General features: G+C 37.1%; 12 protein-coding genes, 3 long non-coding RNA genes, 1 other non-coding gene and 4 pseudogenes across 18 annotated transcripts in view; 13 read left to right on the top strand and 7 right to left on the bottom strand.

Moving 5' to 3' along the window:
* The window catches only part of LOC121773837, a 7,491-nt gene extending 6,008 nt beyond the window's left edge, over positions 1-1,483 (top strand). For both annotated transcript variants that reach the window (XR_006044861.1, XR_006044856.1), the window contains 2 exons: positions 239-945; positions 1,198-1,483. This is a non-coding gene — a long non-coding RNA (uncharacterized LOC121773837). The remainder of the gene's footprint in view (positions 1-238; positions 946-1,197) is intronic.
* Positions 1,484-3,802: 2,319 nt separating this feature from the next.
* LOC121773838 lies at positions 3,803-4,309 on the top strand. The gene is made up of 3 exons (XR_006044863.1): positions 3,803-3,865; positions 3,989-4,026; positions 4,104-4,309. It is a non-coding gene; the product is annotated as an uncharacterized LOC121773838 (long non-coding RNA).
* A 5,357-nt stretch (positions 4,310-9,666) lies between these two features.
* Positions 9,667-11,791, bottom strand: LOC121774541. Its single transcript, XM_042171398.1, has 5 exons — positions 10,935-11,791; positions 10,505-10,813; positions 10,330-10,429; positions 9,726-10,244; positions 9,667-9,681 (listed from the first exon to the last, which is right to left on the bottom strand). Exons 1-5 carry the CDS (start codon positions 11,789-11,791, stop codon positions 9,667-9,669), a joined length of 1,800 nt encoding a protein of 599 aa, XP_042027332.1.
* Positions 11,792-31,379: 19,588 nt separating this feature from the next.
* On the top strand, positions 31,380-33,573 carry LOC121773836. Its single transcript, XM_042170755.1, has 4 exons — positions 31,380-31,906; positions 32,044-32,538; positions 33,088-33,225; positions 33,369-33,573. Exons 1-4 carry the CDS (start codon positions 31,433-31,435, stop codon positions 33,450-33,452), a joined length of 1,191 nt encoding a protein of 396 aa, XP_042026689.1. The 5' UTR covers positions 31,380-31,432; the 3' UTR covers positions 33,453-33,573.
* Positions 33,574-36,871: 3,298 nt separating this feature from the next.
* Positions 36,872-47,458, top strand: LOC121773835 (annotated as a pseudogene).
* A 1,500-nt stretch (positions 47,459-48,958) lies between these two features.
* On the top strand, positions 48,959-56,316 carry LOC121774540 (disease resistance protein At4g27190-like). Its single transcript, XM_042171397.1, has 3 exons — positions 48,959-51,831; positions 53,045-55,782; positions 56,033-56,316. The coding sequence occupies exons 1-2, from the start codon at positions 51,046-51,048 to the stop codon at positions 55,718-55,720; spliced, it is 3,462 nt and encodes a 1,153-aa protein (XP_042027331.1). The 5' UTR covers positions 48,959-51,045; the 3' UTR covers positions 55,721-55,782; positions 56,033-56,316.
* Positions 56,317-56,977: 661 nt separating this feature from the next.
* Positions 56,978-65,408, bottom strand: LOC121775532 (protein SUPPRESSOR OF npr1-1, CONSTITUTIVE 1-like). Its single transcript, XM_042172616.1, has 6 exons — positions 65,327-65,408; positions 62,188-65,124; positions 59,548-61,553; positions 58,696-58,974; positions 57,668-57,927; positions 56,978-57,323 (listed from the first exon to the last, which is right to left on the bottom strand). Exons 2-3 carry the CDS (start codon positions 65,112-65,114, stop codon positions 59,615-59,617), a joined length of 4,866 nt encoding a protein of 1,621 aa, XP_042028550.1. The 5' UTR covers positions 65,115-65,124; positions 65,327-65,408; the 3' UTR covers positions 56,978-57,323; positions 57,668-57,927; positions 58,696-58,974; positions 59,548-59,614.
* Positions 65,409-70,196: 4,788 nt separating this feature from the next.
* LOC121773593 lies at positions 70,197-71,645 on the bottom strand. The gene is made up of 3 exons (XR_006044773.1): positions 71,413-71,645; positions 70,615-71,338; positions 70,197-70,543 (listed from the first exon to the last, which is right to left on the bottom strand). It is a non-coding gene; the product is annotated as an uncharacterized LOC121773593 (long non-coding RNA).
* Positions 71,646-72,347: 702 nt separating this feature from the next.
* On the top strand, positions 72,348-75,126 carry LOC121775512. The gene is made up of 7 exons (XM_042172592.1): positions 72,348-72,730; positions 72,969-73,038; positions 73,155-73,210; positions 73,320-73,395; positions 73,492-73,528; positions 74,508-74,622; positions 74,697-75,126. Exons 1-7 carry the CDS (start codon positions 72,423-72,425, stop codon positions 74,944-74,946), a joined length of 912 nt encoding a protein of 303 aa, XP_042028526.1. The 5' UTR covers positions 72,348-72,422; the 3' UTR covers positions 74,947-75,126.
* Positions 75,127-75,371: 245 nt separating this feature from the next.
* Positions 75,372-79,151, bottom strand: LOC121773776 (glutamyl-tRNA(Gln) amidotransferase subunit B, chloroplastic/mitochondrial-like). Its single transcript, XM_042170694.1, is given in 10 exon segments — positions 75,372-75,890; positions 75,978-76,094; positions 76,218-76,286; positions 76,514-76,711; positions 76,791-76,994; positions 77,099-77,239; positions 77,310-77,519; positions 77,795-78,227; positions 78,229-78,464; positions 79,032-79,151. Coding segments are annotated over 9 exon segments (1,641 nt in total). The 5' UTR covers positions 78,417-78,464; positions 79,032-79,151; the 3' UTR covers positions 75,372-75,809.
* A 9-nt stretch (positions 79,152-79,160) lies between these two features.
* Positions 79,161-79,242, top strand: TRNAS-AGA. Its single transcript has one exon. It is a non-coding gene; the product is annotated as a tRNA-Ser (tRNA).
* Positions 79,243-80,344: 1,102 nt separating this feature from the next.
* LOC121773426 lies at positions 80,345-82,761 on the top strand. The gene is made up of 4 exons (XM_042170285.1): positions 80,345-80,634; positions 81,272-81,342; positions 81,490-81,625; positions 82,444-82,761. Exons 1-4 carry the CDS (start codon positions 80,472-80,474, stop codon positions 82,530-82,532), a joined length of 459 nt encoding a protein of 152 aa, XP_042026219.1. The 5' UTR covers positions 80,345-80,471; the 3' UTR covers positions 82,533-82,761.
* Positions 82,762-87,032: 4,271 nt separating this feature from the next.
* Positions 87,033-90,406, bottom strand: LOC121773636 ((-)-5-epieremophilene synthase STPS3-like). Its single transcript, XM_042170530.1, has 8 exons — positions 90,203-90,406; positions 89,087-89,360; positions 88,642-89,014; positions 88,326-88,544; positions 87,890-88,028; positions 87,745-87,796; positions 87,551-87,654; positions 87,033-87,481 (listed from the first exon to the last, which is right to left on the bottom strand). Exons 1-8 carry the CDS (start codon positions 90,356-90,358, stop codon positions 87,182-87,184), a joined length of 1,617 nt encoding a protein of 538 aa, XP_042026464.1. The 5' UTR covers positions 90,359-90,406; the 3' UTR covers positions 87,033-87,181.
* A 6,528-nt stretch (positions 90,407-96,934) lies between these two features.
* LOC121774152 ((-)-5-epieremophilene synthase STPS3-like) lies at positions 96,935-109,526 on the top strand. 2 transcript variants are annotated; one of them, XM_042171065.1, is made up of 7 exons: positions 96,935-97,068; positions 107,140-107,413; positions 107,502-107,874; positions 107,958-108,176; positions 108,536-108,674; positions 108,768-109,013; positions 109,083-109,526. In XM_042171065.1, the coding sequence occupies exons 1-7, from the start codon at positions 96,967-96,969 to the stop codon at positions 109,380-109,382; spliced, it is 1,653 nt and encodes a 550-aa protein (XP_042026999.1). In that variant the 5' UTR covers positions 96,935-96,966; the 3' UTR covers positions 109,383-109,526. The 2 variants fall into 2 exon arrangements, with proteins under 2 accessions (XP_042026999.1, XP_042027000.1); XM_042171066.1 differs by lacking the exon at positions 96,935-97,068 and adding an exon at positions 106,116-106,955.
* A 3,786-nt stretch (positions 109,527-113,312) lies between these two features.
* Positions 113,313-115,772, bottom strand: LOC121774539 (annotated as a pseudogene).
* Positions 115,773-117,022: 1,250 nt separating this feature from the next.
* LOC121773845 (protein MAIN-LIKE 1-like) lies at positions 117,023-118,298 on the top strand. The gene is made up of 2 exons (XM_042170761.1): positions 117,023-117,228; positions 117,789-118,298. Exon 2 carries the CDS (start codon positions 117,796-117,798, stop codon positions 118,288-118,290), a length of 495 nt encoding a protein of 164 aa, XP_042026695.1. The 5' UTR covers positions 117,023-117,228; positions 117,789-117,795; the 3' UTR covers positions 118,291-118,298.
* An 11-nt stretch (positions 118,299-118,309) lies between these two features.
* Positions 118,310-119,159, top strand: LOC121774538 (serine/threonine-protein phosphatase 7 long form homolog). The gene is made up of 3 exons (XM_042171396.1): positions 118,310-118,649; positions 118,730-118,817; positions 118,896-119,159. The coding sequence occupies exons 1-3, from the start codon at positions 118,336-118,338 to the stop codon at positions 119,157-119,159; spliced, it is 666 nt and encodes a 221-aa protein (XP_042027330.1). The 5' UTR covers positions 118,310-118,335.
* Positions 119,160-119,224: 65 nt separating this feature from the next.
* On the top strand, positions 119,225-120,035 carry LOC121773998. The gene is made up of 2 exons (XM_042170918.1): positions 119,225-119,327; positions 119,396-120,035. Exons 1-2 carry the CDS (start codon positions 119,229-119,231, stop codon positions 119,735-119,737), a joined length of 441 nt encoding a protein of 146 aa, XP_042026852.1. The 5' UTR covers positions 119,225-119,228; the 3' UTR covers positions 119,738-120,035.
* Positions 120,036-128,930: 8,895 nt separating this feature from the next.
* On the bottom strand, positions 128,931-133,307 carry LOC121773427 (annotated as a pseudogene).
* A 2,990-nt stretch (positions 133,308-136,297) lies between these two features.
* Positions 136,298-139,867, top strand: LOC121774537 (annotated as a pseudogene).
* The last annotated feature ends 4,312 nt before the right edge of the window (positions 139,868-144,179 follow it).

The following is a 144,179-nucleotide window of genomic DNA, read 5'->3' as shown; positions in this document are numbered from 1 at the left end:
CTAGTTGCATTTATATGTGTCATAATATGTGAATTTTCTAGTAGTGACTTCTAAATATTTCCTCCAAACTACATTAATCGTTTCACATATATCTTATATTCCAATATAACTATATATGTCTCAGTCTTTAATATTTTTTTGCTAATTCTTATTTCACTTTATTTATTACATATTCTATACATTGAGGTTTTTTTTGGCATCATGATGAATCTGCACCATCTGATATAAATTTTACTAGGATGCCTTATGGAGTTCCGAAACTGGTCTTGCAAGCTTTCTCAACAGGGTACGCACCTCTAAAAGACATGTTTTCATACATGATGGACAAGAAAGAATTTGTCAAAAATTTAGAAGATAATTTGACAAAATTGATTGGAGAGTTGGCCACATTTTATTCGAGGAAAGAAACTGTTGACCGAAGGCTAGATACAGCCGTGTCTGAAGAAAAAAGTGGTGAATACGATGTGTTGGTTAAGCAAATGGAGTATCATCAGAAATGATACAATGAGTTTGTCAATAAGTATCAGCGATATTGCCAGGATCTACCGAGTTTTGAGATCCACGATGTTTCGAGTGCAACAGAACTGATGGACGATGTGCAGAAAAGAAAGCCAACCATCAACACACGCAAGTTCTTCAAGCTCGCAACACTTAGCAAGAAGATTAATGAGTTGGTTAATGAGATCTCTCTGGTTAGTGGTAAAATGAAACCTGAAAATGTGTTACGTGTTAAACAAATAGAACACGTTCAAGTGAAATATGATGAGGATATTTATCTTCCTTCATCCAGTACAAGTTTTGGCCCTAAGGACATGCCGGAATTATCACATGGACCGGAGCATGTTATTCATGACTCATTGGTTTTTCAATATCCTCTCGCTAGATATATTTTCCTAAACAGAGACGTTGATTGAGGAATCGGAGGAACTGTTCTAACTAGTAAAGGTTAGTACTGCAAGTTTTGGTGTTGAACATTTTGCTTTAGAAGATTAGTCCTTGTTTTTGAAGCCTTACACATCTAAATTTTCGTCTTAAGCATCTAGTTAAATCTAGTTCATTTTCCTATCCAAATCCATAGCGTTTACTTCTAATATATGCATAGTAGATCCTTGTTGAAATTAGCACTTATATCTAAGATCTATTGGGGTTACTTCATCTATATTTATCTTACGGTATATCTTTTTGTGTATCTTGTAGGTTTCTGGACTGGGGATGATGGTGTGCAGGATCTACTGAGAAGAGGAACTTTCTTTGCTTTTATTGGTGTTTTGAAGATAAAACTGAGAAATCTCAGATTTCATGTGGTGTGTACAATTATATATGTAATCAATATGGGTTGAAACTGTACTCTCGCTAGTTAAATATTCAGTTTGCTTGACTAATCTGATGCTTGATGTTGTTTTGTCCACACCTCAATTGAGAATTTCTGGATTTTGATTGTAATCCACACTTTATGGTCTTAGTTGTAAGTAGAGTTTGCTTCCACTGCCTCCTCAAATACTCTCGACTCTTCCATCTTCTTCTTATTACATGCATCCTTTAGAAAGGGCCAGTCTTAAATAGATTGTAGCTTCTTAGGGTAGTTTCCATGCCTTTCAGCAGTGATAACATGGCCAAGATACTCAATTTTTGGCTCATTCTAATATGATGGTCTTCTGCCCTCAAGTCGATTTTCGAATAGATTGTCGTCCCATGCAATTCCTCAAACAGCTGTTCGATGAGAGAAAATGAGTATTTGTCCTTTATCGTGTGTTTTGTAAGAGCCCAGTAATTGATGCGCGTCCGCCACATGCCATTCTTCTTAACCAAGACCATCGGCGATTTTTAACCATTTTCTCAATGACATCTTTTTGAATGGTTGTGTGTCAATAAGACCATGAGCTAGTGGTTGAGTGCCTTCCTTGAGCACAATTTGATGGTTAAAAGGTGTCAGTTATGTGAGGCGGAGATACTACTCATAAGTATGGCATGTTCCTCACCTCCACCATCGATGGCCTGAAGTGCGATATTCGATCCGGTGTGAACCCTTAAGCAGCATAATTGCATCTCCTTGCATTTTGGTATTAGCTTGAGGAGGCTCTTATTCTAATCCGTATGAACCTTTATTAAAAGAAAAGCTCCCCATCAAAGCATGTTGATTGCCGGAATAAGAACCGGTTAACTGATCTGTTGCTTATGTCAGCTTAACTACTCTCGGTTATAACCTCTACCTACTTCAGTTGCCTCTTCACGAATGCCATTCGCTACCTGACTATCCACTACCTACTTCTCGAACCATCTCGACTCTTCCATCTTCTTCCTACTACATGTTAACACTTTGATGACAAGAAATTCGTGAACTTCATCACATTTATACAAACATGCCACAGCAATTTCATGTACTGTTTAACGCTACTATCAGATAATTTTTTCTGCAAATTTAGGATTGATTGAATGAATTTTGGTGCTATAAACTTTGGGAGGCAGTTTTAGAGAAAGACGGAACCAAAGATATAATATCAAATGAAATACTTAAACCAGAAAGAAGAAACTGCTACAGCAATTCCATGACCTAATTTCACATCCAATTTAGTCAGATTCATGACATAAAACACAGGAGTAGTAATTCACTAAAAGCAAAAAATAATATTGCATACATTACAACTACCAATATTACTCAAACAGATAATGTAGATAAATGAAATGAGAAAATCATTCAAGAAGAAGATAACAGTTTTACTTATTACAAGAAAAAGATGATTGTTCAGTTTCTTGGAAGTCGAGCTTAGCTCCGGTAGGTAGCAAAGTACGAGCTTCCTTAACCTGGGAATGACATCGCCTTCGTATTTCACTTTCCTGTTTTCCTCATCAATTATTTTCCCCACGCCTTCACAATCCTCAACAACTTCTTCCAGGTTTGCAAGACATGGATGCATTGATTCCCAAATACGAACAGTATTTTTTTTCTAGCCTTTTCAGATTCTGTAAATGCAGCAAAATTACCTTTTGTTAAGTAAATCTTGATAATGTATGTGTATAAATGTCTTCACAATCTCAGCCGAGATTTTTAGTTGGCAGAAAACATGCTAATGAAATAACGTAAAACATTGACCATATATGCAGTTATATTATGCCAAGACAAAAGTTTAAAATAACTTTTGATCATGCAGAATCTGCAGATACATCACAGATAAAAACTACGATAAACATCATGCAGGAATGGAATGAAAGACATTCAATTACAGTACATACACAAATTTTACTCATGCAGAATCTGCAGATCAATGAGAAAAAGCTTTCAATTAGAGTAATGCAGTTCCACTTACATTGATTGGCCACACAGATGGTCATCCGACTCCTTGAAATTCCAGCTTGTATTTCTTCGAATTGGTAAATTTGTAGTGCCATCAAAGCTCATTTGAACTTGGGGCAACCATACACACTGATTTTTTCTTCTGACATTCGATCACCACAGCCAAAGCTAGCTAACCAGCTCCGGTAGGTAGCCAAGTACGATTTTTTAAACTTTAGAAAATTTTGAGTTTGCATATCGTATTTAAAATTTTCTTATGAAGCACTTCATTCTTGATTTGATTGCAAAATCATAGTACTATTAAATTAGAAATTCATAAATTAACAAGCAAATTTTAAAGTTTATACGCCAAAACTAAAATGTACGGAAAATTTATGATTTTAGGGGCAAATCCCTTTTTCAGCTATATGGAAAAATGGTTGGAAACTTGGAATGATCCATTAATTCTAGTGTCTAAAATCGTATTGTATATTTATTTGTTTAATATATTTTCCTCATTTATTTTGCAAGGCTATTGACAAGCTTCCACTCATTCCTGGAGTTCTGGAGCTCGTAGGAATTGGATATACTGGCGTAAGTTCTTTAATTTTATATAATTAGTTAATTATCTATAGTAATATAAATTCAAACTAGGAGACAATGTTACAAATAAATTAATATTGATTAATGTCCTAATCTTGTTATATTTTGGTGCAGTATTTTGCATATAGAAATCTGGGCTCTAAATCAAGCAGGTTTGATTTCATCTCATACTTAATACTATTAAATTGATTAGACGAGTTTAATGACTTACTACAAAATTAAATTTCAGGGATGCTTTGATTGAGAAAATCAAAGGTACATACGATGATATAATTGGGAGCAGCTAAGACCAGAACTAGCCATGTAACATATACATTTTAATTATCCTTTAATTTCCACTCCGCTGTAATTGTTCATCCTTTTCTCTCAATTTACTTGCTTTCTCTATAATTTCAAATAAATAAATAAGATAATAGATCACGTTTTAATTTTTAATTAATTTGTAGAATTAATTAGTACGTCAATAATAATCTTGTGTGCTTTTGAATTAATTAAGCTCTCACAATGCAGACAATTATTTTTAATTTATTTGTTTTTTTACTATTAGTATTTTTTTGTGAATGGTGTTATTGTACTACAAGTTGAACTAAAGACATAAAACACGAGCTATATATCAATTTCGAGATGACTAAAAAAATCTATATAAATATACATTTACAGCGATTGCCGTTTTAGCTAGCGATGCTTCCATGTCACAAATAAAAATAATAATGAGATTAAGGCTTATTTAGAAACTACTCCCTCCATCCACGAATAGGAGTCTCGTTTCTCCATTTTCGTCCGTCCACGAATAGGAGTCTCAGTTCTCTTACTATTTTTGGACATTATTCATACCCTCATTTTATTACTCTATTTACACCCATTCCATTACTTTTACACCCCCTCCCACCCTCTCACTCCCTTCAATCATTTCCCCCCTTCGACATTTATTCTCTCTCTCGCTCTCTCACGCGGAGCCCTGGTTCTCTACTCGCCACCGCCTCCTCCTCCTCGTCGAATACTTCCTCCTCGTCGAATAGGAGTCCCGTTTCGCCTCCACCTCATCCTCCTTTCTTTGACTAGATGGATTGCACGCCTCTGGAAACCCTAACCCCTCTCCCTCTCCGAGAATCAATCGGAAACTCTAACCCCCCGCCGCCTCTTCCTCTGTCGCCTCCTGCTCGAGAGTGGATGTTTGACACCTCGGAGGGGACGATCTCGGCTCCTATTGCCAATCATACCGTTACAATCCCACATACTCGTGGGAGAAGACTGATACCCAGAAGACCGTGGTTCCTGAAACCCCTGAGCTCGAATTAGCTTCGTGGATGGAATCTCAGCCCTCGGCGCTCCCTGAAACTCCGGATCTCGAAGCCATTTATGAGGATTTAGAAGCTGATGTACCTGAAACGCTGCTTCCAAAACGATGGAGGAAGAGGCGTATCTCGGAAGAGGAGTGGTTCAAGGAATTTTTGGTCATGCTATTGCTTGGCATGGCCAATCTTGTCACGACCGCCTTTCTAGGGTATAATAAATGCGGCGATCGTGACCTAACAGGACTTAAATGCAACAAGGAAAAAGACTAGGGTTTTATAAAAAGGGTTTGACCAAGGTAATTAATGAACAAAAATCAAAGAGACACTACTAGAAAATTAGCTTTTTATGGCACTTCAAAATGCCACCAGAATTATGTTAACATTACACTTTATCTATAGTGACACTTGAAGTAAGTGTCAGCCCCAACACATGTAGTAATAGTTCATGTGTAAGTAAAGATCAATCATTGCTACACTCAAAAAATGTAATGAAGAATCACATCTAATGACACTAGAAATTGCCACAACATGTTCTATTAGACTACACCAATATACTTGACGAATATTTAAGGAATACCCTCCATAAATAAATATTATTTCAATTTCATCCTGCATTTTAAATAATTTACAATCTAGTCTACAAATTTCTATAATTTATATTTACGTCCTTCAAATGTTAATAAATTATATTTTAATCCTTCAAATACTTCAAATTATATTTGACGTATATATATATATATATATAGTGTATACATAATATTCTAGTTTCACTTCCAACATATATAAAATTCATATTAAACTATAATATCCAACAAAATTTCATAAACAACAAATTCCAATAAAACGCCATATTCAAATAACATAAGGTCAAAGTATGTAATGCCAAAATGTAATATATTTACATACTAAACAATATTAAAAGTGTTCATCATCTACGTAAAATACACAAAAGATACCAGAACTAGTAAAATCCTATCTATCCAGAAGTGTATTGCTTGTTTCTTGAGATATGTTTGCCTCTTAAATCTGTCGAAAGAGCAAACGTTCTCTGCGACACCACCTGAAACATTTGATTTTATAAATCTGGAGTTATACATAAACAACAATTATATATATGTAATATGTACCAGAAGAATTAAAAAGCTGTAAGGAACAAACTGTTAAAGAATGAAATATAACCAAATGGGAAGAAAAACTAGGGGTGTCGAAACGGATACCCGCGGGTACCCGCACCCGATTTCAGCCATATGTGTGGTCCCGATACCCGCCCTACACCTTATCGGGTATCCCGCACCCGACACCGCGGGTACCCGACCCGCACCTGCAATCCCGATGCACACATATACATATACAAGTACTGCCAGTAGTCAATACATTTATGTGTCTGATAATACACGCGTGACAATGTATGCCCTGACAATACATATATAACACTCCTATATTTCACACTCCTTCCCTGACTGTTTATAGATCAATATAAAAAAATTGAAGATACATGATATAATTAATATCTCCATGAAGATTGGATAGCGGTAAAAAGATATAATATATGTGTACTGTGCAAACGCCGGCGGGTAGAAGAAGAAATTGGAAAGGAAGAAAAGAGATTAGAGACCTACATTCCTAAAATGCTAAAATTAAAATTCGAAATCCCTAACTTTCAAAATATCGGCTATTGGCGGGTTTATCGGGTATACCCGCAACACTATAATTATACTACCAAAACCCGCCCCGTTTCCCGCTTTTGTCGGGTAGCGGGTACCCGATACCCGGCTGGTATCAAGTCGGGACGGGAATCCGTTACCCGCTAGGCCGCTACCCGTTTCGACACCCCTAAGAAAAACACACATATTAGAAAATAGACGACCAAAACTTTGTAACTGGTAACTGTGGTGCCAATTCTAGAATATCCTGTATTTTAGATAATGTCAAAGTATATAAGGCTATGAGCAAGATGCAACAATGTTATAGGAAGATAAAACTTAGCACAATCAACATCCCTATAAACTATATGATGTATAAAAATGCGTATTAGAGATATATGATAAGAAACTATATCTACTGGGGAATCTAAAATGATTTACAGCCACAAAGCCATACGTATAACATGAGAAGAAAAGCAAAGGTCAAAATAATCCCTAATACAAGTAGCATAATAAAATGCATATACCAAATTAATCATACAAATACTATAATTTATTTAAATTTTCCAAGTACCTGTAGTCCAAGAAGAGAATGTATCAATATTCAATGGTTGTCACTTAATGGGTCCACCTGCATACATAGAGGTGGATATGCACGATGGATCAAACTAAAGTGCATTTGTAATTATATGTAAGTAAATAATTTATAAAATATACCAAAAAACATGGCCAAGCAATCATATGACCAACTGTCTGGGAAAGCTCGTGAAAAAGTAATTAAAGTATGATTAGTGGATAATGTGTCCTAACTTTTTAGAGAGAAGACGTTCCGGAAATTAGAATGTTTATACTTTTCAGGGACGGACTAACAAAAATTGTCCATACTTTTTAAAGACAGAGGGAGTACTATTGTAAAGCTATGTGGTTAATATGTTCTCTTTTTTTTAAATAGAATTCTTAACTTCAAGATTAAGGAGAATCAAGAATGGGTAATACATGGACTACAAACAAGATTATCATTGTACGAAATAATAGCTGACCCCATATACTTTATACTTTAAACAACTCCAGTGAAATTCAAGTCAATTTCAAACATGAGTTTTGAAAGTTGACGATTAAATTCAACCACTAGAAATATAGAAATTAAAAATAGTTTAAGAAAATTTATTAGAATCTAAACTATGAACAAAACTTTTAAAATTGTTTACTTTACTATATTATATTAAGTGGCGAATCTAGAATTGGTATACCGGGACGAAAAACAAGATTATCATTGTACGAAGTAATAGCTTACCCATTTACTTTTTACTTTAAACAACTCCAGTAAAATTTACACGAGTATTGAAAGTTGACGATTAAATTCGACCACTAGAAATATAGAGATTGAAAATAGTTTAAGAACATTTATTAGAATCTACACTCTGAATAAAACTTTTAAAATTGTTTACTTTAATATGTATTATATTAAGTGGCGAATCTAGACCTGATATACATGGACGAAAAACAAGATTATCACAGTACGAACTAATAGTTGGCACCATTTACTTTATACTTTAAACAATTCCAATGAAATTCAAGTCAATTTCAAACCCGCGTTTTGAAAGTTGATGATGAAATTCGATCACTAATAAAGATTTAGTAAAAGAGAAGATGGTGGGCTGAAAAGAATGTTTGCACTTGATTTAACCATGAGATATTAAATGGAAAACTAACACCATGACAATAAAAGGGAGAAGGCTCAAGTACTATGTAAGCACTTCTGAGAATGAATTTCAGCTGTGTCTCCACATTTAATAGCTTTCTTTTTCAGGACATCTATTAAATGAGCACGCTCTGATCTGCGCAAGTGCTTCTTTAAGAGCCTGATGGAGGAAAAAGATAACTAGACATGTAAGATTATGAATTTCAGGACATCAAAGTAGTGCACTTATAAGACATATTTATAAAAAATACATAAGCACACACACAAACCACACTAGTAGAAACTAAAAATAGTTTTAAGACATTTAGGAGAAACTACACTCCGAGTAAAACTTCGTAATACGTTAACTAGAGTATTATATTAAGTGGCAAATCTAGAATTGGTATACATAGATGAAAAACAAGATTATCACTGTGCGAGGAGGCAGCCTGACAGACTGGTCAAAGAGTTCGTTGGCGCACCGGGCAGCAGCGGCTGCGGAGACAACGAAGCAGCAGCTCTCGACAGTAGGCTGGAAGGTGGCAGCAGATGACAACCCATGCAGTTCGTGTGGCAACAAAGCTATATATCAGAATCTCATACAAATGCTAAGCTAAACACGTGCATTCCAGCTCCATTTCATGTACCATATCAGAATATCAATCTTATGAATCATATTGTGATCAAACTAACTAGACAGTGTAGCTCAACAGAATCGTGTAAGACCTCAAGTTAACAATGAAACCCATTCATAGAAAATAGCTACAGACGGAGGGACCTGGACCAAAATCCTGATAGAAAAATTCTGAGTAATAGGATGCAATCTATTAGTCTATCTCTAATCAATAACCAACACTACACCTCTTCACTCTGATTTATAAGATGCCAAAATTTAGATGCTGCAAAACAGAATAAAAACTTGAAAATTAGTTCGATTTTAATAAATGTGCTTATGTGTATACACAATGTATAGACATTCAAGAATCACAAAATCAATGCATATCAATTAATCATGTATCTATTGTCAAAATAAGAAGATATTTCTTTACTCACCATCGTAGTTTCCATACTGAATGTTGTTCAATAACCACCATCTGATAACATATAAGTCATCAAAATCATTCATTTAAGTCAATCTCTATTCCATCGATGTCTTCACGAACCCAACCAAAGTCATCCAACTCTATACTATCAGCAGGAACACAAATATTACTTTGTAAGTAAGTCTCCACATCGATAATAGGTTCCATGCCATAATGAGCTCGTGCTGCAGCAGAGACAACTACGCTCCATTGTGATTCAGTTGGATCCTCTACATAGAAGACTTGCTCAGCTTGAGATGCAAGAATAAATGGTTCATAATGGCGTATCACATTTGAAAAATTAGCTAATGTAAATCCATCAGCATCTGTCTTCAATCGTTTTCCTTTTGACACCCATTCACAATCAAATAACACAACTCTATGTCCACAATTGTAATCCAGCTCAACGACATCGGTTAGAATTCCATAATAGTCCAACTCGCTTAAGATTGGATTTTGATCCCTAGTACTTGAAAAACTTGACGTTGTAGCTTTAACACGCACCCCACTATTTTGTGTTTTCTTTGTACACTCCAAATCTTTCGTGTGGAACCGAAAACCATTTACAATATACTTTTTATATTTCACTCCAATTATATTAGGCCCGCGAGCAAGTAACTTCAGAGCTCTTAATGTTGGATTTTCCTCATAGACAGTTAACCCTTCAACCTATTGAAAGAAATTAAATCACAATAATATATAGCAACAACACTGCATATTAACCATTACAATCATTGTGAAGCATATAACTTACATATTGAGCAAACCAACCAGCAAACCTTTCACTGTGGATACGTTCCAACTGATGACGTGCAACGTGAGGATGAGATTGTTCAACTACTTCCCAATATTGCCTGAAATAGAACAATTCTTAGTTTTAAAAAAAAGTTCAAAAGCTATAATAAATAGGAATTCACAAAATAACTTACTCAATGTATGGTCTGACAGCCTCACAGTTGAACAATACATATTGATGAGCTTTCTTCAATGTTACGTCATCTAATCTCATTGCAGTTCCTTTTCCAAGAGAACGACCGTTAATCGTAAATACATCTAATCCTATTTTTGTATTATCTGTAACAGTTTCATTCCTAGATGCTCGATTAAACTTTGACTCCACATAGTCAGCTAAATACAAAGAGCAAAATCTCAAACATTCTTCTGCTAGATATCCTTCAGCAATCGAACCTTCAGGTTTACTTCGATTACGAACATATGATTTCAATGTGCCCAAATATCTTGTTGCAAAAAAATCAAGTATTAGATTTTCAAATATTTTAAATGGTTCATCATTGAAAAAACATCATTCATTATATACACTATTAAATTTCATAAATATTACTTGCAAATATATATTACCTCTCTATTGGATACATCCAACGGTAGTGAACCGGCCCACATAGCTTCACTTCTGTAGCCAAATGTACACTCAAATGCACCATTACATCGAAGAATGATGGTGGAAATATCTTCTCCAATTGGCAAAGTACCACAACAATATCTTTCTCTAAACGAATGATATCAGCAGGACAAATTACTTTACAACATAGTTCTCGAAAGTACTTACTAAGCTGTATCAAAGGTGAACGTACTGTCCTAGAGAGTGTTTTTCGCAATGCTATAGGTAATAATTGTTGCATCATAATATGATAGTCATGACTTTTCAAGCCTAGCAATTTTGGTGGTTTTAACTGAACACACATTGAGATGTTTGAGGCATAACCATCAGGAACTTTGAGATTTTTCAAGACCTGACAAAATATTGTTCTCTCCTTCTTGCTCATCGTATAAGCTGCTGCCGGTAAATAAACTTTTCCCCGTTCATTAGTAATTGGATGAAGTTCAGGTCTTATTCCCATCTGTTCCAAGTCTTGGCGTGATTTATAATTATCTTTTGATTTACCATCCAAATCCAACAATGTGGCACAGATGCTCTCGCAGACATTTTTTTCAGTATGCATGACATCGAGATTATGACGAACCATATTATCTTTCCAGTATGGCAACTCAAAAAATATACTCTTTTTTTTCCAATTGAAAAGCTTTGTATTATCTTTAACTAGCTTACCATATTTCTTAGTAAAGTCTCTCAAGTCATCCATCACCATATCGCCAGATAGTTGTTGCGGTGCTTCTCCAAACTCAACTGTGCCATCGAAGAGTCGTCTATTCTTCCGAAACTCGTGTTCTTTAGGTAGGAATCTTCGATGACCCATGTAACAATACTTTCCACCATGTTTCAGTCTACTAGAATGTGTTTCTTTGTTACATACCGGACATGCATATTCACCTTGGGTACTCCACCCGGATAAATAAGCATATCCAGGAAAATCACTAATTATCCATAACAATGAAGCACGTAGCTAAAAATTTTGCATTTTAGATGCGTCATACGTTTCAACTCCTACTTCCCACAAATCCTTTAGATCAGCAATAAGTGGTTGCAAATAAATATCAATATTTTGTCCAGGAGCTGATGGACCGGGTATCAATAGAGATAACATAAAAGAAGACTCTTTCATGCACATCCATGGAGGAAGGTTATATGGAAATAATATGACAGGCCACGTGCTGTGTGATACACTCATATTTTTGAAGGGATTAATTCCATCTGACGCTAATCCCAATCGAACATTGCGAGATTCCTCAGCAAAATCAGGATGCAAACTATCATATGTGCTCCATGCTGGGGAATCGGCGGGATGCCTCATATACCCATCCTTCGTACGACTTTCAGCATGCCATCTCATATGGGATGCCGTTTTTGAAGACATGAACAACCTTTGCAACCTTGGTTTGAGTGGAAAATACCACAACACCTTTTGGGCAACCTTTCTTTTCTCACCCGTGGGATCTTTATCAGTAGTACACCATCTAAGCTTATGGCATGTGTCACATGAAGTTTTGTTTTCATTCACCCCCAGTACAAAGTGCAATCATTCGGACAAGCATCAATTTTCTCATAACCAAGTCCTAGCTTTTTCATTAATTTATCAGCTTCATAATAAGACTTTGGTAGACCAACCATGGCATAAGGAAAAACATCTCTTAGTAGGTCCAATAGCATATCAAATACCTTATTATTTAATCTCCCAAGACACTTTAAATGCAACAAACGGATTATGAATAATAGTTTTGAGAATTTAGCACATCCTTCATATAAAGGCTGGTTTGAATCATCAATCAATCTATAGAACTCTCTTGCTTGCCCATTAGCAATTTCCGAATCCATTTGGGAATTAGTATCGTCCGTATATCCATCTTCATTTGGAACTCCAAAGACATCATGAACTAAACCCTGCATATCATCATCACCTAAAGCCTCTACATTATTATGTTGGTTTTCACGCCTAGAAGCAAGAATACTAGGAAGTTCTCCATGAGCTATCCAATCCGTGTATCCAGGAATAAATCCATCGACTGTCAAATGTTCATACGCTTCGTCTCTACTCGCAAATATTGTCATTTGGCAGCGTTTGCATGGACACAATATCTTATAATTTATGCTTACATTGCGAAAAGCATAATCTAAAAAGTACTGAAGTCCATTTTGGTACTCATCGGTTACTCTTGACTTTGTCATCCAACTCTTATCCATATTAATAAATACCTACCAAACCTATATATATCATAAATTAATGTAGACAACTTAGTCAATAAGAGAATAAATAGTCATATAAAATGTCAAACAACATGAGATAACATATTAACTTTGTAATATTAATTGTGCTAAACTCACTAACAATTCCCAGATTGTATGGCTTTAATTGATTTTAAATTATTGGACAAAATCTTTATAAAATATTTATATTGGTTTTTAACGTTCAAGTCATCAAGTATTTGTTCAAGTCATATTCAATAGTAAAAAAAATGTTCAAATGTAGTTATCTGTATGAGAACAATAAGTGCTTAGCTTAATAATTATGAATTCCATATAAGCAATGTCCAAAAATAAAAATAGCGAGAAACAAGAATATCATAGGTTTAAACAATTTGAACCAACTACTCCTTGTGAAGGGAACTAACAAATGTAGGTACAAAGGCTCCTTCAAGCAAGGTAACTTAACTAGCTAACATTGAGAGTATGGAATATTTTGCATCTACACCCACCGAGTGACACAATATTATTGATCATTGAAGCGTATCTGATATTTTATATAAAAACTAAATCCTCATATCCTGAGTAACCCCACAAGTATAGAATAAAAGAGCATTTTTCACTTATTCAATAATGAAACTTAGATATTACAATCTGGAAAAACATGGTGAACATAAACATAGTAAGCACAAACTGGAACAACAGGGTGAGCAAGCAAAACCTTTAAGCTCAATCTTATTGTTCATATCATGAATTATTAAAACCTTCAAACTCTTTCAGCAGGACAATAGGTATTGACAATGCAAAATAGAAAATCATATAAGCAAAAGTAAGAGAGTCAATAATTACAAATCACTATGGAATTTGGGAGCAAAAAATCGAACTTGCTGTTAAAACAGTAATATGAATGCTCTTCAGTTCAATCCAAAATATCCAATGCAATCTTTAATTATTTCGGAAATTCTTTTAAAAAGGGCTATAAAACCAAAAATTAATTAAGAATGCGAGATGATGACGAGCTAACCTGAGAGAGAAGACAAAGCACGATAGTGGTGTGGTGGCACGACAACCCTTCGTCCGAGATAGAGCACACAAGAAGAGAGAGATTGAATTCTTTCGACTCAAATAGAATTGGCAGATGTGGAGAACGATAGAGCAGTAGGGGAGAGAAAGACAAGAACGGTGGGGTTGATGAAGAGAGCAGATTCTGTTAATTTAGAACGGTGGAGCTGAAGAGAAAGACAAGAACGATGGAGTTGATTCTGTTAATTTAGCATAAATTTAGGATTCTTTTTTGGGCCTTTTGGCTTAATATAATTTTGCCAATTTGCTATGAAACCTAATATATAATTAAAATAACAAAAGCTGTAAATATTGACAATTTGATTTGCTAATGCGTGTACTTTGTCAATTTGTACTTTGTCAATTTGCTAAAGCGGTACTTTATTTTACTTACATAATTTTTTAATAAGACTAGTTTTTAATAATCACGCATGAAAACTTTTATAATAATAGAATTGAAAGAAACTTGATAGTGTAAATACAGAAGTCTTATTTTGGCATTTATTTAATTATGTAGTATTAGTATTGAATATAAATGCAGCAAAAGTATGGTGTGGTGATAAAATATCTTGGTTGACATCTTTTACAAAGTGTCATAAGATGAATGTAAGGATAGTCCAATTTTCTAGTAGTGAGAGGAGGTCAGGGTGACGCTTTGACAGACAGACCAAAGAGAAAACAATTTGATATTCAAAATAACAAGGGTTCAGCGTACTCCAAAGCATAACATGTCTTTAGGTTCTAAATGGGAATCAAAAGTAGTTTCAAGATTTAACCAACAATAAGTAAAACAGGATTCAGCAGAAGCATCCAAGAGAAGAGTGAAGTCATGTGTGAAGACACGACGACACTCGGAGATTCAAGACAATCACATAGATTCAATTAATTTGCTCAACACCGCCAACCGCTCGTCGCCGCTCAACCTGCACATAGGGAAAACACATGCAGGGCTGAGTACTATAAAGATACTCAGTGGACTTATGCCGAAAACATTTTCATAAAATTTATTATTTATCAAGCCATACATAAGTAACCATCGGGGTTTAGCTTTAGAAAGGCCCGAGGCACTCAAAATCATTTCCCATTGTAAAAGTCGACTGATCAGTCATTTTCCCATAGACGTAAGCCATATCTGCCAATACATGACAAGGAATGCGGCTGTAAACCAGGTCACTAGACCGGCCAGCCCGTACGCTAGCACACGGTCTACCATAGGTGTACACTAATCCAAGTAGGGTTTGCGGCCCTACGAGGACCCGAATTCGATTTATATAATAGTGGCAAAAGCCACATCAGATAGGCACGTAAAAACAAATCAAGGCATGATAACCATAGTTATTTACATCGATAAAACATTAGGACATAGTCCTTATTTAAAAGAGAGCCCACCTCGACCGTTTAGATTTCAAGTACCGCTTTCCCTTTGTTATCACACTTCGCGCACGAATTATCACCTTTCGATAAGGTATTCCCAATCAGTCACCAACATTGACTTAATATCATGCATGTCCCTAACTTTCCCTTTTCCCCATCAACGAAGGGTATCACACCATAGCACACATATCTAAATAGCACATCACTTCTTCATAGAGTGGTCTTTAAACACATATATAAAACATGTATGTCATTCATAACATAACAATATAGTTATCTTTATACAGATTGAAATCTGGCAGCACTGCGCAACCATTTTGTAAAAATCATTAAAAATTCACCCAACTTCCGTTGGGGCTAAAACTTTACCAAAATGCATTAGACTCATCAAATAACTTTCATTTTAAATTTCATATCAAAATACCCCTTTTATGTCGGTCAATTCGAAAACGTAACCTACTGGTTAAGAAAACATTTTCTGGCAGAATTGCACAGTCAACTTCAAAAATTCACCAAATATTCATCCTTTGTCCAAAAGAGTTGAAATTCACACACAACACAGAAGACATCATTAAGTTTACTCAGGAAAAAGAATCTATCAAAACGTAGTTCATTTGGTCGGTCAAAAACGTGTCGGAACCTACTGTCCGAACTCACAGTTTTTCATGCTTTTAAATCCGAATTAGGGTTTTATCCCCATTTATTCAAACACAATCTTTTCGTGCTTTGAACACACAAACATGCTTAAAAGAGTCCTTATACTCATGCTTTCGTAACATCACATATCATTCACCATAGATTCATTAAATCATCAAACAATTTCATTCAAAACGCAATCACACATACAAATACAAATTCCCACCGATTAACCCCTTGGATTTGAATTCCCTACGCTCTCTACATGCATGAGGGAGTCAAAGAATGTTTAGATGGAGAGGAATGGAGAATAGGGTTTGATTTTTACCTTTCTTGGACGAAACAATCGGTAGGAACGAATAAAAGTCTTGATTCTTCAACAATCTCTTGGAAATTCGAAAGGATCTTGAGTAGAGTGGAAGAACAAGTGGGAGAGGAGATGAAAAAGTGAGAGTGGGCGTGTGAGAGAGGGAGTGGGCGTGTGGTGTGGGTGGCTAGGGTTAGGGAATGGTGTTTGCCTCTATTTATAGAGTTGAGAATAAGAATATCTCCCAATTAATTAGAGAATAATTGGAGAATAATTAAAATAAAGATTGGAGAGATTTGGGGGAGGAGTTGGCGTGAATTTGGGGGAAGAAATAAGGAGGATTTTCGAAATTTAGGGCTATTTAATTAGCCTCTAATTTAATTTGGTATTTTCACGGAGCAGAATAAAATAATACGGAGCAGAAAATTAAATAAAAACCTCCCACAAATATAGGAAATAGGCGTGTATTATTCCCCCTCAATAAGGAATAATTTCAAATCTTTAATAAAATAAGATAAGGCAAGATTTGCTAGGATATTCCAATTAAATCATGGAAAGAAATAATTAAGGGATCAAAATAAATAATGAATAATTTCCTTCTCCCACAAATTAGGAGATTTCGAAATCTCCCTAAGAAAAATAGTAGTGGCCGATTTTTATCAAGAAGGAAATAAGGTAATTAGGCTTTAGGATTTAATTTAGATACTTATCCCAAAACAAATAATTAAATCCAAGAAATAGAATTCCTCTCCAATAATTGGTAGTGGTCGAAATTTCCACAATAAAAAGAGCAAGGTAGTTATTTATGATCCTAATTAAAATCTCACTCTCCTTGGAATATAATTCACCGCAACATATTTCATCCCGCATCAATTATTTAAAAGTCATGTCATAAAATCAACGGATTTGACTCAGTCAAACCAAAATTAGGTCACCAAAACAAACACATAACAAACTCGTTATTTAATTCACGACATTAAAAGAAATAAATGCAAATCGTCTTAGGGTTCGAAAATTAGGGTTCAAAAAGTGGGGCGTTACATCCTACCACTCTTAAAAGAAATTTCGTCCCGAAATTTGGTACCTTCATGGGAAGAGTTCTGGGTACGATTCCATCATCTTGTCCTCAAGCTCCCACGTGGCTTCTTCGTGCCCGTGGTTTCTCCAAAGTACTTTCACGTAGGCAACCGGTTTATTTCTCATGTTCTGGACCTTTCGGTCTAAAATCATCTGAGTCTCTCCTCGTAGCTCAAGTCCGGGTTCAAAGCGACTTCTTTGTAGTGAATCACGTGCCTTGGGTCAAACACGTATTTCCGCAATTGCGACACATGAAAGACGTTGTGCACGTTTCCAAGTCTTGGGGGTAGCGCCAAACGGTACGCAACGGGTCCTACGCCTTCTAGAATTTCATAAGGCCCGATAAATCACGGTTTCAACATTCCCTTAACACCAAACACGTTATCCCTCTCGACGGGGATACTTTGAGGAAAGCTTTGTCGCCGGCTTGAGATTGCAAGTCGGTTCGTCGGACATCCGCGTACGACTTTTGTTTGTCCTGAGCTTCTTTGATCTTTTCACTAATTTGTCGAACAATTATAATCCTTTCTTCAACTGCATCAGGTCCAAGTACCCTTCGTTCGCCAACTTCGTCCCAATAGAGCGGCGATCTACACTTTCTTCCATACAAGGCTTCGTACGACGCCATGTTTATCGTTGCTTGGAAACTGTTGTTGTAAGCGAATTCGATCAGCGGCAGTGCGGATTCCCAACTTCCTCCGCGGTCAAGCACCACAGCTCTCAACATATCCTCGAGAGTTTGGATCGTCCTCTCGGATTGCCCATCGGTCTGCGGGTGAAACGTCGTGTTAAAATTAAATCGAGTTCCAAGCTCGCGTTGCAGACTCATCCAAAATCTTGAAGTGAATTTCGGGTCACGGTCGGACGTGATTGTCACTGGGACTCCATGCAGTCGCACTATTTCCTTTATGTAGATCTAAGCTAGCTTGCTCGATCCATGCGTTACGGGAATCGGTATGAAATGCGCACACTTGGTGAGTCGGTCTATAATTACCCATATGGCAGTATTCCCTTTTTGCGTCTTTGGAAATGCTGTCACAAAGTCCATGGCAATGTGTTCCCATTTCCACTCGGGGATTTCTAGTGGTTGCAACTTCCCGTAAGGTCGTTGATGTAGAGCCTTCACCTGTTGGCAGGCTAAGCAGCGCTCCACAAATGCCGATATATCCCTCTTCATACCATTCCACCAAAAGGACTTCTTCAAGTCTTGGTACATCTTCGTACTTTCTGGGTGGGCGGTTTAAGGAGTCTCATGTGCTTCGCTCATCACTTCGTTTTTGAGTTCTTCGTCACTTGGTACGCAAAGTCTCCCTTTGAAGGTAAGGGCATTGTCAGATTCCTCGTGGAAATCCCCCGATTCGCCAGTTCTTACTTCGACTCGAATTTCCTCCAATTTCGCATCCTTCCGCTGAGCTTCTATAATTCTCGACCGTAGGTCAGGTTCAACAACTAAAGTAGCGATTCGCGCTTCCACCGTTTCAGGTGCTCTCACTACTTCCAAACGCATCTTACTAAACTCGCGGACCAGGCTTTCTTCGTTGGTGAGAAAAGTGACCAGTTGGGAACGACCCTTCTGGCTCAAGGCATCTGCCACTACATTTGCCTTGCCAGGGTGGTAATTGATGCCACAATCGTAGCCTTTCACCAATTCGAGCCATCTTCGTTGTCGCATGTTTAGATCCTTTTGCTCGAAGAAATATTTCAGGCTTTTGTGGTCCGTAAAGATCTCACATCGAACTCCGTAGAGATGATGTCTCCAAAATCTTTAAGGCGTGTACCACTGCTGCTAGACCCAAGTCTTGGGTTGGGTAGTTCAACTCGTGTGGTCTCAATTGTCGTGATGCGTAGAAGACAACTTTGTTGTTCTACATCAACACGCATCCTAGTCCCACCTTCGAAGCGTCGGTGTAGACTACGTAGTTCACTCCACACTCCGGCACAGTTAACACTGGCGTGGTGGTCAATTTCTCCTTCAAGAGTTGAAAACTCGCTTCACACTCCGGGGTCCACTTGACTTTGACCCCCTTCTTGAGTTGTTGTGTCATGGGTCTCGCTATCTTGGAGAACCCCTCTATAAACCTTCGGTAGTATCCCGCCAAACCTAGGAAACTCCAAATCTCGTTTGGTGTTGAAGGTGCTTTCCACTGTTGCACCGCCTCTACCTTAGCGGGATCTACTCGAATTCCTTCTGCCGACACGATGTGACCAAGGAAATTTACTTCCTTAAGCCAAAACTCGCACTTGCTGAATTTGGCGTACAACTTCTCGCTCCTCAAAGTTTCCAAGGTGATTCGCAGATGTTCCTCGTGCTCCTTCTCATTCTTCGAGTAAACTAGTACGTCATCTATGAACACCAAAACGAACATATCCGAGTACTGATGAAACACTCGATTCATCAAATCCATGAATACCGCAGGTGCATTCGTTAATCCAAACGGCATTACCACAAACTCATAGTGACCATATCTTGTGCGAAAAGCGGTCTTCGGTATGTCCTCTCTTCGGACTCTCAATTGATGGTATCCGGACCTTAAGTCCATCTTTGAGAACACCCCGGCTCCTCGTAGTTGATCGAATAGGTCATCTATTCTCGGCAGTGGCTATTTGTTCTTCAGGGTCATTTTGTTCAACTCTCTATAGTCGATACACATTCTCATCGACCCATCCTTCTTCTTGACAAAAAGCACAGGAGCGCCCCACGGTGAGACACTGGGTTTAACGAAACCCAGGTCCATAAGCTCTTGGAGCTGTATCTTGAGTTTCTTCTAACTCTTTAGGCGCCATTCTGTATGGTACCTTGGACACAGGTGCCGACCCTGGTGCTAGGACGACTGTGAACTCCAATTGTCGATCTGGCGGTGGTCCAGGCAAAGCTTCGGGAAAACGTCCAGAAATTTTCGTACGACGGCTACGTCTTCCATTTCCCTTTCTCATTTCTCCTCTCCTTGTAGATAGACGAGATAAGCAGGATGTCATTTCCTCACCATCGTACTAGCTTGAAACGCGGAGTTGATAGAGGTTCACCGGTTCATCGAGATTCCATGGTATATGGTGGGTTCCTTTCCCGGGGCTTGTAGAGATATTTGTCTCTCCTTACAATGAATCATCGCAAAATTCGTGGTTAACCAAACCATCCTTAAAATTACGTCGATATTTCCCATCGCCAATGACATCCTTATCTCGTGCATTAGTCTCTCGCGAAACTTATCAGACAGCTTCTCGTCAGTATCGACTTGATCAGGTGCATATCGTGTCATGTTGTTGAGTGCACGGTCATGCGTCCTTGGGTCAAATTGTAGAATTCAGACGCCTTCGCCTTCCGGTAGCTCTTCGACACGTAATTGCTATACACTTCCACCTTGAAGCCTTCCCAAGTCATTCCTTCCGCTTGGTCTCGGGGCATTGTCTTCATCCTGGTGTCCCACCAGAAGTCAGCAGCGTCGGTCAGTTGGTAGTTCACACAACTTAACCTTTCTCGATCATTGCATCCTAGGATTGCGAAAATTCGCTCCAGTACGCGTATCCATGATTCGGCCTTGGCCGGTTCTCCCTTGAAAATTTCTATTAACTCTCCTCGTTTTGTCTTCCAACTCCCACACAATTTTCTAATATTCATGGTATTATCACACATTTCTTTTCTCGAACGTCTCGTTGTCCCGTGGCTCTTTCTCGTCACCTTTCATATGTTCTCTCTTGTTGACGATATTTATTTTGTGCAATAAACTCTATGAAGGGGCTTGTACTTCCTCTACAATTTCCTCGCACGATGGTGACCGTAAATACATCTTCTCATATTCATTATTTGCTTATCGTTCGATCGATCGTTCACACATATATGTATCTCGTCGGTTATGTCGAAGCTTCCGGTTGGTGTGTCATTTTTTTTTTGAGCATGTCTGACTATAGAAACTTATTCCTTGTGTATCCGAGCCGACTACTGCATATCCCTACCGTCTAGTATCAAGGATTCGAAATTTAACCCAACAGTCTTACTTGGATATGAACAGATTTCAAATTGTTGCAACATTGCTAAGGATGCCTTTAGTCGGGAAGGCTCCAAAATTAATCAAGAAAACAAGAACAACAATGCAATGATTGAGTTTCATTGGACTCAACCTGTCCATTCTGAGAATTAAATGGTTTAGAGGTATCAAATAAAACCCATAGAGCTATGAGAATTTACTTCTGATGAGAGCTCGAAAGAATATGAGATAGGTCATGGAAACAAGATGAAACTGAAAAATTCTCAAATTCCATAGCCGACTGATAGATCACAATTTGCAAAATTCCGGAAATCAATGAAGGATATCGTTCAAACATGTCAAGGTCGGATTTAGAAACATGGACAAATGTCATGAAGTAGTACAAATGATGGTTCAATAACATCATGTTATTGGAAAAGATGAAATTTAACACGATCAACCCGTTAAGGAAGAAGAGAACATGATAGCCTTAACTTGGTGTTGCAGAAAGAAAAAAAATCATTGAGTATGAAACAATATATGTAATGAAACCAGGCTAAAAAGAATTTCACTTCCGCAAGAAAGAACTTGTCACATACATGGTTACAGAATAAAGAGGTGAACCAATAGTTCCAAGAATAATATTCCATTCTTTGAAGAAAACATGTCTGGAGGTGTGATCATACTGAAGGTCATAACTGCAAACAACCTTAGGAGTGAAGTTCAATGACGGAAGTTCATAAGGTAAAAATATTGTCCTTATGAATGATGAATCAAAGGAGACTACTCAATCAAGCTATCCAACGTTACAAAGGCAAACACAAACTTTCGAGACAAGTGAGTCATGACTCGATATAGGGAAAAAAAATAATGGACGTTACTTGCAAATTGGGAGTCAACCAAGGTGTTTAAATAGATAAGGGCTCACGTTTATTCAAAACGTCCCGAAAAGAACTTAGAATCCAAATAAGTACTGTTGATTTAAAAATCGTTCATTCTAGCTACGAGGGTTGCACTCCCTCGCACATTTTTCGCGAGCCTGAACATGGTAACATCGTTCTATGAAATCATGGATTCCAAGTTGAGATTCATCGTATCGTCAAAATTAATAACTATTTTTGATGGTCGCATCTTCAAAGTCTTCTTGCCATGCCACGTAGTTTTCGAAATGCATTGCCATTGCACACATGGTCTTAAAGTGTCGTAAACGTCGTCGTACTTGTGTCGCATCGCCACCTTGGCATGGTATGCAAGACTGCATAGTTTTATTAGATCTTAGGTATGATCTCGCCATTGTGAGGATACACCAAAGTTTGAAATATATATTTTCGTTGGTTTTATCACTCAGGAAAGTGATATTGCAGTTGTCAACTTACAACTAAGTTCTAGCACGTTCAATCTGGCCTACCTCTTAGGCACTCTATAATTTCAAGCATGGCTTGAAGTCTCGTACTTCAACGTATATTTGATCATTACCTAACTCAAGTTTCATATGGCTCCTACGTTCGCAACGAAGTTCAAAAGTTCCACATTTCACTTTAATAGTGGTTCTACACAATACCTCGTACTTCATCGGTCATAAATTTTCACCACATAAACGTCATCCATATATTGCACAATCAACACATTTATTCGTATAAAGCATTTGGTGTTCCATCGCATAACAAACATCGTACATTAATATATGTGAATAGCAACACTCAGTCAATCAATAATCCATGCAGTCGCATTTCATAATTCATGCAGTTCATGCTCATCTGTATCACAATCACAACTCGCAACTACAAGCGTATCATGCTTTGCATTTCACAGATTCATAGTCATGAAATTTTAACCGCCTAGGCATAAAATTTTGTCGTCCATGGAAGCAGCATGTATTTTCTTCAAGTAAATTTTACAGTTTCGTGGACGTAATAGCAAATCTCAACATCAACCAATACAAGTTCACAATCATACTTCACGTTTCACAATTAATGTAATGTCAATCATTTAGGATTTCATCTATCCAAACTCATAGAGGCCCAACCACATATTCCCCGATTTTCCTTATCGAGTAAAATACAAGTTCATTTGCATAACAACATTCATCATTCTTTTGGCATAGTCGCAAAGACAATTTCATACCCGTGCATATTCATTATTTCATGTTCCAAACAAAATTTCCAAAACGTCATATTAACTTCTATTCCCATAGAAATATCTTCATTTTCACAAGAGTAATATTCACATCGAGATTTCCAACATTTCACAGGTTCGGACCAATATAAATCAAGATACTTGTTACCTCATTCTTCGTGGTTGGGCGGAGACGAGTTGTGGTGTTGAGCTTTCGATGTTTATCATTTAGCCAATTTACACATGAATAGATTTTGATTCAAACAAGACTCTTGGGTCCAGAGCGGAAAGAACTGAGGCTCTGATACCAAACTGTCACGATCGCCCTTCTAGGGTATAATAAATGCGGCGATCGTGACCTAACAGGACTTAAATGCAACAAGGAAAAAGACTAGGGTTTTATAAAAGGGGTTTGACCAAGGTAATTAATGAACAAAAATCAAAGAGAGGAGGTCAGGGTGACGCTTTGACACACAGACCAAAGAGAAAACAATTTGATATTCAAAATAACAAGGGTTCAGCGTACTCCAAAGCATAACATGTCTTCAGGTTCTAAATGGGAATCAAAAGTAGTTTCAAGATTTAACCAACAATAAGTAAAACAGGATTCAGCGGAAGCATCCAAGAGAAGAGTGAAGTCATGTGTGAAGACACGACGACACTCGGAGATTAATGACAATCACATAGATTCAATTAATTTGCTCAACACCGCCAACCGCTCGTCGCCGCTCAACCTGCACATAGGGAAAACACATGCAGGGCTGAGTACTATAAAGATACTCAGTGGACTTATGCCGAAAACATTTTCATAAAATTTATTATTTATCATGCCATACATAAGTAACCATCGAGGTTTAGCTTTAGAAAGGCCCGAGGCACTCAAAATCATTTTCCATTGTAAAAGTCGACTGATCGGTCATTTTCCCATAGATGTTAGCCATATCTGCCAATACATGACAAGGAATGCGGCGCAAACCAGGTCACTAGACCGGCCAGCCCGTACGCTAGCACACGGTCTACCATAGGTGTACACTAATCCAAGTAGGGTTTGCGGCCCTACGAGGACCCGAATTCGATTTATATGATAGTAGCAAAAGCCACATCAGATAGGCACGTAAAAACAAATCAAGGCATGATAACCATAGTTATTTCCATCGATAAAACATTAGGACATAGTCCTTATTTAAAAGAGAGCCCACCTCGACCGTTTAGATTTCAAGTACCGCTTTCCCTTTGTTATCACGCTTCGCGCACGAATTATCACCTTTCGATAAGGTATTCCCAATCAGTCACCAACATTGACTTAATATCATGCATGTCCCTAACTTTCCCTTTTCCCCGTCAACGAAGGGTATCACACCATAGCATACATATCTAAATAGCACATTACTTCTTTATAGAGTGGTCTTTAAACACATATATAAAACATGTATGTCATTCATAACATAACAATATAGTTATCTTTATAAAGATAGAAATCTGGCAGCACTGCGCAACCATTTTGTAAAAATCATTAAAATTTCACCCAACTTCCGTTGGGGCTAAAACTTTACCAAAATGCATTAGACTCATCAAATAACTTCCATTTTAAATTTCATATCAAAATACCCCTTTTATGTCGGTCAATTCGAAAACGTAACCTACTGGTCGAGAAAACATTTTCTGGCAGAATTGCACAGTCAACTTCAAAAATTCACCAAATATTCATCCTTTGTCCAAAAGAGTTGAAGTTCACACACAATACAGAAGACATCATTAAGTTTACTCAGGAAAAAGAATCGATCAAAACGGAGTTCATTTGGTCGGTCAAAAACGTGTCGGAACCTACTGTCCGAACTCACAGTTTTTCATGCTTTTAAATCCGAATTAGGGTTTTATCCCCATTTATTCAAACACAATCTTTTCATGCTTTGAACACACAAACATGCTTAAAAGAGTCCTTATACTCATGCTTTCGTACCATCACATATCATTCACCATAGATTCATTAAATCATCAAACAATTTCATTCAAAACGCAATCACACATACAAATACAAATTCCCACCGATTAACCCCTTGGATTTGAATTCCCTACGCTCTCTACATGCATGAGGGAGTCAAAGAATGTTTAGATGGAGAGGAATGAAGAATAGGGTTTGATTTTTACCTTTCTTGGACGAAACAATCGGTAGGAACGAATAAAAGTCTTGATTCTTCAACAATCTCTTGGAAATTCGAAAGGATCTTGAGTAGAGTGGAAGAACAAGTGGGATAGGAGATGAAAAAGTGAGAGTGGGCGTGTGAGAGAGGAGGTGGGCGTGTGGTGTGGGTGGCTAGGGTTAGGGAATGGTGTTTGCCTCTATTTATAGAGTTGAGAATAAGAATATCTCCCAATTAATTAGAGAATAATTGGAGAATAATTCAAATAAAGATTGGAGAGATTTGGGGGAGGAGTTGGCGTGAATTTGGGGGAAGAAATAAGGAGGATTTTCAAAATTTAGGGCTATTTAATTAGCCTCTAATTTAATTTGGTATTTTCACGGATCAGAATAAAATAATACGGAGCAGAAAAATAAATAAAAACCTCCCACAAATATAGGAAATAGGCGTGTATAATTCCCCCTCAATAAGGAATAATTTCAAATCTTTAATAAAATAAGATAAGGCAAGATTTGCTAGGATATTCCAATTAAATCATGGAAAGAAATAATTAAGGGATCAAAATAAATAATGAATAATTTCCTTCTCCCACAAATTAGGAGATTTCGAAATCTCCCTAAGAAAAATAGTAGGCCGATTTTTATCAAGAAGGAAATAAGGTAATTATGCTTTAGGATTTAATTTGGATACTTATCCCAAAACAAATAATTAAATCCAAGAAACAGAATTCCTCTCCAATAATTGGTAGTGGTCGAAATTTCCACAATAAAAGAGCAAGGTAGTTATTTATGATCCTAATTAAAATCTCACTCTCCTTGGAATATAATTCACCGCAACATATTTCATCCCGCATCAATTATTTAAAAGCCACGTCATAAAATCAACGGATTTGACTCGGTCAAACCAAAATTAGGTCACCAAAACAAACACATAACAAACTCGTCATTTAATTCACGACATTAAAAGAAATAAATGCAAATCGTCTTAGGGTTCGAAAATTAGGGTTCAAAAAGTGAGGCGTTACAGATCTACTCTGAAATGTTAGTTTGTATTGGGTTTGGTGTTTCTGTGATTTGGCCACCCCCTATTTAGGGTTTGGAGGTTGTTTGAGTTTGGGGTTTTGGGGGTTTCCGAGGTGTGTGTTGGTCCTGTGATTTTGCCACCCTCAATTTAGGGTTTGGAGGTTTAATCACAGCCATATGATAAAATTTTTATGATAGTCTGTATTTTTTGCTTATGGTGTTCGATTGTTGTGCAATAAGCATGCCCTATGATGAAATATTGTCTGAGAGCCTGTGTTGTTCTATTATTGTTGATTAAGCCTGCCCTATGATAAATTTTAGTGATGGTGTTCACTGATTTGGTGTGGCTTCTGTTTATGGTTATCATATTGTGTTGGCTGATGTTCTTAGTGGTTGGTTCTGTTGGTTGTGCTTAAGTTGTGTCAAGCCACCCCTTTGCAAGGTTTGGAGGCTTGATTTCCTACCCTATGATGAAATATTGCCTGAGAGCCTGTGTTGTTCCATTATTGTTGATTAAGTCTGCCCTATGATGAAATTTTTGTGATGGTGTTCACTGATTTGGTGTGGCTTATGTTTATGGTGATCGTATTGTGTTGGTTGATGTTGTTGGTGGTTGGTTCTATTGGTTGTGCTTAAGTTGTGTCAAGCCACCCCTTTGCAAGGTTTGGAGGCTTGATTTCCTACCCTGTGATGAAATTTTTCTGAGGGAAAAGTGTTGCTTACTTCATTTTCACTGATTTGGTATGGCTTCTATTTATTGTGATCATATTGTGTCATCTGATGTTCTTGGTGGTTGGTTCTGTTGGTTGTGCTTAAGTTGTGTCAAGTCACCCCTTTCCAAGGTTAGGAGGCTTGTGTCCCTGCCCTATGATGAAATTTTTCTGAGGGTCTTACATTCAAACAATGAATATATGTGCATTACATGATCTTTGCACTATTTATATACACCAAAAAAACAAAAACATCAGACCAACTATTCCAAAAACCCTAGGGCATGACCAAAAAACCAAAACACAGCCCCAAACCTAGAAGCTAAATGCATCACTCGGAGCATCAATATCATACCCTGAACCATCATTGTTCTCTGGTTGTTGTAAGTGTTCCAGTACCTCTCTCACAATATCTTCATCCACTTCTAGCACATTGGATAGTCCCTCTGTTCTTTCAAGCCTATCTTTGTTCATGTGTGGAAGTTTGTAGCGGTTGTCCCCTCTGAATTTTAGGATCTGGGTGAGGCAAGCCTGCAAGGAGAGGAATACTCCGTTGAGGGTCTGTTGTGTCAGCTCTTCATAAACCTTGCATACATTCTCCACCAGTTCATCCACACCCCTGCATGGTTTCTCATGCTGCAGTGATTGTATAGCCATAAAAAATCCTAGGTCTAATATGTTAGTGTTAGGTGAATTTGGTGGCCGACAAATCAGATGGATTTTATATCCCCATGAGTTGACAATAGCCTGAAATTCTGGATCTTTGGCAGTTATGTGTGGTATAGCATTTTCTTGGCCTTAATTGCAGGTATGATCTGCCATGAAAAACACTTACTGAATTAAGTGATGATCTATACTAAGTTGGTAAGATCTGATAGTATAAAAAAAATGCTTACCTTGTGGATAATGCGGTCCCTCATCACTACCTTGGTGAGTGCTTTAATTGGCTTTGTTTCCAAGGTCCCTCTATCTCTGTTCTTTGATTTCCTTTGAGCTGCCTCTCACTGTCAAAATGTGGCCTAGATACAACACACATGAACATTACCTTGGTGATGTACCTCTTTGACTTGCATGACCTATATGGCTCATCTTCATCTGGCAAGAGGTGGTACCTGTCTGATGTCTTACTCATATATAACCATTTTTCATCAATATGGACTATATTGTGCATGCTATGATATTGAACTTTTCCTTGAGTTATGGATGGCTGAAGTTGAGTAAGACACCATTTCAACTTAGCTAATTTATTGAGTTCAGTCAAGGCAGGTTTGATAGTATTTGTATGAGGCCTTAGGTGATTTTGCTTAATCCAGTTACCAACTGTGGTCTTGCTAACAGACAAATGACATGCCATGTTTCTAATTGAAGACCTTTGAAGTGTTGATAGATTTCTGACATTATCTTCATCTAGTGTGTACTTATCCGCATGTTGATATCCTTTAAGCTTTCCTTCTATGATTGCAGGTTCCCCCGCTGCATCTGCTCTTTTGCTGCCTTCCACAGCTTGTATACTATCTTCCTACTGATGGTAAACTCCTCTGCTGCCTCCATAACAGCCCCTCTTCTGAGCACTCCTTCGTGGCTGTGCTTGAGGAGGAATTGCACCACCAAGTTCTTCTTGTTGCTGGATAAGAACAGTGTTTGCCTTGGCTCATCATCCATCCCAATGATGAAATTTTTCTAAGGGAAATGCTAATTTGAATGCAATGCCACTTTTTTTGGGAGTTTGTAAGTTTGGAGGTTGGTAGAAGTTGTGTTAAATGCACATTGTTAATGTATTTATAGGGAGTTTAAAAGTCCAAAATTTAGTTCAAATTTCCCTCTAAAATGTCTAAGAGGGAAATTCAAATTTCCAGATTCTCCCTTTGTATTTGAACCACTTTTGGCAAGTTATTATGGAATGGAAGGCTTTGTTTATGAATTTTGTACTCTTATTACTCTTTATTGTTGAAAACTCGAATTAAATAAAATTATAAGTAATGAAATTTTTAAATGACTTAAAAAAACAGATTTTGCACTTTAATTGAAAAGGTGCAATTAAGTGGGTCTCAAATTCCACTATCACACTCCATTTATTACACACTCAAATAATTTATTAAAACCCGCGCCATTTAGAAACGAGACTCCTATTCATGGACGGAGGGAGTACTTCTCTTTGTCTCTTTGTTGGATGCTAGAAATTTGCTAACAAAAAGCCAGACAACAAAATGGCCACTTTGTTTTATTCTAATTAGCTCGATCGACCAAACTACACTAGAGCACGTAGTGTGACGATTTCAACGATTAATTATAATTGACTCGACTTAATTAATTTTTTTTTCTGTTTTAGAAGTGTAGTTGATAGGAATTTTTTCATTTTGTTAAGTATACGTCGATTCCGAAGATGTCATCAATTGATTATTCTTTATACCGAAAACTTTAATTGTATGTAATTAGTTGAAGACTAGAAGAGATCGAAAATGCAATTTTAGTTTTGTGCTTTACAAAAAGGTTGTATATACAACTCTTTATTTATAATTACTGTGAATTATTTCTTATGCAACCTTTCAAATAAATTGATAATAAAAAAAATATAAAGAAGCGGTGTGAAAGATCTCGTGCCGTTAGATAAGTGGGGATGAGAGTCAATGTGATGTGAGATGCTCTTTGTGAGTTGTGACTCATTCAATGTGATGTGAGATGCTGTTTGTGAGTTGCGACTCATTCAACGTGGCTCAATTCTAACTTAATTAATTACTAGTACTAGGACTAATATTTATTATAAAATAAAATTAATTATAATATCACCTATTATAATTAAGTACAGTATTTATTAGAAAAAATAAATTTTTAAAAATTATAGTATTTCCTACTTTTAGATCTATCAACTTTAATAGTCAATTTTATATAAAAAAATCGACAATAAATTCAATAAAAACAATACGTGAAATCGGAGAAATAAAAAGTGGACCACTAAATTTGATTGAATGACACGACAGACAAATTTAGTTATTTAGAGGTGCAGTAACTCCAATTTGCGGGACTAAAGACTTCCACCTCAAAATCACGATCATATATGAAATTTTTCATTTAAATTTTAAATTTAATGTTTGCTTGCTTGGTCTAACTAACTAAATGTATATACCACATTATGCTTTCTAGTTTTTCATTTTATATATATCTGATTAATTGTTCCACTTTATTTTTATTGTTTTTATTATGGACGTTCCACTAATTTATTTTTGACACAATTTAGCATAATACTAGTACTAGTAGTATATAAAAATAATACTCATATTTCACTAAATTTTCAACCCAAAATCCTTTATATTCCTTAAAAATTATACTGGATTAAAGTGCGACACGTATTGGGAGACGCAAGAAGTACATTTTTGTCTTACAAGGACGGTGGCGGATCTAGAGAGGCAGAGGGATATTTCCCTTTATTTCCGCCCCTGTGTTTGCTTGCCTTATATCGCCCCGAATACCGAAAAATAAATAGTCATGCTCGCTCTAAACCAGGCTAGTAATATATATTCCGTCTCCTCCGTTTCCAAATCCAGGATCCGCCATTGTACAATGAGATCATTGTTTAGAGTCTTCTGGTCTTTGTTTTACATTAAACTCTGTTTGATCATCAATTCATAAAATTGGCCAATACAAATATGCGTTTGACGAAGTCGTGAGACATTGAGAGCTACCATACACTGCAATAATGTCTAGGCGTTGAAGTGGCCAAATTTTGAGAGATGGAAGGAATTTTGTATCAAGTGGCCAAATTTTGTAATTATATCGAATATTTAAATGACGATATACATTATACATAAATGTTCATCAATATTCATAACACATCCATTTTGAGAGAGAGAGAGAGATGGAAGGAATGAGAGAAATCGCGAGATCCTACTACGAGAGAGCAAGCGATGCCGAGAAAAAATCAATCAAACAATCCTTCGCTAAACTCGACTTGGACGGCGACGGGAAGATAAGCCTGGCCGAGTTCAAGAAAACGACGAGCTCGTGGCTGTGCGCGGAGGCGGTGTTCAAGAAGCTCGATGAGAACGGGGACGGATGCCTCGATTTCGAGGAATTTCTGTGCCTTCACTACATGGAGCAGAAGGTGGACATCGCCAGGTGCAGCGGCTGCTGGGAGCTGCTGGTGGGGCCCTACTTCTCTTGCTTGCTTTGCTTCGGAAGAGGCGCCGACGCGTATGATCTCTGCTGCGCTTGCTACCGCCACGGCGGCAGTTTGTCGCATGAGCACTCTGTGCAGAACATGATGGATCACCACTCTCTCATCAAGCTCTTCCGGAATCGCACCGCTGCTGCTGAAAAAGATAAGAATAAGGTCATCTTCATCTTGTTATTATGCATATATATAGCTTGAAATTTGAGGAATTTGTGTTTAATTATAGCCATCAACATAGCAATGTCTAATTCCTCTTCCTTAATTAATGTTGCCAATTGAAACATGAATTCAAACAGAAAGAAATGGAGGAACTGCGCGAAATCGCAAAAGCCCACTACCGAGCCGGCTCTCCTCAAGTCCAAACATTAGCCTACGAGTTCTACCGGTCCATGGACTCGGACGGAGACGGCCGAGTCGACCTGTCCGAGTTTCTAGCCTTCATGAGTCACGAAGGCTATCCCTACATGCAAAACGCTAGTTTCTTCGACGAGCTCGACGTCGATGGCAACGGCACCCTTGACTTCTCCGAGGTCATGACGTTGTACTACATCATCAAGAGCGGCCGCCCCTTCTGCGACTGCTGCGCCAAATTCATCCCCGGAGTATTCTTCTCCTGCGTCGAGTGTTTTAAGAATCCTAATACCTCGTTCGATCTGTGTCGGGATTGCTACCGGGTGGGGAGGTGCGACCATAATCACGGCGGCCGGGCTCAGTTTTTGGATAATCATACGTTGTTGCAGGCTATGAGAGATCCGGCGCTTGCACATGCGTCGGGAGTAGCATTTCATGAGGTAATGTTGATTTTAACTAATTATTATATAGTCAAGTGTTTTTTTAACGTCACGAAATTTATGCAATATTATTATACGTAGCAAGTGTAGAGAAAATATATTTTAAAAAAATAGAAAGATTAGTGCTTTTAATTTTAAAAATGATTCCATTTTGAGTGAGATATCAAAAATATGTGTTATTTAAATTGAGACTAATGAATGTATTATGTGATTACATTTTTTTGGATTATTATGTCATGTGAAATTGAGTTTTTATTATTATATGTCAGCATGTCTTAAATCTTGTTGTTATCATGTTCATGTTCGTACCAATGGTTTTTCCACCGCATCATATTTGGGTTTTGCCTAATATAATTGTGTTATGCTGTTATCGTATTGACATACTATCGATCCAAGCACAATTTGATTGTAAAAATTACGCAACATGCATGTTATATTCAATTCGAATTAGTAATAAATTACTCTCTCCCTCATTAATTTCTTTTGTCCCTTTCTCATAAATAATTAATGAGCTTATAGAGATGGTAAGTATCTTGTTGGTTGCTGCAGGCATTGAATAGACCAACTAATGCCATAGTTCCATTGCAACATGATGGAATCTACATGAATAATTCGTACCCGACTCCATACAATTCAAACATACATCCCCAAAATGCAATTGTTCCAGCATCATCAAATATAAATTGGGTAAGTACACTTGGTTTTAATTTGATTTGTTTTGATCGAGAAATTATAGATTTCACAATTCATATAATTTAACATACATGCATGTAGGCAATAATATGCGAGTTTATATGATTAATAAGTAGGTCTTTGTTGATGCATCTCAGAGCAAATGGAAGCTTGCACTTAATGCGTTTGAAGTATCACTCAGCGTTGGGAACGTTGCCGGCACCCTTTGCACTATCTTGTGATCTTCTTTGGCTACGAGCAATTTTCTACTATGTCTTTTCTCCCTATTTGCATATTTGTTGCTCTTGAGTGTGACAGACATCACTTGAAATTCTATTGCATTTGGTATTTCACTTCGGATTTTTCAGTTTTTTTTAGATCAACAACGCCCACCCCCATTTTATTTTATTATTTCCAATTTTCACCAATGTGCTATCCCACTCCCACACAATACACTATTTGAGCAAAAAAATTTGGTCATTTATAATAACAAAAGATCCAAACCTAAGAAAGAAAATTGAAATATACATGGAAATACCCGTATATGAAAGGGTGTCACACATAAATCGAAAAATAGATGTCCGCACCAAAATCCACTATAGTGCTGCCCAATGTTTTAAAAACCGGACCGGTAAGCGAACTGGTGAAGCTATCGGTTCACGGTTTAACTGGTCGGACCGATCCAACCGCTGGCCGAACCGGAATACTGTAGCATTTATATATTTTAGTATATAATTTAATACATATTTGGTATAATACTATTGAACTCAAAATATATAAATAAACAAGCATTAATACAATATATAATTTGAGGGGTGATCAATTGTTAACTCATTATTTAATTGCTAACTACAACTAATTTAAGACCATAGGATTTTAGAAAACTTGTGGTCTACAATTGCCACATGTAATTTTCATTTTTATTAATTAAATAAAAAAGATAAAAAAAACTACCAAATTAGGGTTTTGGATGAAAATGTCAATAAAATTTTTCGAAAATAACAACACAATGCTTTGAGAATGTCAACACAATGCTTTGAGAATGTTAACACATTGCTTATATTGACGTTCTACATTTATTATATTGACATATTTTATATATCATGTTGACATTTGTTGATGTGCGAAAAAATTGAAAATGTTCGAAAAATTTTTCAAATTTTGACATCAAAACATATGCAAGTGAGATCTCGTTAGAATCCTTATGAAATTATCTTTAATTTGATATATGTTGTGCGAAAAAATAATTCAAATCGAAAAAGTTATATGCGTTTTAAAGTTATGTGATATTTTTCAAAAGTTACTTACAACTAATTTGTTGTAAATTGACCTTAATACCCTTATTGACGTTTTTTTTATCGTATTGACATTCCGGGGCTAATGATCTAGGCCCTTAATTTGAATATCTAATGACTATTATTTAGTTGTAGTTAGCAATTAAGTATTGAGTTAGCAATATAACACTCCCCATATAATTTGATTTCAAATAATATATAAATATGCAAATATAAGGGGAATGTTATATTGCTGACTCAATACTTAATTGCTAACTACAGTTAAATAATAGCCATTAGATATTCAAATCAAGGGTCTAGATCATCAGCCCCGGAATGTCAATGCGATCAACAAAAAGCGTCAATAAGGGTATTAAGGTCAATTTACAACAAATTAGTTGTAACTAACTTTTGAAAAATATCTCATAACTTTAAAACGCATATAACTTTCTCGATTTAAATTATTTTTCCGCACAACATATATCAAATTAAAGATAATTTCATAAGGATTCTAACGAGATCTTACTTGCATACGTTCCGATGTCAAAATTTGAAAAAAAATTCAAAAATTTTCATAAATTTCGTTAACAGCTTTATATCAATACACGTCACATAATATATCAATACAATGCTTGTACAATGTCAATATGAAATTGTATTGACATTGTCATGTGTTTGTGTTGATGTATTTCATACACTGTATTGACATTGTGTTTATAAACCTTAAATTTGATAGTTGATATTGTCTTTTTAATATTAAAAAATGAAAAACGAAATTACACATGACAAATTGTAGACCACAAGATTTCTAAAATCTTATGATCTTAAATTAGGTGTAGTTAACAATTAAATGATGAGTTAGCAATTGATCAATCCACTGCAAATATAATATATACCAATTGTTAACAAGTAATACTAGTTATACATAAATATACATACTCATATGTTTATTATGTATAAAAAAGAATTTATGTTATAAACGTTTCTTTCATTATATATTATAGGTGGTTTATTTTTCAACCTAAGCATTAGTTACTAAAACTATATTTGGAAGTTAATTAAAATTTATTAATTTTTTAGTTATGATCTAGTTATATAAACTATATGTATATAGCTTTCAATTATAGATATATCATGGCATATAGTTGGTGGTTGATATAATATGGAACATATTAACAAAAGAAACTACATTCCACATTGAAAAAGTAAAGGCAAAAGATTGTAAAAGAGGACTATAAAATAAAGACTTTTCATTCCATGTTGAAAAATGAAAGAAGAATCTTATGGACCACTTCTATAAAGAGAGTCACAAATAATTTTTCAAGTATATTTTTTTTATCAATTTATATCCCAATACAAGTATGAGTTAATATGAAATGAAAGGAGCATATTGTGGAGTATAATTTTTGTTAAAAATTGATTTTAATTAATTTCAAAAAGTTAAATTTTTTTTAACCGGTTTAATCGGTTCCCAATTTTCGGTCCAACCAGCCGGCTCACCCGGTCCAAAATGGTCCAATCCTCTGCCATTTCCGGTTCGCGGTTGGATCGGTCCGATCTGCTGATCTGATCCAGGTTTTAAAATATTGGTGCTGCCCAAAAAAATTTTCTTTCTTCATTTTTCGATAACTTTGGGGGGAAATCGGGTCTCTAGGCTAGTTTGCCTTTAAAATAACGTAAATGTACCCATTTTGTTATCTATTCCATAAATGGGAAAAACGCCACACTCGTTGGCGTGTTTTAAGTGAAAACGCCACCCGTATTGGCGTTTTACAACGTATTGCATGTACGTTGAAAAACGCCGACGTCGTTGGCGTTTGAAAGAAAAACGCCAATCCCACTGGCGTGTTTCAAAAAACGCCAATTCGGGTGACGTTTTTCATGTTGCCTTCCGCCGTGAAAAAAAAGCAAAAAATTCTCCCAAGTTATACACGCGAGTGGGATTGGCGTTTTTCATCAAAATTCACTCAAAAACGCCAGTGGGATTGGCGTTTCTGATGAAAAACGCCAATCCCACTCGCGTGTATAACTTGGGAGAATTTTTGGCCTTTTTTTCACGGCGGAAGGCAACATGAAAAACGCCACCCGAATTGGCGTTTTTGAAACACGCCAGTGGGATTGGCGTTTTTCTTTCAAACGCCAACGACGTCGGCGTTTTTCAACGTACATGCAATACGACGACACATACGTTGTAAAACGCCAATACGGGTGGCGTTTTCACTTAAAACACGCCAACGAGAGTGGCATTTTTCTCATTTATGGAATAAATAACAAAATGAGTACATTTACGTTATTTTAAAGGCAGACTAGCCTAGAAACCCGATTTCTCCTAACTTTGGAATAAATGTCGAAACCCACATTACCTCATCAAAAAACATCTGCAGAACTATTTATTCTCGACTCTTCAGTTTCTCTACTGGCGGGAAAGTACAGCCATGTACTGGCTTGCAGCACGAAACGCCGTCGTTTTCGTTCACCGGTGGCGCTCTCTCTCCTTCATTTTCAGCCCCTCTCTCTGCCGCCCTTCCCCTACGGCCGGATCCCCTCGCCAGTAATATACCCCCCCTCTCTCTCTCTCTCTCTCTCTCTCTCTCGCTCTCTATGTCCCGCTTTCTTCGCCTTAAGTCTATGTGCTGTTTGTCTGTTAATTTTTCGTCGGTTATTAGAATTGAAATTGGCGTTTATTGCTGCTTATTGAGTTCAATTGTGAAGTGTGAACAGGTGGAGTATTTGGAATTCGGTTACCTATCAATTGAGTATTTTAGTTGCTACTTTTGGGCAAGAATTTTGTGCCGGTACACATTGTGTTCTAACAGTCAGTGCTGACCCCAAAACGAATGTGATAATATGATTGTTCAGTCTTGCCTTAGTCAACCCACCGCTGCCTCTACCGCGTGAAGCACCACCTGACTGCTTCTTAGTATTATACTTGTCCGCCTCTTCTATTTGAATTATGGACTTTGGCTGCTGCAGTGGTCATCTTCTTTGCACCACCTTGTACTTCTTGTTGTTGCCATCCTCTTTTTTTGATCCATGTACTCTTCTCCAGCTGGTGCCCAAAGTTGATAATTATCTGATCATATTGTAGGCAATATGAAGGTTGGTTTTTCAGAACGGAATACCAACTTGAGGGGGATGTATTCAGATTTTTATGACTATATACTTCTAAAACATTTACGTATGTTGTAAATTTCTGATCTTGTAAACTCAATAGAATCCCATAGTAGCATAAATTTCTTTCGTTGTTAGAGCATCTCCAAGGGATCAGGTAAATAGAAAGGTGAAGAGAAATAAATACCATATTTACCTCTTCTTCGTAAAACTTCTACTCCAATGGGAAGGGTATTAGAGAAGGTATTATACCTTATTCAATTTAAAAGAGGTATCTTTACCTCTTCTCCACACAAAAGGTAAATATAGTAGTAGTTATTTTTGCATACCCTTTTCAGTTTACCTTCTACAACTCGAATTCACTACTTTTTAACAAGGTATATTTACCTTTTTGAAGAGATAAATGAGAATTATACCTTCTCAATTTACCTCCTTCCATTGGAGATGCTCTTACATGCTTAATGTGGATTCATGTGATCATGTCTAGTCTGTAGGGCCAGCTGTTGTAATATTGTTATCCATTATATACAGTTTCTCCATCATATTCAACCTCGTGTTATATTGGTAATAAGGAATGCATATGTAAATGTAATAGTGGTATATCTTTGAACTGGCATGAGTTTTACAAAACATGATATCTGTGTTTTAATTTCATAACTGTTCTTCTCTTACAGTTCTAGACAGCCCAGTCACATTTTTTGCTTCAAAGAGAGAAAGCATTATACAAAAACTTCAAAGAAGCTTAAAGAATCTAAAATTTCATTGGAAGATAAAGATTATGCTCATATTATCTGGTGGAAGGAGGTTAGATATATTTCCGCTTCCTTTTGCCATATATAATTCAATCAGCAAGTTTGATTGTATTGTGTTTCTTGTCTCAGAAACTGGAAGTGTGCAGAAAGCCTTCTTCTGTTCTACTGGTCAAGCGGTTGGCATTTACTAATTTGCTGGGTGTTGATAGTACCTTAAAGAATGGAAGGTACAAGTCTCTCTATGTCTGCTGGAATTGCCTGATGCCTCATTCTTTTACTTATTAATCAATTTATCTTGTCCTCTTGTGCTCATTGAAAGAATTAAAATTATATCGTGGCATTCTGTGAGCATGACTAATGAAGGCAGAGAATTTTATGGTCTCACTGTGCTATTTTCACAACTGTTCTCCTTTTTCTATACTCAACTGTATGTGGAATTATGATTTTTCTTTACATGCATTTGTATCTCATATGTTTCTGACATTCTGTATTCTTTTGCATCATAGCGCTCATCAATCCTTTGAAGATGTAATCAAATATGGGCTTTCTCATGTTGAAACAGCAGCATAGACTAATTATTTCTTGATTGTTGCATTTACTATTCTGTCTACTGTTACAGTTCAGTCATTCAGTGTTAGGAATGAACATTTAATTTTAGAACAACTATCTTGACACAAAATGACATGAAATATATTTGTAAATTGTAATTTCTTTCTTGATTATGTTGTAGCCTCAAAGAAGGAAATCTTAATTGCGAAATGTTGCAATTCAAGTCAAAGTTTCCGCGTGAAGTTTTACTCTGCAGAGTATGTCTATATGGTTTTCCTTAATCTTCTTATGTAGTTTGTTTCACCTCTTCATCTCTCAATTTGGTACCATGCTTCTCTTACACAGACTTTTGTGATCCACTCTCACCACTTTTTGTCTCTATTAAAGGTTGGAGATTTTTATGAGGCTATCGGTATTGATGCTTGCATCCTAGTAGAATATGCTGGATTGAATCCTTTTGGTGGTTTACGTTCAGACAGCATACCTAGGGCAGGTTGCCCCGTGGTGGTATGTGGTTTCCCATGTGTAATTTTGGCTCTTATTAGGGCACACAAAGCCTTTGTTTGCTGTGCTGCTATTTTATATCATTGTCATTTAAAAGTGGATGCAGTGTTATCAGGGAAAAGTCTTTTTATTCCACTTCACAGTTTATGTTATTTAATTGTTTAATTTACTCATACAATATTTTTTCATTCTATGTGCTGGTACTATTTTATCTTCTGCTATCTATCGTATATTGTGTACTGGGGTAGGAAAATTTTGTTGAAATTCTTTGCTCTTCACAACTACTTAAATTATACCTGAAAACACCATTTGTGACACTGCTCGTAATTATTCCTGCAGAATTTACGACAGACTTTGGATGATCTGACCCGTAATGGTTTTTCTGTTGTAAGTACAGTTCCCTGAATTAGTTGCTTTGGTCTCGAATTGTAATTAATATATGTTACCCAGCTTCGTGTATCAAGTGGAAGGAGAAAAGAATAACTTCTGATTGATCGGTTTCAGTGTTGATTTATATATATATATATATTTTTCTTGGTTTGTTATTCATTTGTAGTGCATAGTGGAGGAAGTTCAGGGTCCAACTCATGCCCGGACACGCAAAAGTCGTTTTATATCTGGGTAATTTACCTAAAAACATTGTGAATTTAATTTTCCTCTCAAGGGTTACTCTAACCCTCTGACTTTGAGTTAGACTGGAGGACACTGTCCTGATTGTATGATTCCATATTTTTATAGAAATTTGGATGATCTCAACGAATAGAACCACAATATTGAAGAGAGCCACTTTGATGAAGATGTTTTTATCCATACTTATCTATAAACAAAAACTACTCATCCTTTTTTATGCTGCTATGCAACAACCGTGACACATATATGGGTGGCTATAGTTTCATCATTAATACACATCAACAAAAGAGTGTTCCTCATAATTGATTTGATCTATCTGCTGATTATAAGCTCGTGATTATTTTTTAGTTTGTTACTCCTTTTTTTTAGCTTATGTTTCAAACTTTTATCAGGCTTGCATTTTGATAATTTCTTAATAAGTTCATCAGACATTTTTTCATATCCTTCATTGCACGTCCAATACATGTCATAACTCAGTGTGAGGTTTCAGGCATGCACATCCTGGTAGTCCTTACGTGTTTGGGCTTGTTGAAGACAATCACGATCTGGATTTTCCTGACCCTATGCCTGTAGTAGGTAAAAGCGAATTGGAACTTGTGAAGGACCTTCTGTTAATACTCCCTCTGTCCCATTAGAAATGAAACGTTTTCCTTTTTGGTCTGTCCCATTAAAAATGAAACGTTTCTAAAAATAGAAACAATACCCTCTCTACTTTTTCTTCTCTCTTACTTTACTCTCTCTTCATTAACTCACAAAACAACACTACATAAAATCATGTGCCGAAAAGCAAATGTTGCATATTTAATGGGACGGAGGGAGTACATGTTGATGAATTCTCTTTTGGCTCAATCCATTTTCTCACCATTTCTGGAGAATCACTTATCATTCAAAGATGAACTAAGTTGCCAATGTTCTATAAATGACAGGAAATACTCTTGGCTAATTGATTTAGTTGGAACACATTCCGAATGATAATCTCATTGATGCATAATTGTTTTCAAATTCCATCACTTATATTCCTTTTCACTTGAACTGTTTTTTTGGCTCTAGGGATATCTCGCTCAGCTAAGGGATATTGTATGCTTTCGGTGCTTGAGACAATGGACTTATTCTGTTGAGGATAATCTGACAGAAGAAGCATTGGTTGCCAAACTTCGAACTTGTCGGTGCCATCATTTGTTCCTCCACACATCTTTGAGGAACAGTTCTTCAGGTTTATAATATGACGTGTCATCCTCGGTATGGTAGAACGGTACTGCTATTTGTTGATTGAGACATTGAACTATTTGTATCCGTCATGGCTTTCTAAAGTTAAATAAGTTTGCTTTGAAAACGACACTGTTTAAGTTATTCAAGAAACAGCTAGATGGTTGTTTTGAACTCCCAAAACTATATTTTGAAAAAGGTAGGTGGGTTATGATGTTTTACTCTAATATAGCTTATTTTGTTGTCTGTTGGATCTTTTCTGATGCCACAGATGGGTTTCCTTGAAGTGGCTTGTACGTAACTGTTTTTACCTTTATGCTGTGGAATAGGGTGTGGTACATAAATGGCAATTGTCACTTTTATGTCTTAGTGACTTGATTAAATATTTGTGCGTCTTGATGAAGGATATAGTTTATACCCTTTTGAGAAGGTAGAAAATAGAAGATTGTGACGGAATTAGTTTGATTCTTTTGATGGCTACTTCTTCATAATCCACATCTTTGATATTTTTACCACCAATGTCACTATATAGGTACTTGTCGCTGGGGAGAATTTGGTGAAGGCGGACTTTTATGGGGTGAATGTAATGCTAGGCAATTTGATTGGTTTAACAGTGATCCAGTTAACGAGCTCTTATACAAGGTCTCAGTTTGTGCATTGCTTGTTTATTTTATGTGCCCTCTTGTATTATTTGTATATGACATTAACTTCAGGTTAAAGAGCTCTATGGCCTTGAAGATAATATAGCATTCAGAAATGTTACCGTTGCCCCAGAAAATAGGCCAAGTCCTTTGTACCTGGGGACAGCCACACAAATTGGTAATACAAACTACATACTCCCTCCATTTCTTAAAAATAGAAACTCTTTCTTTTTATGTCCATTTTTAACAAATAGAAACTTTCTTTCTATCTCTCTTACTTTACCAATTTTGCATTAAAACCCGCGTCATTTCAAAAGTTCCTATTTTTAGGAAACGGGGGGAGTATAATTTTAATGGCACGGTATCTGCTCCATTTTCTTGAACCCAATTTAAACTATTGATTGTTGCTACTGATTATATTAATTTGGAAGTCTATGTCAATCATCCTGATAGTATAGGAAAACATAGAATGGAACATAATATTTCATTTAAATAGGTGATGGTGTAAAAAAAATGCATCTGTAGGGCATTTGTTATTGAAAATGTAACAGACAGCAATTTGGTGCTTTCATTTCATTTTATGTATTTAAGGGAATATACATGCCTGGATATTTAGTAAATGATTTTTTTTCTGTACTACATCTTGTCAGGTGCTATTCCAACTGAAGGAATTCCCTGTTTACTCAAGGTTCTACTTCCACCAAGTTGTGTTGGCCTACCTATCATGTGAGTGGGAAGCTGATTATGGATCTAGTTCACATTACATAGCAAATTTTATTAATCCATCATTACTATCAGCAAACACCCCATTTCCACGTCCATTCTTTCTGTATATTATAAAAGGTCACTTCGAAGAAAGATATGATATCTTAACTATGTCAAGATTTTTGTTTAATATGATTTCGACTCTCATCATTGATGCATATCCTACCCTTGTTCTTCTATAGGTATATCAGGGATCTTCTTTTGAACCCTCCTGCCTATGAGATTGCATCAAAAGTACAAGGTCAGTTATTATAAACTAATTATTTATTTCCAGTTGCATTTACATATGGTGGCTGCTGCTACATTTGCTTCAAAACAATAGTATTTGCATTTGTTCTACTAAATTCTGTTTCTATTCAACAGCTAAACATATCATACATCCAGGTTGTTTCAATAGTTAGTTCAGTGTTCAGGTTACGACCACTATGAAAAACAATCATAGGTGATCATGGCCCAAAAAGTGAAAGAAAAGAAGTTGACCTGCAGTTTTCTAATATGCAGAAGTTAAATTCGTGTATTCGAATACTTTGTTTAAAAAATAAATTTTTAATAAGTTCTTTATGGACTTTAATATATGATTTGAACGAAACTTTCATTGAAATAACATAAAAATAATTTTAACTTTTTTTTATTAAGTAGTACGATAAAACTGGCATTTTTTTTGCCTATATCAAACTAACATGATCAAACGTAATGTGCTTATATGCTCAAGAGAAGAGTCGATCACCGACTCTTGTGTGCTGGCATTTTTAATTGTTATTGTTACTTTGCGCGTCATAATTTTTCTGATTCTTGCTCTACATTTTTTCTCCCTACAGAAGCTTGTAAATTGATGAGCAACATAACATGCTCCATTCCTGAATTTACATGTGTTCCCTCCGCCAAGGTTGGGTTGAACCTTGTACTTTATAGTTGCCGTATTATGTTTGCCATTCACTATTGAATTACTAAATGGTCAAATGACACTCTATCTGCAGCTGGTGAAGTTGCTTGAGTTGAGAGAGACCAATCATATTGAGTTTTGCAAGATAAAAAATGTTCTTGATGATACAATACAACTGCATTCATATTCTGAGCTTAGAGAGATTCTAAAGTTGTTAATGGATCCTACATGGGTGGCAACTGGACTCAAAGTTGAATTAGAGACATTAGTAAGTGCCTTTTCTTTTTGGTTGTGAATCACTTATGATTACTACTTTGTCAGTTTGCTTACCAATTTTTTCTTATGGAAACTTTACACTATGTTTCTTTTCTTCCAGGTCAGTGAATGTAGATCAGTTTCTTCTAGAATTGGTGAAATTATCTCATTAGATGGTGAAAGTGACCAAAAGATAACCTCCTCTACCACAATTCCAAACGAGTTTTTTGAAGATATGGAGTCTTCCTGGAAAGGTCGTGTCAAGAGGATCCATTTAGAAGAAGAATTTGCTGAAGTCGATGAAGCTGCCAAGGCCCTATCAGCTGCTGTAAGACTGAGCTCTTTTTGATTATGTGATCATTAATACATTTGATAGTAGTAACCACTTCATCGAGCCAATGATTCAGACACTTGAAATAATCCAGTAAGCAAGACACAGTAATTTGTAAGATTGGGGACATGTAGGATTGAGAATTATGATTGTTAAGATATGATTAATAATTGAACAAATAGATTTTGTAACATTAGTACTGTGACGCAAGAAAAGTTATGGCCTGTGGATTGCATGAAGAGGATAACTAAACAAAAGATAAACAGAAAGTTGGCCTGAATCTATGAAAATATTAAGGAGTGATCTTCTCTTTCGAAATTACCACAATGCTATCTGACAAGGGGGAAAGACTATTATCAGTCAACAGTAGCATCTTTCTTTACATTGAACAGTGCAGCTAAGTGTATGGACAGTAATCATGAATTTCAAAGTTGTATACTAATTAGTATGCTCTATGCATCCTAGATTAAAGAAGACTTAATCCCTATAATTTCAAGAATCAAAGCAGTGATGGCTCCTCTTGGTGGACCAAAAGGAGAGATACTATATGCTCGTGAGCATGAAGCTGTCTGGTTCAAGGGAAAGCGTTTTGCTCCAATTGTACACTCTGATCCCCAATTAGAAGAAAATTCAAACAGCTCAGACCTGCCTTAGATTCCAAAGGCAAAAAAGTTGGTGAAGAATGGTTTACCACAATAAAGGTGGAGGATGCATTGACCAGGTAACCTTTGTGATAATTTCTATAATTTGATTAATATTTCCTCCACTTTACTTCACGATTACCTGTTTTTGCGTCAGATATCATGAGGCTGGTGACAAGGCAAAAAGAAAAGTTTTAGAACTTCTAAGAGAATTATCTGTTGAACTGCAAACAAAGATCAATGTGCTAGTTTTTGCATCAATGTTGCTAGTCATTGCAAAGGCACTATTTGGCCATGTCAGGTTTGTTTTTCCTTCTTTCAGACTTGACAGCTGAATACTCCTTCAAAATCCCATCTATTAGGAATCTCTTTTGTAGCTATTATGTTCTTTTGTTTCTGGTGATTCATTTTCTGAAGAAAACTGGGAATTCAGCCTTTTGAATATATTGTTATTAGAATGGTATTGCTTCTCCATCAATGTATGCTGCATGTTTGAGATGTAATACTTTCTCTGTGTGTATGCGATTGTCACTCTTTGATTATTTATTCAACAACATGAAGAGAAGCATTCCATGGTATATATGCTCAAACAACCTCATCATCTGGGGACTAGAGTCGATTATTCTCAGTTACATATGTTTCGCCTTCATGTTAACTCTTTTTATTTTATAGTTAATTTCCATTTTCCCATGCTTGCTGTCTGAATATTTGGCATTTTTATTCAGTGAAGGAAGAAGGAGAAAATGGGTTTTTCCTACTCTCACTCATCATCACTACAAATCTGAGGTAGTCTACTGAAGCACTGTCATATAGACTCATGCCTGGTTATGATTTCTTGCTGTTTACTCATAGAGCATGTTCGTAGGTTGTAATCTACATTTGAGGGGTCTCAAATATGTTACCGACTCTCCAAGATATTCAGTAATTCTGATTGTATTTTAAATTCGGATGCATGCAGGATACGGGAATGATACATGGAGCTGAGGGGATGAAGTTCGTCGGATTATCCCCTTATTGGTTTGATGCAGCTCAAGGTGGTGCTGTACGGGATACGTTTGATATGAAGTCATTGTTTCTATTAACAGGACCTAATGGGGGTGGGAAATCAAGTCTGCTAAGATCGATTTGTGCCGCTGCTCTACTTGGAATATGTGGACTGATGATCCCAGCTGAATCTGCTATTATTCCTCACTTTGATGCCATTATGCTTCATATGAAATCCTACGACAGTCCTGCAGATGGAAAGAGCTCGTTTCAGGTGAGACTTGCTTAATTTGTTTACTCGACTTATACTAAATTTTGCATTTTTGGATGGAAAAAGATACATGTAGACTATGGGTGCTTGAACCTACATCTAAATATGGCCATAGATGGGCTAATGTTTATGAGTTGGGGATGTTGGAGTTCTTCCATATTCAAGTATTTATAATATCAATTTGTACGTAATATACTTTTTCAGGTTGAGATGTCAGAGATTCGATCTATTATTACTAGAGCCACTTCAAAGAGCCTCTTGTTGATGAAATATGTCGAGGTACTGAAACAGCAAAAGGTACATGTATTGCCGGTGGTGTCATTGAAACCCTTGATGCAGTTAGTTGTCTGGGTATCGTGTCCACCCACCTTCACGGAATATTTGATCTACCATTGAAAATAAAAAATGTCGTGTTTAAAGCTATGGGAGCGGAACATGTCAATAACCAAACCATGCCCACATGGAAATTAATTGATGGGGTCTGTAGAGAGAGTCTTGCATTTGAAACAGCTCAAAGAGAAGGAGTTCCTAGAGAATTAATCGAGAGAGCCAAGGAATTATACGCTACAGTTTATGCAAAGGACTCGTTAAGAAGAGATGAAAGGTTCTCTGCTTCGGCTGTTGTTGAAACATCTAACATGGTGATGAATAGATCAAGTCATCCTGAAATGGAAATTTCTCCATCGGTGAAATCTGTGAGATCTGCTGAGACTTTGAGTGAGGAAGTAGAGAAAGCCGTGATTAGCATATGTGAGGAGAGTTTAATGGAGCTGTACAAGAAGCTTCATCTCTTGGAACCTTCACCATTGAGATGTGTTTTGATTGGCGCTAAGGAACAGCCACCTCTCCATCCACCATTGGGGCTTCGAGCGTTAGACCTGACAGAAAGCTCTACATTGGAGAGGTAATTTTTATACCAATGCTTTGTTATGAGCAGGACATCTAGTTTCATGCGGTCCATTACAAAGTGACACGAGTTTTGCTTGATTTCTCTCTTTTCATCTATCAGACCGATGACCTTCAAGGTCGGATCTGTACTCATCGTTCCAAGGAGGGAATGCAGAAGGCGTCGTTTCTCTACATGTTGGTAGCAGGGAAGAGCGTGGCCTGTCAAATGGAGACGCTTCTGATCAACCAGCTCCCGGCACAAGGTTTCCAGATAACTAATTTAGCCGATGGAAAGCATCGAAACTTTGGCACTAGTGATGTGTTAGGAAGTGAGATGATGATCAGATGATCTTTGCCGATTATGGAAATTGATGCCTACAAAATGTAAATACAACTATCCACTAGTAAACCTTGAGGTAGATGGAGTCGCAGCAATTTTGGATCTATATCAGCTGCTTCACTCAGATTATTTTGCAAAAAGTTCTAAGCTACTTTTGTTACAACACTTTTCGTTGTGGTAGTACAACATTTATCTTCTATTATTCAATCATAATTTAATTTTATGCTCGTTCCTATATTTCATAACGAAGTTTGTTCTTGAAGGAACTTACATTATTTGGTTGTCTATAGTTGACTACAATTCTCAATCATGAACATGCAACAACTCTTGCAAGCTTAGAGTATTTCAAAGTTGAGAACTGATCCGTGGCTGTAATTTAGGGCGAACATCAATTATATTGTTGTTGACAACAATGCTGATCTATCTAATTTGCTCAACAAGGTGAACACTGTCGACCACTTAATGTGGGACACACAAAAATGGATAATCGGGGCTCCTAAATGGGAGTGTGAGAATGAGGGAGGAATCTTTTTTTTTTGTTTTATCTTGAACAAAAACTTTAAAAATTCAATTTTTGGTTGTAATTAATGAATATTTCTAGTTACTTTAAAAATAATCAAATCAATTAAAGTTAAATAAAAGAAAATGGGTATAATTGGAAATTACAAAACTTGATATAATTTGAGAATATTAAATTTCTTTTTCATTCCATTTCCTTTTTCTAATACAATCTCCCGCAAATCTTTGAAGAGATATTTAATTCTGAATTTTATATTTTTATTCGAGTGGGAATAACACAGTAGTACTATATTCTTTCTTTCATATCCTATCAATCTGCTTTACTATTTTAGGTATACTATTATTACTACTCCCCATGTCCCAAGGAAGATGACCCATTTCTCTTTCTTGAGATAGTAGTACGAGAATTTATGCAATTTTATTTTGTGCGTGAAATGGAGAGAGTAAAATAAGAGAGAGAATAAAATAGAGAGAAATATATTTTTATGTTTAGTAATGTGTTATTTTAATTGGGACAAACTAAAATAGAAAGTGAATCATCTTCAATAGGACATGATACAATAAAAGTCAAACACTTAACTTTCTATTTATCAATAATAAAAAAAACACAACAGGACAATGTTCAACTCACAACATAACTATTTAACTAATTTACTTATGCCAAAATTAATATGATCATTATTTCATATCGTATTTTACAGGGGGAAAAAATAGAAACAGACTTTTTGGAATAATAATACATACGCCCTCCATCTCTTATAATTCGTCACCATCTGATCCAACTCAAGTTTTAAGAAATGTAATAGAAAGTTAGTTGAAAAAGTCAGTAGTAGGTGAATCCTACTTTTATACTATAAAAAATAGGTTAGAAAAGATGATTAATTTTATAATAAAATGTAAGTGGGAATGAGTTATTGGAGTATTAGTCCAATATCAAAAATGATAAAAATGAAAGATAATAAATTTTAAGTGACGGTATAAGTGAGGAGAAGTAATAAAAAGAGTTGCTGTCCAAGCTTTTAAAAGACTCAATTCACAATGAATAAATAAATAGTTGATGAGACGACCGACTCCAGCCATTGACTTTATTTTGCATTGAAAAAAAATCCTTCTTCCCATCACTTCAGATTGTTTGCTTTTTTGCAGATAAAGCAGGAGACTTTTCACTTGAAGAATTAGAGGTAAACCTTGATTTTTATTAATTAATCGCAACTTTACTTATTTTATCCTTATGAATTTTATGAGATGATGATTGATGTATGCCATCTGTTGTCAAATCTGAAGAATCTTGGATTTTGCTGGTAAATTTGTTAGGAATAAGATTTTGAATTTGAAGTTTGAGAAACTGATATGCTCTTTGATAATTGATCTTGTGCATCATTAAGCTAAAAAAGAGATATAATCCAGATTAATTTACTGGTTTCATCACTATTTGTTGAATGTGAACTAGCAGGAAAAGTTACTTGTGTGCAATATGATAAACGAAAAACTATGTGAATTATTTAATTGTTTTTTTTCTTGAATTGTTTGTTTATCCTGCAATTATCCTAAAGAGTTTGATTATAGAGAGAGAAAACATGATAGCCATTTTGCTTAGTCACTTTATAATTAGTAGTTAAAGTTTCAAAATGTATGAGTTTTAATCCAAAATGTATGAGTTTTAATCCAAAATGTATGAGTTTTTAACAAAATGCCCCTTAGCAACTTAAAATATAGTAATAAAAAATTTAAGTTACTAAAGCTACCATTCATATTTGACAAAGTTTATCTAGATACAGTTTAAAGTTAAGAGTTGGCTAATCACTACACCGTGCGTGGTTAATTGTTACAACAATATATTTTTTTAGCATTTAGCAGTTAATCGAACTGACTTGTTTGACTTTTTTGTATAGCAAATGGTTAGATTAACCAAATTGTGCTCACCATTAAACGAATTTTACTTTGAAAATACACTTAAGATTGTCTCATTTTAAATAAATATTTTAAGTAACAAAATTTAGTAGTAGTACCCTATTTGTCCTGCTGCACTTTGAGTTAATTTTTTTTTGTGGTCCCAGTTATGTCACTTAACTTTTTTGATAAAAAAATTAACATATATAATTACTCTTACTTTATTCTTTTACTTACTTTACTATTTCTTAAATTATTTATTTTATATCATCCTCTACTTTATTCTTTTCATTTAATTTTAAACTTACTGTGAGAAAAAAATGCCACAATTATATTGAATGGATATATGCATTCACTTTTCATCTCTAATGCTTAGAAAGTCTATCGTTGTCCCCCATCACCGATTTAAAAAGGTCTTAACCCCAAATTATGCTTCTTTGAAGTTCAACTATCACTACAAACGATGTTGTCACTAAAACCTATCTTCATACTTCCTAGTATGTGTGAGTTGACCAAGCGGTTGAGAACTTAATGCCTGAGGCTCTTAGGTTGGAGTCCTTTATAGCGTGACTTTTAAATTTAAATTCATTAATCTATAAAAAAAAACTAATCACGTGTTTTCGTACACTATTTATGGTCAACACAATACTCCATTCGTCTCATAAAAATATGTGCTCTTTCCATTTCCGTCCGTCCCATAAAAATATGGGCATTTCCATTTATGAAAAGTTGTCCTAACTCATTATCCATATACATCAATTTATATACAACTTATACCACTATGTCTCACCATTACAATTCATTTAAACACTAATAATAGTGTGAATCTCACTATCCACTATCACTACTTTAACTACCCTTCTCATCGTCTCTCTTATTTTACCAATTACATAATAGTGTGAATCTCACTACTTTACTCTCTCCACGTAAATTCTATACATATCATTTTCTTAATTTCCGTGCCGAAAAGAAATCCATCACATAAGATGCGACTGAGGGAGTATTATGTAGTAGAATATCTAAATACTTTTAGAAGAATTATTTGTATATAGAATTCTCTCTCTCTATATATATAGAATAAAATAATAGAGTAGAAAATTATAGAATTTTTGAGAAGTACCTATATATGGATGTGCTGTAACATTTGGCATAAGTTATTAGTTTGGCCAAATCTCCCCAGTCCTTTTATATTCACTCGACACCATTATACTTCTAAATATTTCCTCCAAACTACATTAATAGTCTCACATATATCTTATATTCCAATATAACTATATATGTCTCAGTCTTTAATATTTTTCTGCTAATTCTTATTTCATTTTATTTATTACATTTTCTATACATTAAGGTTTTTTTTGGCATCATGATGAATCTGCACCATCTGATATAAATTTTACTAGGATGGTTTATGAAGTTTCGAAACTGGTCTTGCTAGCCTCCTCAACAGGGTACGCACCTCTTAAAGACATGTTTTCATACATGATGGACAAGAAAGAATTTGTCAAAAATTTAGAAGATAATTTGACAAAGATGATTAGAGAGTTGGCCACATTTTATTCGAGGAAAGAAAAGGTTGACCGAAGGCTAGATACAGCCGTGTCTGAAGAAAAAAGTGGTGAATACGATGTGTTGGTTAAGCAAATGGAGTTTCATCATAAACGATACAATGAGTTTGTCAATAAGTATCAACGATATTGCCAGGATCTACCGAGTTTTGAGATCCACGATGTTTCGAGTGCAACAAAAGTGATGGACGTTGTGCAGGAAAGAAAGCCAACCATCAACACACGCAAGTTCTTCAAACTCGCAACACTTAGCAGGAAGATTAATGAGTTGCTTAATGAGATCTCTTTGGTTAGTGGTAAAATGGAACCTAGAAATGTGTTACGTGATAAACAAATCGAACCCGTTCAAGTGAAATATGATGATATTGATCTTCCTTCATCCAATGAATATGTTAACAAGGTTATAAGGTACCTCAACGAAGATGGAAACATACGAGTTGGCATTTTGGGTCCTATTGGGGTAGGAAAAACAACTATCATGAAAAAGTTGAATAATCAACTTAAACATTCTTCGACTTCTTCCCGTGGAATGACAATGATAACAAAATTTGATTTTGTTATTTGGATAGATTGTCATAAACAATATGGGGCAGAAGACGATGCTATTGAAGGGATTCAGGATGTGATGATACGATCCCACATCGGTTTCACACGAAAGTGTGGAATAGCATATAATAGGGAGTCAACCCTTTACCTTTGACCATGGTTTTGGATTAAGTTAGGGCTTCCTATCTTATATGCTTATCAATTTGGTGCGGTGAACGTGGATCCGGATGTCCTACGGAAAGGGGCTACCCGTAGGTGTGACCAAGGGGTGCCACCGAAGAAACGTGGGCCCGAAAGGAAAAAGGGCCGTAAAGCGGATGGTGGGCCCGTGGCGTGTGCCGTCCGTGGACGTCCGGTTTAAAAGAGGGATGGATTGATACGATCCCACATCGGTTTCACACGAAAGTGTGGAATAGCATATAATAGGGAGTCAACCCTTTACCTTTGACCATGGTTTTGGGTTAAGTTAGGGCTTCCTATCTTATATGCTTATCAATTTCAAATTGATAAGCATATAAGATAGGAAGCCCTAACTTAACCCAAAACCATGGTCAAAGGTAAAGGGTTGACTCCCTATTATATGCTATTCCACACTTTCGTGTGAAACCGATGTGGGATCGTATCAATCCATCCCTCTTTTAAACCGGACGTCCACGGACGGCACACGCCACGGGCCCACCATCCGCTTTACGGCCCTTTTTCCTTTCGGGCCCACGTTTCTTCGGTGGCACCCCTTGGTCACACCTACGGGTAGCCCCTTTCCGTAGGACATCCGGATCCACGTTCACCGCACCAAATTGATAAGCATATAAGATAGGAAGCCCTAACTTAACCCAAAACCATGGTCAAAGGTAAAGGGTTGACTCCCTATTATATGCTATTCCACACTTTCGTGTGAAACCGATGTGGGATCGTATCAATTCAAATTGATAAGCATATAAGATAGGAAGCCCTAACTTAACCCAAAACCATGGTCAAAGGTAAAGGGTTGACTCCCTATTATATGCTATTCCACACTTTCGTGTGAAACCGATGTGGGATCGTATCAATCCATCCCTCTTTTAAACCGGACGTCCACGGACGGCACACGCCACGGGCCCACCATCCGCTTTACGGCCCTTTTTCCTTTCGGGCCCACGTTTCTTCGGTGGCACCCCTTGGTCACACCTACGGGTAGCCCCTTTCCGTAGGACATCCGGATCCACGTTCACCGCACCAAATTGATAAGCATATAAGATAGGAAGCCCTAACTTAACCCAAAACCATGGTCAAAGGTAAAGGGTTGACTCCCTATTATATGCTATTCCACACTTTCGTGTGAAACCGATGTGGGATCGTATCATGTGATAATGAGACGACTAAAGCTAAAAGGGGAAGAAACAAATAGTATAGAACAGAATGCAGAAATCATTTCGAGTTTCCTTTGTGATAGAAAATATCTATTGTTGATTGATCAAGTGTCTTCAACTATCAACTTAGATGAAGTTGGAGCTCATAAAAACCACAAGTTGGGTAGAGTGGTACTTGCATCTAGTAACAAGAAAGTTATCTCACCTATGACCGATGAAGAGATTGAGATCAAGCCTCTATCAGACAATGATGCGATGAAACTCTTTTTAGAAGTTAACGGCAAGATTAATGACCCGCGCATCAAACTTATTGCGAGGAACATAGTAAAGTCATGTGGAGGGCTGCCATTGGTGATCAAGTTAGTAGCTTATCATTTAAAAGGGCAGAAAGATGAACAAGTGTGGAGTGATGTGAAGCGGATTCTGCAATCTGAAACAAAAGCTAAATTGCAAAAATTGGAAGGGGTCGGACATGCTTACAAGCTGGCATACGATAAATTAGAGACGAGTCATAAAAAGTGTCTTCTTTTTGTGACATTGTTTACAAGTGACCAAAAAATCTACAAAGATTATCTTGTAGAATGTTGGAATGCTGAGAGATTTCTTGAATTAGATGTTCCGGAACTTAGGGCTGCACGAGAGCGTGGAGCAACAACTTTGAGAGAGCTAACAGATCAATATCTGCTGGAAAATCACTCAGACAAGCATGTTAAGATGCCGGAATACTTCAGAAGAGTGGCTGTTGAGCAGGAGTATCCGGGTGAAAACAATTGCATAAGTTGGATGCCACAAAAGAATCAACCCCTTACTGATGAAACCTGGAGGATGACTAGAAGGATGTCGCTGATCCGTTGTAAGTCCAAACTACCCAACAAACCAATAAGTGATAACATGTCAACATTACTAATGCAATGTTATCGCGATTTGGTGACACTTGGGGATAAGTTCTTTGAGAACATGCAAAAGCTTCTCATTTTGGACTTGCACAAAGCAAATATAGAATCACTTCCGACTTCTATCACTAGTTTGGTGAGTCTCAGATGTTTATATCTGAATGATTGTCGTCTACTTGCTAAGTTACCTCCAAAAGTCGAAAAGTTGAAGAAGCTTGAACTCATTGACATTCGAGGAACTTCAATTCGCTCGTTGCCCAGTGAAATTGGCGATATGATTCACTTAAGGTGCTTGCGAATTTCATTTGGCCAAACAGGGTGCAACCGCAATGGGAAATGTAAGGAGGTAGAAATGACGATTCCTCATAATATCATCAGTCGTCTTCATCGGCTTGAAGAGTTGACCATTGAGGCAGGTTGTTGCAATCAAACTTGGAATAGTATTGTCGAGCAAATAGTCATAGAGGCTGTATGTTTGGAAAAGTTGAGTACTCTTAACCTTCACTTCCCAAATGTGACTACTCTGAAACTATTTGTTGCTGAGAGCAAATCTCTCAAAAATACCGACACACACTGGAGTACGAACACTTTAAGGTCATTTAATATTTCTGTTGGTTGCTCTGATACAAGACATCCGTATGGTCCGGAAATATCTGGAATTTCACCGGAAAGACAGTTGAGATTCTCCACTGGTGAAGAAATTACTTCAGTGAAAGAAATACTGAAACAGGCAAGCTCATTCGAACTAGTTGATCATGGGGGTGTAGGGAGCTTGAGTGACTTTAACTTGAGAAATGCCGAGACACTAAAAGTTTGTGTTGTGGAAGGATGTAGGAATATGACAAGTGTTGTGGATGGTTCTAGAATCCTTGAGATACAAATGGAAATTACAGAAGAATCTGATTGTGCTATGCTTCAGTGTTTGGAGAAACTATATTTGTTTGAACTTAAAACACTGCAGTCTATTTGGAGTGGACCGGTTTGTTCAGGAAGCCTTGCAAACTTGAAGGAACTTACACTATTTGGTTGTTCGAAGTTGACTACAATTCTCAATCTTGAACAAGCGGGGGCTCTTTTAAGCTTAGAGTATGTCAAAGTTGAGAACTGTTCCGAGGTTGTTGAGATCATTAATGAAAATATTGTTGTTGACAACAATCTTGATCTATCTAATATGCTAAACAAGGTGAAGATTGTCGACCTAGTGGACTTGCCAAAGCTGCGAAGCATATGCAAGACTACTACGTTCATGGAATGGAGGTCACTGGTGAAAATTGCAATAATAAGTTGCAATGGATTGCGAGATATTCATTTGAGTTTGAGGAAGAAGTTGGAAACTATTGAGTGTGAAGAGAGTTGGTGGATTCAGTTGCCAGAGGAACAAAAGGAAAAAATTCTTCCTTATTGTCACTTCATTGTCATGGAACAAGAATCAGCTAATCGAGGCCGCCATGCAGGAGAGTCATCTGAACATGGAAGATCAACTGATCCTCTGACATCAAACGCCAGCGTTTCCAACAAGTGCAATGGTAAAGTACCTAGAAATGAAAACGAGCAGCTCATATCAAGCACAAGTTCTGGCACTCAGGGCATGCCGGAATTATCACATGGACCGGAGCATGTTATTCATGACTCAACAAACACCAATGCTCCAACCAACAAAGAAGCCTCGTCCCTTTCGGTGGGAAGATGTTCAAAATTGGATTTTTCAATATCCTCTCACTAGATATATTTTCCTAAACAGAGACGTTGATTGAGGAATCAGAGGAACTGTTCTAGCTAGTAAAGGTTAGTACTACAAGTTTTGGTGTTGAACATCTTGCTTTAGAAGATTAGTCCTTGTTTTTGAAGCATTACACATCTAAATTTTCGTCTTAAGCATCTAGTTAAATCTAGTTCATATTCCTATCCAAATCCATAGCGTTTACTTCTAATATATGCATAGTAGATCCTTGTTGAAATTAGCACTTATATGTAAGATCTATTGGGGTTACTTCATCTATATTTATCTTACGGTATATCTTTTCGTATCTTGTAGGTTTCTGGACTAGGGATGATGGTGTGCAGGATCTACTGAAAAGAGGAACTTTCTTTGCTTTTATTGGTGTTTTGAAGATAAAACTGAGAAATCTCAGATTTCATGTGGTGTGTACAAGTATATATGTAATCAATATGGATTGAAACTGTACTCTAGTTAAATATTCAGTTTGTTTGATTAATCTGATGCTTGATGTTGTTTTGTCCACACCTCAATTGAGAATTTCTGGATTTTGATTGTAATCCACACTTTATGGTCTTAGTTGTAAGTAAAGTTTGCTTCCACTGCCTGCTTCTTCTCAAATACTCTCGACTCTTCCATCTTCTTTTTCTTCTTATTACATGCATCCTTTAGAAAGGGCCAGTCTTAAATAGATTGTAGCTTCTTAGGGTAGTTTCCATGCTTTTCAGCAGTGATAACATGGCCAAGATACTCAATTTTTGGCTGCCCAAAGGCTCATTCTAATACTTCAGTTGCCTCTTCATGACTGCCGTTCGCTACCTGACTATCCACTACCTACTTCTCGAACCATCTCGACTCTTCCATCTTCTTCCTACTACATGTTAACACTTTGATGACAAGAAATTCTTTAACTTCATCACATTTATACAAACATGCCACAGCAATTCCATGTACTGTTTAACGCTACTATCAGATAATTTTTTCTGCAGATTTAGGATTGATTGAATGAATTTTGGTGCTATAAACTTTGGGAGGCAGTTTTAGAGAAAGACGGAACCAAAGATATAATATCAAATGAAATACTTAAACCAGAAAGAAGAAACTGCTACAGCAATTCCATGACCTAATTTCACATCCAATTTAGTCAGATTCATGACATAAAACACAGTAGTAATTCACTAAAAGCAAAAAATAATATTGCATACATTACAACTACCAATTTTACTCAAACAGATAATGTAGATAAATGAAATGAGAAAATCATTCAAGAAGAAGATAACAGTTTTACTTATTACAAGAAGATAACAGTTTTACTTATTACAAGAAGATAACAGTTTTACTTATTACAAGAAGATAACAGTTTCACTTACTGTAACATAAAAGATGATTGTTCAGTTTCTTGGAAGTCGAGCTTAGCTCCGGTAGGTAGCAAAGTACGAGCTTCCTTAACCTGGGAATGACATCGTCTTCGTATTTCACTTTCCTGTTTTCCTCATCAATTATTTTCCCCACGCCTTCACAATCCTCAACAACTTCTTCCAGGTTTGCAAGATATGGATGCATTGATTCCCAAATACGAATAGTATTTTTTTTCTAGCCTTTTCAGATTCTGTAAATGCAGCAAAATTACCTTTTGTTAAGTAAATCTTGATAATGTATGTGTATAAATGTCTTCACAATCTCGGCCGAGATTATTAGTTAGCAGAAAACATGCTAATGAAATAACGTAAAACATTGACTATATATGCAGTTATATTATGCCAAGACAAAAGTTTAAAATAACTTTTGATCATGCAGAATCTGCAGATACATCACAGATAAAAACTACGATAAACATCATGCAGGAATGGAATGAAAGGCATTCAATTACAGTGCATACACAAATTTTACTCATGCAGAATCTGCAGATAAATGAGAAAAAGCTTTCAATTAGAGTAATGCAGTTCCACTTACATTGATTGGCCACACAGATGGTCATCCGACTCCTTGAAATTCCAGCTTGTATTTCTTCGAATTGGTAAATTTGTAGTGCCATCAAAGCGCATTTGAACTTGGGGCAACCATAAACACTGATTTTTTCTTCTGACATTCGAACACCACAGCCAAAGCTAACCAGCTCCGGTAGGTAGCCAAGTACGATTTTTTTAACCTCGGAAGGAAAATGTCTTGGTTCTCCACATCCTTGCTTTCCTCTTCGATTATTTTCTCCACGCCTTCACAATATTAGATTTGTAAGAATTTACTCAGTTTCCATTTATGTGGTGTACAAATATGCAATAAATATGGATTGAAACTGCACCGTCACCGGTTAAATATTCTGTTTGTTGTTCGAATAATCGTGTTTGACATTCCTATCCAAGTGGCAGCTTTGCACTTTGCAAATCAGTTTGTTCTGTTATTCACAACTAAGAATACACCTTAATAGTGAATTAATGGATTTTATTGTAATTCACAGCTTATGGTCTTAGTTGTCAATAAATTACAATAAAGTGGCTACATAAGTAAGCTAAGACCATTAGCTAGTCTTAAGAGCTGAAATTGCAACCAAAATGCTACTTCGGTGGCAAGAAAATCTTGAACTTCATCACTATAATACAAACCTACATATACATATATATACTTACAAATATACTGTTTAATTCTACTATCAGCTATTTTTTCTGCAAATTTAGGATTGATTGAATGCAGTAAACTTTGGGAGGCAGAAAGACAGAACCAAAGATATTAAAATAAAAAATATCAAATGAAATACTTAAAGCGGAAAATAAGAAAATCCCACACGAATTCCATGACCTAATTAATTTCCCTTCCAATTTAGTCAGATTCATGACATAAAACTCAGCAGTGGTAATACACAAGACTTCATCACAATGACTAATATGTACTAAAACTAAAAGTAACATTGCCAACTACCAATTTTAATCATACAGGATAAAGGAAATGAGAAAATCATTGAAAGAGAAGATGATAGTTTAACTTACAATAACCAAAGAGATGACTGTTCACTTCCTTGGAAATCCAGCTTAGCTCCGGCAGGTAGCAAAGTACGAATTTCCTTAACCCGGGAAGGACATAGTCTTCTTACTTTCCTGCTGTCCTCATCAATTATTTTCTCCATGCCTTCACAATCCTCAACAACTTCCTCCAGGTCAGCAAGACACGGATGCATTGATTCCCAAAGTATGAATCATAGCTTTGGGCATATCTTGATACTACTAGAGAAAATCAAGTTTTACATTTTTTTCTAGCATTTTTAGATTCTGTAAACACAGCGAAATACCTTGCGTTAAGTAAATCTTAACAATGTTAGTGTATAAATGTCTTCACAGCCAATATTTTTTCTAAAAATTTTATCATGCCCAGTCGAGTATCCACTCGCAATAAACACATAAGTAATGGGGTGCTACACTAAATCTCTTGTAATCCCCTTTTTTACTTCACCTTCCCAAATCCCAATCCAAGTCCTACTACCATTATTTCACAAACTAAATTACATAGTTGAAAACTACATGTACTACTCCCTCCGTCCCATAGAAATAGGCTAATTGGGGATGACACGAGTTTTAATATGTAATTGGTAAAGTAAGAGAGGAGAAAAAGTAGTTTAAATAATGTAGTGGATGGTGGGGCCCATAAATGATAAAATAAAAGAGAGAAAGATTTCTATATATGGATATGGACTATTTTTATAGGATAGACATTCGGTCTATTGCTATGGGACAGAGGAAGTAAAATACAACGACAGCACGTACAGCTAAGACTTTTACTCGTGCTGAATCTGCAGACAAATGAAATGAAAAATCACTCAATTAGAATAATGTAGTTCCACTTACTTTAATCAAACAGATGATCATCCAACTCCTTGAAAGTCCAGCTTGCACTTCTTCAAAATTGGTGCCATTAAGGTTGTTTCAACTTGGGACAGCCATAAACACTGATTTTTTCTTCTGACATACGAATACTACAGCCAAAGCTAACCAGCTCCGGTAGGTAGGCAAGTATGAGTTTTCTTAACCTCGGAAGGACATTGTCTTGGTACTTCAAATTCTTGCTTTCCCCTTCGATTATTTTCACCATGCCTTCACAATCCTCAACAACAAGCTCCTCCAGGTTGGCAAGACATAGAAGCATTGATTCCCAAAATATGAATCGTAGCTTTGGACATGTCTTGATCATAAAATATTTAAGAGCTTCAAAGTTTCTCACAGGTATAGGTGCCTTGAAGATTCTCTTCAATCTACTTGCTTGTGACAATGGCTCCCAAATTTGCCTCAACTCCCATATAAAGTAGATTCCCAAATACTCTAGACATGGAAATGCACCTCTAGCATTTTTCTCATCCAAAATCACCTGCATTTTTGGACACTCTCGTATGATACAGAATTTCATGGACCGAAAACTAGAAATGTCGAATTCAGACAAGCTACGGATACCAGTGTGGTGATCCAAGTAGAATGCTGTGGCACGGGTGATAACACTTTTAATTAATGATGATGTCTTATCGGCATTAACATACCTCAAGCATCTCTCATGTTGACTGAACAGCGATTCCACTTCATCTGGGACCCGAGATACAATTCGCTTTACATCTTGGCCAACAGCAAATTCAAACTTACTTAAGCTCTGGTTATTCCATGAAGGGCTCGTTTCAATGAAATTTTCAAACATTTCTATTTCTGGAAAGTAGAAATGAAGGGAACTCAACATCTCCAGCTTGCTGATATCATTTATTATGCAGGCAACAGCTTCTGTCCATCGGTGATCTTCAGGGTGCACGCTAATGCTTAACGATTGTATTCCTTCCATCTCTGATAGAAAACTGGGAGAAACCAATTGACATGGCAAAAGCTCGTATTCACTTTCATCATCTGGTCCATAGAAGGATAGGTGCATTCTCTTCATATGATCAAGCTGACTGATTTCAGCGGGGAGGTCGTAGAGCTCAGTGCCAGAAAGATCAAGTACCTCCATTTTCTCGAGTTCTCCTATTTCAGGCGGAAGTTTTTCAATACAAATGCAGTTCCTCAACAGCAAAACTTTAAGCTTCGAAAGCTTGAAAAGTGAACTAGGTAATATCCTTATTTTGGTATCTGATAAGTCTAGAAAACGCAACTCAGGCATGTTGTCAAAAAACAAGGGATGAATGAGAGTTAAACGTCTGTTTCTCTGTAGGAATAGTACCAATGAATCAGGGTAGTCTGGCTTTAGAGGTAGCTCATGCAAGTGTTGCTCTACCAAATTAAGCACGGCATTCAGTGGGGAACTGTTATGTGGTGATAGTGATGGATAAGCTCCGATAAAGATAACGTGGTTATCAAATTTTAGAAGTATATCTTTATCCTCTAGAACAACCACATAAAGTTCTTTCTCTTGAAAATAAATAGGGCCGGTAACATTTTCTTCAAGATGCTTACTTCTTTCCGCAATTGTTGAAGTGAGTTCTTCCACATTTGATGAAATAAGTTCAGTTTCTTGTTGCTCATTCACTGCCAGAATTTCTCCATGGCACTCTTGTTCAACTCTCTGCGGTGAATAGAAGCCACTCATAGACATCTCTGTTTCGCTATCCCCTGAGACCACGCCCTCTTCTTCAATCTCTTCCGCAAATTGCTGCTTGGTTTCGTGTCCTGAAAGCGATGAAGGATTTGAGCCAGCCGCGGAATCCATTGAAATCACCCTATCCAGCATATAGGAGGACTCTTCAATAAAAATCTCTGTGTGCGGCTTACTTTCTGAAGCGGATATTGGCTCACTTCCTAGACTTACTACACGACTTTCAGCAACATTTTCCTTCTGCGGGTCAACTGCCGGGAAGGTTATGACAGAACCATTTGTGGAACTTGCAAAAGAAGCAAAAATTGACTGTCATTTTATATTCTTGCAGTATATACCAATAAATATATTGGCTTAATATCATACAAATATACAAATGCAGGTTTTTGCCTTTTCCTAATTAAAAGCATGTTTAGTTTTACATTACAAACCAAGCTGCATAAATATTTGTGAGAATCGGTTTTAGCAGAATTTTCCATGAGACCAATCAATATTCATTCATACATTTGATTTAAAAGAATGAGATATTTTAATACCAAAATAACACCAAATAATACTACTATATGTTAACTTTTATAAAACACTTCTAACCTGAACTTCACACATAAAGGTAAGGTACGAGCTAAATATTGAAATAAAGATATTATAGGCATATCAAAGTTGTAAGCACACATTTTGTGATAGTATTGTGATTTCTTTGTGCTTCAATTAAGGGATTGTCCTCAAAGGTCCTCATAAAATAAGTACTGGTGTGGCCCAATTATCTGTTTTCTTAATTTAAAATAAACACTATCTAAGACATAAAAGTTCTGAGTTATTGAAGTAAAGACTCTATTGAAGTAAGACACTATGATAATTATAACTTGCTTTAATCAAACTATACTTGTTTTCCTAAGGAAAGCATGAAAACCAATACTTACTCGCAAACTTGGATGATGAGATGGGGAATGTTGTGCCACTCAGAATCAATGCGTAATTCCATACAATCTTTAATAAGCAAGAATCGTAATTTAGTGAGGTGCTTTGATGCATTGTCGGAGGGTAGACGCCTTAACTTTTTGCAGTTGATTAGATTGAGCTCCTCTAGAGATGAGAGTTTCCCAAACCAATGGGGCAATTCTTCAACCCCTAAATTCTCTAAAACTAACCAGGAAAGAGCATTTAGATACTGAATATAACTTGGCACCCAATTCCAATTTACCACCCCTCTTAATTTTAACAAACTAAGTGAGTTCCAACATCCTTGCAATATGTCATCCACAGTGTCTTTAATGTCAACACTAGTCTCCCTTGACCACTCCTCACTAACATCAATCCTTAATTTCCACAAGCTGTCCAATGTCCAACTCATATCATTACGAGAAGCCCAAAGTTTAGGAGTACCAACGATTCTCAGTTCTTTGAGACGAGTTGATTCTGAGAGGCAGGCAATCACCATTGGCAGGTTCCTTAGGCTAGTTAGTTCGACCAGTGAGAGATACTGGAGAGTCGAGGCCCATGACTCTATCATTTGATGTGGCAACATCATCAGCTTTCCACACAATCCAATACTCAGCCTACGGAGGATCCCTATTGACTGCCCTCTGCCTCGTAGACTCCCTATCCACCTCAGATTTGGACAACTCCAAATAAACAAGTCCTCTAGATAATTTAGGGTGTGCAACCCATCTGGTAATTCTCTCAACTTGGGACATCCATTAATCCATAACTTCGAGAGATTCTGATTTTCATAGAATAACCCATATGGGAGGTTTTCCAATCTCTCTAATTCTTCTATATGGAGTGACATTAAATCATAGAATGAAGAATCTATGGACCTCACCTTCTTTAATCCTTTCAAATAAATATATTTGAGATTTGGCAAGTGTTCCATCGTCGGGATTATCTTGCATTCTTGGCAACATGAGAGTGTTATCTGTATCAAGCTGTTAAGTGGTACCCAAGAACCTTGAGGTTTATCTCGTATTGCCATCTTTAAAGTCCAAGATGGAAATCTTTTTCCTTTGAATCCTCTAATCTCCAACTTCTTGAGGTTTGGGTGAGGTTGAAGGCCTTCCAAAACACTCTCATCATTTCTTTCACCTTCTCCAGATTCAGTCCATACAAACCTTAAATCAATTAAGCCTGGCTTCTCAAAAATATGTGCTTTTTCTGCCTCTTCCTTGTCAAGCACCTTCTCCAGATTAAGAATCTCTAGTTCTCCATTGAGATTCTTCAAACTTCCGAGCTCTTCAATCCGATAGCCCTTGTTGTCGCCCACTGTGAAGTGTGTTAGTGTTCGAAGACAAGTTAATCTCCCAATCTCAGCAGGCAACTCTACATGAGGCTGGATATAAAGATTTCGTAAGTTAATCAAGTACTTCAATGTACTTGGCAGTTTCCTCGAGCATCCACTCTTTGCACTTAATGTTTGCAAGTGATGGAGTTCACCAATCCAATCCGGCAATTTAACAATTGATGTATGTGAAATATTAAGCTTTCTCAAATGTATCAACTCCCTAATTGATTCGGGTAACTCTTTAACTCCATCACTCTTAAGACTAAGAACATGAAGACATTCAAAATCTGCGAAGTTGGTATCAGAAATTTCACATTCAAAGATTAGTGTACACACATGTTTTGCCACTTGTTTCGGGATAGGATTTGGTTTGTCTCCGAAACTGTAGATCATGTGTCGAACTTGGCCTATGAAATCTACATAATCAGGTGAACCCAAAAGAGAATGTGCAAGATCATGCACAAGATTTTGCATCACACAACTTTTCACATTTCCATAATCATCCCTCTCTTCAACCTGCAAAAAGGAGTTGCGTAGAAGTACATTAAAAAACTTGTTTCCCACAGACTCCATGTCATTTCTTTGATCGGGTTGAAGAAACCCTTCTGCCATCCACAGCTCAATCAGTTCTCGCTTCTCCATTTTCTCACCTTTAGGGAAAATCGAACTATATAGGAAGCACTTCTTGAGTGATGGAGAAGACAAATGATCAAAGCTCAATTTCAATATTTTTGAGACATCTTCACAACTTTCACCATCAGAAAGCCAATTTTTATTGATGAGGCGCCACTCTCTTTCGGACTTACTCCAAAGCAATCCCCCAACTACATTGGCAGCTAAGGGCAACCCATGACATCTTTTTGCTATCCTTCTTCCAATGAATTCTAAACTTGATGGAACATTTCCGTCTCCAAAAGTTTTGGTTTTGATTATAGACCAACAGTCTTCATCAGATAAGTTACTTAGTGAATGTATATAAAGCGGCTTCAATTTCAAAGCAACCTCTTCATTTCTAGTAGTAATGATAATGCCATTTCCCTTAACAGAAGTAACTCCCATTATGGAAATGATAAAGTCTTTCAAGATAATATGATTACAAACATCATCAAAAACAAGAAGACAAGTTTTACCAATCAAAGCTCCTTGAATCTGTTGCAACAGAACTTCCTGATCCTCAAATCCGTCACTCATATGTGAAGGCAACGCTGAGAGGAATTTCTGTAAAAGAACGATTGAATCAGAGCACTGAGAAACACACACCCAAATGAGTAATTCAAATCGAGCCTTCGTCGTTTCATGACTGAGGAATTTCCTAGTTAAGGATGTCTTCCCAATGCCAGCCGTTCCGACAATTGCAAGGGCTGACACCTTCTGCTCCTCGCTCCCAGAAAAAAACTCAACTATATCAGACAAGACATCATCTTTTCCAATAAAAATTGGATCAAGGGTGAATGAATCAGCTTCGGGAGCTGCAGGTGCATTAATAACCATGCCTTGAAGGCCGATCTGGGCCCTTATGTTTATAGATTTCCTTTGGTTTTTTATATACTTGTCCTTGGGTGTCTTCATGTTGACTTTCCTGTGGAAAATATGATAGATTAGATTATCCAAAACATTTTAGAGTTTTGTTAACCATTTCTTGACAGCATCTTGGGAGATAGACTTGTTCTCGGCATCGTTCAAGTGACATTGTTCATACTGTAGCTACTGCAAATATTTTGAGAAATTGCAAATAAATCCGTTGTTATTTACGTAATTGCTTGTAAGGAAAGACAACATACCTGGACGAGGACGATGATGTCGGAGGAAGGATGAATTTTTGGAGAAGAAACAAGAAGACTAATTTCTGGGGGTAGCAGGAATCTAGAAGAAGACAATGTAGTTTAAAAGCGAGAAATTTTAGAATAAGGGGTTAAATTAGGGGTTAAATTCGCTGACGTTTCGAGATTCAATTCGCTGACCTTTCGTACTTCAGGAGAGGCATGCGTATTCTTCAAAATAAAAAATTTATCTTTATCTTATTTATATTCTTTTTTAATATTATTTCCTCTAACAATTTATCAATTTCCTAAATTATCCCCTCCAAATTTTTAACTAAAGAGCCAAGCCGACAGCCTTTCCAATCCACTCAATTCCTATCTGAACAAGGAGATATTTATGACTAATTTGTAAGTGTTAGTGAGCAAAGTAGTAGGTAAAAATGGTGAACTAGAAGCAAAATAAGATAGCTGGAGAAAGAGATAGTAAGACCTAATTGTACACTCAATCAACTTTAAAGTCTTTATGAGGAAATAATATTGATAAATGATTAGAGAGAAATAATATTAAAAAAGAACATAAATAAGATAAGATATCATAAATCCCTTATTCTGAATAATATGCATGCTTCGATCCCAAATTACGAAAGGTCTGCGAATTGAATCCCAAATTACGAAAGGTCAGCGAATTGAACCCCTTATTCCGAAATTTCTCTTTAAAATTTCCTCCTCGATCTCCTGCTACATACACACGAATATTAATGGACCCTACCATCAATTAAAGTGTATTTTAAATGAGTTTTATTAAATTATAATTAAAGTTGTTTATGGAATTTCAATGAAGTATATTTAATTTATATTTAAGTAGTTAGGTTTATTTCATTACTCCTTCCGTTCAGCCAAATGTTTTATTTTTCATTTTTTCGTCCGTTCACTAATAAATGTCTCATTTCACTTTTATTAATTTTGGTAAGTGGACTGTATATTCCACTAACTTATTTCATTCACATTTTATTAGTATAAAATATAGATATAAGACTCACATTCCACTAACTTTTTTTATCCATGTTCTTTCACATAATCAAACAATTTCATAAAATCATGAACGGAGGGAGTTGTATTTAGGTTAATTAATTTAGTTTTCATAAACGGATTAATGTCTTAAATAAGAAGCCATTTTATGTTTGCAAACTTATCAATTTAAATAAATATTTTGTGATATAGTACATAATACTAGTATGAAAATAAATGAAAAAGAAAAAAGAAAGAAATCGAGATTATGTAAATTAATTAATGTAATAATTAAAGTGTGTGAGTTTATATTCCTTTCGTCCAAAAAAAATAGTGTATCCATGAAAAAATGGTCTCATTTCAAAAATGAAACTTTCTCTAATTTTTATCCACTCTTTATCCATGTCTCTTACTTTTTCTCTTTCTATCTTCTACTCTATCTAATTTACCTCTTTTCTCTCTTACTTTATACTTCATCTGTTCTACAATAAGAGTCACACTTTGTCATTTTGGGTCGTTCTACAATAAGAGTCACACTTCATTTTTATCATAAATGGTAAGTAGGTCTCACATTCCACTAACTCACTTCACTCACATTTTATTATAAAACTAATATAAAAAAATGGGTCTCATAAGTCCACCCCTAACATATAAAGTAGATTCCCACGTTCCACTATCAGTACGATGATCCAAGTAGAATGCTGTGGCACGGGTGATGACACTTAGAGCATCCACAACCGTGCTCTAGCCAGCGGCACGGTTGTGGGCCCGGGCGGTACTATTCATGCCTGCTCTCTGGCAAGAGCACAACACTCACAACTGTGCTCTTCCGCAAGGACGAGCACAATTAATTTAAAATTCAATTAAACAATAACATTTCCATAATATTAAAATTCATTTAAAAACCACAATAAATATTACAAATGACAAATAAAATTAAACATTACATAATTAAAATCCTAAAAATGAAAAATTACATAATTAAAATCCTAAAAATTAAAAATTACATAATTAAAATCCTAAAAATTAAAAAAACCACTACTCGTTGCCGAATTTCGCCCACATGTGGTTGATTAGGTCTTCTTGTAGTTGATTGTGGATTCGAGTATCGCGCATTGTGTGTCTTGTCTCGATCCTCTGGCCAACCGTCGTATGCTCGCCTCGGCGTGGGGGAGACCTCGCTGTTGAGCTTCCGGCTTCGTCCTCGTCGTAGAAGCTAGCCGCCCTGGGCCCTTCGTCGGCTATAATCATGTTGTGTAATATAATACACTTGAACATGATGTCGGCGATATTATTCACGTACCACAGCCGAGCCGGGGCCTTCACAATGTTGAATCGAGCTTGAAGGACCCCGAATGCTCTTTCGACGTCCTTCCGCGCTGACTCTTGACGCTGAGCAAAAAGAACCCGTCTCGGGTCGTGCGGGTTGTGGAGCGTCTTCACGAACGTCGACCACCTTGGGTAGATACCATCGGCGAGATAGTAACCCATGCGGTATGTATTTCCGTTGATGGTGAAGTCGATCGCCGGTGCTACACCATTCATCACATCATTGAAGAGTGGTGAAGAATAGAGCACGTTCAAGTCGTTGTTGGATCCGGCAACGCCGAAATATGCATGCCAAATCCATAGGCGATAGTCGGCGACCGCCTCAAGGATAAGTGTTGGGCCGCCGCCTTTGTGACCGCTTAAGTGTTGCCCCCTCCAAGCAGTCGGGCAATTCTTCCACCTCCAATGCATGCAGTCAATGCTGCCAAGCATTCCGGGAAAGCCATGGACTGATTCGTGAAGACGAAGCAACCGTTGGCAATCATCGGTGGTGTGTGCCCGAAGGAATTCATCCCCAAAAGCAGAACGAATGCCCTCGCAAAAATTCTTTAAACAAAGGATTCCAGTGGACTCACCAATATGCAAATACTCATCGAAGATGTCGGCCGTTTGCCCAGTAGCGAGTTGTCGGATGGCACACGTACACTTCTGCAACGCCGTGATACTTTGCCGGCCGGCTGCATCTACACCTGTTTGAAAGTATTCAACACGTGTGGACAATGTGTTGACAATTCGCATGAACAAGCGCTTTGACATGCGAAAACGGCGCCTGAAGTAATCTGCCGGAAACCGCGGATGGTCGGCAAAGTAGTCGGCAACGAGCCTTTCGTGGGCTCCCTCCCGGTCACGATGGATGTAGCGGCGATTTGATCTAGTGCGTTGAGGAGGATGAGCGGGGGTATTCGCCGCGACATATTCTTCGTAAGCGGCACGATGTTGTTCGTAGTATTCTTGTTCTTCGCGCTCCGCTTCCGCCATGAGATGAGTGAAATCCATTTGATGTTTTGAGTGAAGGTTGAATGTGTTGATAGTTTGTATAAGAATTATGAATGAGAGATGAATGAGAGATGAATTGATGTGATAAATGAGTGATGAATGTGTGTATTTATAGATGATTTTGGGAAAAAAAATAAAAAAAAAATAAAAAAAATTCAGAAAAAACGGGAAAAAAACGGCCATATTTTTGGGATTTGGAAAATATTTTTTTTTAGCATTATTTATAATTAAATACCGATTTTTTTTTTTTTAAAAAAAAGTTTGAATGCAACGGCTACGCCGTTACCAAATCCCATGCCGCCACGTGTGCGTCCGCTGGCACGGACGTGCTCGATACATCGAGCAGCGGCGCGAGCGCAGCGGCGGCGACCCTTCTCCTTGCCGCTGGCACGGACGGCGGTGGCGACGACCGCCACCGCTGCGGATGCTCTTATAACTAATGAGGGTGTCTTATCGCCATTAAAATACCCCAAGCATCTCTTACGTTGACTGCCACTTCATCTGGGACAATTCGCTGGCCAACAGTAAAATCAAACTTGGTTATTCCATGAAGGGCTCATTTGTATCAAATTTTCAAACCTTTCTGTTTGTGGAAAGTAGAAGTGAAGAGAACTTAACATCTCCAACTTGCTGATATCCATCGATGATCTTCATGGTGCACGCTAATTAATGTTTAATGATTCTATTCCTTTTATCTCTGATAGAAAGCTGGGGGAGACACCAACTGACATGGCAAACGCTCGTAGGAATAAGATCAATGAATCAGTGTAGTCTGGCTTCGAAGATAGCTCATGCAAGTCTCAGTCAGCACGCCAAATTCTAGACATTCTACACAACTTTCAGCAACATTTTCCTTTCGCGGCTCAACAGCCGGTAAAGAATCACCCGGAGAACTTGCATGAGTAGCAAAAAATGACTGTCAGCATCAGTTTATATTTTTTCCATATATACTGCATAAACCTCAGTTCTAGAAGAATTTTCGATCAAAATTGAAATAAATATAATAAAGAAATATCAAAAGTTTGTAAGAATACATAATTTTGCAATTGCATTATGACTTTTTTGTCCTTCAATCAAGAGATTGTCCTTAAACCTACTTATAAAATAAGTACTCCATGATATCATCTGTTTTTTTTAATTCAAATTAAACACTATCTATGACATATTGAAACAAACACTTGATACAATATATAACCTAAGCATGAAAAATGTACTTACTTGCAATGGGGAATGTTGTAACCTAAGTAGAGCGTATTCTTCATTGCAAAAGTTTATCAGGTTTTGGACAAATCGGAGGGTGAGGCGCCGGTGACAAGGTTGCCGGAATTTCGACGAAAAACAGAGGAAGGGTTTGGGATTTCGTAGTTAGTTCACAATTTTGTGGTTTATTAAAAGGGGGAGACAAAATTCCTTAATCAATCAAAATCTTATATAGTAATATATGGAAACTAAATGCACCTAAAATATGGAGTAGTAGAAAGTTTCCTTAATTATTTTGTCAATAATTTATAATTTGCTAACATATTAATTAATTATTGACACACATAAACAATGTTTGTTGATCAAGAGAAAGCTGATAAAATAACAAAACGAAAGGTCTTCTCAAGGAGATAAGTAGACACTTGTATTCTAACTAGTACAAAATTCATCAATTACTTGGACTCTCCTTTTCCATGTCTCTCCAATAAATCAAATGGACAACTCTTGGACTAATGGTTTCTTCTATTGCATAAGGAAGTATAGCTCACTGTCTCCTTCGCAAAAAAACTCGGAAGGCAAGCTTCAACGCCTCAGTTCGACCTCGAGTAATCAGCTCACTAGGCAATAGGACTTCAACCGGAGCAAGAGTGCTAGACGCGGCTGAGGATGAGTACGAGGGCATCAATGCCTATCTGTTCAATTCATCTGCAAAAAAGTTATATTAATAAAAATATAGTAATGGTTTCCCTAAGAAATGCATTAAAGATGATACTTACTTGCAAACTCATGACGAGATGAACCAAGAAAGAGCATTGAGATGGTTTAATTGACCTTTTGCAGTATGTCATTCCTCAATTTGCCAACACTTATCTCCCTTCTCCATTTTCTCATAATTGGGAAAATCAAACAATACAAAAAGCACTTGGTGGAGGCAAATGATCAAAAGGCCTAATTTCAATATTTTTGAGATATTTTCACCTCCTCCACCATGTGAAACCCAATTTTCACTGAGGGCAAAACCTACATCTTTATGCTATTATTATTCTTCCAATATTTTTAAATTTTGATATAATAGTTCATGTCGAAAAGTTTTTGCTTTGATTATGGACAAGGCTAGATAAGCTAGGAACTAAGGCAATCTCATTCCTATTCCTAAATAATTATAATATTACTTCCCTTAGTGGAAATAACTTATACATTTTTGTAATATATTGATTCCAAACATCATCAAGTACAAGAAGATAATTTTTATCTTTCAAATCTTCTTGTAAGAATTTTATGAAAAATGATCATGGAATCGTTTTAAATAAAAAAAAATTCAGCCTTCATCTTTGGTTTTCAATTGAAAAACTTTCCTAGTTAAAGCTATATTTCCAACGCCGCCCATTCCGACAATTACGACTACCTTCTCCTCCTCCACCACATCATATTTTCCAACAAAAAATGGATCAAGTGTGAATGAATCAGTTTCGGCCTCCCAAGTGCTCATGATCTTGAAATCTGTATTGATTTGTTCGATTTCATGAGCCATATTGATTTGAAACATCATCAAAAGATGAGAGAAGTGATAGTACCTTATCCTTGGCTTTGGATGCCTTGTGTTGACTCTCTTGTGAAGAAGATGATAATAGCTTAGTTCTTCAGCATCTCTCAACAAGATCTTGACAAGAGAGAATGAGAAAGATTGTAGATTTTTCTTTGTGAGGGGGGTTTTAATATTACTACTAAAGTTGGATACGTGTCTCTTAAAAAGATAAAATACTAGTACTACCAATCAATAGAGTTATTAATGTGTGGTCATACTTAACCTCCATCTCTCATTAAAAAAGGGAGAATCCAATGTGATCACATTAAATATAGACCAAAGTTAGAAAAATGAAATTGCCACTCACCTTCGTGAATCCCATGTGATCACAATAAATTTAAAATTTTAAACCACAGCCACTATAATGAAATTTCCACTCACCTTCGTGTGGAGTTAATGCACTAGAGTTTCTATCAACTAAAGTTACAGCAATGAAATTGCTACTCACCTTCGTGTGTTGTTTCATTACCACTCACCTAAGTTCGAGTATTTTTTGTAATATTCCAAAATTAAATATGCAAAACCAATCCCCAAAATTTGTGAACCTTGACACAATTAAATACTCACTCCTTCCACCATTAATCATCCTAATTTATCATTTTTGTTCATCAATCATTAATTATCTCATTTAACTTTTACTATTTTTAATAATAAATTTTACTTTTTACTAATTTTATTTCACTCACATTTTATTGTAGAACTAATATATAAAAGTAAGATAAATATTTCACCAACTTTTCCACTCAATTTTCACATTTATTAAAACTCAACCTAAATCATACCGAGGCAATTTAGTACACAGAATAAATGAGGCTTCAAGTAATAACTTTTGGGCCCTTATTAAAGCCCAAACCCGACTGAAACTAGATAGCGACTTGACCCGTCAGCCCGAACCCGAATACAATCCACCCGGCCACCAGTTTCTCGTTTCTGTTTCGTTGCAAAACAAATTTCTTGAATCAAAACGCATCCTAAATTGTTCAGACATTCCGAAATCCGATGGATAAAGTAGCGGAAGAAGTGGAGAAAGTGAAGAAAGAGTATCAAGATACATTCGATCAAACCGTAGATCACATCGACGCAATCCAAAATTACGGAAAAACATCGCGAATTTCTGATCAGATTGAAATTGATGAAGCGGAGAAGAAAGATTCACTGCCTAGATTAAACGGATTAGCTCAAGATGGTCTGAACATGCTGCAATCGCTCCAGTTCAATCTCGATCTCCTCGCCCCACAATTGCCCTCTGCTGATGATGCCGAAAAGGCGCAATCTTTGGCGCAGTCATGGAAAAATCAAATCCAGAGGTGCCCTTTCTCGATTTTTTTGGGTTTAGGGTTTCTTCAGATTCTGAATTTTACCACTGTATTTGAAATTTTTGGTGAAATTACAAGTTGTTGTGATTGAATCGTTGCATTTATGTTTAGTTGGCGTTTTAATAGATTTGGGTAAGTTTATTGAAACTTTTTATTCCCTTATTTATGTAATTGTTGAAATAATTTGAGCCACTATATAATCACCCTATAAACATGAATCAAATTTCAGTTTGCGGCTGACTTTAAGGAATGCAAATTTGCAAGCAAAGGCAAACATGAAGAAATCTGCTCAACAAGAGGTAATGATTCTTGATCAACATTTGACAAGTTGCTCATGTGTAAATGAAAAATGTTGTTTCTGTTTGATTAGTATAGAATCTATTGATACTGTTCTAACTTGATGTGATGATATCAGAGAGAGCTTCTTTTAGGAGGGGGCGAAGAGTCTACAGCTCGAAGGCGCAATCTACAGTGAGTGTAATTGCTATTCTCTGTGTTATATGCTTGTAATATAACAAAAATGTTAACATGAAATGCTTGTTTTTTGGGAATATATGATGTATTTTATAATTGTTGTCAGGACTAAAGCGGGAATGACTTCTGCTGCTGAGAGCATCACTGAGAGCCTTCGGCGGACTCGCCAGCTTATGGTTCAGGTCGTACACGACTACACGTTAAATAGTATATCTGTTACGTATGTTACTGGAAACAAGGACTCTAATACAGTTTTCTTACATTTGTTGTTTTTATAGGAGGTTGAACGGAGTGCAAGCACTATCATGACTTTCGGTATGTTTGTTTCCTTGCTTGGAATGATCAAATATTCTACTATTATCAATCTTCATATGTTCTTAGAAAACACTATTACACTGACCTGGCTCCAAATTAGTACTAGTATCTTTGCCAATGTGTATAATTTATGTTGATTATCGCATTTCTACCTTCTATTCATTCCATCAAGATGTTTTTGGCACCGTTACTTGCTGATATTGCAAGTTGAATTCTTCCCATCACCACGCATCGCCATCAGCCTAAACCAATTCTGTTAAGTAGTCATATGATTCTTTAATAATATATAATGAGATAAAGGTAAGTAATTTAACTGAACTCATAGGATTTTTCGCCACTAACTTTTGCTTAGAAATCTAATAAGTAGGACAGGGAATAAGTTTGGCATGCCACTTCATGTATATTTTTTTTACTGAATTCGGATTATCGTCGTGTTTGCTCACGAGATTAATGTGATTCCTTCTTTACGGGAAGTCCCACGTCAGTCACCTGACAAGGAAATAAGATTATTCATACATTATATTTGCTGACTTGAAATGTGTAAGGTCATACATTATGTCTCTATGCAACATTAGTATTCTAGTAATTAAGAGCATCGTCGGGATACTCTACCATAATTGGAGAATTGAAAATCTCGCGAAGAAACATTATCCTCTAGGGAGCGTTTCTTTTGGGTGATGAATTAGATTGACGATGAACAGGATAATGTATTTGAAAGATTACCCTAAACCCTGTGTTCTTTGTATGCAATATACTCTGAGGCATAAGCTCCCATGTTTGAGCCTATTGTAACTCGCTCTCGACCTTTTTTCTTTTCTCTCTGTGGCTGATCTTATTCTGTGGTTTTAATTGATTTTCTACTAAGCCTTCAATAAGCCTAAGCATATCCAAGAAGAATACTTGTGTCATAATAGGCGTAAATAAACAAGAAGATTCTAATTACGCGATGATTTTACTGACATTTTTAGTATTGCTGCAGAGGAATCGTCTGGAGTGTTAAAGAAAGCTGAGAGTGAATACAAGGGCCACCGGTCACTATTCTCACGCACCCGAGGCCTTCTATCCACAATGCAGCGTCAAGACGTTCTTGACAGGCACGATTGTTTCTAAATCTTGAGGTAATAGTCTCACAACCTCCTCTTATCTAACGTTGGGCTTCTTTTGGCAGAGTGATCCTTATCACTGGATTCGTCATTTTCTCCTTGGCCGTGCTGTACGTTGTTTCGAAACGTGTCGGTGTCCTGAAGCTGCAGAGGCAAGTAATTGCTGCTGTGAAAGCGGGGATGGCGGGACGAGAAGTGATTGCGCCGCCACCTATTATAGGTGGCAGGGATGGTGTGAATGTTGTTCCAGTCCATCAAAATATGGCTCCTGACTTGAATGTCCCATTAGTACAAGCTAGGCATGATGAACTTTGAATTGTTCATTTATATTTAGCGTGAAATATTTGTTCAATCTTCCTTTTTTTTGTTTATGTGGGGTAGTGAGGGGATAAAATTTTCTTTCTGGATCATAGACGAAATTGATAGTTTATGATTGTTGTGTGTTATTTAAATTTGTAAAATTGGTTTTATTATACAAGAAAAATCTCCTACAAATATTAGTGACGGAGCTAACATTTCAAGCCGGCCTAAGAAGGCATTTCACAGTTTTCTTAGCATTTTTTTAGGAATCAAAATAAAAAAATTTAATCAATTTACAGAAATTTAATAGATCATGTTTCTTCTTCACGATTCCTTCTTACATTAACATTAAATTGGAATAAATTATATAGAATTTAATTAATTATTAATTCACATTAACATAATATAAAACAAAATACAAAAGTACAGGGACCTTAAAATGTGTTTCGCCTCTTTTATAAGATTCATGTAAAATTTTCATGATCTAATATCAAACATAAACTATCAGATATAGTATTTGATGGAACAAGAATACATAAAATGTAGAATTTGCCTTGCTAAAAACCACCAGATTCTCCAACTTCAGTAAAATTTTCACAGCTAAATAACTAAAAAATGGAAGAACACATATCTTTCCTCTATTTTCGCCTCAAAACATCAACCATTAAACATCCTTTGGTACCCCCTGCTACGGCTACCTTTCACATCCTAGACACAGCTGAGTCATGCCTTTTTCACAGTGTCTATACTTTATCTAGCAAAAATAAAGTGGCGAGGGGCCCGAATTTTTTAGTAGGAGGATCGAGTCATGTCATATCATTCGAACATATGGTAGGAACACTTACAACGTTGATTCAAGAAAGCACCTAGTGGAAGTATCAGGGCTTTGCATTCAGCTTCTCGAGAAGTATCTTGTTCAAAAGCGCGGGATTCGCCTTGCCCTTTGTTTCTTTCATTATCTAGATTTTATCATCATGAAATTGGAACCTCTTAGTGCACATAAAACAAAATTGAGACTGAATACAACGAGAAGCTCAGGATCGTACCTGGCCAGCGAAAAAGCCTTGTAGCTTAGTTTTACCCCCTCGGTATTGCTCCAACTGTTTCGGGTTATTTGCAAGGACTTTGTCCACTATTTTCTCAATCTCGGAGGGGTCAGCAATCTGTTTAAAGATTCAAAAACAAGAATAAGAGCTAAGCTTAGTAACAGGGACTAACTTGGTTTGTAATTTCAGCTAAACATTTTTGACAGTTTCTCAAGAAATAATCAATGTGAAAGAACTTGCCTGAACCAAATCCTTTTCTTGAATAAGTCCTTTAACGGTTCCACCCTTGGCTACCAGCTCGAACAATATCTGCATGTCACAGACAAGAACCAAATATTATATAGAAAAGCTCCACAGCAATACACGAAACACAAGGTAATAAATCGGTTCTTCCATCTCCTTTCACCATGTATTTCTTTCGTGTCGCAATTTTTTAGAAGTAGACTTGATAAAATAATTGCTATTTACACCAGTCAGCAGCAAGAGCAAAATGGTATGGAAAGATGATATGAATCAGATGTTGCTTAATTGCGTACCTCTTTGCCAATCTTCCCATTAATGGTGCCATCTTTGATCGAGGCAATGAGCTCCCCCAATTCTTGAGGGGTAAGCTTAATGTCATCGATAGACAACTTCTCATTGTTCATATATGCAGCAATATCACCCATTATCCAATTAGCAGCTAGTTTAACATCAGCACCTGTTGCGATTGTGGCATCAAAAAATGCTGCAACCTGAGAAACATTTGCACTAGCTCATCAGATAGACATGATGGCAGCAATGTTATTAAACCAAACAGCCAACGCGACCTACATTTATATCATTCACGAGGAAAAGAACATCCTGCATGTTCAGCCCCATGTTCTCATATCTGCGACGTTTTGTTTCAGGTAGTTCGGGTAGGGAATCACGAATATTACTTATGTACTCCTCACTGAGATTAACTCCTGGAAGATCAGGCTCCGGGAAATACCGATAATCTGCAAGGCCTTCCTTTTTTCTCATTGTAAATGTTTTCTAGTTAGCAAAACACACCAATGGATTAGTGATAAAGCAACCACGCTGACTGAATCAAACTGATACGTTAGTTTATATTCGTGTAAGAAATAATGAACTAAAACCTGAGCTCCTTCCTCCCAGAGACGAGTTTCCTGCACAATCTGATCAGCCTGACCTTGACTGTGGAGCTGCGCCTGCCTTAATATCTCATAATCGATGGCCCTACTCACCGATGAGAATGAGTTCAAATTTTTTATTTCGACCTGTTCATGCCAAATTTATTTCATTAATTTTACAATAAAGCAGCTTGAAGTGAATAGCCCATTAATTTACCTTTGTGCCAAACTCCTCCTGCCCGTGTGGACGAACTGAGATATTGACATCACAACGAAGAGATCCTTCCTGCATATTCCCATTACTCACTCCAAGATACCGAACTAATCTCTGTAGCTCCGCTGCATATTCTGCTGCTTCAGTACCTGTTCTCATATCTGGTTCGGAGACAATTTCAAGCAACGGAACTCCTGCTCTATTCAAGTCAACCTGTCAAAAGAAAGAATCAATCGATCTGAACAAATTTGCGCCTCGTATTGATTTCTACTAAGAAATTATTGAAAAATGCACCACAAGTACATGTTTTCTGTTAAGAGTAATGAATCAGTCAATAGTTTTGAATAGTTGGCCATTTTAGATCACGAAGCAAAAAATATAACATGAAAATGATGATCTTGATTAGGAGTAAACAAAACAGTGAATGTGATTATAAAAGCACAGTAAATTTGATATGATAAACTTGAGTAGGGAAAAGTTTTAATTTCCTGAGAAAAGCTCCCATTATCAGTGTGAAGCAACTTCCCTGCATCTTCTTCCATATGAACTCTAGTCACACCAAACTTTCTATGCCCGCCACCAAACTCAACCGGGAGGTCAACATCAAGATAACCACCAGCTGCAATTGGGATATCAAACTGCGATATTTGGTAACCCTTTGGAAGGTCCGGATAAAAGTATTGCTTCCTATCAAACTTCGAGCTAAGAGAAAGTTTACAGTTGAGTGCTAGACCAACTTTTACTGCGGACTCTATAACCTTTGAGTTGAGAACCGGCAAGGCCCCGGGCAATCCCATGCAAACAGGACAAACACTAGTGTTTGGGTGAGCCCCGTAGTTATACGGACAGCTGCAGAAGGCTTTTGTAAGGGTTGAAAGCTGCACGTGGGTTTCGATTCCAATGACTGCCTCGTAGTTTTTCAAGATCTTCGTACTTTGCAGATTCTGATTTCGGAGAAGCTTTCAATTGAGTCTGTTGCTTTTCTTGCATAGCGGTTTGTCCCTGTGAACTTCGCACCCTGAAATGTCTCACATGTTTTCTAGCAACATAAACCGCCGGGTACAACCGAAAGCAATTCGAATGTATGCCCCTTAATAACGTCAATGCCATTTCATAGACTCCAAAACTTCAACCTCAGATCCCAAATGAAGAATTCACCTAATATAATACATAAAGAACAATGATAAGTATCAAGACTGAATTTTATTGATATGAGAAACCAATCAAGTGAGAAACAACACAGAGAGACTATGCCATAAAAACAAAATGAACTGAGCCCAAATCAGCTAAATTCAAGGCTATTGGTGCTCGAAACCTTTTGATACCATTGCAACTACATAAAATCCAATGCTTAGGGATTATGGAAGAAACCAGAATTCAGATAACAAATTCATCTTCTAACCAAGCAAACACAATTGTAGCTTGTCCCATTTATGAATTACATTTTCAGTAAAAAGAAACACTAATTCAGCCAAGCATTTTCTCAAACACTTGGTTTGCGATCACGATTGCAGAAACCAGGGAGCCCAATAGAAATGAATGACTAACAGAATAAAATCTTCTCTATTAAATAAATTGAAGGGCTACCGCAAATGAAATACGCAAAGTTAAAGACCAAAAAAATTTGCAGGGACTGTGTTACTCAGAAAGATTTTTCTGTGGCCAAAAAGGTGTTCAATCGATCAGCTTGTGAATGGTATGAGTGTAACAAAAAATTTTGCAAACCTTAACAACGGATTGGCGAGAAGCGCACTGCTTGTCTGGTCTGCACACTCTCACTGCCGCTAAAATAGAAGATAAATCATGAAATACTATTCAAATAAAACTAATTTACTTCTAGTACGTGCAACAGAAGTGGTCGTGCCGGAGTGGTTATCGGGCATGACTAGAAATCATGTGGGCTTTGCCCGCGCAGGTTCGAATCCTGCCGACCACGCTTATTTCAGTTTCTATTTTGCAATATATATTAGGTAGTACTCCCTCCGTCCCAAGAAAGACGGCACGGCACGAGATTTTATGCAATATGCAATTTTATTTTGTTTGTTAATTGGAGAGAGTAAATATTTCAGTTTCTATTTTGCAACTATATATTAGGTAGTACTACAAGACAAGATATATTCATAACCAAAAGGAATTTGATCTTTTAAGTTCATCTTCGTATTAACACGTCTCTCCAGCTCAGTATGTGGGCCTGCTAGTTATTCAGGAGCTCATGCATCTTGTGACTATGCTTATCTTTTTATCAACATGCCTCTCCAGCTGAGGGTGTACTGTTTTCATACTACACGTTATCGGGTGATTCAGGAGCTCATGCATCTTGTGACTATGCTTATCTTTGTATCAATATGCCTCTCCAGCTGAGGGTGTACTGCTTTCATACTACACGTTATCGGGTGATTCAGGAGCTCATGCATCTTGTGACTATGCTTATCTTTGTATCAACATGCCTCTCTCGCTGAGGGTGTGGTCCTGCTAATTATGTAAATTATTTTTGGTATTGCTTTCATCCTCTACTCTATCAAGTGGTTCAGTAGCTTATGGTGTTACTATGCTTTGCTATGCATCCCATCTTCAATCCTCTCGAACTCTATTTTGCCAATGTTGCTGACAAACAAGTTGGTCATTGTTGATTCAGACACATTACATTGCGTTTTAAACTCTATAATTCTACTTTGAAAAAATCATTGAAATGCTCAAAAAATGTTGGACTTAATTATTGAATTCTCTAACTTTAATTCAAAATGTTTTCACGTTATTTTTCGAAATAGCTTTTTTATTTGAAATGTCACGATAAAATCCGTTACTTGAATTAACAAGTTCTTAGTAGATTTTAATTTTTATATACTCCATATTCTTTGCTAAAACTTCACTACACACGTTAAATATTAACACATTTTCCCACTAATAATAACCATAACTTATTCTAAAATAATCTTTGTTTGTGTTGAGTCAAAATGAGATTATAAATGGCGGAAGGTGGAAGATGGAAGTATATATCATGGCATAAAATTAAAAATCCAAATGGTAGAGTTAGGTTGCATTAGCAATTTAAAAAAAAAAACGCTACTTAACTTACCCACCATTAGAAATCAACAATTTTCGGATGAAATTGACTATCAATGACTCTTCTCCCCCAATCGTAAAGCAGAAACAATAGAGCAGAAAATGGAGAAATTTCAGCAACATCAATGGTCGAGAGCTGTGAAATCACGGTTATCTTACAAGAACGCCACAATTCTTGTCTGCTTATTCAACATCACCACTGTTCTTCTCTTGCTACATGGCTTCCTCTATTCTCCCTCTTCCAAATCGCCCATCTCTAATAAAGGTCTCATATTTCTTAATTTCCTCTCTTGTTATCAAATTTTATCAAAGTATGTTTTCTTCTTGTTTTGATTTTAGATATAGGGTTTCCGCTTCTGTGGGTTTCTGCCGTTTATGCGAAATTAGGGGGTTTATTTTCTGACTGTATCAAATCTTGAAGAAATTAATTAGCTATGCTTTCGAAGATTTGGGTTTAGGCTAGAAATATTAATTGTTGAACTAATTGATTGCTATCTGAAATTCTGTTTTCCTCTAGGAAATTAGTTGAAATAAATTAGGGAGCATAAATTTGATTGGATTTGATTCATGATTTTGCAATGTGGAATTAAAGATGAGATTTTTATGTGGATTTATTACTTGAAGGGTTGCCATTGTTTCAAATGTGTTAAGAATTATAATGGGGGATGCTTGTTCCATGCTTCCATTTGTGTAGTTGTAAATGATCAAATTCCATGAAGCCAAAGCTTGATTGAATCAGTTCACTTTATATAAATTTAGTAACGTGGATTCTTCGCTTCAACCTTATTGCTTGTTGTAGTTTTTGCCTCTTGTAGCTGAAATTAATTATGTTGTATATTCTGTAAAACAAAAGGTTTGTTTGCTTCTAAACTTGGATGTGCTGCTGATTCTTTGTGGCACAGCTCTATACAGGCATATAAAGGAATCCGAAGACATAAGACGCACTTTGATTCCTCGTGATCTCATCAAGAGAGTGAGTATTCTCACTATTCCGTGCCTTCTGAACTAGTACACTACTATGTTATAATAATGCATCTCGATTAACCAAAAAGTAGCTGCTCTTCCAAGTTTGATCTCTTAGTTTTATAGCATCTGAAAAACACTTCAATTTTCTGGTTAGGTTAGAGAAATTGGAGAGGATGTGTATGTCGAAACAGAACAAATCCCTCAGAAAGATGCGAAGCAGACAGCTGCAGTGGACCTTAGATCAAGATTGAATAATTTCCGTTCGTATTCAGATGCAGGCAGCAACAAAGGTGATTCCCTTTCAATTTCCTTCTTGTGACGCCCGTCACTTCTCTTGTCTTTATTCGTTGGCTTCATTATCCTGTTTAAGATTGTTGGGTATCGGTGGTGCACTCCCGAACTCTACATTAGTATGATATTGTCCGCTTTGGGCAAAGCCCTCACGGTTTTGCTCTTGGAGTACTCCCCAAAAGGCCTCATACTAATGGAGTTGGGGTAGCACATTTATACTCTTGGGGTACTCCCCAAAAGGCCTCATACTAATGGAGTTGGGGTAGCACATTTATATGCTTGCAACTCATGTGGGATATGGTTTGCTTCACCACAATCCTCCTCTCAAACCAAGACCACCAGACCAAGACCACATGTCTGCGCCCCCATGTTACAGGTCACCAGGTCACCACAGGTCTTGGTCGAGCTCACGCAGACACATCGGAGAACTTGCAAGGGCAACCCACCGAACCCCGAGCCACACAGGCCCAGCCCTTGAACCAGGGCTCTGATACCACTGTTGGGTATCGGTGGCGCACACCCGAAATCCACATTAGTATGATATTGTCCGCTTTGGGTAAAGCCCTCACGGTTTTGCTCTTGGGGTACTCCCCAAAAAGCCTCATACTAATGGGAGTTGGGGTAGCACATTTGTATGCTTGCAACCCTTGTCCATTCTCCGATGTGTGATATGGTTTGCTTCACCACAAAGATGTTAGTTGGTGATGTGATTAGCATCCCCAGGATACAAGGTTCATGATAGTTTTGTAGTGAGAAAAAGTGAAACACTATGCGGGAGTTCAAGTTTCGTCTATTATAACGGTGTAAGCATCTGCAGCACTTGAGGAGTGGCGCAAGCGGAAGATGGAGAGGGCGAGGCAACGTTCTTTGGTGAAGGATGGAACGGCCAGCTCCCAGCCCTATTGAACTCTTGTAAAGTTCTGATCGTTGAACCTGTGCTGCATGTTTGTTGCTCGATGATCGTCATTCCACCAACTAGATCATCGTAATGTATGTATATCTCTTGAATACTTTTAATATGTTCATGCTGTGTAATGTAATACTCTCTATCCCTAAAAAATAGACTAGTTTTACCATTTTAGGTCATCCAATAAAATTAGACCAATTCTAATGATGTGGTCTCATTCTCGATTAACAATACTCAAATCATGTTTTCTTTCTATCTCTCTTACTCCCTCCGTCCCCCAATTTGAGTCACTCTTTTCCATTTCGGGCCGTCCCCGAATAAGAGTCACTCTTCCCACTTACCATTTTTAGACATCAAAATTACCCTTTATTACACAAAAAGTCAAAGGAGCCCCACATTTCACTACCTAACTCCATTTATTACACCACACATTCAAACTTTTCCTTAAAACTCGTGCCGAGTCAAAGAGTGACTCAAATTGGGGGACGGAGGGAGTACTTTTTAGGAGACGGGCGTTATAACCAATGTATCTTTGTGTAACATTTTTTATTGCATCGATGCTACTTGTTAAGATTAATTGAATATTTTGGCCAATTATATTCATGGAAATGGTGAAATTTGCAAGTATAGAAGTTCAGATGTGGCAATTATCTATATATGCAACATGGGATTAAAAAAAAGTGGGAATTGCTAACTTTTTAAATGGAAGATTCAACTTAACAATATGAATTTATTTAAAAAAATTTCTTAATTAAAACATTAAATTTATACATTACTATTCCCTCCGTTCTACCGAAGATGACCCAATTTCTTTTTTAGTTTATCCCACACATTGATCCATCACAATTTAATCTAACTTTATCAAATAACCAATTGAATGAGAATTAAACCCGAACACATTTTTATAGCTTGAAAACTACACAAGACAGACCAAATTTAACCCAAAAATGCTTGAAAATGCCGATTTATCACCAACATTGATAAACTAACACAACAATAAAATCTAAAATACTTAAAATGTATGCATCAAATCTCGAGGAAAACATAATACAATTAGATTCTCGTCATTATACAAACTCAAGCTTACTATGATCATTAAAATTTTGTTTGAGATATCTTTAGAAATGTAAGCACAATAGCACAAATGAGAAATGGGAGACAAAGAGAGAGAATTGGGAGATTGAAGAGAGAAACTCTTGTTAACACAAGAATGGGGTGAATGTAAGTGATGATAGAAGGGGGTATTTATAGATAAAAATAGGGGGAAAATGGATGAATTTGAATTCAAAATCATAACTAAAAAAAATTTGAATTTCGGTCGAAACCGGCGGTTTTGGTGTAAAACCGCCGGAACCGCCGGTTTGGTCAACAAACGTCTGCAAAACCGCTGCCAACCTGCAACGTGTCAGCCTCGTGTTCCGCACCGGAAACCGCCGGTTTTCGCGGTTAACCGGTCAAAAAACAGCTAGTTTCGACCGACAAAACCGCCTGAAAAAGCTGCGCAACGCTGACGCCTCGGATACCTCGCCGGAACCGTGAAACCGTCGGTTAACCGGCGGTTCGGTGACAGTTCCGGTTCAAAAAATCTTTAACTGGAACCGGACCGCGGTTCCAAATGCGACGGTTTCTGTTCGAAAAAATTGCCACAGGTCCGGTTCGGCGGTTAACCGCCAGAACCGGAAACCGTGGGCATGTCTACTCCTAGCTTGTTTCGGATTACTTGTTCACATGAATCCTAAAGTTTAATTATTTTTCAGTATTTATCGGGACGTGTTGATTTTACGCTCTCACGCAGCTGATCACTGATCGTGGAATTTTACACCTAGGATAAGTTGATCACGTCTCTTAGGCTCTACTCACAAACCCTCACTCCTACAGTCGCATAGTAAGCTCGGGATTGGCTTCTAAGAACGTTCAACACACAAGATCCACCCCGGATTATCCTCTGATCAGTTTTAGCCTAGGGTTCCTTATCTATGTTAGCTCCCTACTCCAAGTTAAAGAGACACTGAAGTTAATGCCATTACCAGATTAAGTTTCCTAGAAAAAAACAACACATATTGAAATAAAAACATAGATAAGAACCAAAATACGGAAATCAATCAAAACACAATCATAGATTCATATTTACAAGCTTCCCTAACTAACTAGGAATAATTCCTAAAATCTAGCCACTCATAGTGGGCAACAATACAAGAAAACAAGTAAATGCTATCATATGGGCAAGATTAGGGAAGAATTAGCCACAAGCTTCTTCTTATTCCTCCCAAAAATGGACTCCAAACCTTTTTCTCTCTCTAAAAATCGCCTCCAGCTGTCAAAAGATGTCTTGGAAGTCGTGCCATAGCTATTTAAATAGTTAGGGCTTAAAAAACAGGCCCAGTATTATTTGCCCGGTCAGGCGATCTGCACAGTGCACAACGCCCGGTCGAGCATTTTTTCTGACTCTCGAACAGGTCGGGCGTTTTGAACGCCCGATGCATTTTGCACTGCATTCCGCAGTCTTCGTAAAACAGCCGTATCTTCTTCTACCGGGCTCCGATTGAGGCTGCGAGGTATCCACACAAAGTTCTTTCGAAGGTGAATGCAATGGTGGACTTGTAGAAGCATTTTAAATTAATCTTGAAGGGCTGATTACTGATCAAATTCAGACATTTTTCCTTTCTCCTGTCTCTCTTAGAGCTTGGTCTTTTGTCCTATAATATATCAAAATGAGTTCATTTTTTAATCTTAAAAAGTATGTTAAGATAATGCAATAAAGGACTACAATTTGATTCACATCAGTTGTAAATAAGTTGATGTGTATCTGTAATGAGTTGGGGTCTTGAAGACAATTTTCTATAAATGGAAATGCTCATATTTTTATGGGACGGATGAAAATAGAAAAGTACAAATATTTTTATTGTAGTGGGACGGAAGAATTATTTATTACTACCTTCGTCCCGCATTAGGAGTCACATTTGCTTTTCTGCACTTATTTTATAAAAATTATACTAACAAATAGTTAAAGTGGAAAAATAGTAAAGTAAGAAAGAGAATTGGTAAGGTTATATAGATGATGAAGCTTTTATTATTTATTATTCCCTCCGTTCCACAAAAGATGTCACACTTGCGGGACGACACAAGATTTTAGGAGGTTTTGTTTTGTGTGTTAGATGGAGAGAGAAAATATAATTTTTATATTAATGTGAGAGAGAACTTTTTTCCAAAAATAGAAATGTAACATCTTTTGTGGCACAAACCAAAAAGGAAAAGTGTGACATTTATTAGAGCATCAACAATGGGGCGGACGATAGCGCGTTCGATGCGTCGGGCGTGATATCGTCCGCCATTGTGGCACCGCGGACGACGGACGATGCGTCGTCCGCGCCCGACGCTTAGTCCGCGGACTATAGGGCATCATCGTCCGCGCCATCGTCCGCCCACTGTGGGTGCCGCGGACGATGCAACGCGTTTTTGTTTTTTTTTTAATTATATAATTCAAAATTTGTTTATATATATACCATGGCTTCACTTTTCATTTGTAACTTTTCGATTCACTTTTCAACTCTCAAATTACGCTATACAATGGATTCCGGTGGATACAATATATAAGTTTGCATTTATATATTTGAAAACAGTTAAATTAATGAACAAAACAGTTAAAATGCTTAGGGCGCCCCACTGCAGGTGGAAGGACAGGAGGATAAAATGCTGACGTGGCGGTGCATAGGGCGGGCTTTAGGGCGCGCCTTAGGGCACCCCATTGTTGATGCTCTTATGGGACGGAGGGAGTACTACGTACCTCCGTCCCGCATTAGGAGTCACATTTGCTTTTCTGCACTTGTTTTATAAAAATGATACTAATAAATAGTTAAAGTGGAGAAATAATAAAGTAAGAGGAGAATAATGTAGAGTTACTTTACTCTTTCTCTACTTAACTATTTATTAGTATCATTTTTATAAAACAAGTGTAAAAAAGCAAATGTGACTCCTAATACGGGATGGAGTTACGAAGTAATAAATAATAGTACAAGCTTCATCATCTATATAACCTAACCAATTTTCTTTAACTCGCATCACACAAGTATCAATCAAAGCATATGTCAACAGATAACTTCGTCGTATTTCTCAATCAAAGCGTATAAAATATTATTTCATAGTATTAAGGCATATGACAAATAGAAAAAAGCTTATTTCACTACTCATCTTTGATGATCACAAAATATATACTTAGTCCAACCATGTTTGTTTCAAATATTCCCAAATTAATTGGACAAGCTTATTCATTTTTTTATATCATAAACTTATAAACATAATCAAGTAAGCATGTAAATACTCTTCAAACTTCAAACTTGGAAATTAAAATAAACTGAAATTGTTTATAAACTTAATAATTAATTCTCACAAAAGTCTCTTATGCATATTTGAATGTTTACATATTATGACACATCCTTCTTAATCTTCTTTCTATCCATATTTTTATTTGCATTTTTTTTGTTGGATCTTCAAGACAAGTCTAGGAAATTCAAATTCATGATCATAAGTTCATTGCTATCAAAGAAGCATAGCATAACAATAGTACATAAGAACAAAATAGAATTACATAACATATACTCCCATTTTGGTACAACCATATATTTTGACTGCTACATACCATTCAAAATGACTAAACCTCAAATGCATCGACCAACAAGGCAAGGATATGAGGCTTCAAAACCTTTTCTGGTTGAGTGTATCCATCCTCTTTGTCTTTGTAAGTAACATATGTTACGCGGTCATAATTGAGGATAAACATAAGAAGATCCCTAGATTTATAACAAGACGGCTTTAGCATCTCCTCGTTGGTATCTATCCATGCGTTAGTACATAATTCCATAAATTTGGCCATTGCTTCTTCTTTTGTCACACCATTTTCTTTCATGTAGCTTTCAACCCCAATGGCAAGTTGACCTCTCTTCGTCTCAAACTAAACACCACAAATAGTATTAAAAAACTATTCCCTAATTGAAAGGTATAGAGAAATGTATATGCATACCTCATAAGAACCTATGTCATCGAGTAAGCGACCTTTTATGAGTGTGGCAACATATATTTTAGGCTTCTCGCTTAGCCACTCGAAGTCTTCCTTTCGAATAGATCCTATTCCCATAAATAAAGAGGGGATCAAATAACCGCAGGTGCTGGTAATGAGACCAATCTTTAGATATTCCTCAAATGATGGCAAGTTACCCTCTAAGAACCACTTCGCCTCTTCAAAGTAGCCCCTTGCCAATTCCTTTAGCTATGGATCATATCATATCAAATTTGGTAAGAACACACACTTTTGTAAGAGTAATAGTAATAAAAATTTCCTTATACATAACACAAATCATACTCCTTCTATGACGTAGTGTGATGCGTAGGATCGTCCTTCCTTGGCCAATTCTTCATCAAATGGAATGTAGAGTTCCAAGATAGCTTTATAGAGAGGTCTCATGTACTCGGGGAGTCGAGGGATTTCTCCATCATCCCACCTTATAAGCAAGCACATAATAAGAATTGCATGGTTAAGTTATACATGCTTCGTATCATGATGAAGTGAAACTGAAGGGAAATAAATGGAATAAAGTAATAAAGAAATGAGTATAGGAAAAAATTAACAAACCTTTGACATGAAGGTAGAGATAAGATTGAAGTTGGGAATGAATGTAGGAAATAAATAACAAAACTTGGATGATTCATTCACTTGATAGGATGAAGTGATCTAATCTAGCTAGTAGAAATGCTGATTCCAAATGAAATGACGATTCAAGCATGTTGTTAGAGTTTTCCTCTGTATTGCCTCGGTGAAAACCTCAAGTACATCGATCGTACCATAAGCATCGTACGTGTCGTCTAATACAGATGACATCACAATGGCCTTGGTGAGACCGGTACGGGAATGAGAATACTGTGGCTCATGGTGCACTGCCATAGCCCAAAAGTAACACTCTACTATCCTATCTCTTGCATAAGGAAGTTTGGAGATAAGCCCTAATTCTTTCCACCACCTATATGTATATAGTATATAGCAATCAAGATTATTTGTAACTAGTATTATTAACACTACACATCTAATGGACTTTTTTTTATTGAAAATTAGGTTACCTTGAAACTTGCTGGAGCTCCTCTTTGTGCAGCATTTGCAATAGGTTAAAGTCTAATTTGGCAAACTTGATTAGGGTTTCATTTTTGTTCTCTTCTTCTTCATACACTGCGATGTAAATGCGTGCTTCAACTCTAGGAATCCCCAAGTGCAAGGGCTGCACTAGGGCATGCTCAACTTGCTTCTTGAGGGGTGATCTGAGGTTTGGCACCATTGATTTGAGGGTGGCCGTAGTAAAAGCTAGTGCGTCGTCTAGTATGGTTTCTCCATTCGTTCGAAGATATGAAGCTTCATACAAACTCAGCAAACCCTTCGCGTCGCTCTTAATGCTCTCTTTGAAATTCCCCTTCTCATCCATCCATTTACCAAATATTTCTGCTTAAAAAAATTCATATTAGTATAGACAAACTAAAACAAGAAAGGTATATATATAATACACATATATACCAGTAGATATACGGTGTCCATGCTGCCTGAACAGTCGAAAATGTAGAGCAACGGTGTACAAATCATAGGCTTCATCATCGTCATAATTAGTATTGAGATGGAAAAAGTGTTGCAACCTTTCTTCGATCTCGTTTTCAAAGTGATACGAAACGCCAAGGCGCTCGAGTGTGTCGATTACATTCATGGTGTCGATCATTTTTGTTTCTGGAGCTGTTAGCAGACTTCGAACATCATTTTTCATCACTTCAACTGCCTTGGAGTATTTTTCTATGACCTACAATGACAAATAATAATAAATGATAATCATTAGTTGCGTACCGAACAGAAGAGCTCATTCTGAAATACTAGCCTAGTACTCTCTCCGTCCACCAAGAATATGCACTATTTCCTTTTTAGTCTGTCCCACAAAAATATGCACTTTCCAATTTTGGAAACACTTTTCTCTCTAATGAGGTGGGACCACATTCCCACTTTTCTTTCCTTTTAATTACTTTTTCTCTCTACTTCTCTCTCATTTTACCAATTTTGCATTAAAATCGTGCCGAACCCAAAGTGCATATTATTTGGGGACAGAGTAGTTCCTAAAAATAACGTTGTGGTTGGTCACAATTGATTTTTTTGTCAAACCACCATTCTAAGTTAGTCCCAAATATCCTCGTTGGTCAAGACTAATTCCTTTGTCAAACCACCACTATTAGCCGTTAGGACTCTCAATTAAAGCATCAATTTTACAAACCACATAGAATAACTCGTCCCTAACCTAGTTTATGAAAGGAAAGAACTTTAATTTGTTCAAGAAATCTTTGTTCAACCTAGATAGGTAAAGTTAAAAAAAAGTGTAGATATAGATATATATTACTCCCTCCGTCTATCATTTAACGAGTCATTTTGAATCAGTATAAATTTTAAGAAATTGTTTGACTTTATGTGGAAAAAAAAAGAGAAAATAAATGGAATATGTGACCTATTTTTTATAGGTATTAGTTTTCTAATGGATTGAGAGTGCAAAAAATTAGTGGAATGTGGAATCCATATATCAAAAGGTGAAAAAAAAATAATTCTTTAACTCGTAGACAACCCAAAATGACAAAATGGTGGACAAAGAGAGTAATATACCTTGGAGTCAGAAACGTGATTGATGAATTGATCACCCCACAAGATCGGGGGAAAGTTGGACTTACGACGATCATGAGCCGCCATGTTTGTATGCAAATTCGAAATAAGAAGACAAGAGGTTTGGAAAGTGAGTGATGTTCTTAAACATGACACCATTAGCCATGTATATATAGGCAGAGGACTGAAAAAAGGTTAATTTCTCCGCGTGTTAACTAATACTCCAACTTGGATTCTTGGACTCAGAACGATCAGCCGCCATTTATGTATATAAAAATGTTTAATTTAAACTAAGATTGTATCTGCTCAGCCCTCCACTAGCTACAACTAGCTAGTGGCTAATTCAATAAGAGTGTCCACAATGGGGGAGCCGCGGCCAGCGGCTCGGTGCGCGGCCCCCCATTGCATAGAGCCGAGAGGCGGGGCGCAGGGCCGAGAGCCGAGGGCGAGCCGCGGCCGCGGCCTTCACGCGGCTGAGCCGTGTGAGCCGAGGCCCTCCACTGCAGCTGGCCGCGTTTCGCGGCTGGGCCGCGGAATTTAATTTTTTTTTTAATTTCGAAAATTCTTTATAAAATACTACACTTCCATTCCATTTTTCCAACTCCATTTTACTTCCATTTTCCTCCAATCTTTCCAATATTTCCTTCCAATTTCAATTCAACCTTGCAACTATTGATTCCGACGATGAACAATTCCAACAAGCGGTAGATATGGAGTTCCAAAACCTTGTTGCAGCGGTGCAACGTGAAGCCGACGAGGCGGAAGATGTGGCGGAGGCGGCGGCTGAGGCGGCGGTGGCAGTCCCTCGGCCATTCTATCATCGGCGGTATTTCGACCGTGATCATGCCGGGGCTGACCGCCGATTGATGGAAGACTACTTCGACGAGAACGCCCGTTATCCGCTAGAGGTTTTCCGTAGGCGATTCAGAATGTCGCAAAATCTCTTCGTCCATATAGCGACGTGTTTGGCACAGCGGTTCAAGTGCTTCAACTTGCGATATGATGCCACCGGCCGACCCGGCTTGTCAACATACCAGAAGTGTACGATGGCAATTAGGCAGCTTGCCTATGCCGGGCCTGCTGACATGTTCGACGAATACCTACAGATGGGCGAAACGACTGCCCTACAGACGTTGAGGCAGTTTTGCAGGGGCATTAAGGATATCTTCATAGGAGAGTATCTACGGAAGCCATCGGCCGATGATTGCCAGAGATTGATTGATATGCACGGGACTGCACATCATTTTCCAGGGATGTTTGGGAGCATCAATTGCATGCACTGGGAGTGGAGGAACTGTCCGGTGGCTTGGAAGGGGCAGTTCACTTCTGGTTTCAAAGGCAGACATCCCACGATGATTCTGGAAGCCATTGCTGATTACCGCTTGCGAATCTGGCATGCGTATTTTGGGGTCGCTGGATCGAACAACGACATCAACGTTCTACGATTGTCACACCTGTTCAATGACGAGAGCCGGGGTGAGGGTCCGCAAGTTAGATTCATGGCCAACGGCGCTCAGTACAACATGGGGTACTATTTGGCCGATGGGATATACCCTCGCTGGCCCGTGGTTGTGAAGACGATCCGACAACCCGTTGGGCCAAAGCAAACCTACTTCGCGAAAAAACAAGAGGGTGCTAGGAAGGATGTTGAGCGAGCTTTTAGTGTACTCCAAGCGCGATGGGCCATTATACGGTGTCCGGCTCGACAATGGCACGAAAATGATGTCGCAGACATCATGACTGCATGTATCATATTGCACAATATGATAATAGATGACGAAGGAGTTGCTGCAGAGCAATGGACACCGGAAGATGGTGCTAGTTCGAGCTCGGGTATTGCCATGGAGCCCCTGCAGATGGGTGTACCACGTAGTAATGAATACTTGATCCAGCGGTACACCGATATGCGGAGCCAAATATCGCATACATCATTGCAGGCTGATATGGTTGTAGAGGTCTGGAACCGTAGATGGGGCGCCGCAGAGTGATATGGGTTTTCGGGTTGTTTTTAAATTAGAAAACTTTCGTTGTATAATTTTCCTATTTTAATATAATACAACGAAGTTCTTGTTACATTTTGTTTTTAGGTTGTGAATTTTTTTATTTACAATCCAAATTATTTTATTTTAATTAAATTTATAAATATCATAAATATAAAGTCTAATAAAATTTAATATAGTTAAATTAAAAATAACATTAAAAAAAGCAAACAAATTATTTTTTTTGAGAGGGCCACATTTGGTGGCCCTTGTTGTTTTTGTTAAATTTTGTTTAATTACCACTGCAGAAGGCCACAAGAGAGCCACGAATGGTGGCCGGGCCACATTTGATGGCCTTCAAGGGCCACCATTGTGGACACCCTAATATTGACCTTAAAATTAGTCATTAATTAACTAGTTTAAATGTTTAATTAATAGGACGGCGCACATGTCTAAAATTGTTTCTTCACATGTGGTATATCTACTAAATAAGATGCTTACAAGATTTCTTTCACTCAAAATCAATTTTTACTCCCCTCAATTGGGTCTATTGCTAACAGGAGTATATTAGTTGTATTTTTTATTAAAGTAAAAAAGAAACGACTAATCAAGTTATAGTGAGAATAAATAAATTTTGTATAATTTAGTTCTTAACTAAATCATGTTTCATAAACGCTATAATTTTCCATGTAGTGAGTAGTTAAAAAATATAATACTCCCCATAACTACATAATAATTGACCGTGTCCACATTTGAAAAATAAATTATTAAAACATCTACGTCGAGTTAAATTAAAATGATTTATATTAGGTGTATGTGGAATAAAAAATTAAATGTAAAAAAATAAAACTAAATAGTGGTAATATAGATAGATTTGAACACTCGACCGATTAATTTAATTTCATCTTACAATCAAAGAAGAAATCAGTTTTTCGAATCAAGGCATGATTATTTTAATTATTACTACATTTTTTGAACTAATAAAATTGAAGCAAAAATCGATTTTTCGGTTGCTACACTCATCGACTGCTTAGCCAGGTGGTTAATTAGTGCAAGAACCATAAACTTATTGGGTCCAATTCCGGTTCTTGGATTGCCAAAAATTTAAAACTAGTTTTTCGGTACATTTAGAATTAGATGAGACCAAATAATTTGACCAATGCTACTAATATGACAAAATTCTAAGAGACGGATGGAATACCAATTATTAAAGGAATTCCTTATCGGCTCAGTTCTGTGCAAATGTATTACTGGGTTAAATTGTCAGAAATATCGTGAAGTTTCATTAAATTTTAGTGTTTCCTATAAATTTGAGAATCAGTAAGGAAACCTTGAGATTTAACATTGTATGCAATATCTATGGTGAAATTTTTCGATAGCCTAAGTGTATGGCATTATTGATACGGCACATACATATCTTAAATTGATATAACACATTACGTGGCGAAGACATGTACTAAATGAAGTTATTTTGGTTTTTATTTGCTCTATTTTTACAACCAGCCAAGCCGACTGATGCCTCTATGATGGAAAATAAAAATAAAATTTGGCAACCATTTCCTAAGAAAATTATTATACGAGTAAAGGTCAAAACTAGTCCTGAACATATGTCAATTTTACAATTTTGGTCCTATACTTTATCTTTTGAATTTTTGCATCCTGAACATTTTAACTCGGATCACAATTGGTCATACACTAACATTCGGGTTAAAACCGTTTAAAAGTTCTGATCTTTGGACCTTGCTGTTTGTTGCACGATAATCGCCATTCCACCAACTAGATCATCAAAATCATAGAATATTGTATTTCTTGAAAATTTGATATTGCGTGTATGTTTTTGTGTATAATGGGGCATTTTCTGCTCCATTTTCTAATGATGATCATAAGCTCTAATGGTTTTTTAAAAAGTCTAGTCGTCCATTGTATTGTTGAGTAACATTTTCTATTGCATCTATTGTCACTTATCAATATTCAGCTCATGGAAATTCATGGAAATGGTAAAATTTACTAGTATAGGAAATTTGGAATTATCTATATATGCAACATGAGATAAAAAAATGTGGGAATTGCTAAAATGTGATATTCTTTTATAAGAGGATCCAACTTGGTTTTTTTTCGGGGGCACTATACTTTATTAATTGCTGGTTTTTGGAAAATCTTCACTATTTAATTTTTATTGCAAACAGATTATTGAAAGGAACCATACATCAAAGTCTCTCTACGACAAAGTAGAGAAAACATAACAATAATAAAATAGAATTACATACCTAGGGGCCGTTTGGTAGCTATGTTACGGCTAGATAAGGGGATTAATCCGGGTTTATTTGTGCATTTGGTAGCTATGTTAGTAAACTTAATAGCCCGTGTTTTGTATCCGGCCCGCACAAAGCCCATTGAAAAATCTATGTTTCAATGATATATGTAACCAACCATTTTGCCATGTTACATATCAAGAATACCTAGTTAATTTTACAAAATACATTTTTACCCATAATTTAAAATTTTCTAAACCTAATCCAAAATAAACGCCTCACTACACAAAAAATAATCCCCACTTCAAAAAAATTGGGACAAGAAGTTCTTCCACAATACTCTCATTCTGCCTCCCTCCATTTCTTCCGGCAACTCAAACATCCGGTGAATCCATTTCTTCCGGCGACTCTATTTCTGAATCAAGGTTAGGACTTTTGCAAGTATTCTTCAAGATTTACCTGAAATACCTTGAAAAAACCCTCAAATCGCTTGGCCTATTTCAATGCTAATTTGTTGGACTATTTCTCCAATCTCTAATTGTGTGACTATATCATCTCCGGACACATTGCAGCTACTGACATGGTGATTTGCTCATTTGCAGATTTTTGTTAAACCTGGCCTCTTGAGCTTGTTCAAATTTAATACAGATCTTGACATTACGTTGCAAAGGATTGAGTTTGTCCAACTCAGAGAGTGGACAGAGAGAGAGAGAGCACGATCCATAGAGAGAGGGAGACGAGGGAGACGAGGGGGAAGGGAGAGGGAAGGCGGTGACGGTGGTGGCGCCATGGAGAATCGCCAGTGCGTGGAGAGGAGATTGAGGAAGACGGTGGTTTTGGGAATTTGGAGAAGTATAGTAGAGAGAAAATGAGGAAGATGGTGATTTTGGGATATTGGAAATTTGGAGAAGTGTAGTAGACAGAGAGCCGTAGAAGAGAGAGACAACAATTATTCTTTAAGGATAGTTTAGGGATTAATTTAAATTAATGAGGATACTTTTGACAATCATAATTTTATCCTTATTTGTAACTTGTTGTACCAAACACTTAAATATGATAACTCGTAATTATCTTAAGCTATCAAACACCCAATCAAGGTAAATAAACAAGTTGAAACTATGATAAATATCACGAATTGTATCATGTCTAGTCGAAACATGACATGGCTACCAAACGATGCCCTAATATACATATATATTATTGGAAATGACTAAACTTCTAATGCATCGACCAGCATGCCAACAATATGAGGCTTCAAAGCCTTTTTTACATTTATAACCCTATAATGTATATACTACAACTATTAATGTAAAATGTTTCCCTATATTAAAACCTCATCATAACCGTCCATCATCTTAATCCAATGGTTGATATTAAGTTGGAACTTAACACTAAGGGGTCAATAGAACCTTAATACTTCCCTATATAGGTATGTATATATATAATATAATGTTACATAAGCAAACCCTTCGCTTCGCTCTTAATACTCTCTTGAAATTTCCCATTTACATCAATCCCTTTACCAAATGGATCTCTCTTCCAAGTAAAAGTTTAAACTAATTATATTAATTTTTCTATATAAATAGGCATTGTTGTGAAATTTGGTAACTATCCAAAAAATGTTGGAATTTATATATATAATACTATGTTACATATACATATTAAAATATATTTTATTTTAAAATTGATATTTTTAAAGGACAGGTGTCTTCTAAAATGAATAAGAAAGCATAATAATGTAAAAAAATTAAGCATTAAATGAGACAATTAATATACTCTCATTTTTATTATATACTACTCCCTCCGTCCTCCGTCTCATTGAAGACGACTCACTTTCCTTTTTGCCTTGTCCCAACTAAGATGACCCATTACTAAAAATGGAAACATCTTTTTCTCTATTTTATTCCCTCTCTCTTACTTTACTCTCTCCACTTCACACTCACAATAAAGTTGCATAAATTTCTGTACCACCCAAGGAAGGGATCATCTTCCTTGGGACGGAGGGAGTACTAATTTTCTAAAAATATTGTTTTATAGCTGACCAAGGCCCATAGATTTTTATCCCATACTTCAATGTTTGTTTAACTTAACCGCACAGCCGCCAACCATAAATATGCATCTTTAGCCCTGGTTTTGTTTCCTCTTTAGTAATTACTACTACTATGTAGGAGTATTAATTCTTGACACCCACACTGTTTTTGTAATTGTAAGTCCTATATCAAGTATATATTCAATGTATAAGTAACATCATAAGTATTTGTGTATTTTACTATAAATTATCGAGGTATTAATTCTTGACATCCGTACTGTCCTTGTAAGTCCTATATCTGTTTAAACAATAATTTTGGCTTAACGTAGCAAGCACACAAGACGACTATACGGCGGCCGTCATAATTCATGTTTTATGATTCATTAATAGTCCAAATTGTCGTTTAGTTTGATCCTATGCCTATATATTACATGGATTCTTGTTCAACACTTCAACTATAACACAATTTGCTTCTCTGAAATCATATTTTGTTGTTCTAGATTTGTAATGGCGGCTCTAAACTCCAATAGTTTCTATCATCGCCCTGAGTCAAAGTTCCCACCTAGCTTGTGGGGTGATCACTTCATCAATCACATTTCTGACTCCAAGGTATGTATATAATCTGCATATATACACTTATTTATTTTCACTTTTCGTACCAAGGTGGAATAAATAGGGATGTCAATCAAGCTTATTTGTCTCGGTTGGGCCAACTATAAACTTACCATGCTACTCCCTCCGTTCATCATTTAAAGAACCCCTTTTAATTTGACACAAGTTTTAAGAAATTATTTAATTTTGTGAAGAAAAGTAAAGGTGAAAGTAAGTGGAATGCGAGACTCATTTAAAGTATTAGTGTTATATTGGATTATGAGTGTAAAAAGTTGGTGGAATGTGGGATCCGCATACTAAAAAGTGGAATAAAGTAAATGGTTTCATAAATCGTGGACAATCTAAAATGACAAAAGTTCTTTAAATGGTCGACAGAGGGAGTATTTCAGTGTTATGGTTTTTTTGGGTTATAAATTATCAACCCTAACCTTAAACTAGGGTCAATTGTTGTGGACTCTAATGTTTCACATCAATTGTACCAACTAATTGAAGTAAGATTTATAGGCTAAATAGGCTCTATGATAAAGATCTTTGAGATTGGATCCATATGTTTTACCCAAGGATTATGCCACAAGTGTTGATCTACCAAGTAAACACAAAATCAAACAAAGATAAGGTGGATCTAGCCACAAAAACTAGACCCCAAACATGAATTGGATGGAAGATAAGAAATAGAAGAATGTGTAAATAATGAATTGGTGTGTAATTTTAGGTCTTTTTAAGTCAGAATAGATATGCACTCAAGTTCACTAAATTATCCCTAATATTACCACTTCACTGCAAGAGTACAGCTTCTTGTGTAGTAATTTAAGGTGTCGATCCACATGGAAGGTAAGTTCGTTTAACTCCAAATAAATAAAAACAACAGTAAAGATGAAGGTTTTTGTTTGAATTTTGTTTTCTAAAAATAATGAAAAATAAAGTTGAATTCAAATTAACACAAGTGAGACAATTGTTACTCCAAACACTTGTAAACAGAAAACGGATTAATCCTATGCATTCAATTCTATCTCATACGTTCGGGACAATTTAAAATTATTCACCATGCAAGCACTAAACATGCTACGCATCAACTAGTCAAAGAATAGCTAAGCACTTACTCAAAGTACAATTGCAATTAAGATCAAAATCCATTATCAAGTTGTCATCTAAACAATTCCAATTGTTAATTCATTACCATCACAATCCATCCAAATTTAAGCTAAAGAGACATTAAATCAAGACTATAGAATTATCACTAAAGATGCACCTAAAGTAATAAATTCATTCAATTAAATAAGTAGTAATAACGAACATGAGATAAAAACGAGCATAGAATAAATCACGAAATTAACTTGTCATACTACGTGTTTGGAGTAACACAAGATTCTTAGCCTAACATAATTAAACCAAGAACAATGATAAATGGAGATAAAACCCTAGAAACCATGGAGTAAATTTGGAGTTGATGATGAATGGAATTTTCTCCTTTCTCTTCTCTCTTTCTCACGCTGAATTCCTCCAGAACAGTCCCCTCAATTGCTCAATGGAAGTATCTAATTTCTTCTCTCCGTGTGTCTGCTCTCAAAAGTGCCGTCCCCCACTGCTGCCTTTCTCCATCTCTTTTATATCTTTTCTTTTTTCTTCTTGCCCAAGTCACTCCTTCTTTCCTCCAAATCCTCAACCACTTTATTATTATTTTTTTAATTCATTGCTGGTCCCACATGTATAATTGCTGACCAAAACAAATAAAACTCTAACTTACACTTTGTACAATACGTATTTCTCCAACTTACACACATATATCAACTACTAAATAATAATTACTTTAATGATTAATTGACATATGATTTAATATAAAAATTAAGAGAAATATTGGAGTAAAATTAACATTATTTGATTTACATCATGAATAACTAAGATTAAAACCATAAGACCTTAACCAAAAATATGGAGACAACCCCTAGGTAAATTTCATTGATCTAAATAACTGATTACTCAATGATTACACTACCATTGATGCATACGGAAACTCGCTTCTTTTGCACGCGCGTTTATATATTAAAACACAGACTGGTCAAGTAGACTCTCTACGTTGGTCGTGGTGAATCTCTAGACCTAGTCTCGTGTCGTTGGACGTGCAATCCAAGCGTTTTCAAAACCTTAACCCACTTCTATTGGCTAGTATAGGAGAGTAAGGATTGATCCCACTGAGATGGATGGCTATCGGGAGTTGTTTGTGTGAACATGATGTTCTGGGAAAGGTTGGCTGCTATCACGCAACTATTGAGTGGGTTAATTTTAACTACTTGACTGGAATGTAAAACTAACAACTGGACTTGGGAGACAAAAATGAATTGTAATTAACTGACCATTTAGACTATGGAGGTATGGAAAGAAAATAAAACATGAAAATATTTTTGATCATTTTATTTAATACAACATGAAAGCAACAAAAATAACAATTGAAACTTACTAACCAAGCTAAAAACTTTCCTAAAATGGGTATGCTGCTGAAAAAGTGAAAAAGGACCACTACTTTATCTGACCTGCAGACTAGAAAAGTAACACCATATAAAGATAAAAACAATTAAACCTAAGATACTTTTCAGATTTTATTGCGATTTTCTACTTCATCTTCCTCATCTATCTACATAAATTAGAGCTTAAAAACACCGTGGATGAACTAAAATGCGAACAAATAAAGCATGATCGAAAAATGTACGGAAACACGAAATCTGCACTAGAAAGTAGATCTACGCTAACTGGTCAACAGGAAAGCACGTAAACAGCATGGATCAAAATGTCTAAGCTAACAATTGCGAAAAGCACCCAACAAGCATAAATAAGAGGCATCGGCACGAGATCTAACTAAAACTTCCATAATGCAAGAATTTAAACAATATCCAACAGTGGAAACACGAGATTCAACTTCGAAAACAACAAGATTTAATCAAAGCATCAAATACAAAATAGTTTCTAAAGCTAAGATGTTCAAACACTTCATAACACTTGAGATTTGAAACTAAAATTTGCAAGAACTGAAAATAAACGATGGTATCTTCAACAAGCTACCTAAGAACTGCTGGAACAAGCTGGAATTAAGCTAAACTAAGGAAAGTTTGGAGCAAAATTAATCTAAACTAAGAGAGTGGTGGCGTTAAGAACCTTGGAGAGCTTTCTAACTAAACTAAACTAAGAAGATTGTAGTGTTAAGCGTTGCTTCTTCTTCGGTAAGATCCTCTATTGATGCACTTTTTATTAGCACTAATAAACCTGCAAGTATATAAAGTATATTTAGTATAGCTAATGGTCAGTACCGGATATCGAACATAGGGAAACTATCACAAATTGGCTACCTTCTGCTAAGCGTCTTCTACTATTTGGAAAAACAAAAGATTTTGAATTTTTGAAAATAAAAACTTGTAAAAACGAAAGTAACCAAAGATTGCAAATAAATCACAGAGAGAAAATAAATGAGATAAGGGAATTTCAGGGATGTGCTTTCGCAGTTGGTTATACAAATTCCAACTACAACACTCTAGCACAGTTCATACTTCACTAGAACAAGTCACATAAGTATTGCCCATGTGGCACAAAGTAGATTACAGACACTAGGGATGTCAATCCTAGATTTGTAACTCCTAAAAGCTCAATTAGACCCTCAAGATGTCTTCACTCTCAACTAACAGTGTCGTTTTAAAGGAAGTTAGTTGTAGTGTCAACTAAGCTCTTCTAACTCGCCAACCTTCTCTCACGATTATGTAGCAAGTCAATAGATCACTCAAACGTGACGCAATTATCCAACACTTAGATTAGAAGCGAAGTAATGAAGAAAACGAATATTAAATAAATATGAATTGTATATGTAAGTAGTTAATTGCTTAGTTGCAATTGATGAAGGAGTTAGAAGAAAAGGAAGCTGCAACCAGCTCAACTAAGCTGAAGTCTCAGCAGCCGTCCGTTTTGTGAGATGAAGAAGATTGAATCCTAGCCATAGGATTACTTTTTGTTAATAGCCGTTAGTTTTTGTAACAGTAGTTAAAAGAGGCAAAAGCCGAGTTTGTTCGTGTGAGTTGCTCATTTTTCAATCAATAAAATTCTTCTTCAAGATTTCAATACTCTTTCAATCACGCACAAGATCTTAATCTCCGGTGCTATCTCCGATCAAACTTCAACAAGTGGCGCCGTCTGTGGGAAGGCGGAGAGGCGTTGAGAATGAGAGCTCTAGTGGTGAATCGATCGAGCCCTAAAATCGATTTCAATGGCTTCGCGATTAGAAGCAGAAAAATTTACCGAAAAAAATGATTTCGGTTTGTGGAGGATGAAGATCAAGGCGTTGCTAATCCAGCAAGGGTTGGCGGATGCACTCAACAAAGACGATCCGGAGGTAGTTCTCGACGAGAGATCAAAACAGAAGCGAGCGGAGGTTCTTGCTAAAGCGCATAGCGTGGTAGTGTTATCTCTCGGAGACAAGGTCTTGCGAGAAGTTTCAAAGGAGACTACGGCGATCGGAATTCTTGAGAAGTGCGAGAAGTTGTACATGACAAAATCGCTTGCCAATCGACTTTTTATGAAGCAGCGACTGTATTCATACCATTTTAGTGAAGAGAAGAATATTTTGGAGCAATTGGAAGATTTCGGAAAGGCAATCGATGATCTTGAGAACATCGACGTCACCATCGGAAAAGAGGATAAGGCCATACTCCTATTGAATGCCCTGCCTAAAGCATACGATCAGATGTGGGATGCGATTCTGTTTGGAAGGGAGGGGACTGTGACTCTGCTGCAGGTTCAGTCGGCCCTCAGATCAAAGGAATTGCAGAGAAATGGGGACCAAGGAACTGAAGTTGTCCCCGAGAGCTTGACTATCAAAAAGTTCAAGGGAAAAAGGGGATTCAAGAAGGACAAGGAAGCCCCCAAGTTTGGTGGGAGCGGCCAGAAAGAGACACGCTCTTGCCATTGGTGCAAGAAGCCGGGGCATCTCAAGAAAGATTGCTTCACTTGGAAGCGGAAGCAAGCCCAAGAAGGTGACAACCCCAAGCCCAGCTCTGATTGTGTTGAGGAGCAAGAGACCACCCATGCCTTGAATGTGATGGAATGGCCGGGAGTAGGATCATGGATTCTTGATTCCGGATGTAGTTTTCACATGTGTCCTAGTGTTGAGTTATTTGATGAGATTTCAGAGGCACAAGGGACTGTGGTGTTGGGCAACAACCAAGTGTGTCAGGTTACAGGAATTGGAAGTGTTCGATTCAAGCTTGAGGATAACTCCACTATGATCTTGAGTGATGTCAGATACATACCTGAAGTAAAACGTAATATGATATCTTTGGGGTCCCTTGAAAAGAAGGGTTGCTCTTTTGGTTCTGTTGATGGGGTAATGGAGGTCAGGAGAAATGGAAGTTTGGTGTTTAGAGGCAAAAGGAATGATAGCTTGTACTATCTATGTGGATCTGCTATCAGAGCTGCTGCTCAGGCAAATACAGCCAATTAAGGGTCTGTGGAGCTTTGGCATTTAAGGCTTGGGCATCCAGCTGATGGGAGCATTGAAGAACTGATGAAAAGGGATGTGATTCAAGGATCTGAAGAAAGATCCAACAAGCCATGTGAAGAATGCATCCTGGGCAAAGCCAAGAAGCTTCCATATCAGAAAGGTAAACACACCTCGACTGCCCCACTTGACTATGTGCATAGCGACTTGTGGGGGCCTTCTCCTGTATTATCTGTTGGGGGGGGAGATATTACATGACAGTGATAGATGACTACTCTAGAAAGATGTGGGTTTACATACTAAAGGAGAAGTCAGAGGCTTTCTCCAAGTTTAGGGAATGGTGTCTAACTGTGGAGAAAGAAAAGGGCTGTGTAGTCAAGTGCTTAAGGACTGACAACGGCTTGGAGTTCCTATCTAAAGAGTTTGAGAGCTTTTGTCAGTCTAGGGGCATTAAGAGACATAGAACCGTTCCCTTGAATCCCCAGCAGAATGGTGTAGCAGAGCGGGCTAATAGAACTATTATGGAGAGGGTAAGATGCATGTTGTTCACCTCGGGTATGGAGAAAAGGTTTTGGGCAGAGGCTGTGTCCACTGCTGTCAAATTGCTAAATAAATGCCCTTCCTCTAGCATTAATAGTGATACTCCGAACTTGAGATGGTATGGAAGTTATGGAGACTACTCACAACTCAAGATTTTTGGGTGCAAAGCATATGCCTATATGAAGCAAACCAAATTAGATGCAAGAGCCTTAAGATGTGTGATGTTGGGCTATCAATCTGGGGTAAAAGGCTATAGACTCTGGTGCTTGGAGCCCGGAATGCAGAAGGTACTTGTGAGCAGAGATGTTGTGTTCACTGAGACTGAGCTGCCCTTCAAGAAAGCAGAAAAGCCATCTGAAAATGCTGAAAGTTCTGGACCTGGTGCTGGTGTTGAGGTTGGAGGAATGGTTGACTCCTCAGAATCTGAAGGCTCTGATGAAGATGCTCCAGTAACTGTAGCTGGAGAAACTAACCTGAGAGATTATCAACTAGCAAGAGACAGGACAAGAAGGCAGAATGTAAGACCACCAAGCAGATTTGCAGATTCAGAGATGTTGTACTTTGCTCTCTGTGTGGCAGAAGAAATAGACTTTGCAGAGCCTGGTTCTTATAAAGAGGCCATGAATTGCAAGGAAAAGGACAGATGGTTGAAGGCTATGATTGAGGAGATTGATTCCCTCATCAAAAATGGGACTTGGATCCTAGTAGACAAGCTGGAGGGCAGAAAGTTAGTCAGCTGCAAATGGCTTTTCAAGAAAAAGATTGAGTCCGCTGATAATGAACAAATAAGATTCAAGGCTAGGTTAGTGGCCAGAGGGTTCACACAGGAATATGGGGTGGACTACAATGAGGTGTTCTCACCTGTGGTCAAGCACACATCAATTAGGATTCTCTTGGCTGTGGTGGCAAGGATGAACTGGGAACTTGAGCAATTGGATGTAAGAACCGCATTCTTGCATGGAGACTTGGAGGAAACTATTTACATGTCTCAGCCTGAGGGGTTCATCAAGCCAGGGATGGAAGACTAGGTGTGTTTGCTCAAGAAGAGCATATATGGTCTCAAGCAAGCTAGTAGGCAATGGCATAAAAAATTTGATGACCATGTTTTCAAGAATGGGTTTGTGAGGTCCAAGTATGATGAATGCGTATACATAAAGAAGAGGAAAGGTGTTGCTGTTGCTTATTTACTTCTGTACGTGGATGATATGTTGGTGGCAGGAGCCTCTCAACAAGAGGTGCAGAAGGTGAAAAATGATCTGGGGTCTGCTTTTGACATGAAAGACTTGGGTGGAGCTAAGCGGATCTTGGGCATGAACATAGTCAGAAATAGAGAAAGGGGAGAGTTATGGCTGAACCAGGTTGACTATGTCTCCAGAATCATCAAGAAGTTCAGGATGGAAGATACCAAAGCAACAAGTACTCCATTGGCTCAACACTTTAGGCTGTCAATGGAGCAAGTACCAAAGACTGAGGAAGAAAGGCTGGAAATGCAAGCTATCCCGTATGCAAACATTGTGGGAAGTGTGATGTATGCAATGATTGGGACCAGACCAGATGTGGCCCAAGCAATCAGCTGCACAAGTAGATTCATGAGCAATCATGGAAAGGAACATTGGCTAGCTTTAAGATGGATACTAAGATACCTAAAGGGAGCTGGAGATGTTGGGATTCTATTCAAGGCTAATATTGAATCTGAGGCTGATGTGCTGATGGGATTTTGCGACAGTGACTTCGCAGGGAATGTTGATACAAGGAGATCTCAGTCTGGGTATATATTTACCATGTAGGGTGCAGCAATAAGTTGGAAGTCGGCCATGCAAGATGTGGTGGCATTATCCACCACTGAGGCCGAGTATATTGCCCTCACTTCGGCTGTCAAAGAGAGCTTTTGGTTAAGAGGAATGGCTGCAGACTTTGGGGTGGAGCAGCAGGCTATTCCCATTGGGTGTGACAACAATGGTGCACTGAGTTTGGCGAAGCACCAGGTGTTTCATGAACGTAGCAAACACATAGATGTTTGGCTACATTTTGTGTGGGAAGAGGTGGAGAAAGGAAGGGTCAGGCTGTTCAAAGTTGATACTGCAGAGAACCCTGCGGATATGCTGACAAAGCCGTTGGCAAGAGAGAAATTTGAGCTTTGCTTGAAGTTGGTTGGTATGCAGAGGCAACAACAATTCAGCTAAGCAATGAAGGTGGAGATTTGTAAGTAGTTAATTGCTTAGTTGCAATTGATGAAGGAGTTAGAAGAAAAGGAAGTTGCAACTAGCTCAACTAAGCTGAAGTCTCAGCAGCCGTCCGTTTTGTGAGATGAAGAAGATTGAATCCTAGCCATAGGATTAGTTTTTTGTTAATAGCCGTTAGTTTTTGTAACAGTAGTTAAAAGAGGCAAAAGCTGAGTTTGTTCGTGTGAGTTGCTCATTTTTCAATCAATAAAATTCTTCTTCAAGATTTCAATACTCTTTCAATCACGCACAAGATCTTAATCTCCGGTGCTATCTCCGATCAAACTTCAACAGTATAACCAGAGTCGTTACTAACACATCCCTAGAATTTTATGAATTTAGTTACACATGAAAGAATAATCTAAAGACATAGTTTTTAGGAAAAATGGAAACATAAGAACTAAAGTAATAAAACCCAAAGGTTGAATCCTTGTAGCCTTGATCTTCTCTTGAATCCTTCTTCAAAACCATTAAACTTGATGAACAATGTAAAACTCTCAAATACTCTGGAATTATGCAGCAAAAAGAAGATCATTAATGATTAAGCTTGAGGGGGCATATATAGCCTAATTTTCGTGTATCATAATTATGGAAAATATTCAGCACAGTATGGTAAATCATGGGAAGAAAGTAGGTCAAATCCGTGCGCCGTGTTTTCCCAGCGGGCCGCTGAACCTTGCCAGCGGTCGCTGTGCAATGTTCCGTAGCTTCTGTCTCTTAATCAGCGGCCGCTGCACTTTGTTTCAACGGTCGCTGACAATCGTCCTGTAGCTACTGGATCTCCTGGAGCGGTCGTTGCGCACACCCCAGCAGTCGCTGGGCGTATTCCTTATTTCAGCACAACTTTCCCGAAGCGGACCGCTACTTGTTCAGCAGTCGCTGGCTATGTTGCAGTGGACCGCTGGACCTCTTGAAAGTTCCAGATTTCTAACTTCGAATTTTAGCTATCTTTTAAGGCTCTATTTTGCACATTTGTCACAATATACATCAAAATACCAAAATAGATAAAGTATGCAATTTATGGACATGTAATGCAACTTTGACACTCAAAACACACCAAATAATGGCCTTAAAACAGTGCAAAATCCAAGCGTATCATCTGTTTATAGGGAGGTTTGGCCCAAATCCCTAGGGTTACATCCTTCAATGATTTAACATTTCTGCCTTCGGAATTTCTAAAGCAGCTTCCTGACTCTGTGGTGTGGTTTACTGACCAATTTGCATTTATATCCTCAACTTCTTCTTGAATCTTCTGTTTTTCTCGTACAACTTGCCATGTCAGCGAGCCATTTGTCCTCCTTGATCAATTGGCGGCTTCTTCATCAGTCTGTCTCCTAGACGTAGCCTCTTGACCAGTTTGAACACTTTTTGTTGCTTTTTTGCTCGAATTCCTTCTGACCCATTTCCTTCTGAACTCCCTCGACTTACTCCCCATCGCTTGTCGGGCATAATTTGGGCTCTCTCGATTTGCTTGATCGGATGATCCCACTGTGCTCTTTTCAGCAGCCAAAAGCGTGATCTTCGCGGTTAGTTCGACACCGGGCTTTGACGATTCTTCTTGCAACACCTTTTGGACGAGATTGGAGACTCCTTCGTGGAGACCTCGTGCCTTGGCTCTCGTCACGGGTACCCCTTGCATCTTCTATGAGGTGCGCTCTTTGAGCACAGTTCCTTGTGTCGTATCACTCTATCTTTTGATATGTTAATATTTTAAATGACTTCTTAATTGTTTGTAACAAGTGATATAGTATAACAAGATTCATGCATTTTCTTTTCCAAATTTTCTTTCAGGTAGATAATGTGATTGTCATTTATTATTATTTGGCATTGTAGGTCGTAGAAAAATACTCCAAGACAGTTGAAGTGATGAAAAGTGAAGTTCGAAATCTTCTAACGGCTCCTCAAACCAAAATGATAGACACCATGCATCTGATCGACACACTCGAGCGACTTGGCATTTCCTATCACTTTGAAGACGAGATCGAAGATAAACTGCAACACTTTTTCAATCTCAATACGAATTATCACGAAGATGAATCCTATGATTTGTACACTGTTGCTCTCCATTTTCGATTGTTCAGGCAGCACGGTCACCCTATATCTAATGGTATATATAACTATATAAGTGTATCATATATACTTTTCTTGCTTTAATTTGGTTATAAATAACAATATATATGACTTTTATGAAGCAGAAATATTTGGTAAATGGAGGGATGTTAATGGGGATTTCAAAGAGAGCATTAAGAGCGACGCGAAGGGTATGCTGAGTTTGTATGAAGCTTTTTATGTTCGAACACATGGAGAAACCATACTAGACGAGGCACTTGCTTTTACTACAGCCGCCCTCAAATCAATTGTGCCAAACCTCGAATCACCCCTCAAGAAGCAAGTTGAACATGCCCTCGTGCAGCCCTTGCACTTGGGGGTACCTAGACTTGAAGCAAGAAGTTACATCGAGGTGTATGAAGAAGAAGAGCACAAAAACGAAGCCCTAATCAAGTTTGCCAAATTAGACTATAACCTATTGCAGATTCTGCACAGAGAGGAGCTCCAGCAAGTCTCAAGGTAACCTAATTCTCAATTAAAAAAGGCCATTAGATGTGTAGTTATTAATACTAATTACAAATAATCTTTATTTATATATATAGGTGGTGGAAAGAATTAGGGCTTATGTCGAAACTTCCTTATGCAAGAGATAGGATGGTAGAGTGTTACTTTTGGGCTCTGTCAGTGCACCATGAGCCACAATATTCTCGTGCCCGTACCATGCTCGCCAAGAGCATTGTGATCTCATCTGTAATAGACGACACATACGATGCTTATGGTACGATTGAGGAACTTGAGGTTTTCACCGAGGCAATACAGAGGTAAAATCTTAGAACGTGCTTTAATCGTCATTTCATTTGGAATCAACATTTCTACTAGATTTGGAATAATCATTCTTTCCCCAAATTAACCCATGGTATTAGTCATGATGTCTTCTTCATTTTATGATTTCACAATTTTAATCAGATTTGATCACCTCATCCTACATATCAAGTAAAGAATAATCCAAGTTTTGTTATTTATTTTTTTCTACCTTCAAGTCATGAATGGTTTGTTATATTTTCCCTATACTCATTTCTTGACTACTTTCATTCCAATAATTTCCCCTCGTTTCACTTCATCATGATACCAAGCATGTACAACTTAACCATGCAAATCTTATTATTTGCTTGCTTATAAGGTGGGATGATGGAGAAATCTCTCAACTCCCCGAGTACATGAGACCTCTCTATAAAGCTATCTTGGAACTCTACATTCCATTTGATGAAGAATTGGCCAAGGAAGGACGATCCTATGCATCACACTACGCCATAGAAGGAGTATGATCTGTGTTATGTATAAGGAAAATTTTATTACTATTACTCTTACAAAAGTGTGTATTGTTACCAAATTTGATATGATATGATCCATAGGTAAAGGAATTGGCAAGGGGCTACTTTGAAGAGGCGAAGTGGTTCTTAGAGGGTAACTTGCCATCATTTGAGGAATATCTAAAGATTGGTCTCATTACCAGCACCTACGGTTATGCGATCCCCTCTTTATTTATGGGAATAGGATCTATTGGAAAGGAAGACTTCGAGTGGCTAAGCGAGAAGCCTAAAATATATGTTGCCACACTCATAAAAGGTCGCTTACTCGATGACATAGGTTCTTATGAGGTATGCATATACATATCTCTATACCTTTCTATTAGGGAATAGTTTTTTAATACTATTTGTGGTGTTTAGTTTGAGACGAAGAGAGGTCAACTTGCTATTGGAGTTGAAAGCTACATGAAAGAAAATGGTGTGACAAAAGAAGAAGCAATGGCCAAATTTATGGAATTATGTACGAACGCATGGAGAGATAGCAACGAGGAGATGCTAAGGCTGTCTTGTTATAAATCTAGGGATCTTCTTACACATATCCTCAATTTTGACCGTGTAACATATATTACTTACAAAGACAAAGAAGATGGATACACTCAACCCGAAAAGGTTTTGAAGCCTCTTATCCTTGCTTTGTTGGTCGATGCATTTGAGGTTTAGTCATTTCGAATAATATGTAACAGTCAGAATGGTTGTACCATATATATATAGTGGTGTTATGTATGTTATTTACGGCAATAAAAGGTGTAACAATGATGGCTTACTATACATATTTGGAGAGAATATATAGATGTTGTCGAAGAAATATACTGAGTTCTGAATGTCGTTTATACCCATGTCCATTTGTAATATTAAGCTCAGTTCTGTGCAAATGTATTACTGGGTTAAATTGTCAGAAATATCGTGAAGTTTCATTAAATTTTAGAGTTTCCTATAAATTTTAGAATCAGTAAGGAAACCTTGAGATTTAACATTGTATGCAATATCTATGGTGAAATTTTTCGATAGCCTAAGTGTATGGCATTATTGATACGGCACATACATATCTTAAATTGATATAACACATTACGTGGCGAAGACATGTACTAAATGAAGTTATTTTGGTTTTTATTTGCTCTATTTTTACAACCAGCCAAGCCGACTGAAGCCTCTATGATGGAAAATAAAAATAAAATTTGGCAACCATTTCCTAGAAAGAAAATTATTATACTATCAAAAGTTCTGATCTTTGGATCTTGCTGTTTGTTGCTCGATAATCGCCATTCCACCAGCTAGATCATCAAAATCATAGTATATTGTATTTCTTGAAAATTTGATATTGTGTGTATATTTTTGTGTATAATGGGGCATTCTCTGTAACGCCCCACTTTTTGAATCCTAATTTTCGAACCCTAAGATGTTTGCATTTATTTCTTTTAATGTCTTGAATTAAATGACGAATTGTTATGTGATTTCTTTGGTGACCTAATTTTGGTTCGTAGTTATGATTTTGGGTTGACGGAGTCAACTTCATTGAATTTATGACATGGATGTTTGAATATTTGATGCGGGGTGAAATATATTGTGGTGAATTATTTTCCTAAGGGTGAGTGAGATTAAATAGGATCATCAATTTTCATCTTGCCCTTTTTATTTAGAATTTTCGACCACTATTAATTATTGGAGAGGAATTCTATTTTCTTGGATTTAATTATTTGTTTGGGATAATCATCCAAATTAAATCCAAAGCCCAATTACTTTATTTCTTCATGAGAAAAAAATCGATCCCTATGCAACTCCAAGGGAGGTTTCGAAATTTCCCTAACTATGGGAGGAGGAAATTATTCCACTATATTAATTGATCCCCTAATTATTTCTTTCCATGAATGAATTGGAATATCCTAGCAAATCTTACCTTACCTTATTCTATTAAAGATTTGGAAATTTTTCCTTATGGGAGGAACCCAATTACACGCCTAATTCCCTATGTTTTGGAAGGATTATTATTAATTTCCTGCTCCGTATTATTTTATTCCACTCCGTGAAAATACCAAATTAAATCATAGGCTAAGTGAATAGCCAAGATTTCGAAATATTCCTCCCCCCAAATTCACGTCTATTTCTCCACTCCCTCATATTCTCCCAAATCTTTATTTAATTGTGGGATATTTTATTCTTAAACTCTATAAATAAGGGGAAAACCCTAAACCTAAACCACTACACTACATGCCTCCTCTCTCCCTCCCTCACGCCATTTTCTCTCCCTCAGCCTCCCAATTATTCTTCTATATTTCTCCATAAATTCTTCATCCTTCGAGAAGAATTTAAGTTGAAGCCTCAAGAATTGTTGAAGAATCAAGATTATACTTTGTTTCCACCGTTGCTTTTGATCAAGAAAGGTATAATCAAATTTCTTTCCTCATCCTCTCCATTGAAACCTTGATTTTGATTCCCTCATGCATTTAAGGAGCGTAGAGATTGTAGATCTAAGAATTAATCGGGTGGGATTGATGGTTTCATGAGAGAAAATTATGTATATGCGTTTATGGTGGTATATGAATGAACTTGGGGATGATTTGTGGTGAATGCTATGTGAATATATGAGAACATGATTGTGAGGTCTTTTGAAGCATGAATATATGTGTTTGGATGAATATTTGATTAACCCTAATTCGAAATTGTGAAGCATGAAAACTGTGGTATTCGGACAGTAGTTTCCAACGTATGTTTGACTGACCAAACGACCTTATTTTGGTTCGAATTTTTAACTGAGTACACTTCAAGGTGTCTTCTGTGTTGTGTGTAGATTCAGCCTTTTTGGACGAAAGATGAAATTGTAATGAATTTTTAAAGTTGACTGCGCAGTTCTGCCAGAAATTGTATTCTCGTCCAGTGAGTTTCGTTTTTGATTTGACCGACCTAAAGATGTGATTTTGATGTGAAATTTTAACTGGATGATATTTGATGTGTCTACTGTATTGTGGTAATATTTCAGCCCCAACGGAGGTTGGATGAATTTTTAATGATTTTTACAAAATGACTGCGCTGTTCTGCCAGATTTCTATCACACGAAAATAATCTATGTTGTTAAGTTTTGAATGATATACATGATGCATATGTGTTAAGGAAATCATTCTATGATGAAGTGATGTGTTTTTCGTTGATGTAAGCTATGGTGTGTTTCCTTGTGTTGATGAACGTTTGGGATGGGTAAAGTAAAGAGACGATGGAAGGAACGTTAGGGCATGCATGATAATTTTTGTGATGAAAGGCTGATTGTATTGTGGTGTTGAAAAGGGTTGCCGTGTGTACGTGAGCACAAGGAACGAGGGTTGCTTTGAGTTGTGTATTGTGTTATCTAAACAAGCGAGGTGAGCTTTCTTTTAAATAAGGACGATGTCCTAAATATTTTATCGATGGAGATGAAACTGTGTTTATCATGCCTGGTTTGATTTTAACGTGCCTATCTGATATGGCTTTATGTCATTATTATCTAAATCGAATTCGGGTCCTCGTAGGGCCGCAAACCCTACTTGGACTAGTGTACACCTATGGTAGACACGTGCTAGCGTACGGGCTGGCCGGTCTAGTGACCTGGTTTGCGGCCGCATTCCTTATCATGTATGAGCAGATATGGCTAACGTCTATGGGAAAATGACTGATCAGTCGACTTTTACAATGGGAAATGATTTTGAGTGCCTCGGGCCTTTCTAAAGCTAAACCCCGATGGTTACTTATGTATGACATGATAAATAATAATTTTGATGAAAATGTTTTCGGCATAAGTCCACTGAGTATCTTTATAGTACTCAGCCCTGTATGTGTTTTCCTTATGTGCAGGTTGAGCGGCGTCGAGAGTATGGTGGTGTTGAGCAAGTTAATTGAAGAATGAATTGTTTATCTTTGATCTGTGAGTGTCGTTGTGTCTTCACACATAACTTCACTCTTCTCTTGGATGTTTCCACTGAAACCTGTTTTACTTACTGTTTGATCTTGACACTATTTTAAGTTTCGTTTAGAATCTAAAGACATGATACGTTTTGGAGTACGTTGAACCCTTGTTATTTTGAATACCAATGATTATAATTGTTTTCTCCTTTGGTCCATCTGTCAAAGCGTCACCCTGACCCTCTTTTCTCTTGATTTATTGTTCATTTATTTCTTTGGTCAAACCCCTTTTTATAAAACCCTAGCCCTTTTATTTGGTTACATTTAAGTCCTGTTAGGTCACGATCGCCGCATTTAATTACCCTAGAAGGGCGGTCGTGACATTTTCTACTCCATTTTCTAATGATGATCATATGCTCTAATGGTTTTTTAAAAACTCTAGTCGTCCATTGTATTGTTGAGTAACATTTTCTATTGCATCTATTGTCACTTATCAATATTAATAGAATATAAACCAAATTCAGCTCATGGAAATTCATGGAAATGGTAAAATTTACTAGTGTAGGAAATTTGCAATTATCTATATATGCAACATGGGATAAAAAAATGTGGGAATTGCTAAATTAATGTGATATTCTTTTATAAGAGGATCCAACTATTGCTGGTTTTTGGAAAATCTGGACTATTTAATTTTTATTGCAAACAGATTATTGAAAGGAACCATACATCAAAGTCTCTCTACGACAAAGTAGAGATAACATAACAATAACAAAATAGAATTACATACCTAATATACATATATATTATTGGAAATGACTAAACTTCTAATGCATCGACCAGCATGCCAACAATATGAGGCTTCAAAACCTTTTCCGGTTGAGTGTATCCATCTTCTTTGTCTTTGTAAGCAGCATAGGTTACGCGGTTCAGGTTCAGGCTATGCATAAGAAGATCCCTAGATTTATAACAAGACGGCCTTAGCATCTCCTCGTTGTTATCTATCCATGCATTCGTACATAATTCCATAAATTTGTCCATCGCCTCTTCTTTTGTCACACCATTATCCTTCATGTAGCTTTCAATCCCAATAGCAAGTTGACCTCTCTTCGTCTCAAACTAAACGCCACAAACAGTTCTAAAAAATCACCCCTAATCAAAAAAGAATACCTCTCTTCGTCTCAAACTAAACGCCACAAACAGTTCTAAAAAATCACCCCTAATCAAAAAAGAATATATTTGTATGAATATGTGTACCTCATAAGAACCTATTTCATCAAGTAAGCGACCTATTATGAGTGTGGAAACAAGTATTTTAGGCTTCTTGCTTAGCCACTCGAAGTCTTCCTTTCGAGTAGATCCTATTCCCAGAAAAGAAGAGGTGACCAGATAATCGTAGGTGCTCGTAATTTGACCAAGCTTTAGGTATTCCTCAAATGGTGGCAAGTTACCCTCTAAGAACCACTTCGCCTCTTCAAAGTAGCCTCTTGCCAATTCCTTTAGCTATGAATCATATCATATCAAAGTTGGTAAGAATACACATTTTCATAACAGTAATAGTAATAAAAAAAAGTTTCTTATAACACGAATCATACTCTCTCTATGGCGTGGTATGATGCGTAGGATCTTCCTTCCTTAGCCAATTCTTCCTCGTATGGATTGTAGAGTTCCAAGATATCTTTATAAATAGGTCTCATGTACTCGGGGAGTCGAGAGATTTCTCCATAATCCCACCTTATAAGCTAACAATTAATAATACTTGCATGTTTATGTTGTACAAGCTTGGTATGATGAAATGAAACCAGGAGAAATTAATGGATTGAAACTAGTAAAGAAATAAATACTATAAGAAAATCGATAACAAAACTTGTTTTTTTTCTTATAAGAGGTAAAGGCTCAAACCATGAACGGTGAGCTTAAGTTCACGATACGGCAAACTTAAGTACAATAGCTATGCAAGCTAGCAAAACTCTCTCATGTTTTTCGATGTTACCTATGTATTGCCTTGGTGAAAACCTCAAGTTCCTCAATCGTGCCATAAGCATCGTACGTGTCATCTAACACAGTTGCAATCGCAACGCTCATGGCAAGAGTTGCACGGGCACGAGAATATAGTGGCTCATGGTGCACTGCCATAGCCCAAAAGAAACACTCCACTATCCTATCTCTTGTATAAGGAAGTTTCGACATAAGTCCTAATTCTCTCCACCACCTATGTATACAAAATCAAGAATATTTCTAATTAGTATTAACACTACACATCTATTGGTTCAAAATTATGTTACCTTGAGAATTGCCGGAGCTCCTCTTTATGCAGCATTTGCAATAGGTTATAGTCTAATTTGGCAAACTTGATTAGGGTTTCGTTTTTGTGCTCTTCTTCTTCATACACGGCAATGTAACTTCGTGCTTCAATTCTAGGAGTCCCAAAGTGCAAGGGCTGCACGAGGGCACGCTCAACTTGCTTCTTGAGGGGTGATCCGAGGTTTGGCATCATTGATTTGAGAGTGGCCGTAGTAAAAGAAGGCACATACTCTAGTATGGCTTCTCCACGCGTTCGAAGATATGAAGCTTCATACAAACTCAGCAAACCCTTCGCGTCACTCTTAATACTCTCTTTGAAATTCCCCTTCTCATCCATCCATTTACCAAATATTTCTGCTTCAATAAAATCATATTAGTATTATTTATAGCCTAATTAAATCAAGAAAGGTATATTGAATACACTAATATTTACCAGTAGATATATGGTGGCCATGCTGCCTGAACAATCGAAAATGGAGAGCAACAGTGAACAAATCATAGGCTTCATCATCGTGATAATTCGTATTGAGATGGAAATATTGTTGCAGCTTCTCTTCGATCTCGTTTTCAAATGATACGAAACGCCTAGGCGCTCGAGTGTGTCAATTAGATTCATGGTGTCTATCATTTTAGTTTGTGGAGCTGTTAGCAGACTTCTAACATCATAGTTCATCACTTCAACTATCTTGGAGTATTTTTTCTAAGACCTACAATTAATACCAAATTAATTATAAATGAATCTATAATAAATATACAAGTAAAGTGAAAATTAAAGTTGTAGAGATTGTACATATTACATACCTTGGAGTCAGAAATGTAATTGATGAACTGATCACCCCACAAGCTGGGGGCGAATTTAGACTCCGGCCGATGAGCCGCCATTTATGAAAATCTGCAAATCAGAAACAAGAAGACAAGAGGTTTGGAAAGTGTAGTTCTTAAACATGAAGCCATTGCCCATGTATATATATAGGCAGAGAAAAGTTAATTTCTCTGTTTGTGATAAGCACTTTTTATTAGCATTGTTGCAAGCTAAGGGTACATGTGTGCGTATCATATATTATAGACTAGTGATATAAATCTAAGTATTGCAACATTAAGTCATTAACCAATTTATTGTACTAGATAAACAATTATAATGCTTTTTGAAATTAATAAATCTTAAATAAAATGGATAAATAAAGGCTTTGATTTCATCGACTCAACAAATCATTCAATTACTGACTAAATAATCAAAATTATTAGTGCCCGCAGGGCAACGGAGGGGCAGGTCTTGCTGCAATGAGCCTGGGTTCAAATCTCGTTGTTGTCGTGTAGTTACTTCTATCTCTCAGGCAAAGTGTAAGGCCTTGGGAGATGAGCTTCTGACAACCAGTGGGTTAAGGTCTCCCCCTTAACGGGCTACAGCGTACCCTGATTGAACCCCCTCACAAGATGTCGGGCCGGAGTGTGGGGGCAGCCGCGTAAACAGCATTGTCAATTTAGTTTATCCATAGATAAAGAAATTAAACTAAAGAAATTACTACACGAGAAAATATGATCAAACTAAATAAAACCAATAACTCGGAGACTTCGTTTTAGTTTATCCATAGGCAAAGAAATTAAACTAAAGAAATTACTACACGAGAAAATATGATCAAACTAAATAAAACCAATAGTTCGGAGACTTCGTTTTATCAGATGAAAGAATTAGATGAGAATATATGATAAAGATCCTAATGGATCATAATAATCATACCTAGACAAACATATAATACTAGAATCTTGGATAATTATATATAGGTCAGAGCAAACATATTTATAGTATGAATGTGTATAGTAGAGGAAGTCGCGTATATAGGCCACTTGGCCTTTAAAATAACGCAAATGTACCCATTTTGTTATCAATTCCATTTATGGGAAAAACGCCGATGAAGTTGGCGTGTTTATAAGTAAAAACGCCATTGAGATTGGCGTGTCTATACTGTAAAACGCCAACATAGTTGGCGTTTTACAATGGCACCGTATTCTGCTTGTATTTTTAACCAAAATACTTAAATTTGAACACGCCAATCTTGATGGCGTCTTTACTAAATAAAACGCCAAGTTCATTGGCGTGTTTAACGTTAAACACGCCAACCTGATCGGCGTCTTTACTAAAAGACGCCAACACCATTGGCGTCTTTGTTCAGAAGCATATAATAGCAGCAGACAGTCGCGAAAAATTAACCTCACATACCCACTTCGCGATTTTCTCTAGCAGCGGCCAAATCCTTCGCAAATTCGTCCGTGTCTTTGTGATTTCGCCCTCCATTCATCAATCGGTGCTAGTTTTCCCCAAATTCGTCCAATTTATTCGGTTAGTATGCTTATCTTTTACATTATTAGAGTAATTGTTGGATACTTAGCTAGGGTTTGTAATGTGTTGCGATTTGAGTTGAAATATTGTGCATATGGATTATTTGTATGACGGTAGTGTTGATTATTATGTTCGATTGTTTGGGTTAAGTGAATTTGTGTATAAATTTGATTATAAACCAAAATCGTAGGGTTTGATAGCTTAAAAATTGGGCAAATTGATTTGGTTTATGTGGGTTTTGGTTAATGTCTTTTTTTAGTTTGAAATGTTAATTTTGTGTACATTGTTAGGTTGAAATTGAAATTGTTAGGTTGGTTAAACTAAAATTGGGTAAGTTGAATTGGTGGAAAATTGATGTATATTGTTTATTTGAACTGTTACTTTTGTGTAGGTGAATTGTGTTATGATGTGTAGGTGAATTGTGTTATGATGTTGAAGTTGTGTATTGTGAATTGTTTGATATAGGTGTTCCATTTTGTGATATTGTATTAAATTGTTTGTAATTATTGAATTTGTTTAGGTTTGTTTGTTGTTTAATTTGGAATATGAATGTTGTGTAGGTGATTTATGGCATCTTCTTCAACTTCTCGTCGTCGGCTCTTATGTGGTCCTGAGGACCCCTCCGTATTATATCTGCAGAGACAACACGTCTCTAATAACATATGGGCAGGAGTGCCATCGGAAGACGTACGGTGTAGAAGATACGAAGGAATCATATGGGATGTTCCCATAAATCCTCGTGTTTTGGCGGTTATAGATGAGATGGGGTTCGGCGGGATGTTGAGGTGTGGTCAACCGAAAGACATTGACCACCATCTTATCACCGCTTTGATTGAACGTTGGAGGCCAGAGACTCACACGTTTCACTTTCCAGTTGGTGAAGCGACTGTGAGCTTAGAGGACGTGGAGGTCTTATGGGGCCTCAAAACTGACGGTGAGCCTCTGACGGGTTACATCCCCAGTAAGGATGTCAACTATTGGAAGGATGTTTGTTTGGATTTTCTTGGCTTTATTCCAGATGCAGTTGATCTAAAAGAATTGAACTGGAAGCAGACAAGCTAATCAAATCAACTGTGGATTGAGTTGAGTGATGACCACGAGCAATACATGTACAATCAACGTGCTCGTGTGTATTGTCTGCTGTTACTGGGTGGTCTACTGATCCCGAACGCTACCGGTAATAAAATTCCCTTCTTCTACCTTCAGTTTTTCATGGATATAGAACAATGTGCTAGCTATAGCTGGGGAGGTGCGACTCTTGCCTGCTTGTACCACAATCTATGTGAAGCTGCACTTGGTAAGAGGACCGATGTCGGGGGAGCTCTTACATTGTTACAGCTGTGGGCTTGGGAAAGAATCCCAATTATTAGACCGCAGATGCTGAACCCCGCGCCCGTAGACTACTTACCATGTGCAGTCGCGTAAGTTGTCCACTAATTACTCTTTTAAGCATAATTTTTATTGATTTTTGTGTTGTTCGCTCATAATTTAATTTTTGTAGATGGACTGGTCGGGCCTCTTATGTAAAAGCACCGGGGCATTGCATTGAAACTTTCAGAGATCAGTTCTCAACAATGCATGCCAATCAGGTAATTTACGTAAACTAAATTGTTGCTAGTGTGTTGTTTTGATTGAACTTGTTTTGACTAAATAAGTTTCATATCTAGTTTATTTGGAGGCCGTATGAATCGCGAAATCTGCCGGATGTTTGTGTTGCCGGTCGTCCTATATGGACGTCGATGACAACACTAATCTGCTGGAATATGGTTGAGCCACACATGCCACAGCGGGTGTTGCGACAATTTAGGATTGTCCAACCTTATATCCCGATTGTCGACCGGTTCCACGGATCTGATTTTATGAAACAGGATCGACGTGGCAAAGCAGGTCGGAACTGGGTTCAGTGGCACGCCAATCATATACAAGATTGACATAATAGGCACGACACGGTGTATGTTGATTTGGAGTACTCAATGGTGCCTGTTGCTACTGATGAGTACATGGATTGGTTTCGCCGGATAACCGTGGTGTACCTAACAAAACCTGGGGTGCATTCTCATGAGGGCTTCCATGAAACGGCGGCCTCTCATCACTACGCGGTAGATTTCAACAACTTTTCTTTGTTTAATTTCATAAGATGAAATGTAATTAACACTGAAAATTGTAGGTGGAGACCCTTCACAAAATACGCCACTTTCTTAGGGAGCAAGACATGTCAGGACGGCCGGATTTATTCACCATTTCGAGAATGGTTGAAGATGGCCTCCAGATATGTGGGGAAGCTGAGACGATGGACCACCGTCCTTCACAGCGCTCTGAGCTGGACCTTGACATGCCCGTGCGGCAAAAAGCGAAGCGGCGTGGAAAGAAGAAAGTTGGTGGAGAGTCGTCATCATCAAGGATGGATACTCAGTTGGTTGATGATTCTGATGACGATTTTGTGGCTCCACCTCCACCAAGATCTGCCGTGCGGGGTCGTCACTCAGTCAGCCACACGGGTGGTACATGAGAAGATTTCGGTCTCAGCGATCAACAATCTCCACCTCGGTCTTCTGCGAGAGACGACATTGATTTAGAGAATGCCGTCGTTGAAGATACTCCTCCGTCTAGAATCCCTAAGACCAGCATCGGGAAGGGAATCCGTAGTCTGTTTATGCGTAAAAGGCGAGACGAGTGAACGTTGCCCGAACTTTTTATATTGGTGTTTTTACATTGATTTGAACGCTTTATATAAGTAATTTGATATATTGTATTGATATTGGTGTTTTTTCATTCATTTGGCGTATGTATATTAGTAATTTGATAAATCCGCTTTTTTATACGTGTGCATGTTGATAATTTGAACTCGTATAAGTTGGATTGGTACATTTTTTTGAAACACGCCACTCACGATGGCGTTTTTAACTTGAAACATTTTTCCAATCTTTTGCCACGCCAAGGCTGAGCTTCTGAACAAACACGCCAAGCTTACTAGGCGTCTTTTAAAACACGCCAACGACGATGGCGTTTTACCTATAAAACGCCATATTCAGTGGCGTTTTTTTAAACACGCCACTCAAGATGGCGTGTCTAAGTCCGAAATTTTTTTTGCAATTTTCTGCCACACCGAGGCTGAGTTTCTGAACAAACACGCCAAGCTTAGTAGGCGTTTTTTAAAACACGCCAACGACGATGGCGTTTTACCTATAAAACGCCATCGTCAGTGGCGTTTTTTTAAACACGCCACTCAAGATGGCGTGTCTAAGTCCGAAATATTTTTTGCAATTTTCTGCCACACCGAGGTTGAGGTTCTGAACAAACACGCCAATCGGCGTTGGCGTCTTTAAAACACGCCAACGAAATAGGCGTTTCTAGATAAAAACGCCAACTTAGATGGCGTTTTTAACACAAACCCGCCAACTTAGATGGCGTTTTTATGAAAAACGCCATCTTGAGTGGCGTTTTTAAAAAACTAAATTTTACGTTTTGCATATTCTATGACTTGCCAAAATATTAGTAAAACAGAACAATGTTCTATTCAATAAATAACTACGACGCCGCCAAAATATAAGTAAAACAGAACAAACAGAACAATGTTCAATTCAGCTAAATAGTTGTTACACATTCAGTTGTCTCGCCTTCTCCGTGTAAAGAAGCTACGGATACCCTTCCCGATTCTGGCGGTGGAGAGTCTAGACGGAGGAGTATCTTGCACAACGACATTCTCTAAATCCACCCCGAAATAATCGTCTCGCACAGAAGACCTAGGTGGAGAATGTGGGATATCACTGAGACCGATGTCTTCGCCTGTACCACCAGTGTGGCTGACAGAATGCCGACCTCGAACTACAGATCTTAGTGGAGGTGGAGGCATAACATCATGATCGGCATCATCAGTGTGGCTGATAGAATGACGACCTCGAACTGCAGATCTTGATGGAGGTGGAGGCATAAAATCGTCATCGGCATCATCTACCAACTGAGTATCCATCCTTGAAGAAGCATTCGGGCAGTTGCGTCTGTCGTGCCCTGGTTGACGGCAATGTTTACATCGGCGTCGGGGGCGTGGCTGGTCAGCTTCACGGACATCCATCTGATTAGGAATCCTAGTAGTACGATATCGACCTCGACTTTTAGGCATTAACTGGGCTCGTGAACATTGCAAAGTCCATTCAGGCACAGCCCAATAATCTTGGTGTCTGATTGGATTGAACACCGTAGAATACTGGTGTACCCAAACACTTGTGCGGTATACGTTATCAACAAGCGACAGCATGGGCTCGTTTCTAAACCGCGCAACTGCCGCTGCATGTGAACATGGAAGCCTCCACATCTGCCACTTTTGACATTTGCAGTTCGACTACAAGTACTTTACCTTCCACTTATTACCGCCCTTTCCACCAATTCGACGCTTTGTTCGAACCACGTAAAGCCCTGCAATTGTGTTTGGGACTCTCACATTATGTAATTGACCTTTTACATCATTTTTGCACACCTTTGCATGGGCCCACGGGGTAAGTGGTGTGGCACACTGTGTTGATGCAATTGACCGCTCATTAAACCATTCTATTGTCCTCCAAAATATCAGATCAATGCAAGCTTTAATTGGGAGTTGTCTTGCGCCTCTCAACACATTGTTGTAAGATTCAACCATATTAGTGGTCATCTCACCCCATCTTTTGTGTTTGTCATACGCCAAACTCCATTTTTCTAACTCCACGGCATCAAGGTACTGCACAGCCTCGTTGTTGATGGTTCGAAGTAAACGACGTCTGATCTTAAACTTGCGTTTCTTTGTAGCAATACCAATTTTCCAAACAAGTTTTTTTACCATGATGCCTTTGTGATTCTGCAAAACATTTTTTCTAACATGTACCAAGCAAAATCTGTGATGCCCCACATTGGGTTCTTCTTTCCATATGGGAGAATTCATTGCATCTATGATTCCCACATGCCTATCAGATATTACACATATTTCATGCTTGGCTACGTGGATTCTAATACGTTCCATAAACCAATTCCAACTTTGTATGGTTTCCTCATCAACAATGGCATATGCAATAGGCAAACATTTCTTATTAGCATCAAATCCAACGGCAATAAGAATTTTACCTCGATATCGTCCACGTAGATGAGTTCCATCAACGGTTAAAACTGGTTTGCATAGTTGAAAAGCCTCCACAGCTGGACCAAAAGCCCAAAATACGTACTTGAAAACCTTGTTCATACCGTTGCTTAATCTTTCATCATGTAACCATTCGACAATTGTGCCAGGATTTTGTCTTTGCAACTCATTCAAATAACCTGGTAAAACTTTGAAATTCCACGCCCACGAACCATACACAAGCTCAATAGCTGTCCTCCGAGCATACCATGCTTTCTTGTAACTAACTTTCACATGAAATCTATTTTCAATATCCGCGACAATTGCTTTTACCTTGTAGCAAGGATCGTTTTCTATCTGATGTCGAACACTCAACGCTATCATACCCGACGAAAGATTAGCGTGCCCATTATAATTACGATCCCCCATGCAAGTATGAGCAGTGCTAAACACTCTAATTTGCCAGTGTTCATCATGCTTCCTCAATGTTGCTCGGCACTCCCACAAACATGGCGGTAAGGACTTATCTTTCGGATTTCCTTGTGGCCACTTACAAACTGCATGCCATCTCTTTCCTTTACTTTCAACAACTGTATATTGTCGGATTTTTTCCAAATGCCAAAAAGTCACAGCTGACTTCAATTCCAATTTGGTTTTAAATTTAGTATGCAAACCGACATTGCTCGGATCTTTTTCACTCCAATAATGCATATTGAGATCATCAGACTCAAAGTTTTTTGGATCAAAACTATCATATGGACCTGGTAAGGTGCGAAAATAGTTCATACCAGGCTGTGGGAACTGTGGAACTACTCTTTCTCGTACTGCTCTTCCTCCAATTGATGTTTCGCCAACCACTGTTTCTCCAACCGGAATGGATGTACTTGGAGCAACAAATTGGTCCTCATCCGACGAAGCACCATCTGAATCTGTACTATCCGGATCGACATCTTCAGAATCATAAGGTGATTGTGGATCAAGAAAGTCGGCTTTATCAAGACCAATTATGTCCTCAACCACAGCTGGGTTGTCACTGTCCCCTAAATGCACGCCTCCAATATCAAAATCTTGTGTTGTATCGAAGCATGGTTCTTGGCCTCTCGTAGACGTACCAACATCAAAATCTTGTGTTGCAGCGAAATATGGTTCTCGGCCTCTCGTAGACGTACCAACATCATTACTCATGAGATGATGACTATGTTGTTGAGTAATTGACGAATACTCAACATACAATTCAATTTGACCTCCTGTAGTCATACTCTCACTAAACATTAGTGGCATGTATACTTCTTCTAGTAAAATACCTATATACGTGATTGAAGATCCATAGAATATATGACGTTTCCATACTATTTGAAGTTTGTTTTCAAATATGTTTATCCCCATTCTTTCACAAATTGTTTCCACAAGCTTTTCGTAGGAAATACTTTCATCCAACATAATCAATCCTTTTGCAAAAGGAGGATCATATGAAATAACTGTTCCGGGAATTATATTTCCACCCCAATATAAATGGACACACCACGTCATACTATCTGCATTAATGTCAAACACAAATATTGGTCAAAAATATTTCTTTACAGTACACTACAATATATACTATCATAACAACCTATCAAATATGGGTAAAAAATTAGATATACTACAACATATAATACCATAACAATTGGTCAAAATATTTCTATTAATTACAATACAATTTATAATACTATAACAATCCATCAAATAATTATTTAAATTACACTACAATATATACTATCATAATAATCCATCAAATATTGGTAGACTAATGTTTGGAAGAATGAGTTAAAAATTAGATATACTAACCGATTGCGAGTACTAATATTTGGAAGAAATGAGCGAAAATAGAAATCTACACGCTTCAATCCACCACCGGGTTAACCCGACCAAGGCAAGCGTTTTCGCGTTTTTCAGCTTTGGGAAGGTTTTTCGCGTTTTGGGGAGGGAGGAAATGTGATTAGGGTCTGCGATTTTGGGGGAGATCTGAGATATATGGTTCAACCGAAAAACGCCGATCAGGTTGGCGTTTTTTACGTTAAACACGCCAATGACCTTGGCGTTTTATTTAGTAAAGACGCCATCAAGATTGGCGTGTTCAAATTTAAGTATTTTGGTTAAAAATACGAGCAAGATACGGTGGCATTGTAAAACGCCAACTATGTTGGCGTTTTTGCGTATAGACACGCCAATCTCACTGGCGTTTTTACTTATAAACACGCCAACTTCATCGGCGTTTTTCCCATAAATAGAATTGATAACAAAATGGGTACATTTGCGTTATTTTAAAGGCAAAATCTCCTATAAACGCGTTTTTCTCGTGTATAGTAGGATTTGAATGTATATTTTTTTATAGCTTAGTGGAATGTGGGTCCATTTGTATATAATAGTTTTAAATGAAATGCGAGTGGAATGAGTTAGTGGAATGTAAGACCCTATTATCATTTATGGTAAAAGTGAACCGGGACTCCTATTCACGGGCGGACTAAAATGGAAAAACGGAACTTCTACTCGCGGACGGATGGAATATCATTTATCTTTATTCTGTTTTTTAATCCTATGGATCATAATTGTGCTTGATTATGCACTTAAGGCGTAGTGTGCTTATAATATGACTTTAGTGTTAGGAATATTTGCTAGTATTATTTGGACACGTAATTTAACCGATCAGACCTAGTTGAACTATGAATCGATAGCTTCGTTAGTTGAACTATGAATCGATAGCTTCGTCGATTCACTTACCAGTCCATTTCTTAAAAGAGTGATTTTGATTATCTTATTGCATAAACACGTGAATAAACAATTTCATTGTCAATATTTGAAAAGATTGATTGCGATAATCTTATTGCGTAAACACGTGAATATATATACGATTTCATTGTCAAGATTGATTTTGAGAATCTTATAAAGTAGACATATGAATAAACAATTTTAGAAATATATATACTCCCTCCACCCACAAAAATATGGACATTTGAGAGATGAATTAATGCATAACTGATAAAATAAAATAAAAAAAGGAGACGGTCTCTTAAAATATTTTTATTGGATAGTGGAACCTACATTATTATTAATTTTTAATGATGGGTCCTAGTGGTATACATGGTAAATAAATTGATGTATATAGGTAATGAGTTGGGAAGAACTTTCCATAAATGAAAATTGATTATTTTTATGGGATAGACAGAAAAAGAAATTATCTCTATTTTTATAGGATGAAAAGAATATTATATTATTTTCGTCTAATGAAAGAAAATGTTGGCGATCTTTATTTTGGGAACCAAGATTCGTGGAGTAATTTATGGCATCAGAAATCATTTTTCAGAATCTGTTTCTTCTTATTATTATTCTTCTATTACCTCTCATATGGCAGAATAAATTATTTATGATGCCAAAAATTATTAAATAAATGTTGGTTCCCAAAATAAAACTGCATTTATCGGTTAGACATGTAACTCAACTGATTAGGCTTTGAACCAATAGTTTTGTTAATTTTTGCTTTTAAAATATAGATTTTGAAAATCTTATTGAATTGACGCGTAAATCAACAATTTCGTTGTCGAGATTGATTTTTGAAAATCTTATTGACACGTGGATGAAAAAAATTCAGAAATGCGCATATTATGTTGTTGTCGTCTGTCTCGGATAGACCTAATAAATTAAATAGTAATGACTAATTTATGGTCAATAATTTTAAATTTGCCACTAGCTTTAGCTTATTGAAGCTGCGTTGATATAATCTTGTTTTTTTCATAGCCATACACTATCTAGCTGCCTCAAGTCAAATTTGAATATTTGAACATCCTAAAACTTCTTTTAAACTGTAAAATCGATTAAAGCATAACAATTAACTCGACTAATTCAGAAACCATAACTCTCTCTTTAACCTTCATTTTCATCTCAAAATATATTACATCCGTCCCATAAAAATATACACTCTTCGTCCACAAAAAATAGTCACATTTATAGACGGCACGGATTTTAATGAAAAAATTGGTAAAGTTAAGAGAGATATGAAGAAAATGTAGGTAAAGTAAGAGAGATATGAAGAAAATGTAGGTAAAGTATAGGAGAGAGGAGAAAAAGTGAATAAAGTATGAGAGAGACTTTCCACTTATAGAAATAGTATATTTTGTGGATATACCAAAAGGACAAAACGAGACTATTTTTTCGTGGACGGAGGGAGTATGCATTTAAAAAAGGCACGAGAACTAATGCACAATTAATAAAGTAAGAGAGATAATGAGGAGGGTAGTTATTGGATAGTGAGACTCATATTAGTATTAGTGTTTAATAAGTTGTAATGGTGAGCCATTGTGATACAAGTTGTTGTTGTGATTTTTAGGGTGCAGTTGAAGTACACAAAACAAGTAATAATTCCCTAAAAATACTACTTCTGCAAGTATACAGACGTGCAATGCAGTATAAAAGGTGTCGAACCCATACGGAGGAGATTAATTGCTAAAACTAGTAAACCTAACTAAAAAGAAGTTAAATAGTTTAATTTTGGATTTTTGATCAAGAGGCGAGTGAAGGACGAAACGAGAAGGAAAAAAATGCAAGGGAATCACGATAAAGAGGGAAGACTACTCCTAGCTTCTTTCGGATTACTTGTTCACATGAATCCTAAAGTCTAATTATTTTCCAGTATTTATCGGGACGTGTTGATTTTACGCTCTCACACAGCTGATCACTGATCTTGGAATTTTACACCTAGGATAAGTTGATCACGTCTCCTAGGCTCTACTCACCAAACCCTCACTCCTACAGTCGCATAGTAAGCTCGGAATTGGCTTCTAAGAACGTTCAACACACAAGATCCACCCCAGACTATCCCCTTATCAGTTTTAGCCTATGGTTCCTTATCTATGTTAGCTCCCTACTCCAAGTTAAAGAGACATTGAAGTTAAAGCCATTACCAGATTAAGTTTCCTAGAAAAAACAACACGGATTGAAATAAAAACATAGATAAGAACTAAAATACGGAAATCAATCAAAACACAATCATGGATTTATATCTACAAGCTTCCCTAACTAACTAGGAGTAATTCCTAAAATTTAGCCACTCATAGTGGGCAACAATATAAGAAAACAAGTAAATGCTACCATATGGGCATGATTAGGGAAGAATTAGCCACAAGCTTCTTCTTCTTCCTCCCAAAAAGGACTCCGGGCCTTTTTCTCTCTCTAAAAATCGCCTCCAGCCGTCAAAAGATGTCTTGTAAGTCGTGCCCTAGCTATTTAAATAGTTATGGCTTAAAAATAGGCCCAGAACCATTTGCCCAGTCAGGCGATCTGCACAGTGCACAACGCCCGGTCGGGCATTTTTTCTGACTCTCGAACAGGTTGGGCGTTTTGAACGTCCGGTCGCGCGTTTTGCACTGCATTGCCCAGTATTCGTAAAACAACCGTATCTTCTTCTACCGGGCTACGATTGAGGCGTGCGAGGTATCCACACGAAGTTCTTTCGAAGGTGAATGCAATGGTGAACTTGTAGAAGCATTTTAAATTAATCTTGAAAGGCTGATTACTGATCAAATTCGGACCTTTTTCCTTTCTCCTATCTCTCTTAGAGCTTGGTCTTTTATCCTATGATATATCAAAATGAGTCCATTTTTTACCTTAAAAACTATATTAAGATAATACAATAAAGGACTACAATTTGATTCAAATCAGTTGTAAATAAGTTGATGTGTATCTGTAATGAGTTGGGGTCTTGAAGACAATTTTCTATAAATGAAAATGCTCATATTTTTATGGGACGGATGAAAATAGAAAAGTGCAAATATTTTTATGGTATTGGGACAGAAGGATTATTTATTACTACCTTCGTCCTGCATTAGGAGTCACACTTGCTTTTCTGCACTTATTTTATAAAAATGATACTAATAAATAGTTAAAATGGAAAAATAGTAAAGTAAGAGAGAGAATTGGTAAGGTTATATAGATGATGAAGCTTTTATTATTTATTATTTCCTTCGTCCCACAAAAGATGTCACAGTTGCTCTTTCTCCACTTTAACTATTTATTAGCATTATTTTTATAAAACAAGTGCAGAAAAGCAAATGTGATTCCTAATACGAGACGGAGTTACGTAGTAATAAATAATAATACAAGCTTCATCATCTATATAACCTAACCAATTTTCTTTAACTCGCATTGCACAAGTATCAATCAAAGCATATGTCAACAGATAACTTTCGTCGTATTTCTCAATCAAAGCGTATAAAATATTATTTCATAGTATTAAGGTATATGACAAATTGAAAAAAGCTTATTTCACTACTCATCTTTGATGATCACAAAATATATACTTTGTCCAAACATGATTATTTCAAATATTCCCAAATTAATTGCACAAGCTTATTCATTTTTTTATATCATAAACTTATAAACATAATCAAGTAAGCATGTAAATACTCTTCAAACGTCAAACTTGGAAATTAAAATAAACTGAAATTGTTTATAAACTTAATAATTAATTCTCATAAAAGTCTCTTATGCATATTTGAAAGTTTACATATTATTACACATCCTTCTTAATCTTCTTTCTATCCATATTTTTATTTGCATTTTTTTTGTTGGATCTTCAAGACAAGTCTAGGAAATTCAAATTCATGATCATAAGTTCATTGCTATCAAAGAAGCATAGCATAACAATAGTACATAAGAACAAAATAGAATTACATAACATATACTCCCATTTTGGTACAACCATATATTTTGACTGCTACATACCATTCTAAATGACTAAACCTCAAATGCATCGACCAACAAGGCAAGGATATGAGGCTTCAAAACCTTTTCCGGTTGAGTGTATCCATCCTCTTTGTCTTTGTAAGTAACATATGTTACACGGTCTTAATTGAGGATAAGCATAAGAAGATCCCTAGATTTATAACAAGACGGCCTTAGCATTTCCTCGTTGGTATCTTTCCATGCGTTACTACATAATTCCATGAATTTGGCCATTGCTTCTTCTTTTGTCACACCATTTTCTTTCATGTAGCTTTCAACCCCAATGGCAAGTTGACCTCTCTTCGTCTCAAACTAAACACCACAAATAGTATTCAAAAACTATTCCCTAATTGAAAGGTATAGAGATATGTATATGCATACCTCATAAGAACCTATGTCATCGAGTAAGCGACCTTTTATGAATGTGGCAACATATATTTTAGGCTTCTCGCTTAGCCACTCGAAGTCTTCCTTTCGAATAGATCCTATTCCCATAAATAAAGAGGGGATCGCATAACCGTAGGTGCTGGTAATGAGACCAATCTTTAGATATTCCTCAAATGATGGCAAGTTACCCTCTAAGAACCACTTCGCCTCTTCAAAGTAGCCCCTTGCCAATTCCTTTAGCTATGGATCATATCATATCAAATTTGGTAAGAATACACACTTTTGTAAGATTAATAGTAATAAAAATTTCCTTATACATAACACAAATCATACCCCTTCTATGGCGTAGTGTGATGCGTAGGATCGTCCTTCCTTGGCCAATTCTTCATCAAATGGAATGTAGAGTTCCAAGATAGCTTTATAGAGAGGTCTCATGTACTCGGGGAGTCGAGGGATTTCTCCATCATCCCACCTTATAAGCAAGCACATAATAAGAGTTGCATGGTTAAGTTATACATGCTTGGTATCATGATGAAGTGAAACTGAAGGGAAGTTAATGGAATAAAGTAATAAAGAAATGAGTATAGGAAAAAATTAACAAACCTTTGACATGAAGGTAGAAATAAGAGTGAAGGTGGGAATGAATGTAGGAAATAAATAACAGAACTTGGATGATTCATTCACTTGATAGGATGAAGTGATCTAATCTAGCTAGTAGAAATGCAGATTCCAAATGATGACGATTCAAGCATGTTGTTAGAGTTTACCTCTGTATTGCCTCGGTGAAAACCTCAAGTTCATCGATCGTACCATAAGCATCGTACGTGTCGTCTAATACAGATGACATCACAATGGCCTTGGTGAGACCGGTACGGGAATGAGAATACTGTGGCTCATGGTGCACTGCCATAGCCCAAAAGTAACACTCTACTATCCTATCTCTTGCATAAGGAAGTTTGGAGATAAGCCCTAATTCTTTCCACCACCTATATGTATATAGTATATAGCAATCAAGATTATTTGTAACTAGTATTATTAACACTACACATCTAATGGACTTTTTTTATTGAAAATTAGGTTACCTTGAAACTTGCTGGAGCTCCTCTTTGTGCAGCATTTGCAATAGGTTAAAGTCTAATTTGGCAAACTTGATTAGGGTTTCGTTTTTGTTCTCTTCTTCTTCATACACCTCGATGTAAATGCGTGCTTCAACTCTAGGAATCCCCAAGTGCAAGGGCTGCACTAGGGCATGCTCAACTTGCTTCTTGAGGGGTGATCTGAGGTTTGGCACCATTGATTTGAGGGTGGCCGTAGTAAAAGCTAGTGCGTCGTCTAGTATGGTTTCTCCATTCGTTCGAAGATATGAAGCTTCATACAAACTCAGCAAACCCTTCGCGTCGCTCTTAAGACCATCCACAACGCGTCTCGCGCCGGGCTCGCGTCTCGTCTCGGAGAGACGAGACCCCCGCGAGACGCATTGCAGCGCCCATCTCGTCTCCAGCTCGCGCCCGTCTCGTCGCGTAGCTCGTCTCGGCGAGACACGAGACGAGATGTCTCGCCACGCGCCAGGGACACGTGGCACGTCCCCATGCGTGTGTGACGCCCACTCGCTGGCCCGCGAGTGGGCGTCGTCACTGATGACGCAATAATTCATTTTTTTTAAAAAAAATCGATTTTAATAAAAAATTTTTTTTTTTCAAACAGTAATATTACCGTTAAATATTTATTTTCATTTTTTAAATTTTTATTTTTTTACTCTATAAATAATTCTTTTCCATACTCATTTCAAACACAAACACACATCTATTCCTCTCAAATCCTCTCTATCACTCCAATTTCCATCTTCAATCAACTCAAACAAATGGATCATTTTGAGCAAATGCGCCAATTAATGGAACAATCATGTATACGTGCATAATCTTGCACAACATGATTGTCCGAGACGAAGGACCCGATGCCGGAAATTGGTTCGACCCCGAATCCCCCGGAAGCTCAACCGCAAGTAGTCCGCCGCGAAGTGGAGCGCATCCATCTATACAAGAACGGTTGGCTATTCGGGCAAGGACAACGCGACTCTAGCACCCACACCCAACTCCAAGAGGATCTAATTGAGCACATTTGGGAAAACTTTGGCGGAGAAGATTAAATTATGTCATTTTTATTTTTTTAGAATTTTAATTATGTCTTCGTTTTTTTTAATGTTAAGTTGTAATATTGTTTTAATTTTAATAAAGTGTGTTTGTTTAAATTGAATTGGGTTTTAAAAAAAATTATAAATTAAATTGAATGAATAGTAATTAAGAGACGGTATAGAGACGGTTAAGAGACGGAGCGTTGCAGGTTCCGTCTCTTAGTTAAGAGATGGAGGAAAAAAGGACAGTGGGGCCCTCAAATAGTGCTCAAATAGTAGTTAAGAGACGGTTTAAGAGACGGTATAGAGACAGCGTTGTGGATGGCCTAATGCTCTCTTTGAAATTCCCCTTCTCATCCATCCATTTACCAAATATTTCTGCTTAAAAAAAATTCATATTAGTATTATTTATAGCCAAACTAAAACAAGAAAGGTATATATATAATACACACATATATATACCAGTAGATATACGGTGTCCATGCTGCCTGAACAGTCGAAAATGTAGAGCAACGGTGTACAAATCATAGGCTTCATCATCGTGATAATTCGTATTGAGATGGAAAAAGTGTTGCAACTTTTCTTCGATCTTGTTTTCAAAGTGATACGAAACGCCAAGGCGCTCGAGTGTGTCGATTAGATTCATGGTGTCGATCATTTTTGTTTCTGGAGCTGTTAGCAGACTTCGAACATCATTTTTCATCTCTTCAACTGCCTCGGAGTATTTTTCTATGACCTACAATGACAAATAATAATAAATGATAATCATTAGTTGCCTACCAAACAAAAGAGCTCATTCTGAAATACTAGCCTAGTACATCCTCCGCCCACCAAGAATATATACTATTTTCTTTTTAGTTCGTCCCACAAGAATATGCACTTTCCAATTTTAGAAACATTTTTCTCTCTAATGAGGTGGGACCACATTCCCTCTAATAATACTTTAATTATTTTTTCTCTCTACTTCTCTCTTATTTACCAATTTTGCATTAAAACTGTGCCGAACCCAAAGTGTATATTATTTGGGGACAGAGTAGTTCCCAAAATAATGTTGTGGTTGGTCACAATTGATTTTTTTGTCAAACCACCATTCTAAGTTAAGTCCCAAATATCCTCGTTGGTCAAGACTAATTCCCTTATCAAACCACCACTATTAGCCGTTAGGACTCTCAATTAAAGCATCAATTTTACAAACCATATAAAATAACTCGTCCCTAACCTAGTTTATGAAAGGAAAGAACTTTAATTTGTTCAAGAAATCTTTGTTCAACCTAGATAGGTAAAGTTAAAAAAAAAGTGTAGACATAGATATATATTACTCCCTCCGTCTATCATTTAACAAGTCATTTTGATCTGTATAAATTTTAAGAAATTATTTGACTTTATGAGAAAAAAAAGAGAAAAAAAATGGAATATGTGACCTATTTTTTGTAGGTATTAGTTTTAAAATGGATTGAGAGTGCAAAAAGTTAGTGGAATGTGGAATTCATATATCAAAAGGTGAAAAAAAAATAATTCTTTAAATCGTAGACAACCTAAAATGACAAAATGGTGGACAGAGAGAGTAATATACCTTGGAGTCAGAAACGTGATTGATGAACTGATCACCCCACAAGCTCGGGGGAAAGTTGGACTCAGGGCGATCATGAGCCGCCATGTTTGTATGCAAATTCGAAATAAGAAGACAAGAGGTTTGGAAAGTGAGTGATGTTCTTAAACATGACACCATTAGCCATGTATATATAGGCAGAGGACTGAAAAAAAGGTTAATTTCTCCGCGTGTTAACTAATACTCCAACTTGGATTCTTAATCAATCATTAATCATTAATCATTAAAGTATACTCCAACTTGTTAACTAATACTCCAACTTGGATTCTTAATCAATCATTAATCATTAATCATTAAAGTATACTCCAACTTGTGAGAGAAGTAAGTATATATGTTTAGTATTTCCTCTGTTCCATTGGTTTGACCATGCTCAACGCTAGAATGATTATTTTAGTCATACTGATGCAAATAAGTATATTGCTCTGTTTCATTAGTATGAAATCGTTTTTCTGGGTATGGAGATTAATGAATAAATATATAATAAATTAAGTAAAATGAGAATAAATTAAATAAAGTAGGAAAATTATAAGTAAATAAAGTAAGAGATGGGATAAAGTAGAGGAGAAGATAATAAAAGATAGAGCAAAATAAGAAAGATTAAGTATTATATTATGCTAAAAAGAAAAAAAATACCCAACTATAATAAAACATGCCGAAATAATACTTACTCTCTTCATCCCATAGAAATATGTCATTTGGGATTACATGAGTTTTAGTAATATAATTGGTAAAGTAGAAGAGAAAAAATAGTTGAAATAACATAGTGGAGGTGGGACTCATAAATGACTAAGTAAAAGAAATTCTATAAATAAATATAGGCTATTTTTATGAAATATAAAAAAGATTAATTTATTTTTATAAAACGGTGCACCACTAATAGGAATGTAATAGTTCGGTGACATCGAGTTGTTAGAAATGGGGCCGTTTACCCTTTTAAAATGTTTTTATCCATGAATATCATCTTATGATCTTATCAATTGGAGAAGTGCATGTCAAATGTCAGTTTCAAAATTTCTTTTAAAATGTTTTATCCATGATTATCATCTTTTCAATTGGAGAAGTGCATTTCCCATCAAATGTCAATTTGAAAATTTCAGACTTCCACTTGAGGCAGTTAGCTAGTGGTTATGAAAAAAACAAAACAAGATTATATCAGCCTCAATTATTGAAAAGCTAATTAATTGGCGGACTAATCATTGTTTAGTTTAGTACTAGCTAGGTCTGTATGAGACAACCGACCATGATATAATATTCACATGTCTCAAATTGTTTATTAACATATGGCATATCATATTAATAAAATGTCATTCTCTTTTCATTTAACTACTAAACATAATTAACTAAAAATATGCATTCAGAGACAACCGACCATGATATAATATTCACATGTCTCAAATTGTTTATTAACATATGGCATATCATATTAATAAAATGTCATTCTCATTTTCATTTAACTACTAAACATAATTAACTAAAACTATGCATTCAAAAGAAATGTGTCACACGTGCGACTAATACTCTCTCGTTTTCTTATAGTTGAGTCACTTTTTTCATTTTGAAAAATTCTTCATAGTAATAATTAACTCCTTTTCTCACACTTACCTTACTCTATTTTCTTTATTATCTCTACTTTATTCACTTTCCTACTCTATTCTCCTACTTTTTTTTAAATCTTACTTTTTTATCTATCTGTTTGACGCACTAAACAATATTTCTTAAACTTCTTGCCGAAAAGTTATGCATCAACTATGAAGGTACGGAGGGAGTAATTTATTAGGATAACTATAATTATTTAAATTATAGTATATAATAATTATAATAATAACTATTGTTATTGTTATTATTACTACTTATTGTTTTAATTTTAATTTTAATAAAATAACAACTAAGTAAGAAATTTTTAATTTTAATTTAAAATTATGAATTATATACTTATTTTAAAACTAATAATTTTTTTTATTATCATATAATAGTATATTATTTTTATTGTTATAAACTAAAATTTATAATGCCTACTTAATGAGATCATCAAGCTTTGATTATACACTTTGTGCATGTTGTGTGCCTATAATATGACCTTAATGTTGGGGACATGAACTTTGAATCAATTGCTTTGTAGATTTACTTATCATTGGTCCAGTTATTTTAAAAGATTGATTTCGGAAATCTCATTGTTTAAACGTGTTAATACACAATATTTCATTGTCAAGATTGATTTTGAGATCTTGTTGAATGGACATGTGAGTAAACAATTTTAGAAATGTGCATATTATATATTGCCGTTTGTCTCGCACAGACCTATATATAATAAACTAATTATTGATGACTAATTTATGGTCATTCATTCTTCAAGTGCTGATATAATTTTATGAATTATTTGTGCATTAACCTCCATACCATTTAAAATGTAACATATTTTTATGGGACAGAGGAGAGGAAGTATATGAATACCCTCTATGAACCACTTTCCCTTCTGATACCTCGATCACTAATTCTTTTAACTATGGTCTATGGATTATATCAAATCAAATCTAATTTGGTAAGAATATGCATTCTCGTAAGAGTAATAGTAATACTAATAAAAATTTTCACGAATCATACTCCTATGGTATAGTATGATGTGTAGAATCATCCTTCCTTAGCTAATTCTTCTATGTATTTTGTCTCAACAGACCACGCCGTATAATTCGTCAACTGTTTTATCTACGTATGAGTTTTAGGCTACAACATCAAATATGATTTCACTCAGATCAAATCTCGTGAAATAGTTGTAAACAATGTTAATTTCATGATTCCTTATACCGATTTTTAAAATCCCATAATATATCAAAATTTTACCAAATTTTATAATTTCATTGGTAATTGTTTGCTTTATTTTAACAACTAGGAAAATAGGGATGTCAGTTCAACTCAAACCCGATAGGCTGATCCAATTAGTCTACTAAATGTAGAGTTACAACCCAATTAGAAATTGGCTAGCCCGTTTGTGTTGGCAGGTTAAGCCGGTCGACCCATTGGGCTGCACCCAACCCACAAGGCATTTCGGCTATACCCGATTATTTTAGCTATTTTAATTAGTACTCGAACCCGGTTTTTGCGGGTAATGGCTATCGGGTTGGGTTATTAATTACCCAATAACCGCTACCCGTTTTGACAAGCATACAAATAACCAACAACCGTCACTTCAAATTTTGACCCAACCATCTCCCAGCTCTAATCAATTCTTGTGAACTTCTGATCTTTGGATAACCGCTGTTTGTACGTTGCTCGATTCCACCAACTAGATCATTGTCATTCATTATGTATACAATGTACTACTCCTTCCGTCCTCAAAAAATATGCAATTTGAATTTGACACGAGTTTTAATACAAAATTAGTTAAATTAAGAGAGATGTAGAAAGAAAAATATAGTTAAAATATTGTTGGTGGAAATGAGTCACACCTCATTAGAGAGAAAAACGTTTCCAAAATTGAAAAGTGCATATTCTTGTGGGATGAAATAAAAACGAAAGAATGCATATTATTGTGGGACTAAGAGAATATTTTTGTCTATGTTCATTGCATACTCTTATCTTTTAATGATCGACTCACCTTACCGTTAATAATTTTGTATGACAATTCTACCCTTATTTACTAGTACTCCAGCAATCGATAGTACTTTACTGACATAAACTGCTCACTTACTTTGAAAGAATATATTGTCTTGCCTCCTCTCTTCTTTCGGCTTCACCAAATGAAAACTTCTTCCAAATCGAGCTCGATTCGCTACCCTGCCCACTCTCTATTTTGATCTCCGATGGCTCTCACCCTCCTCGATCCTTCTTCTCCGGTCACTCTCCTATCTCCAACACAATTTGTTGTTCTTGATTTGTTAATGGCGGCTCTAAATTCCAACAGTTTCTATCATCCCTGAGTCCAAGTTCCCACCTAGCTTGTGGGGGGTGATCACTTCATCAATCACATTTCTGATTTCAAGGTATATATCTATATCATACTATATGTCTACGCTTTCACTTTTTTTATTTTTATAACAAAGATTGAATTCCTTGCACTATAGGTTTTAGAAAAATATTCAAAGACCATTGAAGTGCTGAAAAATGATGTTCGAAGTCTGCTAACTGCTCCAGAAACTAAAATGATAGACACCATGAATCTGATCAACAAACTCGAGCGCCTAGGCGTTTCGTATCATTTTGAGAATGAGATCGAAGACAAACTGCAACAATTTTTCCATCTCAATACGAATTATCACGATGATGAAGCGTATGATATGTACACTGTTGCTTTCCATTTTCGATTATTCAGGCAGCACGACTAACCTATATCATCTGGTATATATACATACTCCCTCTGTCTCATAATAGATGTCACACTTTCCTTTTTAATTTGTGAATATTACTCCTATTTATTATGTACTGAACTATAAATAACAAATCTATGCCTAATTTACGAATTGGGAAGGATTGGTCGACGAAATATGAACCAAAGACTAAACCTTGATATACCCCAAAACAATACATTTTTGTTACCCCGAGACATACTGGCAGCTGCCGATCTCTAATATAGCTAGCCCTTTTAGGTACTTGAATATTGCCTAGCTGTTCGGGTCCATTTACGGTTATTGCTTCTGTAAACATGGTAGCTAAATAATCCCAACGTGTTACATAAGGCAAATATTGTATAATTGTTCGATTTTCCGCAATTTTCTCCATTCCTCTATGTAAATAACCTAAATTTGAAGCAAAAATATTTGGTAAATGGACTGATGCGAAGGGGAAATTCAAAGAGAGACTTAAGAGCGACGCGAAGGGTATGCTGAGTTTGTATGAAGCTTCGTATCTTAGAACACGCGGAGAAACCATACTAGACGAGGCACTTGCTTTTACTACTGCCACATTGAAATCAATGTGGCCAACCCTCGGATCACCCCTCAAGAAGCAAGTTGAACGTGCCTTGTGCAGCCCTTGCACTGGGGGATTCCTAGACTTGAAGCACGAAGTTACATCGACAAGTACGAAGAAGAAGAGCACAGAAACGACACCCTAATCAAGTTTGCCAAATTAGACTATAACCTCTTGCAGATGCGGCACAAAAAGGAGCTCCAGCAAGTCTCAAGGTAGCATAATTTTAAATCAAAAAAGGTCCATATATGTGTAGTGTAGTGTCAATACTAACTGCTATACATATACATAGGTGGTGGAAAGAATTGGGAGTGCAATATGAGCCACAATATTCTTGTGCCCGAGTCGTTCTTGCCAAGAGCATTGCTATCGCATCAGTTATAGACGACACATATGATGCTTATGGTACGATTGAGGAACTTGAGGTTTTCACCGAGGCAATACAAAGGTAAAATCCAAGACCATTCCATCTCCGTTCGAGTTCTTATTAGGAATAAGCATTCCTCCCCCAAACCTCTTAGTTCCACCTTCAAATTTTGGCTCTCTCACTCTCTCAACGAACATCGCTTCCATTCCTTGTGTCTATCAAACAAATGAATCATCAAAGTTTTGTTATTCATCTTTTACATACATACATTTCCTATCATCGTTCCATTTCATGCTTCTCCAATGTTTGTTATTCCTTTTCTAAATTCATCCATTTACTACTTTTGATGCATTTGACCAACTTATATGCTTGCTTATAAGGTGGGATTTTGGAGAACTCTCTCGACTCCCCGAGTACATGAGACCTCTCTATAAAGCTATCTTGGAACCCTACATTCAATTTGAGGAAGAATTAGCTAAGGAAGGACGATCCTATGCATCATACTATGCCATAGAAGGAGTATGATTTGTGTTATATATAAGGACATTCTTATTACTATTACTATTAGTATTACTTTTACAAGAGTGTGTATTCTTACCAATTTGATTTGATTTGATATGATCCATATATAGCTAAAGGAATTGGTGAGGTACTACTTTGAGGAGGCGAAGTGGTTCTTAGAGGGTAACTTGCCATCATTTGAGGAATACCTAAAGCCTGGTCTCATTACGAGCACCTTCGGTTATCTGGTCCCCTCTTCTTTTATGGGAATAGGCTCTGCTCGAAAGGAAGACTTCGAGTGGCTGAGTAAGAAGCCTAAAATATTTGTGGCAGCACTCACAATAGGCCGCTTACTTGATGACATTGGTTCTTATGAGGTGCGCATATACTACCGACGTCTATTGCAAAAGACTTCATCATATACATATGCATATTTATCTTGATATTAATCAACTACTTTTTCAGTTAGAGAATAATTTTGAATACTATTTGTGGTATTTAGTTTGAGATGGAGAGAGGACAACTTGCAATTGGGGTTGAAAGCTACATGAAAGAAAATGGTGTGACAAAAGAAGAGGTGATGACCAAATTTATCGAATTATCTACGAACGCATGGATAGAGAGCAATGAGGAGATGTTAAGGCCGTCTTGTTATAAATCTTGGGATCTTCTCACGCGTATCTTCAATTTTGACCGGGTAACAGATGTTACTTACAAAAACAATGAAGATGGATACACTCAACCCAAAGGTTTGAAGCCTCATATCATTGCGTTGTTGGTTGATGCATTTGAGGCGTAGTCATTTCCAATCATATGTAGTCAAAATAGTTGTACCATATAATATGGTATGAATTCTATTGTGTTTTATGTTTTTTATGGCAATAAAAGAAAGTAACTGTTGGGTCGTGATACCGCCGATCTCACACACGCACGAACGAGGAAATAAAGCACGCAAACGATATAACGTGGTTCGGTGATAATCCACCTACGTCCACGGAGAAGATGACCGGAATCTTATTGACGAACTCTTTACAATTACAACGAACTCACACTCACACTCTACCGCTCACAACTGCTTGCTATCTTGAGATTTAATCTCTCTGAGTGTGTGTATATGGTGTAATTCTGCTCTCTCACTACTGAGCTCTATCGAGCTATTTATACAAGATGCAATCAAGAAATAAAATCCAACTAACTCTATTTCCCAAAGTTAGTTATAACCGCTGCTCGGCTAAAACCGAACTGCCATTCTTGGTTAGCAACCGAACTGCATTTCTCGGCTATCAACCGAACTGCCTTTCTCGGCTATCAACCGAACTGCCTTTCTCGGCTATCAACCGAACTGCCTTTCTCGGCTAGCTCAAAGCCGAGCTTTATTTCTTGATCTCTTCTCGGAGCTGCCGAGGCTCCACCACTCGATCACAACCGGACTCAAAGCCGAGCTTCATTTCCGAGCTCAGAAGCCGAGCTCCAGTAGTTTGCATGGACACACTTTCACAAATCTCCACCTTGTCCTTGCAAAACTCCATCAATATCCGGATTCCCTTCTCAATCCTTGTTACAAGCTTCAACACTCCACAATCTCAACCAACTTCAAACAATGTTTGAATTTCGAAGTTGGCAGAGATTTTGTCAACATGTCTGATGCATTTTCTTCGGTAGGAACTTTCACCACATTGATCTTTCCACTTTGAATCTCATCTCTGATGAAGTGTCTCCTCACATCTATATGCTTCGACCTCTCATGGAACATTTGATGTTTTGCTAAACATATAGCCGAGTTGCTGTCACAGTTAATCTTCACTGCTCCCAGCTTCATTCCTAGATCTTGTAGTATCCCTTGCAGCCATTTTCCTTCCTTTGCAGCCTCTGTTAGCGCAATATACTCAGCCTCGGTCGTAGACAATGCAACCACAGACTGTAGATTTGATTTCCAACTCACTGCTGTGCCAAATAACGTGAATATGTAGCCACTTTGGGATTTTCTGTTGTCCAAGTTGGCAGCATAATCCGAATCACAAAATCCCTCAAGAACTTCATCCTTTTCAGACCAGGCTCCACCACCAAACTTCAAACCAATCATTACAGATCCCTTTAGATACTTCAAGATCCATTTCAGCGCGGCCCAGTGCTCTCTGCCCGGGTCAGCCATGTACCTACTGGCCACGCTTATAGCATGAGCAACATCCGGCCTTGTACAAATCATCAAGTACATCACACTGCCCACTATATTCGCATAGGGTATCAGACTCATTTCCCTTCTAGCTTCATCTGTCTTTGGCTCTTGTTCTTTGCTAAGTTTGAAATGGCCTGCCAATGGAGTGGAGACGAACCTTGCATCCTTCACTTGATACTTTTCTATCACCTTCCTGATGTAATCAGCTTGAACCAACCTCAGCTCCCTTTTTCCTCTGTCTCTGATGATATCCATCCCTAGGATCCGCTTTGCCTCCCCAAGGTCTTTCATTTCAAACTTCTGCTTCAGTTCCTTCTTGACAATCTGCAGCTCATTCTTGCTAGATCCAGCCAACAGGATGTCATCTACATACAGCAATAAGTAGGCAACTATCAGATCTCCCTTTCTCTTGATATATACACAGCTATCAAAGTTTGATCTCTCAAAATCCATCAGCTCCATCTGCTCATGGAATTTCTTGTTCCACTGCCTACTACTTTGCTTGAGGCCATATAGGCTCTTTTTCAGCAAGCAAACTTTCTTCTCCTCTCCAGGTTTCTCAAAGCCTTTAGGCTGCATCATGTAGATTGTTTCCTCTAGATCTCCATGTAAAAAAGCTGTCTTCACATCGAGTTGATGCAGCTCCCAGTTAAAATGAGCAGTCATGGCCAACAAGATCCGAATGGAAGTATGTTTCACCACTGGAGAGAACACCTCTGTGTAATCAATTCCCTCCACTTGTGTGAACCCCCTAGCAACCAGCCTTGCCTTAAAACGTATGCTTTCAACCTCCCCCACCTCTACCTTCTTTTTGAACAACCATTTGCAACTGATCAGTTTCTGTATCCCTGGATCAATCACCAAAACCCAAGTTCCATTTTTCAATAGGGACTCAATTTCTTCTTCCATGGCCTTGATCCATTTCTGACTTTCCTTGCAACTCATGGCTTCTTCATAGGTCGAGGGCTCTGAAAACATGAGTACTTCTGCTACACATAGAGCAAAGAAGCTCATATCATAATCTGAAAACCTACTAGGCAAGCCTGCATTCCTCCTCGGATTCCTTCTAATTTCCTGACTTGCAGCAGCTTGCTCCATTGGTGGATCATGATCACTCACATCCTGAGCTGGTTGAGGATTAAGTACTCCACCTTCTTCTTGATTTTCTGTAATATCAGCATCCTCATCTGTATCTGTTCCACCAGATCCTTTACCAAACTCAAAGTTCTGCATACTAGAGCTGCTGCCACCATCAGAGGCTCTTCCATTTTTCTTGAATGGCATTTCTTCTTCATTGAATATTACATCTCTGCTCACTATAACATTCTGACCTTCTCCATCCAAGTTCCACAATCTGTATCCCTTCACACCATCTTGGTATCCTAACATTGCACATTTCTTGGCTCTTGGTTCTAATTTATTCTGCCTTATATGTGCATAAGCTGCACATCCAAAAATCTTCAATGCAGAATAATCTCCCAAGCTCCCATACCATCTCTGATCTGGGGTCTCATCAGAGATTGCTGAAGAAGGACACTTATTGATGAGGGCGGCTGCAGTAGAAACGGCCTCTGCCCAAAACTTCTTTGGCATTCCAGAATAAAATAGCATACATCTCACTTTCTCTAGCAATGTCCTATTCATTCTCTCTGCCAACCCGTTTTGTTGGGGGTTTCTTGGCACTGTCCTATGTCTCCTTATTCCCTTCTCCTTACAGAAGCTATCAAATTCAGTAGACAGAAACTCCATGCCATTATCAGTCCTAAGATATTTCAGCACTGACCCTTTCTCATTCTCATATCTAGCATGCCATTCTCTAAACTTCTCAAATGCTTGGGACTTCTCTTTCAGGATATATATCCATACTTTTCTTGAATAATCATCTATGATGGAGATGAAATACTTACCTCCACCTATGGATTCAGTTGGAGATGGCCCCCAAAGGTCACTGTGGGCATACACAAAGGGTGCGGTTGAAGTGTGCTTCCCACCAGTGAATGGCAGCTTCTTCGCCTTTCCAAGAATGCAAGATTCACACTTACTCAGTTTCTCTGATGTACCTAACTTCATCACACCACGTTTGGCCAGCTGCCTGATGCCCTTTTCACCCACATGTCCCAGCCTAGCATGCCAAATATTAAGATTCTCTGACTGAGCAACATTCACTGCATCAACCACTGTCTCTCCCAGCAAGTAGTACAAGCTATTCTTTCTTTGGGCCTCCATAATGATTCTGGAACCCTTTGTTACTCTGAGAATCCCATTACTGGAATCAAACTTGTACCCCTTTGATTCTAACAATCCAAGAGAGATCAAGTTTCTCTTGATCTGTGGTATAAACCTGACCTCTGTGAGAGTCTTGACACTTCCACCCTTCATTCTGAGCTTGATCTCCCCAATGCCCTTGACATCACACGTCTGATCATTCCCCAGCATCACTGATCCTCTCCATGCTGACAATTCTTGAAACCAGGATTTGTGAGAGCATATATGGAAGGAGCAGCCCGAGTCCATAATCCAGCACTCTTCAATCTTTGCTCCTGAGTGTATATTCAAGGCCTCGTTGGCCTCCACCTCTTGAGCTAGATCAGCAGTCTCCAGGTTGCCAGCCATCTCTTGCCCTTGCTTCCTTCTCCAAGCATTGCAAGATTTCTTTAAATGGCCCGGTTTCTTGCAATAATAGCAGCTCCTGGTCTCCTTCTCTCCCTCAGCCCTCTCCTTCTTTGGTTTCTTTTTCTTGAAGCCTTTCTTGTTCTGACTTTTCTTCAGATACAAACTTTCAGCTACTGGATCATTTTTCCTTGAAGAAGTTGGATGATCAATCCTCTGTGATTCTTTCAATTTTAGGGCAGAATGAATCTCCTCATAGGTAACCTTGGACTCTCTTCCAAGTAGCACCGCATCCTTGAAATGTTCGAAACTTTTAGGAAGGGAATTCAGCAACATCAAGGCTTTGTCCTCATCCTTGATTACCTCATCGATGTTTTCAAGATCATCAATACACTTTCCGAACTCCTCAAGCTGCTCAGCAATGCTTCT

This window comes from Salvia splendens, chromosome 17 (genome assembly GCF_004379255.2).
Source record: "Salvia splendens isolate huo1 chromosome 17, SspV2, whole genome shotgun sequence".
Classification (NCBI taxonomy): domain Eukaryota; kingdom Viridiplantae; phylum Streptophyta; class Magnoliopsida; order Lamiales; family Lamiaceae; genus Salvia; species Salvia splendens.
This window is presented reverse-complemented; position numbering and strand designations above follow the sequence as displayed.

Bases quoted from the DNA above. Each gene is read 5' to 3' on its own strand.
- LOC121773426 (XM_042170285.1), top strand. From the start codon at position 80,472: ATGGAGAAATTTCAGCAACATCAATGGTCGAGAGCTGTGAAATCACGG. The intron at 80,635-81,271 runs GTCTCATATTTC...TTTGTGGCACAG, and splicing joins ATCGCCCATCTCTAATAAAG to CTCTATACAGGCATATAAAG. The intron at 81,343-81,489 runs GTGAGTATTCTC...TTTTCTGGTTAG, and splicing joins CTCGTGATCTCATCAAGAGA to GTTAGAGAAATTGGAGAGGA.
- LOC121773636 (XM_042170530.1), bottom strand. From the start codon at position 90,358: ATGGTGTCATGTTTAAGAACATCACTCACTTTCCAAACCTCTTGTCTT. The intron at 88,029-88,325 runs GAAAACTCTAAC...CTTGCTTATAAG, and splicing joins TTCACCGAGGCAATACAGAG to GTGGGATGATGGAGAAATCC. The intron at 87,797-87,889 runs GTATGATTTGTG...TATGATCCATAG, and splicing joins CACACTACGTCATAGAAGGA to CTAAAGGAATTGGCAAGGGG.
- LOC121773836 (XM_042170755.1), top strand. From the start codon at position 31,433: ATGGAAGGAATGAGAGAAATCGCGAGATCCTACTACGAGAGAGCAAGC. The intron at 31,907-32,043 runs GTCATCTTCATC...GAATTCAAACAG, and splicing joins CTGAAAAAGATAAGAATAAG to AAAGAAATGGAGGAACTGCG. The intron at 32,539-33,087 runs GTAATGTTGATT...TGGTTGCTGCAG, and splicing joins CGGGAGTAGCATTTCATGAG to GCATTGAATAGACCAACTAA.
- LOC121774540 (XM_042171397.1), top strand. From the start codon at position 51,046: ATGGTTTATGAAGTTTCGAAACTGGTCTTGCTAGCCTCCTCAACAGGG. The intron at 51,832-53,044 runs GTGATGATACGA...AAGGGTTGACTC, and splicing joins CTATTGAAGGGATTCAGGAT to CCTATTATATGCTATTCCAC.
- LOC121775512 (XM_042172592.1), top strand. From the start codon at position 72,423: ATGGATAAAGTAGCGGAAGAAGTGGAGAAAGTGAAGAAAGAGTATCAA. The intron at 73,039-73,154 runs GTAATGATTCTT...TGATGATATCAG, and splicing joins AGAAATCTGCTCAACAAGAG to AGAGAGCTTCTTTTAGGAGG. The intron at 73,529-74,507 runs GTATGTTTGTTT...GTATTGCTGCAG, and splicing joins AAGCACTATCATGACTTTCG to AGGAATCGTCTGGAGTGTTA.
- LOC121773998 (XM_042170918.1), top strand. From the start codon at position 119,229: ATGGATTGGTTTCGCCGGATAACCGTGGTGTACCTAACAAAACCTGGG. The intron at 119,328-119,395 runs GTAGATTTCAAC...TGAAAATTGTAG, and splicing joins CGGCCTCTCATCACTACGCG to GTGGAGACCCTTCACAAAAT.
- LOC121773845 (XM_042170761.1), top strand. From the start codon at position 117,796: ATGGCATCTTCTTCAACTTCTCGTCGTCGGCTCTTATGTGGTCCTGAG.
- LOC121774538 (XM_042171396.1), top strand. From the start codon at position 118,336: ATGTACAATCAACGTGCTCGTGTGTATTGTCTGCTGTTACTGGGTGGT. The intron at 118,650-118,729 runs GTAAGTTGTCCA...TAATTTTTGTAG, and splicing joins TACTTACCATGTGCAGTCGC to ATGGACTGGTCGGGCCTCTT. The intron at 118,818-118,895 runs GTAATTTACGTA...TTTCATATCTAG, and splicing joins CAACAATGCATGCCAATCAG to TTTATTTGGAGGCCGTATGA.
- LOC121775532 (XM_042172616.1), bottom strand. From the start codon at position 65,114: ATGAAGACACCCAAGGACAAGTATATAAAAAACCAAAGGAAATCTATA. The intron at 61,554-62,187 runs GTAAGTATTGGT...TTCTTTTGCAAG, and splicing joins CTCATCATCCAAGTTTGCGA to TTCCACAAATGGTTCTGTCA.
- LOC121774152 (XM_042171065.1), top strand. From the start codon at position 96,967: ATGGCGGCTCTAAACTCCAATAGTTTCTATCATCGCCCTGAGTCAAAG. The intron at 108,177-108,535 runs GTAAAATCTTAG...CTTGCTTATAAG, and splicing joins TTCACCGAGGCAATACAGAG to GTGGGATGATGGAGAAATCT. The intron at 108,675-108,767 runs GTATGATCTGTG...TATGATCCATAG, and splicing joins CACACTACGCCATAGAAGGA to GTAAAGGAATTGGCAAGGGG.
- LOC121774541 (XM_042171398.1), bottom strand. From the start codon at position 11,791: ATGGGTCATCGAAGATTCCTACCTAAAGAACACGAGTTTCGGAAGAAT. The intron at 10,430-10,504 runs GTAAGTTATTTT...GTTCTATTTCAG, and splicing joins GCTGTCAGACCATACATTGA to GCAATATTGGGAAGTAGTTG. The intron at 10,245-10,329 runs GTAAGTTATATG...TTCTTTCAATAG, and splicing joins CTGGTTGGTTTGCTCAATAT to GTTGAAGGGTTAACTGTCTA.